The sequence below is a fragment of the Eutrigla gurnardus genome (assembly GCF_963514095.1).
Source record: "Eutrigla gurnardus genome assembly, chromosome: 16".
In the NCBI taxonomy this organism is placed as follows: domain Eukaryota; kingdom Metazoa; phylum Chordata; class Actinopteri; order Perciformes; family Triglidae; genus Eutrigla; species Eutrigla gurnardus.
This window is the reverse complement of record NC_139927.1, coordinates 19625463-19769641: the sequence shown is the minus strand read 5'-3', so window position 1 is coordinate 19769641 and position 144179 is coordinate 19625463. Positions and strand designations below refer to the sequence as shown.

At 41.5% G+C, this 144179-nt stretch overlaps 5 protein-coding genes and 1 long non-coding RNA gene across 6 annotated transcripts; 3 read left to right on the top strand and 3 right to left on the bottom strand.

The window, feature by feature from the left end:
* Positions 1-35305: 35305 nt before the first annotated feature.
* Positions 35306-38045, bottom strand: insm1a (insulinoma-associated 1a). Its single transcript, XM_084030345.1, has one exon. The coding sequence runs from the start codon at positions 37874-37876 to the stop codon at positions 36515-36517; it is 1362 nt and encodes a 453-aa protein (XP_083886471.1). The 5' UTR covers positions 37877-38045; the 3' UTR covers positions 35306-36514.
* Positions 38046-41268: 3223 nt separating this feature from the next.
* On the bottom strand, positions 41269-83638 carry cfap61 (cilia and flagella associated protein 61; the record flags this gene model as incomplete). The annotated part of the gene is made up of 24 exons (XM_084030628.1): positions 41269-41862; positions 41996-42083; positions 46671-46882; positions 47030-47112; positions 51878-52205; positions 53805-54097; positions 57033-57201; positions 58067-58235; positions 59036-59128; positions 68297-68424; positions 73384-73512; positions 75639-75845; positions 76227-76304; positions 77303-77429; positions 78298-78434; positions 78769-78808; positions 79571-79659; positions 79758-79934; positions 81104-81236; positions 81734-81854; positions 81935-82002; positions 82408-82484; positions 82733-82883; positions 83496-83638. 24 exons carry the CDS (start codon positions 83636-83638, stop codon positions 41752-41754), a joined length of 3351 nt encoding a protein of 1116 aa, XP_083886754.1. The 3' UTR covers positions 41269-41751.
* Positions 83639-84392: 754 nt separating this feature from the next.
* On the top strand, positions 84393-91647 carry crnkl1 (crooked neck pre-mRNA splicing factor 1). Its single transcript, XM_084030287.1, has 14 exons — positions 84393-84548; positions 85475-85627; positions 86012-86103; positions 86190-86348; positions 86570-86736; positions 86880-87058; positions 87214-87384; positions 87799-87990; positions 88268-88327; positions 88883-88963; positions 89439-89678; positions 90004-90105; positions 90242-90490; positions 91072-91647. The coding sequence occupies exons 1-14, from the start codon at positions 84501-84503 to the stop codon at positions 91504-91506; spliced, it is 2328 nt and encodes a 775-aa protein (XP_083886413.1). The 5' UTR covers positions 84393-84500; the 3' UTR covers positions 91507-91647.
* Positions 91586-93932, bottom strand: naa20 (N-alpha-acetyltransferase 20, NatB catalytic subunit). The gene is made up of 6 exons (XM_084030288.1): positions 93834-93932; positions 93288-93312; positions 93064-93154; positions 92541-92676; positions 92249-92394; positions 91586-91949 (listed from the first exon to the last, which is right to left on the bottom strand). The coding sequence occupies exons 1-6, from the start codon at positions 93884-93886 to the stop codon at positions 91864-91866; spliced, it is 537 nt and encodes a 178-aa protein (XP_083886414.1). The 5' UTR covers positions 93887-93932; the 3' UTR covers positions 91586-91863.
* Positions 93933-94593: 661 nt separating this feature from the next.
* On the top strand, positions 94594-122216 carry cd109 (CD109 molecule; the record flags this gene model as incomplete). Its single annotated transcript, XM_084030498.1, has 33 exons — positions 94594-94664; positions 96114-96280; positions 96371-96399; positions 97056-97292; positions 97723-97848; positions 98969-99008; positions 99184-99265; positions 99345-99438; positions 99827-99974; positions 102194-102303; positions 102612-102893; positions 103860-103961; positions 104102-104164; positions 105037-105210; positions 105959-106111; positions 106613-106702; positions 106966-107035; positions 107113-107230; positions 107701-107818; positions 108036-108149; positions 108937-109155; positions 110440-110581; positions 114095-114271; positions 115249-115330; positions 115413-115641; positions 116078-116249; positions 117499-117689; positions 118745-118897; positions 119762-119824; positions 120569-120705; positions 121331-121487; positions 121572-121674; positions 121955-122216. 33 exons carry the CDS (start codon positions 94594-94596, stop codon positions 122155-122157), a joined length of 4416 nt encoding a protein of 1471 aa, XP_083886624.1. The 3' UTR covers positions 122158-122216.
* Positions 122217-139139: 16923 nt separating this feature from the next.
* Positions 139140-139672, top strand: LOC311027127. Its single transcript, XR_014598567.1, has 4 exons — positions 139140-139238; positions 139317-139370; positions 139456-139503; positions 139583-139672. It is a non-coding gene; the product is annotated as an uncharacterized lncRNA (long non-coding RNA).
* Positions 139673-144179: the final 4507 nt, after the last annotated feature.

Sequence of the window (144179 nt, the reverse complement as noted above, 5' to 3'; positions counted from 1 at the left end):
CGTTATGTCTCGCCTGTCTATGCTGTTTCACTTAGAAATACGTCACAATAAAGAAGCTAGATGCTCTTTGAGACTTTGACTTTGAGCCACAGTCAGATCAAAATCTAAATGTACTTGTGTGGTCAAAACCAGGCTGGACAGGAAGTAGCGCGGCTACGGTTGTAAACATCCCTGAGGGAGCTGACATGGCTAGAGGACTACAAACCAAAGCAGTCCACAAACTTGAACACAAATGAAACAGCATTGTACTGTTATCAACCCACATCACAGCTCGCTGCAGACAAACAGCACCGAGGTCACTATGGTTGAACCACTCCACTGATCAAACCGGCTTGAAGCTTGTATAACTCTCTATAAAGCCATATGCCTTAACTAAAATGTTTATCCACACAAACATTTCATATTTTTTGCATCATCAAGAGACCCAGGCCGCCATCACTTGCACTATTTGATTGTCTGACATATAATCTCATTTTCAAACAGCACAAACAGAAAAAAGAAACTGATCCTGGTTCTGCTGATCTCAGCGTGACCGATTCTCCTTCATTCATCTGCTGAACACTGATATGAAGAAACATACCTGCAGTATCCGGACCCTGCGGTGTACAGTTAGGGGTTTTAGGGTTTTGGGGTTTCGTGTTGAGTGTACGGTGGCGATTGCCCCCCCACCCCGTCTGCCCACTCCCCCCCTCTCTGCTTTCCCTGCTGCCTGGCTTAAACTAATCCCATTATCAGTGAGGCGGCCTGACGCTGATGTGGCCTGCTAACTGACCAGCTGCTCCGAGTCTGGCCGCCACACACACGCTGCAAAAAATATCAAGTGATCTAAAATAATGTTTTCAGCCACAGAGCTGTTGACTTTAATCGTGCAGTTTGGTGGTTTGTGCAACATATAGCTGCAGGTAACCACAGCAACAGTCATGATGCTTCAAGCTACATTACCAGTTAACTCTGAATATGACGTGCACCCTGAGGTGACATGCTGCTGAATCAGAATCTGGTTTTCACATTCAAGGAATTTCTGTTGGTGTTTAGGTGCTTGACAATAATCATAGTCAGAGAAAATTAAAATAAAAAGCAAAAGTCAAGAATCTTAAATACAAAACAGGAAAATTAGCAATAAAAAATATGTAAAATATCAGTCTTTAAAAAGAGAAGAGCTATATTTTCCATCCTGTTTGAAGCAAACAGGATGTAAAAATATTAAGAAATGTGTTAAAGTTCAGTGTAAAGTATCTATAATGAGAACAATAAACCAACTGTTTTGTAGTATTGCTGTTTTAAAATGCTGTTCAACATATTCAGTGGGACAGAATGAGCAGCTTTCATGTGATCATCAAAAACTTATTTTTATTCTTTCTTTACCTTTATATAATGAAAACTATTTCCCCCTAAATTTGAAGGACACATTCACAAGTTTTAAACACTAATGACCATGCAGGTGAGCAAGTCTTTTTTTAGAGTAAGATTCCTCCTCATGGAAACTGCTCAAGGAAACTCAAAGAGGGGGTTAAAAAGACATTTTGGAGGAAATCAGCTTCAGATAAAATTTGGAACATCATATTTTACACAAAACGAGGACTTTGCGTTTTCATCCATCATCATAGAAGCACATTAATAAGGGATCTGTTAATGGCCAACCGCAGGAGTTATTACAGGAAACAAAAACCCTGTTATGATTTTCACATGAAGATGGACCCAAAAGCACAAACAGATAACACTTGGATGTCGGAGTGAAAGACTGAGTCCGTGGCTGGAGTGAAGGAGACAGATGAGAGGGCAGGCTGGTGAGTGGATCTGCAGCAGGTGGACAGGATGTGGAGATAACGGAGCACAGGTGAGGATGAACACAAAAACAAGAAAGCTCTTCCAGGGTTCAAAAAACCTACAGTACAGAGAGCACTGTACCACGAGTGGATGGGAGAAACCAGCAAAGACTGCGAGCCTGCGTATTTATACTGGTGGTGATGAGGCTGATGAGATGCAGGTGTTTTCATCCGAGTGCTGAACAGGAGAGGGAGAGCCAGTAGCCACGCCCACAAACAGAGAGGAACAAAGGGAGGGAAAAACAAAGACGAGCAAAGAAAAACCATGACAATCATTTAACCAAAGCCTTTTAGTATCCTGGACATGACCACATGCAGGATATTAATATCCAATACAGATACATGGTATAAGTAGAAATATAATAGGCAGGAGAAACCACAGAATGAGGTTGCATCCCCCTGAGGCTTTATGTAAAAAGATGATAATAATACATTATATATTAGGGAATCAACATTATTCCTTAAGTAGGCCCTCTGAAGTAATGTATTTGTGTTACAAAGCACAAAATACAGTATATGCTTCTTGTATTTGTACATAATAAAAACCAGATTATGAGACTTTCCCTGAGGGTCACTTCTTGCAGCGTGCTCTGGCCCGGAGGCCCAGCAGCCTGCCAGCCTATCAGCCACAACACTGGCCTCTCCTGCCTGCTAGCTAGCGCGCTAGCCCGGACAGCATGTGGCGTGGATCCCCGTGGAAATGGCGGCGTTGGGAAGTTCCACAACGCAACACAATAATGCCGAGTCACTCAGAGCGTCTCTAATCCCGCTTCACAAACAATGCGAGAGGCCCCCGCGGGCTCCGGAGGCAGGTAGAAGGAGATTAGTGCCACCTGGAGACGTTTCTTTGTGCTCAGCGCGCTGAAAAGTCAATTTTAACGAGGCGTCTCATCTCAATTTGACTCTGAAGACGAGTGAGACCAACGGGGAGTTTGATTGGCTCATGTCTTATCTCATGTTTTTCTTTTTATTATTTTTAAAATGTCCTTCAGATCAGTCAGACAGGCAGTTAAATTTGAAAAATATACATCATATGTTCGAGATACATACAACATACACTTTCTAATGATTCTATACAATGTTGCACTGTTTTTGACACATTTTGTTGAAGAAAATTATGTTTAGTCAAGTAAGAGGACAAAATATGAGAAAGTAATTTCCATTTCTCAAAATCCATGTTTTGTCCGACTTTTACAGATTTAGTTTGATTTTCTCACGGAAACCTCTCTACACTCTGTCTTCTGTCCAAATATCGAAGGAGATAATAAAAATATTCACCTAGTTCATCACAGTAATAATTGTTGGAGCTTGTTAATTTATTAAAGTTACTAAATGTAACTAAAATAAATTATTGAAAAATTACTCAGCACACGTTAACATTGTTAAAACAAATTCCAAGTGTGAAAAAGACACAAATCTACACATTTTTACAGTCAGTTGTGAGAATAATTGGTTTTCTGAGCTAAACAGCAGAGGAGGAAAAGCTCATCCTTTGGTTGGGTTTCTTGTGCAGTGGTGATGTCAGCCGTCCTCTGGGTCTAAACCAACACTGATTAATAATTTATGGATCATCCCATTATACCACTTTACACAGTTCAAAGGCGGCGCATTTGCATCCCAATTTGTTCACTCTGGTATAAAGACACGCTCAGCCTTTTTGCATCAGTATTTCTCTTAGAAATGGAATTTGGGATGGTCTGTTCTCACATCAGTGGATAAAGAAGATTAAAGTGCGGGCATCCTACGTTCCCTCCCTCCTCCTCCTCCTCCTCCTCCTCCTCCTCCTCCTCCTACCTCCATCTCCAGCTCAGCCTCGGGGCTTTGATGTGTCTTGTGATGCTTCTGAGGAAGGCAGACATGAAATGCAGTCGTGTTGCATCCAGAGAAAGCATCCAGAGAAAGGATTTTGTGCATATTATCAGGGTTTGTAAGGATGGTTTTTGTTCTGCTGATGAAAAAGAAAAAACAAAAGACTCATGTAGAACTAAATAATTACTGAAAAGGTATAACATGTAACATTTCCACATTAAAATGTCTAACAACGACAGTGACGATGACATTTTTGGACTGTTCTGGGGACTCCCTGGGGAACTGCCCATTGAGGGACCCCCCCCCCCCCCCCCCAATTAGCCTTATCTACTACAAACTATTTTGTTGTTTGCATTTGTACCGCTAACAGGAACACAGAAATCACGTAATCCAGCCTGCACGCGTTTGTTACGTTCGCTACACGCTCTCTTAGCTTTTTGGCTGGACGGTAGAGAGCCAGCCCTAGAAGTGGCTCTGTGGCTGACTAAGGAAATAAGTCAGTCAGTCAGTCTTGATAGTTGTGCCATTGATCACTGGTTACTGGGTTAGCCTTAATGTTACTGGGTTAGCCTTTGCGCTCACGTTACTGCCTTTGTGCTCACATTACTGGGTTAGCCTAAAAGGTCCCATATGGTGAAAAACAGGTTTTCTCTGGTCTCTTCACCTATAAACTGGTCCTCCCTGAGCCTGTCAACTCCCAGAATGAGGAAAACAAGCGACTCCTGCATGGTCTCTGCAGCCCCCCCACTGGTACAACGGCACTCCCACAGGCTGTTCAGATTCAGCTCCTGTTGTTACGTAACGAAGGGAGTCATTTGCATAGACCGAACTCCTCTGATGATAGGAGATATCCGAGAGGGGGCGTTCATCACCGAGGTGAAGTTCGGTGTGTCCTGATAGGCCGAACTCCTCTGATGATAGGAGATATCCGAGAGGGGGCGTTCCTCACCGAGGTGAAGTTCGGTGTGTCCTGATAGGCCGAACTCCTCTGATGATAGGAGATATCCGAGAGGGGGCGTTCATCACCGAGGTGAAGTTCGGTGTGTCCTGCGGTGAGACAGCAGTGAGACAGCAGTGTTTCACAATGTCGTCGCTCACAGCTAGACACGCAGATTGCTCTGTTGTTGGTTGTACAACAACATTAGTGCTTATATTCTGTCCCAGCTACGGAAGAACAGAAGAGACCGTGGAGTTCGGTCTATGCAAATGACTCCCTTCGTTACGTAACAACAGGAGCTGAATCTGAACAGCCTGTGGGAGCACCGTTGTACCAGTGGGGGGGCTGCAGAGACCATGCAGGAGTCGCTTGTTTTCCTCATCCTGGGAGTTGGCAGGCTCAGGGAGGACCAGTTTATAGGTGTAGAGACCAGAGAAAACCTGTTTTTCATAATATGAGACCTTTAATTAAAAGGCTGTGCCATCGGCGTGTGAATGTGTATGAATGAGTTGAATATGCAGACAGCTCCTCTGCCATCAGTGTATGATTGTGTATGAATGAGTAAATAGAATGACTGTAATGTAAAGCGCCTTGAGTAGTCAAAAAGACTAGAAAAGAGCTATAGAAATGCAGGTCCATTAAAAAAGAAATGTCATATAAGAATAAGACTTGAATTACCTTGTCTGTGATATGTGTGTGGAACACATCATTGGGGGTTGTTTAACAATGAGGACAACAACCATGACCCAACGCTACATCACGACGCCATCGAAGTCCGTCTTTAGTTAACGTTTTCAATGAATAACTGCTAACAGCAGAAATTACATTGTGAGCTTAATGGATGCTTTTACAAAAATGTATTGTATTTCAACAAAATTGTTTTGGATAATGTAAGAATAAGTGTTTAATGACTCCCTGCAATCCAGTTACATATTGTATAACTTTAGATTCTACCAAAACGAAATAAAACACCATGAAAAATGTATTCTTACAAGAAATTAATTATTTTTCCAACTTATTTTTATGTTTGTTATCACATCTTACAATAAAAATAAGAAGAAAATAAAGGTTGCTGTCTCTTAAGGTGGATCAATTTTATTTGATTTTATTAAATTTCTTTCGGTGCCTCACGCCTACTTTTGATTCAACAAACAAATGTCTACGGCAAACATACTTGTGTGGTTTTCAAATTAAGAAAATATGAGCAGCTTGTATAACATTTTAATAGTTTTGCCTAAACTGTCAAACATCTTTTTTCGTTTTATGAACAAACAAAAGGCATTTTCCTTGAGAAGAATAAAGGTTAAAAGGATAAAAATAAGAAAAAATAAGAAAATGGACAACAGCAACAAAGCAACAGGAGGTAAGTTGAGAAACGCACCATTAACATGTTGTTGAAAGGAGGCCGAGCTGCATCAAATGTCACTGCATACATCTGCTTTCTTACAAATGACTACTGATTGTGAGCCTGACACATTCGGCCCGAACTCCTTTATTTACAGCTTTTGGTTTTCAAGCTGTTTTTAGGGTGATAACGCTTTTGTTTGTCTCTGCCGCCGCCGCTCGCTGCTGCTGCTCCTGGCTCGCCACTTGTTTTTGTGAATCCCTCCACATCGCCAGTATCTGGGCAGATATGTACAGTCTCCCTGCCTGTCTCATTTCAATTGGCCTCCATCTGTTTTGTCTATCCATGAAAAGGTCTATTATGATCCTCTGCTCTTTGTACAAATGGACTACTAAGCCGATACCCCCACCCCCTCCTCATTGACACCCCCCTCCCTGAAACATTAGCCCTGGATTCCAAGGAGCTCGTCCTGCTCCTGCTTTAATTATCCTGCGCTGGCGGAGGGATTCTTAATTTTAACGAGTTTTAAAAAGCTCCGTCTTCAGATTCGCTGCAGAAAAGATTTAGAGAGGGTGGAGGGAGGGGTCTTTATTAACCCTACAGTGACTAGCTAATGTGATTGAAGTGGAACCACCTGGCGGGGGGAACTGTATAGTCAGCTGCCGCTGAAGGCCGGCGAATGGTGAGGACCAGGTGCTGCGCTCCAGCCTCTTAATTGTTGCCATGTAATAGCTTGCTTCAGTGCACATACAGCTTGGGGCTAGGATTAAAAAAAGCTGTTGCTGCTAGCTAGCACACAGAAGTCCATTTTCTTTCAATGCATACCCCCCTCCCTCCTTATTTTAACCCCCCCACTGCAACACACAGACAGACACTCGTAATAAAAGAAAAAGGGAAGGGACCCAGAGAAGAGGGGATGAAAGGAGGACAGGAGTGCGGTTCTTATTTGGTTACCTGGCTTGAGGAGGATATGAGGTTTGGATGCGCCTCTATCTGCTGCAGGATGACAACAGGGCTGCTGGATGGAGCCGAGTATCTGCCATCCACTAATCTGACTCCTTAACTCTGGGAGCCCTCGAGGGTCAAACCTCAGCCAGGAAAGAAAGTGTACAAGAAAGAGAGCGTCACCCGCTGCTGAGGCTGCACAAGCCTCTTCATTGTTCCTCTTACAATAAATCAAATCATAAAAACGATTTTAATCTGTTACTAAAAGAAATGCCCATGGAAAGACACATTTTCATTCAAAGACATGCAGCAGTTCAAAATGTACAAAAATGCATGTCTCACTATGTTAAGTTCTTTTGTGTTTTTGTTTTTTCAAATGGATCTGTATCAAAAAGTAACCACTGGCCCTGATGAAGTGAAGTCTATTCTCTCTCTATTAGCTCGGTTTTGGTCTCCTCCAACTCCTGAGGGAAATATCTGTCTCTTTGGCTGCTTAATGCTTCACTCTGTTCAGCAGCTTTTGATCAGGTGATATGTGGTCAACAAACGTCACCCTGACGTCACCCGTTGGTTTGTGGTCAAACCAAAACTTTGGCCGTCCTTGTTTGTTTGTTTTGTTTGAGCAAGAAGTGACCATATTTGGACAAGAGGGTGAAGCAATGTAACCAATCACAACTTCTGGGTCGTCACCTGATGCTATGGAGCCCAAAAATACTTTTTTCTCATAGACTACGTCTGCAACTAATTTTTTAGGCCAATCAACAGTCCGAAAAACTGAATAGCCCTCAATTAAATAATTAGGTCCTAAAAGTGGTAAAATCCATTAATAGCTGAATTCAGTTATTGTCCTTCCTATGTTCATGTGAACGAGCCTGAGAATGAGGCTGGACCGAGGGCTGGGAGGCGGGATTAAAGGAGTGTTCGGTATTGAAGAAGACTTGAAACTAGAGATTGAGACTATAAACTCATGTTTACAATGTTTACTGAGATAATAAAACATAACATAAGTAAACATAACCCGTCATTTGTCCCTTGGTACAGTGTTTTTTTGCAGCTTTTTCTTTGACAACGACACCGTGAGAGCACTATGAATGAACCAGAGCAGAATTTTGGACCAGACAGACAAACAATGAATCTCACTACAAAGCTCCGTAAAGCTGAGTGGAGCTGCAGATCAACTAATGACAATCATTGCTATCACATTGTTTTCATGTTGTCATTTGATGCATCCTTATTAATGAACGATAGACCACTTTCTGTTTTTTACTGGATAAACTGGTGATTTGGAAGAAAAACCCTGACAGCCTTTATGTCCTTTTACATGTGTCTGTTATTGTACGATGCAAACTGAAGTGTTGTATTCATCACCAGTCGTTTTATTGTACAGTGTATCTACTCTTTCGGTATAGATTCAGTTTAAAGTGCGAGTGCTCAGAGAGACTTTAGATGTAACATAATCTTCCTGAGACTGTGGCCACAGATGGAGCTGATGCAGTGAGAAGGATCAGTGCTGAGTGCTGCTGCGTTCAGGGACCTTCAACCCTGCTGCACCGGCTGCCAGGTAACCGTCCACAGGGTCCCAGTGACCTGAACTCCTGCGGGACTCCGGGGCTGGGGAGGGCCCGGCTGGGACCGGAGCAGCAGCAGCAGGATTATTCTACTTACAGACTAAGGGACAAAATGGCTAATATCTGGGAGGCATGATAACCTTTTAGCTGTAAAAGCAAAAAGAGTGCATTAATGCCACATCGTAACAGTACTAGTAGGAATACAGAATGACCACATATACATCCTATAGTGGTTTACTAGCATTTTAGTTTCAAATGCTCCCTGCACTTTATTTCTTAAGTTTGTAATTCTGCTCTCATGTTAAGGATGTGGCAAGCTTCGCTGAGTCTAGAACATAGACTATCAAAACAAAATTAAAATAAGACATTTAACAGATATTAACAAAAAATTCTCACATTTGAGAATCCAAAACCAACATTTTTGATTTTGAAAAAGATTTTAATGAATAAAAAAACATTTTCTGCACCAAAGTGTTGAATATTTAAAAGCCTTACACCTCTGAGGGTTAGCTCAATGGAAGAAATGAACGAGAACACAAACAACATATCCTCTGAACATTCTTTGAACACGCTGGATGCTAATGGCTGCAGCTAACCGCTAACTGAAAGCCCTTCTCCCCCTAGAGTCGCCTCCTGCCCTCCTACCAGAGTACCAGAGGAGGAAACAAAAACAGAAGTTCTTTTCTCATTTCTGCCATTTTGGATTTAATTGAATAAACAAAGTATCAAAACGTACTTGGACCATAGACGTATTATTGACGTATGCAAGGCGTCGGGACGGTGCTACTTCTTTGTCCTCTCGTGTTGAATTCAGGACCGACTGGATGCTACAGTGACTCACTATCTCCTCTCAAGGTCACAAGTGGTATTACAAGACAGGACCGGCCGGGCTACTGTTAGCTAGTTAGCTAGCTAAACTGTTAACATGCTTCTTCTGCTAAGACTCTAATGTTTAATAAATCCACTAGGTTTATTTCCACCATTATGTTTGTAGTTCTTCTCTCCATATTTTAAGTCAGTGGAGCACATCTACACCTTCTTCTTCTTCTTCTTCTTCTTCTTCTTCTTCTTCTTCTTCTTCTTCTTCTTCTTCTTCTTCTTCTTCTTCGTCTTCTTCTTCTTCTTCTTCTCTATCAAACATTACCGGGGCTCAAACTCCAATCTGCTGAAATTTTAAGTGCTCTCCAAAGCACTTCTGTCATGTGCAAAATGTAATAAGGAATTCATTCCTCGCCTGCTGTATGCTTGTGTGACTCACATGAAAGCATTTAATCAGGGAGTGCAGGATAAAAACCAGGAGAGGAGTGGAAATAACAAACAAAGGGAAATAACAAGGCTGAAATTGAACTTTAAATCCTCTCATACGACCCCTCGAGTGTCTGTCAGTCATATTCGTGCGTGTTTACAAATGGATGAATGAAATACTTGCAGCTTTAATACTCTGAGCTGCTTTATCCTGCTGGTGCTCAGCTGCCTTTGAGGGGACTGTATCTATAAAATGTCTCAGGGAGCCGTCTCTCCATTTGACAGCCCTTCGGGAGAACAAAGGCTCAGCGCTAATGCAGCGCAAATCAACCGCCTGCTTTTCTATTGAGCAAGGTGCCAAGACGCACAGGCTTTTAATGCCGGCGCCGGCCGCGAGGGAATCGTCTTCAAAGCCTAATGCAAACTGAGTCATCCTCCGCCCGTCTCATATTAAGTCCCCCTTTAATTCAGCCCCCTTTGGTTAATTATTTGCGATTGTGTTTTACCCATCTGAGCCGGTGTCAACAATCAAAAAATTAGTTTGAAAAAAAGGGCAGCTTTAGTGATCAACCTAAAAGCACAGTGGCAAGGAAAAATGTGTGGCGGCGTTGGGGGGGTCATGCAGCCATCTGTGACCCCTGCACCTCGCCAAACGCAGACGACCAGCAGGTCCCATGTGCCCGGCCGGTGTTCTGCCGGGTGTCACCCTCTTGTTGCTGTTTTGTTGTTGTTATTTATTTACAGAAGCAGTCAGATGAGATGAGTGAGGGGAGAGCGTTGCCTCGGGTGCCAGGAGCAGCCAGGGAGTGATTTGGCAGCGGCGTGGCGTCCAGCGGAGAGCCGGTCCAGCCAGCGGACAGAGGGAGAGCGAAGCCGGCCATCTGTGGGACAGACATGGTCGCCGTCTCCCAGCTCGTCTGTTTCTGTCTCAAACGCTGCCAAGAAGTGATGGCACGGAGGTCGACTCCCATCTTCTAACCCTGTTCCCAGTATCACGGGTGGAAGTGAAGTACTTTTACTTTCATTTCTTAGTTATTTGTAAAAGTCAGGAATTGTACTTCAGTACAGTATAAGACACGTTGATGGAATAAAGGCCTTTTGTGTGATTGCTTCACACTTTGATATGTTTTTTTAAATTGTTGTTTTTGTTTGAGTAATATCATACAGAACATGCATTTTATCTGGTGAAACGTCATTTTTTCTTCAGAGTGAGGTCTGAATTTTTAGAAACTGTTTCAATAATATTCATTCAACATATGAGGATGCAAAATGCCGTTCATTAGTTACAGGTGTGTAAATGCCTTTAGAACAAAAGTCACAGGAAAAAGTCCCAGAGTAGATTTTAAAGCCAAACACATTCATGCACTCATTTAGAATATTCTAACTCCATTAAACGGCCGCTGTCAGTCGTTCTGGGTTAGATGGAATATCATAATTCATATCTGCACGCTCTGAAAGTGAAACGGTCACACATTTAAATGCTATTTTTTAATACAGTCTCAGTTTGTGAAATAGTCACATAATTTAAATTTAGTCATTTGTGTACATGGACACTCATTTTGTCTGTGTGTGTGTGTGTGTGTGTGTGTGTGTGTGTGTGTGTGTGTGTGTGTGTGTGTGTGTGTGTGTGTGTGTGTGTATATGTGTGTGTGTGTGTGCGTGTGTGTGTGTGTGTGTGTGTGTGTGTGTGCGTGTGTGCGATGACTTTCAGTCGACTACCGTGTTTAATTCTAATGCCGCTGGTTTGTGAAAGATTGTTTGACCATCCAACTCTCCCCCACCTTCTCAATAAATAATACTGTTACTAGTTAGAGAGTGCATTTCATTTGTGTGTCCACATCAAAAGGTCCCTTATTGACTTTTTTAATGCTGAGTGAAACAGAGAAAAAAACAAAAACAAATGTATGTCCGTGAAATAGTCAGTTCTGTTTGTCTTTCATGTTTGGATTACTTCTGATAGTTTGTTCTTCTTTTGTGCATATTTTATGTCTTTAAAGTGGGATCTGCTTTGCTGAAATAATAAAAATCCAGTATTTTCTTCTCAGCTAGTTTCAACCAATTTCAACCAATACGATGTATATCCACGAAACATTCTGCATCTTTTGGTTGCACAGAGCTAGAGCAGGTTGTGAGCTAAACCTTTCAACCATCAAATGAAATTCCTCCAAACGTTATGTCCCGCCTCCGATCCTGTTTCACCCGGAAATACGTCACCATACAGGGATAAATGCTCCAGTGAGTGTTTCAAACAAGCTGATTTGCTTTTGGAACATTGTTTTTTTGTTGTTGTTGTTTCCCTTGTTGTCTCCATAAAATAGTCATTTAAACCAGCATTAAGGTTTTGGGGTTTTGTGGCCACATGGGGGCATGAAGGCACCACAACTTATCAAAGAATTGATCCCCAAATCTCATCTCCTACATTTTATATCTCTATTAGAAATAAAGACAAACATTCTTGTCTGCTTCAATGTTGTATCTTCCATTCCGACGACATTCTCTCACTTTGTTGTCTGATCACCTCCAGTCAACAAACCGTCCTGAAAGCACCACGGTGCCTTTGTCCCTGCACGCTGGGCAGCAGTGTGATGCAGCCTGTAACTTCAGGAGAGCAGAATGCTGATGTAGAGTGAGAGAATGTCCCCGAGGTTCAATTACCGAGCCACCACAGGTCCTCTCAGCCTTCATTAGCCGCCTGCTGGAACAGACACTCCTTCCACGGACCCAGCGGAGGTTTCTGTATTGTGCCGAACCTCGGGGAGATGCCTCTCTCCTCTCTGCTCTCTAATGATCACACAAAGAGCTTTCTCAGGACTCGGAGGAGCCGCTGTGTGCTGTTATGTCGTTTGTTAATGTGGCGGGGGAGGAGGGTGTTCGGCCCTGTTCACACTGCACCTTTCCATTGACGGACCTCATTGACTTGCGCGGGCTTGCGTCACGTTACGACGTTAGGAATTGTGGGTCTGTCCGCTGCGTCGCTTGCTTAACGAGAAAAATCAAAAGTTGAGAAAAGTTGAACTTTTCAGGTGTCGACGGATCCGTCTGCCAGTCAGATCGCATCATGCAAATATATGCAAATAAATTACTCTGACTCTGGCCAATAAGATCGCTGTATTTGTACGACCGGGGAAAGCACATGTCAAAAGCCGATGTTAACAAAACATGGAGGAAAGGTTAATAATTGGGAACAGGCTAATTTTCCTTTATCAGTTCCTGTGTTTATATACAGACTGAATTACTAAAACATGCAGCAGCGCTCTTCTGGCTCCAGCGGGATCCATTTTGCACCATAAAGAAGACAGGAGTAGCCTGAATACGCCTGCTAGCAGGAAGCGATTTAATGGCTGCTGGCTGCGTCCACAAAGGCATCTCCCCCATGAACCAGACAGGTGCAGGCAGGGGCGCCGAAAAGGGGGGGTAAAGGAGACGGATTCTAGGGGCCCATGAATGAGGGGGGCCCAGAGAGGCCCCTAATGATATTGAAATTATAATACAGAAAAAATAATGACACTAAGTTGTTAACTAACATATAATCACAAATGTTTTATTTTCCATGTCCTGGTAACAATAACTTTATTTGTTTTGGAAACATCAACGCCTGCAGGGCCCCCCTTCCCCCCCTCTATTTACGAAAAATGGTTCAGTCCACTGGATCAGCTGCAGGTAGCGCACCGGCGGTGTCACACAGCGCCACAGTGGGCAAAGCGGAGGAGACGGCGGTATTCCTCAAAAATCAGGCAGCCAAAAAAGAAAGGAAAAGAAATTAAGAGAGGAGAAGGAGTTGAAGGGTCTACAATATGTCACCCAGTATTTCCCAAAAAAAGGTGGGTTTGTTAGTTGTGGTGGAAAGTTAACTTTGTCCCTGTCTGTGGTCTATAAACTAGCTCACTGTTCTCTGGATTTTTACATTTTACTGCTATATTAGTTAAATAATGAATCCAGTCAAACATTTATCAAGCTGCTCTTTTTCAATAATAGTTGATCTCCCCTCTGTCAAAATGATGCCTCATTCTGAACAGAGTCAAGTGCACCAGCAGCAGCAGCAGCAGCACCAGCACCAGCAGCAGCAGCTGTCTGTCTCTGTGAAATAGCATCAAAACATTTTGCCACTGTGTTGGGGGGCCCTGTAAAGATTCTTTTCATGGGGCCCAAAATCCCTAGCGGCGCCCCTGGGTGCAGGTGAACAGGCCTTTCGTCAGCCGCCCCCGAGTCTTCTCGCCACGGCACACACTGTTCCTGCTATTCCCCTCAGAGCTGCTAACTAGACGCCCGGGTGTTGGTGGCCAGACAGGGTGGAGCTGATCAGCCAGACTGCAGCTCCTTCAGCTCGGTCGACTTCTGCATCACTCCGTCTCTGTCAACTTGTCTCTTTTATTGACTCATCAGAAACAACTCGACAATAACAGGAACACAAGAGCAAATACTTTATTGTGTTCTTGTTTTATTGCATAACTGAAAAAGATACAAGGATGATGCAATGGAGACGTCCCCTAATCACTGAGGACTGAGAGGCTCATGTTTCTAATGTGAATAGATTTTTCATTCATATATATTCATTAGGGCTACCAAATACCTGAATACATGTCAACCTTCACCCATCCATACACTGATGGCAGACGCTGGGATCTATAATAACACATTCACGTACGTTCTCATGATGGAACAGTCTGGAGGTCTCTATTTTGCCCAAGAGCACGACATATGGACGAGCACTGAAACCTGAATCTGTAAAGAACCGAATCTCGACATATTTATTTTGAGACCAATTATAAGGATAACATTTTCAAACATAAAGCGATTTTGGTTGGTAGAGGTTTATGTAAACTAGGTGGACGATGGGCAATGACGTGTAATAACACTGGTATGGTTTTTAAACAGACATCGTTAAAGACAGCTCACAGTAACTTTAACTAATTCCATTATAAGAACCTAATACTTACACTGCAGAGGCAGATATTCAATTATAAATTGAATCCACATTCAATATGTTTTGCACATCCTGCACAAAACTGAACAACTCTCTCACTTGAAAAGTTGTATTGTATTTAAAAATATATCTTTTATTGTAATTATTTTCCCTCTTTAATATGTTTATTTTTAATGCACCAAAAACCAAGGCAATTTCCTTATTAGTGAAATCTTATTTGGAAATAATGCTTTTTAATTATTCTAATGAAGCAGTTGAAAACGACCTCAATCCACTCCATCTACATAATGTTGCATCAGTAATATAATACGATAATGTCACGTAGGAAAGGAACGATTCTGCATAAATATTCTCTTCAAAAAGTGTATTTTATGTCTGAAGAGCTTAACATTCCTAAAGCCAAACACACGATCTGTGTTTTCTTTGGAAGTTACTTTCATGTTGTTTAAACTCCTCCAGAATATGTTTAATAAGGCACTTTGTATAGAAGACAAAAACAATAATCCTCATTTTCACCGTGACTGAATATCATCCATGAGAAACAATCACATTTAGCAGCAATCAAGCCTCATCTCTGTTACAGCACCGTCTTAATTTCCAAAACCCTAGATGCCCATGAAAATGTAATCTGCTCACTTATTTGGTTTAATGGAGATGGAAATTAGATTACAGCGTAGCTCAGCGCCGAGCCATCTGGGACGAGACGGATGCTCGTGACTTTCAGCACCATGCCGTTCCTCTTCTAATTCTCAGAGACGTGACATAAAGAGGAAGAACCCCCCAAACAAGCTTCTACCTTTATTTGACAGAACGATTAACAGCTGCTTAGAAAACACCTGTTTGTATTTAAATAAAAGGTTACAAATGAGCCAACACATGATTCAGCATCAAGCTCATACAACTATGTGTATCCCTCGTCTGTAGGAAAAATAATGAATTTAACTTCAGGATTCTACAACCACAAATAGCTCTTCATCTTCTAGTTAAATAGCTAAAAATCCTAATTTCCATATGATACAACATTTGAGTATAAGTGAGCTCTAGATGTCTTGTAGGGGTATTGTTGTACGAGATGCTTCCTGCAGAATCCAGTATTTATGCTAAGCTAAAGGCTAAACATCCCCTGACTCCAGCCCTGGAAACTGTAGCATGTTGACCAACTAGAGAATAAACTGTGGTGTGAATGCTGGATGCTGAAAAGTTGACGCTACATTGCTGACTTCACATTCAAGCTGAAACAGAAGGATTTGGACGTTTGTCAGAGTGAAATTTGATTTGATGGCTGAGAAGATGAGCTCACCACCGTCTCCAGCTGTGTGTAGAGCTGGAGCTGCAGATTGATGGATGCCATGATGTTATTGGTTGAAATCTGAAGCATACGGCATATTTTGTTCTCCAGGAGGAAAGAAACACCGGATTTTGATGTAAAAATACAAAGATGTTTTGTCATCTTTTAGGCATATATTGTGACATATGTGCTCAATATGATCTACAAGGGTCGAAACGGCACCTAAATCAGTGTAATATGCAAACATGTTCTTAGTTAAGATTCTTGCTGCCATGTTCTGAACTATTTAAAGAAGTTTAGTATTATTGCGGCTTTAAAAGTTTAAAACTAATATATGAAATATGTGGAACATTGTCAGGTTTCAATGGAGTTTTCACTGACAAAGTCCTGAGTGTGTGTGTGTGTGTGTGTGTGTGTGTGTGTGTGTGTGTGTGTGTGTGTGTGTGTGTGTGTGTGTGTGTGTGTGTGTAGTCTGATCTCAAGCCTGTTTGCTTACATAATGACAACAAGCACAAATATTGTTATATTTTGATTTGAAATTCTGTATGAATATTGTTGGATATGGGAGCAAATTTGAAATAGTTTTTGTGAAACTACAAATGTGAGGAGGGCATGTTGAATATTTAAAAAAATCAAAGGTAGGATTCAGTGGTGCTGAACTCACCAACTCGCTCCCCGACTCTGCTCTTCTTTTATTTAAAGTGTGCACTTGGAGAATATTTTGTGTTGAATATTCTCCAAGTATGAGATATAAAAGTAATAGTGGGCATGAATGTTTTGTAGTTTGTATGTCGACTGAATCATAACAAAGATAAATAAATGAATAAAGGTTGAATATTTCTCTGTGCAGGTGATGGCTGACATTCAGCTGTATTGACTCAGGCAGGAAGCCGCACCACGCTGAGCCCCCTCCAACGGACTCATATTTACAGGCCAATTATTCCTCTTATGGAGGGTCGCTGTGACCGCGGGCCCTCCAGCGCGTCACAGGAAGGTCACCGCCGGCGACGGGGGCTAATTAAGCAAGCATCGCTGGAGAGCCAGTCGAGTGCGAGTCACCAGCTACTTTACCCATCAGATCTTGTTGCTTGAATTCAGGGGCGAATCTGCTTCTCAGAGCCGAGACAGTTTCCTTAAGCATGCTTGACCCGCTTCGCAAACACTTGAAAACATTCCCCCCGCTGGAATCGTGTCCTCGCTCCGGCTGTTTATTCATGTTCGCAGCTAAAGGAGTTCAGGTTGATTGGAGGTCAAAGAGAGTCGAAGCTCCTTCTCCGACGCCGGTGGAAGATAACGACCTGTCAAACGCCAGTAGATTTGGTGTCCTTGCATCATCTTTGAGGCGAGGGACTTCTCGTCATGGTCTGCCATCGCAATAATCCCCTCGCCTGCAGCTCCATTAGGCAATGAAACAAGTTGTCCAACTGTGGGGCCGGAGGGGGTTAATAGGAGCTGCCGTTCCTCTGTAAAAGGCCTCAGCTGCCACCATCCCAACCTTTTCAACCCACTGTCAGTTTATGGGGACATCTGACGACCCTTTCTCCCTGACCCTTATTGATTCAGGTCTGCACCGCGCCCTCTTCAACTCCCTGTACACACACACACACACACACACACACACACACACACACACACACGCTGTCTCCAAAGAGCTCGGCCCTCCAGCTACAACACAGGGGCGCCGTAATGTTTCAATTACTGGTGGCTGTTATTGTTCGGGTGTGACAGCAGAGATTTGAGCGGTCTGGCATCACAATTATATATTTTGCATTTGATTGTCTAAACTATAATTTTATGATGTTTATTCTGTACACACAGTCTGTCCGGCCTGGTTGCTCCTCCTGAGGCTTCTTCCATCTTTTTCCCTGTTAAAATGTTCATTCAGGGAGTTTTTCTTACTCTTTCTTACTCGAGGTTGAAAAAGTTTTGTATGCTGGTCAAAATGATAAATCTCCTTAATGGACGAATGTGACATTGTGACATGAAAATCACTGGTGACGTCGCTCCTTTTAAGGCTGCGACGGATCGTCCTTCTTGCTCTGACGGACTTAGATCTGACGATAGATAATAAAAGCAAAGGGGTATGAGATCATCTATTGTACAGCATCGGTGGTGAGATATTGATTGATTTGATTGCTGTCAAAGAAACTTGCTCAGTTTTCTGAATCTATAATAATACTGAATAATTATAGGTTGGTTTATATTTTTGTATTAATGATCTGAATCAGCAATGTAACTAAAGCTTTGGAATAAATGTTATGCAGTAAAAAGTACAATATTTGCCTCAAGAAGTGAGTTTTAAGTAAACTACCTCCAAGTTGTGCATAAGTACAGTACTTTGGTAAATGTACTTCGTTACTTCACTTCATCAACATTCTCTGTTGAAAGCGGAGGCATGAAGGATCAATGTTGAGTGAGTTATTGATATACAAATGCTCATTTTGGGGCTGAAGTATTCCTTTAAAGGATTCATTGATTATCAAAGTAGTCTATTGATTAATCCATGTTTCACGTGCATATAGTTGTGATAAGAAACTTTCTTGTGTGCAGAGGGGTCAGAGGTCATGGACGGGGCAGCTGATCCATCCAAGCGGATGGCGGTTCAGCGTCTTGCTCAAGGACACTACAGCAGGGATGTTTTCTATGGACCTGTCTGTTAAAATATAAACAAACCCTCAGAAGGTCGTTCCTTCAGTCGCTGTTTGAATAACTCGAATCCCAAACAGACGGTTTGGGTCTGGGATCAATACTCGGCTCTCCTCGCTCCGGCTGAATCCACGTTAACCCAAGCAGCTGCTCAGCGGCTCATTTCTCTGAAAAGCTCCGTTCCTATGGAGATCAAGGACCCAGGTTCCTTTTAAATCAATTTCTGCAGTTACATGCAGGCATTTGGGGGGACATAGTTTGCTAATTGAAGTGTATGTATTGTTATTTTTAAAAGGCAGATGGTCTACCACTGAAAATGGAGCTCTTGGGATGAGTCATTACATAAAAAGCAAATCAATGATGTGTTTCAGTTGAACGCCAGCAATCATTTTGTTCTGAGTGGGTGTCACTTTTCTGAAAATTGCCATTTGTGAAGTCTTCATTCAGGCTTTTTATATAATTGTCGTGAAATGCTGCCATAATGTAAATTGTTAAAAAAATGTGTGATTTTGTGATGAAGCTTTGGTTGCTAGAGCAACAACACGCAGCTCACCGTGAAGCTTCCAAGACTAACCAGGACAGACGTGTGTTCAATATGTACAGCATCAGCGATAAAAAGAGATCAATCTGAACGTTGATAATGAATGTAACGTCCCGGGGTGACGAGGGGTTGAGGCGAGTAACAGACTGGAAAAACAAATAAAACTCAAGCTCAACTCACGACAATGGTCTCAAGTGCAATTAACCATTTCTGGTGTTTCTTCACAAACAAACAGCTCATCGTCAGAACAACACACAGCAGGGACGCTGCTGGACGACACACTCAGAGAGGAAACTCTGGTCCCAACTTATATCCTCCACCCGGTGATTGGCAACGGGAGACAGCCACGCTCAATCACCTGCTCCGGCGGGGGAGGGTCAAACCTGCAGGACACAGCAGGAGAAAACCAACACACACAAATACTGACGGCCGTAACAATGAACTTTCCAGTGTTTTCAAAGTATGCCTCAGCACAGGTCTGAGATCTGCCCCTTGAGGTCCGACGGGCCATCTTCGTTTTTCCGTCATGTAATGCAGAAAGCTCCAATGGCAAGACGTTTTCTGGTGACTGTAGCAGTTTTCCAGGTGTTTCGGTGTGAGTCTTCTCTATGAACTACAACAACAAAGATGGTTGGAAAGTTTTTTTTCATAACTTTAAAGCTCAAAATGTCAAAGAAAACAGAAAGAATCTGTTATTTTTTTACAACCTCTGGATGAAATCTGCAGTAGAAATGCTGGTCCTCCATGTCGAAAGCAACCTTTGAAGGTGATTGGGGTCCGTGATCCAGACGCCTCCTGCACCGCCTCACTGTGGAGGCATTCCAGGAACAATAAACTGGTGTGAAGCATCAGAATACACTGGAGGTATTACAAATCCCATCTGGTCTGGGAACGCCTCGGGATACCTCTAGAAGAGCAGGAGGACGTGGCCAGGACCAGAGACATCTGGCCCACCTTGCCTAAATGGATGTAGCCACTGTTGTTGTAATGGAAACCATGGCGACGTCACTGAAGTGAAGATAGACAGGTCAGACGTACGCTGTAGCTGAGATCTGAGAACACAGTCTTCAAACCAACGTCCCAGTTAGTCAGACTTATATTGAAGAGAAAACCTGACCTCCATTAAGATGATGAACTGTTGGTACAAATTATTGTTGGCCACCAAAATTCAGAAAAACTTTTCCCCAATTGTGAAAAATCTCCATAATCCTTTAAAGGGATGAATATTTCTTCCCTTCTGCTTTTGTCCGTTTTGGTTTCCGTCGGCCCCCTCCCTCCACTCCCGACCCCTCCCTCCACCCGACCCCTCCCCGAGCCCGGTGGCTCAGGTGCTGCACCGTGCAGCCTAGTGGAGCTTTCTTTCAGTGATTGGTCATGCCTCGGCCGGGCTGCTGCTGTGCCGGCGTGTGCCAGCTCACCGAGGAGGGCCGCGCCTGCTCGCCAGACGGCCTGCTCAACCCGACAGTCTGCCGCTGTCAGCCAGGGCCCGGGAGTCACCGTCGGCCCTGGCAACCGGTCCCCTGCCCCGCCCCATCCAGGGACAAGAATAGGCAGCACCCCCCCAACACACACACACACACACACACACACACTCACACGTACCTCCTTCCTCTCTGCAGGCTTTTCATTAGCTGCAGTCATCAGGAGGTTAAGACAGAATGAGACGAGTGGAGGGATTTTGAACACACACACACACACACACACACACACACACACACACACACACACACACAGGGATCTTAACTAATACTATAACGTTAAAGCTGCGACATGAAACAGTTGATCTGCATGAGAGTAAATCTACAATAAAATTAAATTAAAATTAATTTACATAATTATGCCCCTGCTTCCTGTGAGGAGATGAGCTGCTGTGACCTCTGATGACCTTTCTTCAGCTGCTGTGGGACTCTGACACCTTCACAGCCAAAACCTGAACCAGAGCCCCCCAACGGGGTCCCCGAACACAGCGAGGCTGGATTACACGCTGCTTTGTTTCCTGTGACTCCCTCATGCATAAGTGGAGGACTCCGCCGCTGATAACCAGACTCCTTACACAACACACCCAACAGTTCTGTCAAAATGAGGTGTGATTTCATTTAATAAAGAAAAGCTTAAAGTTAGAATCTTGGCAAACATTTTTTCTGCAATAATTAATTAATGTTTTTGACATTCAGTGACCTCTTTAAAGTAGTTTAGTTTGTTGGTGGCAGAGTCCGCCATTCTTGTGAGACCTTCACAGGAAACGATGTGTAAACCGACGTCGCACTTTTTAAATTGTTTCACATGAAATGTTTAAAGCTGTTTCAAAGATGCTTAAGTTACTGCTAATGCTAATGCTAACATATCACATGACCGCTGCTGCTACACATGAAACACTGTTAAAACACTGTTTTAACGCCATGGAGCGACTTCTTTAATTAAACAATGCTAGCGCTGCTGTCTTTCTGTCATAGTCGCTGCTCAACAAGTGTTTTGCTGTGTTAAACCAACACTTGCTGTTGCCACGGTTACTGACAAGGACTGAAATCTACAACTACAAGATTTCAAATCAATATTTAAACCTGAGTGCTGAAAGAGTTTCAACCTTCCCAAATAAGGAATAAAAAAAAAAACAGATTACTTAAAAACCATAGAAAATCTCTTTGTGGAGACGATCAAGCATATATTTGAAATGCAATCTGCGTGTTTTCATTTCTGGGATTCCTTTATAGGCAGGTCGTCCCTCCGTCTGTTGTTAATGCAACGCTATTGGTCGGCACGTACACATCTCTGCTACACAGCCGTTTGCTTCCTGGCAGGATTTCTGCAGAGACAGGCTTCAGTTTGCTCATTAGAAATTCATTCTGAACAGCTTGTTATTATCTTTGGCCTCTGGATGTGTGAATAGATTTACAAGCATTAGGGCCGGGGCATTGTGTGGGGCATGTGTGGAGGAGGTCCTGGCCCCTTTGTGTTTGCCGGGGCCCTCAAATCAGCTGCATTCCCCCTCCAAACACACACATAGCAGCCCCCTCCTCCTGCCCCACCCATTACCTCAGCCCTCCGAACAAAAGCTCACAGAACACGCTGATGTTTTGCAGGATTTTAGGAATTACAGAACAGACGTGTGCTTTCAAACCCAGCAGATGCAGAAAGCTGTTCCTCAATTTCCACCACAACATCCTCGGCATCAAACCTGTCAATGCAGAGCCGGTTTAAACCCAATAACACGGGAATTCACACAGTAAACGGATGAAAAAAGTTTGAGGTTTGCTGCAGAAGTGTAATGTACTCAGTGTACCTTTGTCCTTTGTTTTATCTGTATACGAGTGAGTTTTCACTCAGCTTTTCACAGAGCTGTGACAGAATAATACATTTAACATTATAACAATGAGACCTAAACCAACTTTTTTACAATTAAATGAAAGCAGCCCAGTTGACCCTGGCTAAGCCCCGCCCCTGCCGCTAATAGGGAAACTAAAACGTGATTTCAGAGAGAAGCAGATTTGAGAAACGATTCGTATGATATCTTACAAAGAATGATTTTGTGGAGCGAGATCAATGTTCCTGTGAAGCCGCTGCAACAAAACGAATCGGTGATGTTTAGTAGAAGCTCCTAGTGTTGGTTCAAATTAGTACACAAGTGGTTAACTGTCCTTTCAGACTGAATGGACTACGTTGGACTACAAACATACGTCATCCCTGCAGCATATACATGTTTTAATCAGCTTTTGGTGCTTCATTCATACAGAATGACAGCGCTGAAGTGCTCAGTCTCAGTCAATTAAAGGAGAAAAAGTTCTCTAAACAATAAACCGTATTTCTCGCAGAGTTTTTAACCCTAAAACCCAAAGAGAGTTTATCTGAAGCACTCCAGCTCTGCTGTAGAAGCTCCGCTCCGTCTCTGCCGAGTTAATTAGCTTTCCCACTCTGAGATCCTTTCAAGTCAACAAGGCGATTAAGGTTTTACTTGAGCCCTGCTAATCAGAGGGGAGATGGGTATCACAGCCAGCTGTATCCTGCTCTGCAAAGCTGATCAGCAGCCAGCTGCAGACACTGACCTTGGACGTGACGCTGCAGGTCCAAACTGGTTCCCTTCGGTGGAAGAAAAGCGCTTTAAGCGCAACAAGAACAGCATTCTAAAGTATCTGCCAATGAAATGAAGACAAACATCACGTAACGGCCGTTTGAAAGGCCCAACACGAATGGAGAATACTCTGTCCTTACTATTATATGATTAAATGTACGTTCTCTAGCAATGTTGAGGTTTCATTTCTACTGGAATACAAGCAGCTCCAGCAAGGACATCAGGATGTTGATACTCAGCAGCCTCTCAACACACTCTCCAGCTGAGAAAGGGCCGTGTCATTGAAGCGGGAGAGCGTCATAATTCATCGTCGGCACATTTAATAAAGAAAACGTAAACAAAGTAAAACAGCTACTGAAACAAACTGAGAAGGTCTTTAATTATCATGTGGATATGACTATATGATATATAGTTTATTCATTGCATCACTACTCCACACTACCAGTATTTTAGTTTACTCTATTTTATCTACATGATCATTTCATTCCTGTTGAATTTCATTTTTTAAAGATTATAAGACAACCATTTATGTGATCCAGTCTGGATTCTGTTGGAATATCGACTCGTTTGTGTAATTGGACATTTTGAGCTTACGGTTTTAATGATGTTTAAAGCTAGCTAACTCATCTGTGTGGCAGATTGTTTGGTGATAACAGAAATATGCGTATTTTTGACTATGCTGTAAAAGCATCTACAGAAAGGGATACTGGACGCCAGCTGGCACCTTTTCAGTCAAAAGGGACTGGCTGTCCCGGGGCATGGCCGAAATGTTTCTAGTGTCCGGTTATGGTGTGAATCCCATCGTGTGTAAACCAAGGAAGAGCACCGTGAAGTAAACATTTCATAGTGACCAAACAGTGGAATTACGACTGCAGGGTTTGATCATGTGATGCCATTGGGCCCGAAAACCTCTTTGTTCACTTTTACTGTCCTGTCCGGTGTGTTTGACTGACTGCTAGCAGCCGGTACACACACTGCTGCGTACTTCTACTACCGTTCAGCAGCTGCTACGCGAGCACACGGCGTGTCATTTTGCTTTTGGCAGGATGGTATGAAATGTCTTTTGAGTTGGACGCGATTGTCTGCATTCACGGTCGCTTGTTTTTGAGTTTGAATGAAGTGGGTTTTACGACGCTTTACAGTCCGTTGGTGTCTAGCTGGGGGTTTGTGAGTCGTATTCATTCAATCACATTCACTCACAATAGTGAGTCGTTGCCTTTCTTGTTGAATATGTTTATAGCCAGACGCGTCCTGTCAAATGTTTTACAGGCGTCTATTTTACAAAAGTCCATGGGGAAAATGCTTTTGGGGGATTTTACGTTGCTCTCCCGTAAGTGGCCGTAAATGAAAACGGGAAGCGAGGCTGAGTGGTGGCGTCGTCTCCAGATCTATAACACAACCACGGTCACGGGCCGGAGGCTGGAGCCGCGCACATGGAAGGAAGCATTAACAGTTATCAGGAAAAGCATCCATGAAGCAAAAATAAAAAGGCAAAAAACATCAAAAGTCCAGTCCAGTGACAGGAGGCAGAAACATCAAGGATTTACTGATCTAACTTCAGCAGCCACGCGTCGACGGAACAAAAGTCACAAACGCTCAACAAGTAGCAACAGCTAAAGCTTAATCTGCACTTAAAACACAGTGTTCCTGTGTTTGCTTGTTCCACTTGTTGACTCGACGCCACGCTCGCCTGCCTCTGACACCAACACCTGCCGGCCTGGAACATGCCCCCGGGTTGTTTGACTTCGGCCTACGCAGAGAGGCGGCGAGGCAGCGAGTCCGCTGTTTGCTCTGTCTGCTGCCGCCGCCTTTCTCTTTCTTCTCTTTTTGTTGGGCCTCTTTTGTTTGAGTGTGTTGGAGATAAGAAGAGGCGCGTGCAGGGCAGCAGCAGCTGAGAGGGAGAGAGGGAGAGAGGGAGAGGGGCGACCGTGATGGAGGACCGAGCAGAAGAGGAGGAGGAGGTGGACAGATGCAGGGTGATGTGAGAGAGGACGGCGATGAGAGAGCTGCTGTGACTCCACAGTCTCTCATCAGGAACTAGATTCAACAAACAACAACGAATCATTTAGACACTCGTAAAGTCGGGCAAAAACATCTGCCTGTAATTGTAACGTAGTTGAGTCGTAACTGGTACCAGTATATTTGCAAGATGTTGATTATTTTTTCCATCGTAGGTATTTTCATGTATTGGATGGTGATCCTGGTAGACATGGTGAAGACCTTTGTCCCTGATGGATGGATGGATGGATGGATGGATGGATGGATGGATGGATGGATGATGAATGATGAATGGGTGGATGGATGGATGGATGGATGGATGGATGGATGAATGATGAATGGATGGAGGGATGGATGGATGGATGGAGGAATGATGGAGGGATGATGAATGGATGGAGGGATGGATGGATGGATGGATGGATGATGAATGGATGGATGGATGGATGGATGGATGGATGGATGAATGGTGAATGGATGGATGGATGGATGGATGGATGGATGGATGGATGGATGGATGATGAATGGATGGATGAATGATGAATGGATGGAGGGATGGATGGATGGATGGATGGATGGATGGATGGATGGATGGAGGAATGATGGAGGGATGATGAATGGATGGAGGGATGGATGGATGGATGGATGATGAATGGATGGATGAATGATGAATGGATGGAGGGATGGATGGATGGATGGATGGATGGATGGATGGATGGATGATGAATGAATGGATGGATGGAGGAATGATGGAGGGATGATGGATGGATGGATGGATGATGGATGGATGATGAATGAATGGATGGATGGATGATGAATGGATGGATGGATGGATGGATGAATGATGAATGGATGGAGGGATGGATGGATGATGGATGGATGATGAATGAATGGATGGATGGATGATGGATGGATGATGAATGAATGGATGGATGGATGATGAATGGATGGATGGATGAATGATGAATGGATGGAGGGATGGATGGATGGATGGATGGATGATGAATGAATGGATGGAGGGATGGATGGATGATGGATGGATGATGAATGAATGGATGGATGGATGATGAATGGATGGATGGATGGATGATGAATGGATGGATGGATGGATGGATGATGAATGAATGGATGGATGGAGGAATGATGGAGGGATGATGGATGGATGGATGGATGATGGATGGATGATGAATGAATGGATGGATGGATGATGAATGGATGGATGGATGGATGGATGAATGATGAATGGATGGAGGGATGGATGGATGATGGATGGATGATGAATGAATGGATGGATGGATGATGGATGGATGATGAATGAATGGATGGATGGATGATGAATGGATGGATGGATGAATGATGAATGGATGGAGGGATGGATGGATGGATGGAGGAATGATGGAGGGATGATGGATGGATGGATGGATGATGGATGGATGATGAATGAATGGATGGATGGATGATGAATGGATGGATGGATGGATGGATGAATGATGAATGGATGGAGAGATGGATGGATGATGGATGGATGATGAATGAATGGATGGATGGATGATGAATGGATGGATGGATGAATGATGAATGGATGGAGGGATGGATGGATGGATGGATGGATGATGAATGGATGGATGGATGGAGGAATGATGGAGGGATGATGGATGGATGGATGGATGATGGATGGATGATGAATGAATGGATGGATGGATGATGAATGGATGATGAATGGATGGATGGATGGATGGATGATGAATGAATGGATGGATGGAGGAATGATGGAGGGATGATGGATGGATGGATGGATGATGGATGGATGATGAATGAATGGATGGATGGATGGAGGAATGATGGAGGGATGATGGATGGATGGATGGATGATGGATGGATGATGAATGAATGGATGGATGGATGATGAATGGATGGATGGATGGATGGATGAATGATGAATGGATGGAGGGATGGATGGATGATGGATGGATGATGAATGAATGGATGGATGGATGATGGATGGATGATGAATGAATGGATGGATGGATGATGAATGGATGGATGGATGAATGATGAATGGATGGAGGGATGGATGGATGGATGGAGGAATGATGGAGGGATGATGGATGGATGGATGGATGATGGATGGATGATGAATGAATGGATGGATGGATGATGAATGGATGGATGGATGGATGGATGAATGATGAATGGATGGAGGGATGGATGGATGATGGATGGATGATGAATGAATGGATGGATGGATGATGAATGGATGGATGGATGGATGGATGAATGATGAATGGATGGAGGGATGGATGGATGGATGGATGGATGATGAATGGATGGATGATAAATGGATGGATGATGAATGAATGGATGGATGGATGTTGAATGGATGGATGGATGGATGATGAATGCATGGATGATAAATGGATGGATGGATGGAAGGGAGGATGGATGATGAATGGATGGATGGATGATAAATGGATGGATGGATGGATGGATGGATGGATGGATGGATGATGATGAATGAATGGATGGATGGATGGATGGATGAATGAATGGATGGATGGATGGATGGATGGATGAATGAATGTATGGATGGATGGATGGATGGATGATGAATGGATGGATGTTTGTTTGTTTGTTTGTTTATTAAGATCCCCATTAGCTGCAGCAAAGCCACAGCTATTCTTCCTGGGGTCCAACAGTATCAAATATACAGTTGAAAACACAAAACATAAACATTATAAAAATTTAAAACAAAAACAAAAAAACAAGTGAGCGATATGCTTAACCTAACAAAACAAAAACAGAATAAGTGTTTACATTTCTTAACTGTGCTTCATTCATTCTTCGTTATATTTATTGTTCACATACTAATCCTATTACCCACATTTCTACATATCATATATGTATACATCATTACACATCACACATCATACTTGTATATACATTCATTCTACAGAATATACATTATAATAACACATATCATATCTCCATCGAAATATACTCCATATATAAATATACCATGTTGTCTTACTTTGATAAATGATGTTTTATTAATATTTTGAATTTCTTTGTGTTCGTGGTGAGTTTGATATTTTTCGGCAGTGAATTCCATTCTTTCATACCTCTATACAAAACCGTACGCTTGATGGCGTTAGATCTTGCTTCAGGTAATGTAAAGTTTCCTACAGCTGCATGTCTGGTGATATATTTATGACTCTCTGCACTAAAAGCGAGGTTTTTAAACAAGATAACAGGTGTTTTTAGGACAGATATATTTCTAATAACCACAAACAGTGAGTACAATAGTCTGTCTTTGACCAGTAACCAGTTAAGTTTCTTGTGCATAGAAATGATCCTTGTCCTGTAGTCACACTTCAGTATTGTGCGGGCAGCTCTATTCTGTATACATTGTAGTTTATTTAACATGTCTCCAGTGGCATTTGACCAAACTGCTGGGCAATAGTCGAGATGTGATAATATTATCGATTGGATTGCTGTTTTCAAGATGTTTATATTTATAAAAGTTGCATGTCTTCTTAGAATTGATATACCTCTACCCATCTTTGCAATCATATTATTAATGTGTTTTTTCCATGATAATTTGTTGTCAACTGTCACTCCCAGCAATTTGGTCTCATGTACCTGGTCTATAGTGATATCTTTGATTTTAATATTTAATACAGGATTTCTATCAATATTATGATTTGAGCCTACAATCATGCACTTGGTTTTAGATATGTTCAGGACCAGCTTGTTTTCTTTAACCCATTCAGCCACACTTTCTAGTTCCTTATTCATAATAGTTTCTAATACATTATTAGTAGATGCTGATGTATATATGGTTGCGTCATCCGCATACATAACTGTGTTAGCTTTCTCTAATACATACGGTAAATCATTTGTGAAAATACTGAATAATAAAGGACCAAGGCAGCTCCCTTGAGGTACTCCACATGTCGTGGTTTTGGTTTCTGAGTAGCTGCCGTTAAAAAATACTGTTTGTGTCCTGTTTGATAGATAGCTATAAAACCAATTAAGTGCAGATTGCTCAAAGCCATAGCAGGACAGTTTTGTTAGTAGTAAGTGATGATCAATTACATCAAAAGCAGCTGAGAAATCCAGAAATACAACACCAACCATATTTTTGTTATCAATTGCTCTAAGCCAATCATCAGACATGCTAGTCAGCGCCGTTGCCGTGGAGTGAGCCCTTCTGTAAGCATGTTGAGAGTTACAGATAATGTTATTCGCAGATAAATAATTATTAATTTGTTCAAATACAATCGTTTCCATTATTTTTCCTAATACTGGTAATAAACTTATAGGACGGCTATTTGAGCTGGAAAAGGGCATTCTCTTGTTTTTTGGCAGTGAGATTATTTTCGCCTGCTTCCATGCTTGTGGACATGTACCACACATAAAACTTAAATTGATTATATGGGTTAATGCAGGAGCTATCTGATCAACAGCTATTTTGAGAAGCCTGCTGTCAAGGCCATCAACATGGATGGATGGATGGATGATGAATGAATGGATGGATGGATGGATGGATGGATGGATGGATGGATGATAAATGAATGGATGGATGGATGGATGGATGATGAATGAATGGATGGATGAATGGATGGATGGATGGATGGATGGATGGATGGATGGATGGATGATGAATGAATGGATGGATGGATGGATGGATGGATGGATGGATGATGAATGAATGGATGGATGATAAATGAATGGATGGATGGATGGATGGATGATGAATGAATGGATGGATGATAAATGAATGGATGGATGGATGGATGGATGATGAATGAATGGATGGATGAATGGATGGATGGATGGATGGATGGATGGATGATGAATGAATGGATGGATGGATGGATGGATGGATGATGAATGAATGGATGGATGATGAATGAATGGATGGATGGATGGATGGATGGATGATAAATTAATGGATGGATGGATGATGAATGAATGGATGGATGATGAATGAATGGATGGATGGATGGATGGATGGATGGATGATGAATGAATGGATGGATGGATGATGAATGAATGGATGGATGGATGGATGGATGATGAATGAATGGATGGATGGATGATGAATGAATGGATGGATGGATGGATGGATGGATGGATGGATGGATGGATGGATGATAAATGAATGAATGGATGGATGGATGAATGAATGGATGGATGGATGGATGGATGGATGATAAATGAATGGATGGATGGATGGATGGATGATGAATGAATGGATAGATGGATGGATGGATGATGAATGAATGGATGGATGGATGATGAATGAATGGATGGATGGATGGATGGATGATGAATGAATGGATGGATGGATGATGAATGAATGGATGGATGGATGGATGGATGATGAATGAATGGATGGATGGATGATGAATGAATGGATGGATGGATGATGAATGAATGAATGGATGGATGGATGGATGGATGGATGGATGGATGGATGGATGGATGGATGATAAATGAATGAATGGATGGATGGATGGATGGATGGATGATGAATGAATGGATGGATGGATGGATGGATGATAAATGAATGGATGGGTGCACTTAAGGATGATTGAATGGATGGATTAATTCATGGCCGATGGATGGAGCTGATATGAAATGAGGTTTAAATGCTGAGAAACATTGATTATTCTGACTTTGTTACCGTTCATGGGGCCCAGTAGGAAATCCAGAGCCTATCGAGTGCCTCTTCAGATAGTGAATAGTTGTTTGCCATGAGATGTTTTCTAATTAATATTAATATAGCAGCCCTTTATTATCAGAGGAACAATAAAACACTCTAATCAAAGCTTTACAGTCACACATGATTCTGTTATATATGTAGGTCCACACGCTGCAGGTAAACAAAAGCACATTATTGTTATTACACACACACACACACACACACACACACACACACACACTATGACAGGGTGTAACATTACTCCCTGTCCTGCACTAACAGCATTAGAGAGCAGAGATGTCTGATTAAAGCAGACAAATTGAATCACACCGTGTCGCTTTCATGTCTGATAACAAGTGAAGAAAACACACACAGCAGCAGAGAAGCAACGCCAGCGGCGACACAAACACGTACACACTCAGTCAGCCCGAAGCCATTGTTCAGTGTTTCCGTCCATGTTCTCCGTGGCCTCTGAAGAAAAACACTTGGAATGAGTCTGACCCTGCAGCTCCTCCACAAACGAGCAACAGGTCTGATGTGATGCTTCCAGAAAGAAATGCTGCCCACCAGTTTGGTTCGGTCCTGACACCGTTGGGATGAACTGAAAAACAGACTGAGCCAGACCTGATCACCAACATCAGTTGGTTCAAGAGGCTTGACACCAAACTACATGATACTACAAACCAAGACCACCAGACTCTTTCTGGACTCTGGGAGACACCGAGTAGGAAGGAATGAGTCCTAAAACCCACACATGAGTCAGCATTTTTGCACTTCCTGTTCCCTCATCATGAAGTCAGTGTGTTATTTGAATGGGTTTTTGGTTTGATGACTGAAATGAGGTCGTCGGTTAACACAAGTGAGAGATTTTAACGTTTTGTTCTAAGACATAAGATACATCAGTAAATACTCCTCCGGTGAATTTTGAAGGTCTTACGTGTCTTTAAAAGTGTGTAGACGACTAAACGTCATCACTAGAACTAGTTTAGTGGTGGTGACATGAAGTCATGTGACCGTGGTGTAGTTCCTTCATAGCCTAATGTTCTGCCGATTGCAATGAAGCTTCAAAAATCATAAAAGTGGTGTTCCTTTGTGAAGATGTTGTTGTTGGACTAAATGTGTAAGTATCATAAAGCCTCTCTATTTGGTCACAGCAGTGAACAAATGTAAAGTGTGACCTGACGACGGCACTGAAGGAGGAGTCAGACAGACGAAGGGGAATGAACAGTTAAACATTTCCTGTAGAAGCTCTGCTGTGAAACATTCAGATGTTGAGTTTAAGTCCTGCAGCTACGACAGCTGCTGCTTTCTGTTCAGACTATTTATTTCTGTGGAAACGCTGCTGTGGTCCATTAGAGTGACAGTGTGTGTGTGTGTGTGTGTGTGTGTGTGTGTGTGCCGCGTGTTAATATATGTGTGTGTGTGTGTTATCTGTAGCTCTTATCTGCAGTCTGCTCCCCAGCTGGCTTACACCTGCTAGAGCCACACAAGGAAGCAGATGCTGACTGATGGTGTGTGTGTGTGTGTGTGTGTGTGTGTGTGTGTGTGTGTGTGTGTGTGTGTGTGTGTGTGTGTGTGTGTGTGTGTGTGTGTGTGTGTGTGTGTGTGTGTGTGGTGAAAGTCAATGTGTGATTAAAGCTATACAGGGAGAAAGTGTCAGAGTGTGTGATGGTGTGATGACGGAGGCGTTAAGGTTTCCATCCAGATGTTGTAAAAATGATCTCTCTCAAAAAAAAATATAGAAAATGTGAGTCTGTTTGTTTCTGTCAGTAACTGTTCTTAAATTCTGATAAATTCATGAATTTAATTGCAAAAGTTACATATCATATTGTCAGTTTGTCTTTTCTGTTCACATCATAGACTTTATAAAAGAAGTGGACGTAGTCGTCGTGACAACATCCGTTGGTTTGTGGACGACGGTTTTGAAGCCCCCTGATGGCCAGCAGAGAGAATGCAAGTTTAAGGCACTTCATTGTTGGCTTCAGCTTTCAGGACCGGAGGTTGCTGCCTGGTTCAGAGTCTTTAATTAGGCTGGATGAAACTTTTCAGTAGTGAACTATTATCTTCTAGTTAAAATGTTGAAATGTCAAAGTTGCAGATGATCGATCGAAAGCTCCAGAACAGCCATTTAATAGACCTGCTGGTTTTAACAGCTGCTATCAAGCGTGAACTTTCGTTCTCACTTTTGAAGCCGACGTGGACGCCATCACAGGGACTTTAAGAGTCGTGTAAATGCAAAGTTAACAACCTCAGACCATGCTTTCAATTAAAATGAAGAAGATTAAAACTAAGGAAACAACTATTAATAATGGTGTTCGTTTAGAGCATGGAACTGGAGATTTTGTCCACACTTGTTGTCACTTTTTGATCCCTATTTTTCATAAATGGCCATTATTCTGGCTCAGAAAGATGACTGTTGGTAATCCCGCCCACAAAGCTCTGATTGTTTCTCCTAACTGGTTTGTCAGTGGGCACCAGTTTACACCACTAAACACAGAGATGTGGCGCTAAAACAGGAAGTGACAATAACAACAATAGTGTCTCTGCCACACAGAAGAACGTCAGCCATATATCTGTTTTTAAAGACGCTGAGAGAAGACAAGTAAGAGGAATTAGGAATGTCTTTCAGATGTCGAGATGTTTTGTGGGTGTTGACCTCTGACCTCTGGTGAACACACAGCTCTCTCCTATACTGAGCAGCAATCAATCTCTTCTCTCTACAAACAGAAGAGTTCTTTCTACGTCACTAATTTACATTCTGTATATTTTTACTTATTATTAACTAACTTTGTTGTTTCCCAGAATGCCTTTTTACTTAAGTAGCATTTTGAGTGCAGGACTTTTTTAGTGATATGACTATGTTTTACTGAAGTAAAAGGTCTTCTTCCACCACTGTGCACACGATATGTTCCTATTATTTACAAGCTGAACTCATTTCCCAAACCAATAGTTATTTGAAAGATGGGAGATATATTGAAAACATGGACATGTGCATATGAACATAAAAAAAGGTGTATTTTCATTTGTTCAATGAGCAAATGTTCCTGCAGACTGCTGTACACGGTTTATTTATAACAGGCTGTGAACCCCTCACTCACCATTGCACTCTTTACTCTGGAGATAACTGTCATCATTACCTGTTTGCAGACTTCTGCAATGGTATAACTACATTTACAAATCCACTCTTGGTCTGCTGCCAAAACATGTATCCACCTACATGTTGCCCAAACAGTACAGTCATAGCCTGCTCCCAGGCCTGCATTACCTTTAATGTTCCTTCAGCATGAGCTCAGCAGACAGTAATTCTCCTCCTCTGCTCCTTCAACCTGGATCCACTGCAGCAGGACCTGAAGCTGTCCAGCTCAAACACTCGGGATTTAAACGGATTCTAAGAGCACTGGAGAGGGATTCTTTGGAAACCTGCTCCTGTTTATAAAATATGTATCGGCTTCTACTTTAACTTTAATGTACAATGTATTGTATTGTTCTGTATGTAAATGTTTTTATATCTTCACAACAGGTCTCTCTTGTGAATGAGGCCCTGGGTTTCAAAGAGATTACCTGTATAAACAAAGGTTAGATTAAAAAAAATGGTGTCTTCTTCTTCTTCATTTGTTGGGGACAGCTACAGATGTAAAGACTTAAGTATTTCCCAGATATATACCTATATATACGTGTATATACATATATAAGTAAAATGTCTCTGTGTTTTGGATAAGACAGGCCGTTGCTGATATATCAGAGAACATCTCTTCGTCAGTTCACATACCTTCACATGCGCTGCTTTCAGGGACGCAACCGACATCAGGACGCCTCGTCCTCAGCATATCTCTGGACATTTAATGACCCTGAGGATTTTACAGCATGCAGGAATGGAGGAAACACAAGTAACACAACCACCTTGTTAAGTAAAATCCCATATTGAAGATATAGTTTTAATAGCTAAATATGCATAAGTACTCTGAGGGCAATTTCACTGTTGTAATTTACTGAAGCTTTGATGTGAAAGTAGCATTTGTTTTGTGTGTTAATTCTTCATTTTCTGTAAGAAACTAGCAACTGTAAATGTAGTTTTTACAACATTTCCTTCTTTGTAGTGAAGTCCAAAGTATAAAGAGCCATAACATGGAAATACTCTTGTAAAGTATAAGTACCTCTAATTTGTATTAAATGTATTTATATTTACAGTTGTGTTACATAAAGGCGTATTGTGATATCTTTTAGAATACGCATCTTTAAAATGTGACTGTTTTTAGCTCCAAAATGCATTAATAATTCATATAAAATTGAGGGTTTTTATCATCATGTATGGAGCACTTTTTAAACAGCATTTACGTGTTTGTGGTTGATTAAATCCAGCTATTGAACCACCTCTGCAAATGTATGATATGTAAAACATATAAAAGAAAAAGAAAAAAAATAAAGGAAAGATGGAATAAAAACTGGATCTCAGTTTGGCTTTTTTTTATTATTTTTTGGACATTTAGCAAAATACTGCAGAAACATCCAAAGCAGTATAAGAGCTAAGAGTTACAAAGAAAACCAAAACACAAAATAAAATCAATGATTGCATTCAGTTATTATTTATTCAGTAGCGGCTGAGAAAAAACTCATTGATTGCTATAACGTCACTTGAACACACCGTCCTCTTTCATATAAGTTAAAGAAAAATAAATGTGGCTACAAAATAACAACAGCAACAGCTCACGGACCACACAGAGCAATAATTTACACAAATAATTTAATAAATACATAAATAAATAGAAAAAAGGAGTAAGATATACTGTATAGTGGTAATACAGAAGGCTTTATGAAAAATAATAATCATATTGTACCCAGCCAGTGATAAATAAGTGATCAAAAGACAATCAGATCAGATTAAGGCAGTTTTACAGCAGGAGTTTCTAATCCAAAGGCATTACCGGCTACACTAGTGGTTTCTCTTTTTGTTTTCAGGCAACAGCTACTGATCCACAGATCCACAAGCTATGTTAAAGCTAATCAGAGTGATGAGATACACGGTCTCCTCCGGCCTGTGACTTCTGCTCTTCCTCGGCTACAGGTCGTCCCCTCTCTTAGGTCTAGAAGCTAATAGCACTTGTGCAGAGATGCTAGAAAAATAAATGAACAGTCTAACGCTTTACGTGTTTGAAGGGTGACGTCAGAGATGCTTGGAGCAAACGGGGTTCTGGGTCAGGGTTCAAACACACACCCAGAACCTGCTGAAGTGTCCTCGAGCAAGGCACCGGGGGCCCTGCCAGCTCCAGGTGAGCGGCTGACCTCTGACCTCTACAAGTTGGTGCACAAGGAGTTACACTGCAAAAAATAATGTCATCCTGTCATTTCTTATTTTAGCTCAATGAGTGGACAGCTCATAGGAAAGTATGACTTGGAGTTGGGCGTGTCTTATATCTTTAAATAGGAGAATTGTTTAAAATGTGGTATTTCTTTTACCAAATAACTGAAAGGAGAAAATAAATGGCTACCATCACATTCAGAGTCTCTCACCAAAGTGCCATACATTTTTCACTTGATTAAAAAAAAAAGAGAAGAAAATAAAATACATTTTAGAAGCCCAAGCTCGTTAAGAAAACTGATATTTTTTGCAGTGTAACCCTAAAAAGACAACGCTGGGTTTGTTTTCGTGTTATCTCGCAGCCTAAAGTCCCGGATCAGCACGCGGGGCGGAGCGGCATCTGCAGCAGGATCACCTGCCGGTTCTCGGACGGGTGGCATTTGTTGATGTGTCTGGTGAGTCCCGGGGAGCTGTAGAAGACGGCGGGGCAGTATTTGCACGGGTAGACCTGCGAGGAGTGCAGCAGGCGGATGTGCCGCTCCTGGCTGCCCCGGTTGGAAAAGTTCTCCCCGCAGACCGGACACAGGTGGCAGGTGGACGCGCTCAGGTTCAGCGGCGCCGCGCTCGGCTCGCAGGCCGGCGCGTCCTCGTCCTCCGCCGGTTTCGGGGAGCCGTGCTGAGACGCCAGGTGCTTCCGCAGGTACGCTTGGCGTTTAAACTTTCTCCCACAGTGATTACAATCATACAGCCCTTCGTCTGAGCCGGACTCGGACGGTCCGGGGCTGGGTGTGTCCCTGTCGCTAGAGTCCTTCGCTTCATCCGGGGCCGCCTTGCCGGACGTCCCCGCCTTGTCGCTCTCCACATGCTGCACACCGGCGGCTCCGCTCTGAGGCTTCGGTTTGTGCCACCGCCGGTGCGACGCGAGGTTCGCCGGGCAGCTGAACACCTTGTCACACTCGGGACACCTGTACTCGACCCGGACTATCCGGGAGCACTTGTGCTGCGCCAGAGCGAACGGGTCCGCGTACGCCTCCCGGCACAGCTGGCACACGAACTCGCCCAGCGGGACGTTGTCACCTCCGGGCAGCTGCGGTCTGTGAGGCTTCTGGTCCACCGGCGCCTCTTTAATCTTGAGTCCGAGGACCGGAGACGTGGTGACATCATCCTCAAAGTGCAGTTTCCGGATAGCTTTGGTTTTCTTGGACGGCGGTTTGCTTTTGCGCTCGGTGTCGCCGGACGGCCGCTTGGTCGCGGCGGTGGGGAGCGTCGCGGTGGGGAGCGTCGCGGTGCGTGTCGCGCTCGCTTCGGTGCGGCTGCTGTTGCTGGAGCCGATTTTCAGGTCCACCGGGGCGAAGAGGTGGTCCAGAGCGGGGAGCGCCGCTGCGGGTGTGGGGTAAGACTCCGCGGAGACCGGCGATCCGAGGTTGAAGCGCCTCTCCAAGTAGCGGTCGTGCTCCTGGCTGACGGGGCGGGTGGGGCTGTAGAGCGCCTGGTACACCGCCTCCGGGTTCCCGAACTGCACCGGTCTGCCGACCTGCTCCGGGGCCGTGGCCGCCGCCCCGCAGGTGGGCGTCGGCGTCTGTGCGCGCACCGGGAAGCAGGCGAGAGGCGCGCAGGAGGACGGCGGCGGCGGAGGCGCATCAGCCGCCGCTAGCTCCGCGTCCTCCTCGTCGGAGCGGACCCGGTAGGACACCGGGTTGGTTTTCTTGTTCCTTTTCACCAAAAATCCTCTCGGCATGTTCGCGCTGGACGGAGAGCTGAAGGCACTTAGAGAAGGGAGAAGAAATCCACTTTCAGCCGCTCGCGGACACAAACATCTGATGCGTCTTTTTTGTTGTTGCTTCCTGCTGCTATTGATCCTCTGTTGTCCTCCCGAGGTGCTTTCACCACAACATAGCTGCACTCTTTTTAAGGCGACATGATGACATCGTTCCCGTCCCCCTCGTTGACTCATCCCTGACCAATCAGGAGGAGCCGAGGTCCCCGGTGGATTTGGGGAGTGGGTGTGGGAGGATGGAGAGGCTGGTGGGGGGGGGGGAGGGGGTGATGGAGGGAGGGTGGACTTGCAGATTGCAAAGCAGATGTACCTGAGGGTTTTATTGTGTTTCACCCCCTCCCCACACTCTCTCCTCCTCCTCCCCCTCCCCCTCCTCCTCCTCGTCTCGACCCGGGCACACGCCAGGAGCCTCCTGCTTTTACGGTCTGATGAGTTTGTATAGAAATCTACACGTGCCTCGCCTTTATGTGTCTCCTTTGGGTGGCGGGGGCTCTGATTTGTCCAAGAAAGGAGACATCCGTCCACATAACGATGTCATGAACAAGAGAAACAACAATAAGACAAAAGTGGAGATTCAGCTCCAGGGAGGAGACCGAAACAGACCTTAGAAGGAAATTAAATAAAAGTCAAATTATAAAACTTAATTATACTGTTCTGTGCCGCCCAAGCCCTTGGGAGCAGGTTTTAAAATCCAAGACATTCAATGACTTCCCAGGACAACTATATGTCCTAGGAGCGGATTTGAAACGCGCTTTTACGCACCGAAGGACGGGATGAAATTCGGCCAACTAGCCACATTAGCCAAATAACCACACAAGCCTTTCTAACCAGCGTGGCCTTGCAGCATGTGCGCTGGCGTGACAGTTAACTCCGGACATATGAATCCGTCATTTTACGCATACATAATTAATAGCGAGAGGAGGGTTTCCTGCTTTGCATCACAATGGCTGCGCTTGTGCAAGCTGTAGAGCCGCCGTGATTGAAAAGGAAATTGCACAGTTGGGGGAAGAAAAAAAAAGAATAAGAATAAGAAGTGGGGGCCCCAAAAAGCAATCTGGCCCCCAGATACCGTCGGCGCGTGCTGTGCGTAATCAGTGCGCTCTTTCTGTGTCACCAAATGGGGCAAACCGAGATTATCTGCGCGTTAAAACACAGCGAAACCCAATTCCTGCAGGTCAGATCTGACCCGGTCAGCCGGATAGGAGTCTGTCTGCCACCGCGAGGGATGATGGGATGTCGCAAGTGTCGGTGCTGAGCCTCTGAAATGACGAAGTAAAGACTCGCGTTGATGTTTGGGAAGCAGCAGGTGCTTGGTGACGTCACACTGTTGAGCTCAGTCACATATTTGATTGTTAATGTTTCCAAACTTGGAGCTGAAATATGAGAAATTACAACCCTAATTATGTTTTTATCTCATCATTGCAGCAGTTTTTACTTTCCTGCAGTTTTTGCTTTTTATTGATTTCGACTGAAGTGAAAACTCTTCTCTTCATCCCACAAGATAACACTGGTCCATTATTGAGTCCCTGAAGTCAATAATTAGCCAGTGTGGTGAGATCATTTCAGCCTGTTTCCCATGAACATCAACTTGTTTCAAACTTTTTTCCTGAACCAAGAGTCATTTTTCTTCATAGGATTGAATCAACCTTCTTCATGCCGTCTCGGTTCCCAAGATAAACATATTTATTTACATGAAATTGATGAAATAAGTTGATCTTTACTGGAAACTGGTTGAAATAACCTCAAAGTTCCAACAAGTTGTTTCAGCTGTATTACGAAAACAAGACTTTAATGACTTAAACCGATCAAACTAAATAAACATGTATATTCTTTGCGGTGGAAAGTCATCTAGTATGTGAACACGTCTTTAATATAATGCTCAATGTCTCATAATTGTTTTTGACGCCAGAAATACTTCAGCTTGAACAGATAAAATAGTAAAAACAAAGCTAACATAATGACTAAAAAACTAAACTCACCTAATGATGAGTTCCTTTACATATTATATAAACTCTTCAATATCACACATGATCATTAAATACCATACAACTGTTTATTTTATTTCTAAGACAGTTAAAAAAATTGTGCAAAATATCACTAAGTTAAAGTCACTATACTACTGAGGTCAGCACAGGCATTTGCATCTATTTGCTTTTGTATCTCATTTTAAAAGATCAGAGATTAGAAAATCCCGATACATGCTGAATTGGGGATAATCGGGTTATTTGCATTACGTAATTGTAACATTAAAACGTGACACCAGCAGTGTGTTTGCAGCCTGCGGGTTGTTTGTAGGTGCGGACATATGTTGTTGTGTGTGCGGTTATTTTCCCGACAGGCTTCAGCTCGGCCTCATTAGCATACAGCTGTAGAGTGACACCACCTCCCCCTCCTCCTCCTACCCCCTCTCCCTAAAAGCTTTCATCTCCAGCCGTGTGATTGGTCACGCTGCTGCAGAGTCATATACTCACAGTTACAGTTGGAGATGTCTGTGGAAATACAAAACACGTGTCAGAAATGCTTACTTGCATTCAACTATTTACTGTGAATCACATCTATGTTAGAGGAAGCATCGAGGTAGGGAGCTAAAACGACGATTCGGCGGATGTTTGCAGGAGAAAAAATGTCCTGGAGAAGTCTCTCAATTTCTCCAAATTAAGAGACAAATGAAAAAGACTTCACATATTAAGAAAGCCTTCATTTAAAGTTCCTGTACCTTTAAGTGTTTATCAGGAAACGTACATCAGCTCGTACCAACCAATATCAACCAATAACATCATGACATCCATCAACCAATCGACAACTTCAGCAGTGAGGTGGAGAAGGTGGTGAGCTCATCTTTTAAATGATCAAATCAAATTCTTCCCAACATTAACACGTGCCTGCTGATCCGGTTTCACTTGGAAACACGTCACCGTACAGAACTCCCTTTCAGCTCCACTTTAACATTAAACCATGGACAGAAAAAGGATCACAACAGATGCAGCAGAACCGAGAGCTTTTTTTAATCCACACGTCCTCCTTCCTCGTCAAAACCACTCCACTGTCAGGAGATTCAGGTGTGTGATGCTCTGCCGTCACATAAGACTTCTAAAACACAATGTGTGTGTTGAGGAGCGGGTCCCTGTTTTGTTTGTATTTCAGACACACAACCACAAGGTCAAAGAAACCACCATTCATACGCCTTGTGGTCTACCTTCTAAAGGCAGGAAGAAGAGGACTCTTAAATAGAAATGTAAACAATGCAGGATTGAAATAAAATCTATTTTTGTATTAATTGTTTCATAACAAATTAAATACAACTTCAAGGAAACAATGTTTTCTGGGTAGAAACTGAACAAGAAATCTTCAACGACAATAAGACTTTAAAAAGTGTTTAAATACAAAAAAGTTTTGTTAGCAGGGCGACGTCCTGTATGATGTCACAGCTGCCCCGGGTAGGTGACCATGGTGATGTCCTGTATGATGTCACAGCTGCCCCGGGTAGGTGACCATGGGGATGTCCTGTATGATGTCACAGCTGCCCCGGGTAGGTGAACATGGTGATGTCCTGTATGATGTCACAGCTGCCCCGAGTAGGTGACCATGGTGATGTCCTGTATGATGTCACAGCTGCTCCAGGTAGGTGAACATGGTGATGTCCTGTATGATGTCACAGCTGCCCTGGGTAGGTGACCATGGTGATGTCCTGTATGATGTCACAGCTGCCCCGGGTAGGTGACCATGGTGATGTCCTGTATGATGTCACAGCTGCTCCAGGTAGGTGAACATGGTGATGTCCTGTATGATGTCACAGCTGCTCCAGGTAGGTGACCATGGTGATGTCCTGTATGATGTCACAGCTGCCCCGGGTAGGTGAACATGGGCAGCAGGTTGCGGTTGTAGGTGAGATATTTCACAGCGCTGCTCCTCAGAGCCGCTCGACTCTCAGCATCGACACGTCCGTCCTGGAGGAGGACGTTTGATTTGTTTAAAATGTGTTTTTGTTCCGCAGACATACATGTTACATTTCTCTCAAAAGCAAGAGGTCAGACTCCGATCAAAGTGGTTGATTATTGAGATGAAAATAAAAGCACTGACTGTGTTTGAGGTCATCTGATGAAGCTCCTGCTCAAAGTTGGAGAATCTGTCGTGATAAACGGCCAAACACCAGCTCTGTTGGAAGAAACTGCAGCAGACACACACACACACACACACACACACACACACACACACACACACACACACACACACACACACACACACACGCCAAGTCTGAAAGTAGCTAGCAGCATTAGCTCCGAAATTCGCTCCAGTGAGGACGCCATCTGCAACACTGCCAATACTAGCTTCAAGATTTTACATTAAAAACTCATGAAGTAAGATTACATTGTTACATTTGAACCAACCCAAACTTTATTTGTGACTTCTCACAAAAAAGATTTGTCCCATTTCAGATGTTGCTCTAAATGACTTGAGATAAGAAAAAAAAAAAGAGAAAAAAATCATTTGTGTATCGGAAATTAGTTTCTTCTTCTTCTTCTTCTTCTTCTTCTTCTTCTTCTCTCCCATTAATCATCTCACGACCCCTCGGATGTATCTGGTGACCCTCTGGAGGGGCCTGACCCCCAGGTTGGGAACCACTTGACTAAACTAGCTGAATATAAAGTAGTTAAAGCATCTACAACAGTAACACTGCTCTAATATTGATTCAGTATCAACTAGTAAGTCAGTTAATCAAGGTATTTGTCTTTTACTTCTGATACTAATACATTTACTTTTGTATGTTTTTGAAAGCATGGGTTTTTTTTTTTTTACTTGGAATGGAGTAATATTACATTGGTACTTTTACTTTGAGAGAAGTACTTCTTCCACTGCTATCTGCAAAGCCAAACACCACAAGAGAAAAACTATTAGTGTAATTTGGGTGAACTGACCCTTTAATCATCAGCGAACCCTTGAAGGAACTCAACACACACAGACACACACGGACACACTCTAACTGTATTGGCTGAATGACCCCCAGCCGCCACGGTCAATCAATGATTTTAACGGCTCACGATGCTCCGCCAGCCTCCACAATGACTTTACGAGTCAGCCCAGTGAGCGGCGTGACGAGGACTCGGTCCCTGCAGCGGGAGGCTCCGGCTTTGTCTCGCCACAAAGACAGATTGGGGAGCTGCATAAACAGATTAGGAGGCGGGGGACAATAGACGTCCATATCTGGGGGTCATTTGTGTTGAAACCTCAGAAGCAGGTCACCCGCTGTTTGACAAACACACACACACACACACAGCAAAGTCACACCAGCAAACACACAGACAGCATGAGGACAAAGGACACTGAAGGCCTAAATCTCTCAGAACGCTTATGTGCTATGTTGATGTGTGGGGTCATCAGTCACCAGATGAATGATGGGAAGTTTGGCTGCCTGCAGCTTCCTGAAAACATTTCCTCTCTCAGACGCCGGTGCCTTCAGAAACAGTGAAGGAGGCTCGTTTTACAGAAGTTGGTTATGAAACCACCTTTCCTATTTCATTTTTTTTACCACCTGCCGTTTATCAGATATCCACAACTGAAAAACAGCATCATGTATTGTTGCCCAAGTGAATACCACATGGGCTGGACGAACACGGGACAAAACACAATAACGGCAGAAAATATCAATTTGGTGAAGCGCTTTGTTGACAACAAAAACATACTGATCATTCCTGCAAGTTGTTTGTTTCCCTCCTGAGTTATTGAAACTAATAAAAGATTTCAGGACAAAGAGGATATTAGCTTGTTCCCTCATTCCTTTTGGTGACAGGTTGTAAACAAACCCCCGAGGTGAGACAGACGTGTTTGGAGGAGAAAGCGGTGGCCGAGCCTGATGTCAACATCCGTCACAGTTTGCACACTTTCAATGCTATGGTGGATAATTAGGCAGGATTTAGGTGGGCCCACTTTAAGTTGGATGTATTTCTCCCAATAAAGGTGTTTTAGATAATCTGGATAAACTGCTGTTTAAAAGTCACGTTGTGTGTTTTCTATCCCACTGAAGTTCTTCGTTATAATATCACCACGTTACCAGGGGCCGTGAATGAGTGAATGTTAACGTGTTTCCAGTAAAAACAGGAAGCTAGGGGGGCCTTTTTGCTGATATTGACTGCGTTTACGGTGGCCCCAGTGTGGGAGGATCTTCTCTCCGGTGCAAGCTGGCCCTTTCCGGCAGTATTTCCTCCAGGTTTGGCCCCCAGCTGGTTCGCTTGGAAAGGCTCCAGCTGTGAGCTCTAGAGCGCCCGCTCTAAACGGCGCCGACTGTCCTCAGTGCATCGTGGGTCTGTGGCGGCGTCCCGACACAACACGGACCCGTCTCATTAACCATTACTTGTGGGTGTGACTTGCTGTGTCATCAGCATTCATATACACAACCAATGTGTTGGTTGATTGAATTGTTTAAAAGCCTCTTAAGTTTGCTTAAAAGAAAACTAGATTGATGCATTTAACTTGAAAGTGTTGCCCACACATTGTAGGGTGAATATTCCCATTTTTCTGTTCATGGTCACGAGGGGCCGGAGCCGATCCCAGCTGACGTCGGGCGAAGGCAGGTTAGAGGTCACCAGTCTATCCCAGGGCTGACATGTAGAGGCAGACAAGCATTCACACTCACATTCACACCTACGGGACATTTAGAGTCATCAATTAACCTGCATGTCTTTGGACTGTGGGAGGATGCAGAGAACCCGGAGAGAACCCACACTAACACGGGGAGAACATGCAAACTCCACACAGAAGGCTGCCCCTCTTGCTGTGAGGCGACAATGCTAACTACTTCACCCACCACCGTGCAGTTCCATTCTTTCATATGGCAATATGTATCGCAGAAGAAATAATATTGCGATGTCAGTGATGCATCCCAAAGGTAGGTCTGTGTTTATATTTTTATCCCTTCATTGGCTGCAAATTGATACGACCCCGAGTGCGGGCGAGTCATCAACAATATTCATCATTTTCCAGGAAATGATCAACTCTAAAACACCATTGCAGGGAAAATTCACCACCTTTTATGTGGATGTTCAATCAGAGCTGATGGTAAAAATAGTCCACTAGGGAAATATATTCCCCATTGCTGCTATATTGAGCAGGAAAGCTGATCTCTTCTGCTGCAGAGCTGCACTGGCTCGGTCTACATGTACCAGGATGGATTGCTCTAACTCATACAATGTCAATGAGGGAAATACTCTATCTATCCTAACCTATCACAGGGAGACATGTAGAGACAGACAGGTAACCAGGCTATCACAGGGAGACATGTAGAGACAGACAGGTAACCAGTCTATCACAGGGCTGACATGTAGAGACAGACAGGTAACCAGGCTATCACAGGGCTGACATGTAGAGACAGACAGGTAACCAGTCTATCACAGGGAGACATGTAGAGACAGACAGGTAACCAGTCTATCACAGGGCTGACATGTAGAGACAGACAGGTAACCAGTCTATCACAGGGCTGACATGTAGAGACAGACAGGTAACCAGTCTATCACAGGGCTGACATGTAGAGACAGACAGGTAACCAGTCTATCACAGGGCTGACATGTAGAGACAGACAGGTAACCAGTCTATCACAGGGCTGACATGTATAGACAGACAGGTAACCAGTCTATCACAGGGCTGACATGTAGAGACAGACAGGTAACCAGTCTATCACAGGGCTGACATGTAGAGACAGACAGGTAACCAGTCTATCACAGGGCTGACATGTAGAGACAGACAGGTCTCACACTCATATTCACACCTATGGGACATTTAGAGCACACTCACACCAGCCCGTTCGATCCGTACCGTCCCCAGCCGGCTTGCACTCACGCTGCTCCAGCCCAAACGGGCCTCGGCCTGATTGCCTGTTCATACGTCATCACGTCGAAATACGACACACGTATGACTTGATGTTGTTTTCAAGGATGCCTCAAAGTCATCACAAGAGAGAACACAGAGAACACGACTGAAACTTTACTGACATGTTCCTCTGCACATATTTAGAGTAAACGTACCGGTCTGGTTCCGCTCCGGTACCGCTCACACCACGAGTCTGAAGCCCCAAGCCCGACCCAGAATCCCGCTGTCAGTCATCAACAGTATGTTCAGTCATAAATCGTCTCGATAGCGGGGGGAGATCAGAGTTGAACACTGAGCGATAATGAGAGGGACGGTCTATCGATTAAAGCCTATGTCATGTCACCATTGCGTACCCGTGCATGTGCGCGTGCATGGACCGTACTCAAATCTACCTCTTCCAAGCGTGCCGGGCCGAGGAAGAGTACTGTTCTTAAGTACGGAATGGAGCGCTCACACCGCCCAAACAATCCGGACTTTAGGCTAAATCGTGGCTGGGTCGGCGCTGTTGGTGCAGTGTGAGTGTGCCCTTAGAGTCATCAACAAACCTAGACTGCATGTCTTTGGACTGTGGGAGGATGCAGAGAACCTGGAGAGAACCCACGCTAACACGGGGAGGACATGCAAACTCCACACAGAAGGAACCCAAACCTGGACTCAAACCAGGATCAGTGCTACCCACTAGTCCACCGTTCAGCCTACTAAACATTAAAAACGTTAAAAACAAAACCTGATTTGTTTTTTTAAAGTTTTACCAGATTGATGTTTTGTTGACAAAATGGAAACACCAGTTGGCTTCTATATATTTTCGTGCTTAAAGATTACTTTTCAGTATTTCTTCCCATGAACTGTCTGCAGACCCTTGTTATCTGATAGGTGCTCTCCTTGTGTCTCCCACCTGTACAGGTCCTGGATCAGGCCTTGGTGGTAGCGGGTGGACAGCTGGCCCAGCAGCTGCTGGTGCTTCCCGTACAGACTCAGGTAATTGGAGACGGGGAGGGGCTTCAGGGAGAGACAGGTGAGCGTCTCCACCAGATCGTGGAGGTCCAGATGTAAACAGAAGTAGTCGCCCGTCTCCACTTGTCCCGTCACGATGCCGCCTTCCTGTACCTTTAAATGGAGGAACACACCAGTTAGAGAGTCCTGCTCCTGTTGAGGGAGTCCTGGTTTGCTTTTTAACATGTCAGTGTTTTTGTTCACAAGTGAAAAGACAAGAAACATCAACGCACGACTCCGTTCATTTCCTGACAGACGTACATGTTTAACAGGAGGACCGGTCAGGCGGGTAGCAGACGGTCTGGTGACATGCAGGTAGTTGGATCCTCCAGGCAGCTTCCCACCTGAGGAGAGAGGGGAAACATGATGAGGGGTAAAGTGGGATGTGGTTCATAGATTTAATGTTGTCACCATGTTGTACTTCTTGAAAGTGACGTAGGGCTCAGTTTTATATCATTGTTAACACACAGATTATGTTTGGATTTCAACTGTTGGTCAGATTAACCAATGGCTTGAAGATGCCACCTTGTATGACGGGTCTTTTTTAACAGTTCACTGTAGGGTTGCACGGTATACCGGTACTAATTTGGTACTGGGGTACTGAGGCATTTAGAACGGTACTATATTGCATTTGGACGGGACCGGTACTTGCAGCGCCGCCGGCAGCGCCCGCAACAGCGCGGCGAACTCGCCGCGTGACGTCACCGCGTTGTAACTACAGCTGAGAGGACGAGGAGCGAGCCGCAGCTTGGGGAGATAAAAAGAAAAAGCAAGCAAGCCGGAGGGTACAGCTAGCAAGTTAGCGAGCAGCGTGGACTGGAGCAACAAACGGAGCAAAGCTTGGAGAGAGCGACGTTGGAGAGAAAGAGAGGGGGGGGGCACGGAGAGGAGAATGGCTGCTGCAACCGTCACCACGCCGCAACTTGCGGACAAACCAGGGGCGCGAAGTGCGATATAGCCGTACTTTAGCTTAAAAACAAATGCGCAAGGCGAGGCAGTTAACGCCGATGCACCACTGTGTAAACGGTGTTTAAAACATGCATGGCTAACGGCGGAAACACCTCCGACTTAGTCAAACACTTAAAGGACAAGCCCCCAGACCTCCACACTGAGCTCAGGGAACGACAGGTCATTTACTCAGGAAGAAAAGCCACATTCAGTGCTAAAAGCAATCGCCACCGCCCTTCACTCTTAACAGAAGTAGCCCTGGAAGAAAAAAATAGAGCTGGTTTATTTATATTATTATATTTTATATTATATTATTGTATTTATATGTTCACAGTGATTTTTAAAGTTTTTGCCATTCATGCAGCCATGCTGATTTACAATAAATCTGAAGTGGTCCCTTAATTCTTTTCCAGAGCTGTAAAATGCATACATGCATTATTTTTAAATTGTGTGCATTAGAAAAGCTTGTCTTTGTGGTATTTTATTTTATTTGCTGATTAATGTTATTGTTCTAAGATTTTCTATTTAAATAAAGTCAGTAATGACATTTTTTGCGTTCCCTTTTTATTTGAAAAAGTATCGAAAAGTATCGAAATACATGTTGGTACCGGTACCGGTACCAACATGTATTTCGATTGGTATCGTTGGTATCGTGACAACACTAGTTCACTGACATTTTGTAGAGTAAATGAATATTCAGTAATGTAATTATCAGGTGTAACCCTGGATCATAATAGTTATGGGTTAGCAGACTGCCACTGGCAATCAAAATTCAGAGCAATCAGCAATCATGGAGTCAATTAGAGCTGCATGATATATTGTTTCAGTTTTGTGCAATGTTGACAAATAAAGTCAAGCATGTCATGCTAAAACTATTTTGTTACTTGATACAAAGGAAAACTCCCATGATTCTCATGTCCATGACTTATCCAGTATTAGTGATTAATTAGCTAGAGTCTAGGTCGGCCCGCCAACTTTCATGATGAACTCTCATGATTTCCTTGTCACAGTGTGAAGAAGAATATTTTCACATTGTATTATACTCTTCCAGCTTTGATATTTTACAAATTCAACACTCTCTACAATCTGATTTCAATCTGGTTCAAATATGGTTCTCTTCAAATAAGCTTCTTTTGAATAAGAAAACATCATATAATATGTTGTTTTGCACTCGACTGAAATCACTTCATCGTTCTGCTGACTGCTTCTCACAAGAAGTCCGGAAAACAATTATAATGCAATTAATATTCCCAATATTGGACTATGCTGATGTTATCTATGGTAACACCTTTGAAACAAATCTCCGTCTTCTTAATTTATGATATAATAGTCTTTGTAGATTTGTGCTCAGGTGTCCTTATAGAAGTCATCACTGCCTAATGTATGAGTCCTTGAATTGGCAACTCCATTGGTCAACACTTATTTTCAAATGTATCTATTTCAATTTCCCTTTATATTTGAAACAACTTTTAATCCTTTTTACTTCTCAATACAGCCTACGGCACATGGACCATCTGTTTCTAGTTACACCTAGAATCAGCAAAGAAATTGGTCGTCGGGCATTCAGATTCACAGCTCCATCAGATTGGAACAAACTTCCGTCCTCACTGAGGTCCATCACTTCTTTTCATATCTTCAAATCATCTTTAAATACGCATTTTAAAACATTCTGCTGTTGTTTCTGATCCATCTTACCTTTTCTCTAGGACTCATTTTACTCATACCTGCTTTCCTTTGGTCCACTATACTATATATATATATATGTATCTGTGTACAAATATGTACTGTATACTTTACTTGTGCATGCAAGAAAATTTATTTATATGGGTGTATAGTATGCTTGTACAAATGTCTATACCTCCATTTTTGCAGAGAGATTTTTCTGATCATCTCAAGGGGCTATCTTTGAAATAAACAATAAAGAATAAAAGAATGAATAAAGAATACTGACGTTAATACAGACCTTCAACTTTCTATGACACTGTATTGATGCAATATGTTGTAGTGACCAGCACGCACCACCAGAGCTCGTCTCTACAGTGAAACAAGCAGTTGACCTCAGAAAGGTGGTGACTTTGCCGCCACATTTCAGAGTGCTTTATCCGTCCACTTTTTATGTGTTGTGTTACAAGTTTCTTTTGTTTTATGTTCCGTTGGCTTTGCTGAATTTATTGCGGCATTTCGATCAGGTTATGGGTGGCCGTGCAGCCGATAATAACACAATTGTGACATGCCACCTGCCATTTTGTTGAGTAAATTTATATTCAGAGTAGAGATAGACCGATATGATTTTTTCAGGGCCGATACCGATACCGATTATTAGTAGTCAAGGAGGCCGATAACCGATATTCGGAGCCGATATTCATTTGCAGTAAAAGTGAAAATACTGGTGTCAAAATTTTGAATTATACAAACACCAACACTTAACTTCTTTTAAATGCCTTTAAGCATATGTTTATTAAACAGCTTTTCAGAATTGCAACATGTATAATATAATAATATTAATAATAATATAATAATAATAATAAGCTGCTTCTGTCTATGAAATATGGATATTCTTTTGAGTAGTGTCCATGGGCGTTTTGTTTTGCCAGCAATGGTCCTTTCCTCTCCCTGCCCTAAATATGTGTGTATATAGTGTACTTCTTCTGTGCCATTTATGTATTTAACTTTCTCTTTCACTACTTTTGTCAAAATGCTGAATATCGGCGCCGATAATCGGTCTATCCCTAATTCAGAGAAGGTAAGCAGATAAAAAGAGCAATCATAGTGTCAGTGTAAAGAAAAGGTGCTTCCACCAGACGAAGAATATTCATATAACTGAAAATGTTTCGTTTCAGTGCTGCAACATGGACTGGCACAAAACTGGGACAACAGTAGATCCATCATAACATGCCTTTCACTGTTAACGTCCACTCACAGAGGAAAACAGCGCTGAGGCCATGAACCTAGACAGCAGGCGACGATACGGCCGCTCTGCTCCCCGTGAACGCTGAAATCTCTCTGAAAAGTTCATGTGTGTTTCATCTCTGAGAGAAGGGTAAGCAGAGTGGCTGTTGTGTATATTTAACCCGTGGAGTGGCCTTGGTTACTCCGTGAATACACGGCAGCACAATGCACCATTGTTACTCCCTGCTACGGTTTGAGTGTCCACCATGATAAAATTGGATGTGGGTGGGTGTTTGAAAGATTGGAAAATGTTCCATAAAAGCATAATGAAAAAAATATTGCAAACCCAAACCCGGAGAGACGGGAGGAAGGACGCAGAGCAGAGCAACGAGGTGAACTGACAGACCCTGGAAACCTGAGATCTGCTGATGAAAGTGAAGGAATGTTGTATTTATGATAAAATGATGACGATGATAAATGAATATCTAATAACTAGTATTATCATGCCTTTTGAAAACGTTGGCATTTTTGCGGCCGCAATTTTTATTTTTTGCAACCAGTGAAGGAAGAGACCATATTTGGACTGTGGAGGTGCTTGCTTACAATGTTTACTGAGATAATAAATCAACAGAGAAGTAGGCTCATTTTCTCATAGGCTTTGGTGCAATCAGACTTCTTTTTGCGACCAGAAGAGTCGCCCCCTGATGGCCAGCAGAGAGAATGCAAGTTTAAGGCACTTTGAATAGGCTTCACTTTTCAGAGATTGCAGCCTGGACGTACATTGTATGAGATGAGAGATGTAGATCACCAGCGTTTTCACACAAAAATGAATGATCCTACGACAGACTTTCTTGACTTGCAAAATTATCTTTTCAATTGACAAATATCATATGTGTAATTCATTTTTGGGAGCGCCGTGACTTGAGCTCCAGTGGGTGTTTTTTTGGACTTTGGGGGCCGTAATCAGGCCAGGTCTTATGGCTTAGAGAACAACAATGAAGTGAAGAAGACATACTTCAACAAACAACAAAAAAAGTGAGGTTAATGTTTTATCAGTAGTGTTTCAAACTGTATATTTCAGTTTCACAAGAAAAAGAGACTTCAAGGATGAGGACTAACAGGATGTCTAAATGAACGTTGTCTCAGTCCAGTTAAAGAGCAGCACACAGTCACTGAGGCCAGAATTCTAATACAGTGGTTCCAGACATTGTTGTAGAAGTCCTCAATCCTTAAAACTCATTAAATATATATTTCCCAGACTTGAAATCTGACCTTGAATCTTGGCCTGTTTGTACAGCGGTACAAGGCGATCCAGTTCTGGTGGAGACTCGACCGCTGGCTCCAGAGTCGGGTCGAAGAGGGGCAACAACGTGGCCGCCAGGTCCCGGCCCACCTCCTTGGAGTTGACGTTGGCGTGTGACCACTCGTCTGTGTAGTAGCGGCGTGAGAATTTGGTGAGAGGCCCGGCACCCAGAATGGCTGAATCGCTGGTGTAGAAAGAGGTGTTTATGACGAGTCTGCTGTCAAAGCTCAAGAAGGACTTGTTGATGCTCTGGAAGGCGTCGTAGTCAACTCCAAAATTGGAGAGATTAATGAACACCTGATAGGGGGAAATAAAAACATATTTCCTTGTGAGTTCATGATCAAGTTCAGTGTAATCACATCTTACACAAACGGCAGTCTTCCTGTTGCAAACGTCCCTCGTGTTCATTCTTCTATGGCTGTTTCTTTATTAAAGGAAGGGTTTCACAGTATTGGGAAATACACATTCACGATCTTGCCAAGAGTTACATGAAAAAATGAATTCTTTCATATCTCTCTGGTAAATGTGAACCAATAGCCAGGAGTCAGTTTGCTTAGCCGAAAGACTTTGAGCAGTAGGAAGTAGTTAGCCTGTCTGTCCAAAAGATAAGAAAACCTGCCAACCACCTGTTAACCACCTTGTACAATAAAAAAAATGTCAAAATTATAAATTATGATTTTGGAACATTTATTTTGCTTATTTTGCTGGGTGCCTGCCCCCTGACAACAAGACTGCAGGAAGTCACTATTGTTGGCTAGCGATGTCACGACAGTAGATAGTTCGGTAACACGACGATGCAGAAATATTGAAAACATGACAGAGCTGGTTTTCAGATCAGGGCTCGAGACTAACCGTGTCCCGATGTCCTGGGGATGATAAACATTTCCCTAAAAATATGTTGAAATTGGGGCAGCACAATCCTACATGCCTAATAACGGAGCTAACAGCTAACATTACAAAAGAGACATCCGGCAGCGAACAAGGTCAACTATTACTGTTTGTTGCATGCATTTTTAGACCATAAAGGTTTTGTTTATCCAGAGGCCAGAATAGTGATTTTCATTTAAAGTCATCCCAATGTAAAGCCATGTATCGCTCAAGAGAAACACTAATTAGCAACACAATGTGGAAGCAAACTGGAAACTTTTCCTCAGCTTATGTGCTGGGTGAAAAGTTTAGTGAATGGGTGTGGGTGTCATTTTGGACACCCCAACATGTCACTTTTACACTGTGGATATTTGACAGATTAAACAAAAGACTAAATATGAATTGTGTATTAATCAGTGTCATCTTCAGCTTTTAAATTGCTGACAGAAGAGCAGATTTAACTGGATGCAAATAAACCTCCTAATTAAGAATGTTTTGTCAACTGGATTGCTTATGTTTTCTTTAAAAAGCCAGAACGAATCTTGAAAATAGAACTCGGTGACTACACTGGTTGAGCTGGACTTACATTTGAAGTAAATTAAAACATTAAATTGTTAGCATTAGGTAGAGTTAAAGTACCATGTGGAGTTTTCCTCACTGTATCGTTGAGTATATGTCAATATATTTCTTTGTTTAATTTTTTTTGTGTTTTTTTGTTTTTTTTTGGAACCTGCATGGTTTAACAGTTCATACAATACTTAAAAGAATAGAATATTAAGACAATAAGTCCATCTGCATGGTGATCCTCTACTGTCTGAGACAATGAAAATGGGAAACACACCAGGATCATTTTGTGCTTGACAAACACAGTCTGCTTCCAGGAGGGAAATTAACATCCAACCAACAGCCACATGCTGGTGAATTCATCATGTTGTTAGCAGACACCGAGCCAGTAAACCATCATTGTTTTCTCTTATAAAAACTGACTGAATAAGCAGTAAATCAAGTCACCAGGAAACTCTGACTTACTCCACACTGCAGATGGAGGGGCTCCGTGTCGGTGGTGAATGAAACAGATGTGAGAGGATCGGGGTGTTCTCCGTTGTTCATCTGGGCCAGCAGGCAGCTACGGTGGACCTGGACCTCTGCCTTTTCCACGGCCGCCCACACAGCCTTCTCCACAGCAGGGTCGCTGAAGCAGGGCACGCCGGGTTCGGGAGATGTGAGGACGAGATGGATGCGACATCCCCGGACGCCGAGGCTGAGCAAAGTCTCCACGGTGCAGAAGACGTCGAGGCTGTTTCCATAGATGACGGCATTATCTGGAGAGACACAAAGAACACATTCGCAACATTTTGAGCGACAATATTGTATCAATACATGGTCTCTAAGTATCAATGTTTACAATCTATTCATATTGCAAATACAAATTAAACCTGCTGGTAACAATGGCTTTTGCAGTCAACTAAGTTTTTTTATGGTGTGGTCATGGGTCAAGTTAGCGAAATTGGCAGGAAGTCGGTCAAAACAAAGGTGGAATGACTGACAAACATACTTTTCTGCAATAAAAATGATGGTGAGATGAACCGAGTGAACATTTTGTCTGATCAGATAAAACTTTTTTAATAAATTACAATATATTGTATGTGATGGCACTACAGAGCATATCGCAAAATGTCTAATGTCTATTGTGACATAAGCATCGTGATAACATCGTATCTTGGGACTCCCAAGATGAATCCCACCCCTAGTTATGTCTCACAGTCTTTCAGAGGAACTTTAACGTTTTGACAAAATGAGAGTTTAGTCAGAGACACTATCGTTCAGGAAGTGGCCATTTATAGCAAAAAGTTATACAGTTAGTTTCCCCCCCCCCCAACAAAAATGTATTTTACAGAGCTCTCCAATTATAACCAATAATAATAAAGTATGACTCAGGCTAAAGAGTCGCCACACAATGTGTCAAACTGAAAGATGGTCAGCTGTTATTACTGTTTACGACTAACAGACGTTCTAAGATGACTCATAAGAGAGAAGAATACTACCCACTACAGTTATTTCAGTGCACTTTTAATAAAACTCACTTAATTGTTGTTGTTGTTGTTGTTGTTGTTATTATTATTATTATTATTATTATTATTATTATTATTATTATTGTGTCAAACTTCCTTTGAAGAAACTCCGGTCTGATTTTGTCATTATTGTATTTTTAACTGTGTTTGCTACATTTCATATTACAATTTCTCATTCGGGGAAAATTAAAAGCAGCCTGGACCTTTATGTGAACTCTTCTCAAAACAAAGTGTTGTTATGTTTCAGTTGGCTATGAGTTATCAGCTGTTGAAAGAGACATTTAGCCTCTAAATTTCTCAGATGGTTTCTTTTAAGTAAGTATTTGAATGCATGATTTTTATTTGCAATGGCGGGTTTTTACAGTGGTACTTTTACTGCTGTACATTTTTTTTATTCTAGTAAATAACGACTGCAGTTGGAGTACAGAGACCAGTGTTACTGACGAACGCAGGCTGCTGTTCAGCGTCTCTGTCCGTGGTGCTGAAACAGAGGAGCTCTGCTGCTCCTGAACCATCAAGGCCAGCGCACGACAATAAACTACCCAAGGAAGCACATTTTTATGTTTCCAAAAAAGAGAATTAATTCCCCCAAACAACAAAGTGGTGTGCCAACATTTTTGTGGGAATTTATTGCCCTTTTTGTAGCCTTAAAAAAACAATGTATCCTCTATCAGGGATGTGAGATAGACTGGTCTTGGTTTTAGCCACTTTAATAAAGGTCTAATAGAATTACTTTATTAATCCCAGACTGGGAAATTATTTTGACACAGCAGCAGTCGGTCAGCAAAAGACACTTTGTACAACATAACATAAATAGAAAAACAAGATATATACAGTGTATACAGTACACACACACACAGTGCAAACTATACAATAAACAATAATTGAAAATAAACTATACAAGAGATATACAATACCTATTACTATGGAAATAGGGTTCTGAGTTTTCTCTGTCAGACACAGAGTTGTTATGGAGTGTGATGGCTTGTGGCAGATTTCCTGTATCTGTTGTTGCTGGAGCAGCCTGTTGGAGAAGGTGTCTGACTAGTGTGTGGTGTAGAGGGTGGTCAGGATTATCCATGATGGATAACAGGTTGTTCAGCGTCCTCCTCTCCTCCTCCAAATACCCCAACTCCATCCCATGCCTTTTCTAGTTCAATAGGCAGTCCATTCTATGTATTAGGACCCTTTATAGAAAAGCCTGGCCATGCAAACACTTGTAAGTAAGATTGCCGTTTGCAAAACTTAGCATGTACAGGATTTCCAGGAAAAGACCGAAACCAACCAAGTATTGTTTTTTTTTTTGTTTATTCCTCTTGTTCTCTTAAAACCATTAAAGTGCTTGAATGCGCCTGACTGTTGTTCCTTCATCACCATGAACACACACAACGTGGTTTATTTGGACTCAATCCCACATATGCTGCCAGAAATACTCACTAGAGCACCAAATGTGCATTAATCTGCCACTGAAAATAGTCCCCATTAATGCACTATTTCCTCCTGTTTGTTTGGTTAAAACTACAGTGAGTAGTCGTTTTAGGAAAATACTGATGAAACTATACATTTGTATTATTAAAGACTTATGTTTTCAGTAGGAACCAATGGGTTTGGAGGACAGGAAGTCCGAGAGTATTCAGAGATGGACCAACACTACACTAGATTTAGTATTTGTTGTCCATAAGAAAAGTATCCATTAGTGCTAGTGCTGAGCCAGATAGAAAAGAAAGCTACATCTGCTTTAGTGCAATGCTAGAATTTACATTCACTCTGTTCCTTTCCGTTATAATTATTCAAATATGTAAATAAACATAGTATCTATCTGCTGGAGTCTGCCATGGCAATTTGCATTTATTAATGGGTTTCCTTTTTGACTGGCATCAACTAATTAGTCAATATAAAAGCCTCACTCTCGATCACTGCACAATTCCTTCAGAGAGCAGATTCATTTTGCTTAATGACACTGTTTTTTTTCCTGCTCTGAAAAGCCTGGCTCTCAGAAAGTGATATGATAATGGGAAATGGATGGAAGAGGCCGACCTGATTCGCAGAGATGAAAGATTTCTCTGCAGCTAATTAGCTGCTTATTATACCGGGGCACTACAGCACTGACTGTCTGAGTAATGACATACTACTACTGATTAATTTTAGGTTCTGCATGTGTGTGTGTGTGCGTGTGTTCACTTACCCTCCAGCTCTACAAAGTTGGCACACAGCCAGCGGCGAGCAGCCATGCAGTCGTGGAGGTGGTTGAGGGTGAAGAGGTTGGAGGGGACGGGCCCGACATATCTGGGCTGAGCCGGCAGCTGGCTGATTGTGGCGGGTTGGCTCACATCCACACCAGTAGGACCGGGAACCTACAGCATCGCACGACACGCACTGAATAATTACATCAGACCTGTCAGAGTTTTACTATTATAGATGACGTTTCAGGATTAATATTACTGCTGCATTCATGTGTATGTTGCTGTTTTTAACTAATTTAATCTGCAGAAATTCATCATATTTTCTAAGATTGTCATCTGTCCTGTGAGAACCACGTATCTCTAAAAGGCCTGATTTCAGCTTTGTGACGATGCATTTTCCAGCTGATCAAAGTGTCTTTTTATAGTTTATTTTCTCAACACATGAAGGAACACTTTATCCTTCACTTTTACACAAACATTCAACATCAACACATCTGGAGATACATGGTTTTCACTAGATAGGAAGGGGATAAATGGCAAAATGAAAATTAACTGAAGTTGCCAGATATATATGGTGCAGGAAAAGGTACAATATTTACCTCTGGGTAGCAGAAAATGGAAATACTAAAGTACAAGTACCTTATATGTAGACATATACTTTACTTGAGTAAATGTGGTTCAAGTCGATTTTATTTGTACAGCCCAAAATAAAAAAATTGTCTCTCTTATAAAAAAATGAATTCTAAGCTCAAACACATTTGAGAAGATGCTTAACGAGCCTGAACTGTCAGCTGTCACAATTAAGATGTCACGTTAACTTGTTGCTGTTCACACGTTGATGAGGATCGAGCGGCTTGTGAGTGGACGATATATGACAATATATCTGCAGTAAAACCATGACGTCACTGGTGAGTTGGCCTACAATTTGCACACTAATGTGCACACAGCTGGTGCAGGAATTACTGAGCTGCTCTGAAGGCGACATGGGACTGATCCTCATATTAGAAGATGAAAAGTGATTGTGTCATTTTCTCACCCGGTACTGCAGGCCCGTACAGAGGATGAGGTGATCGTAGGACACCTTCCCACCACCGGACACACGGATATATTTGGACTTCCTCTCGATGCCCACCATCTTACCAGTCACCACATTGATGCACGAATGCAGGGGGAGCTGGGCCAAGTCTCTGCTGCTGTATGCATGACTGCAGGAAGGGAGGAAACCTTTTAAAGGGTCAGTTTGAAGTGTGGTTGTTTGAGGTTCTGCTCCATAGTCAGTGTATTACTACAGTAGAGTAGTAGAGACTGTGGAGGAAACAGATAGGAGTACCAGCACAGGAGCAAAGCAATGTAAAATCAAGATCAGTGTGATCAAGTGTATGTTATTTTTCAAATATTTTCACGGCTTTACAAAGCCATCAAACTCCATTGACAAAAACTGTTGAGTTGCTGGTCTAATCTATACTGCTCAAAAACATGAATGGGAACACTTAAATCCAACATCAGAGCTTGGTGGACAAAGTATGCTGGTCTTCCATTGATGAAACAATGCTCAATGGAAACCAAAATCCTCAACCCACTGAGGGCTAATCATAATATCTCAGTAGTGTGTTTGGCCCCCGAGTGCCTGTCTGAACTCCCAACAACATCTGGGCTGTTGATGAGTCGGAGGAAGGTGTCCTGGGGGATCTCCTCCCAGACCTGGATCAGGGCACTGTCCTGAATCAGGAGGAACCCAGGGCCCACTGCACCAGCGTTTGGTCTAACAATTGATTTCATCCCGGTACCTAACAGCAGTCAGGGTACCGTTGGCTATGACATGGAGGTCTGTGTGACCCTCCAAGGATATGCCTCCCCAGACCATCACTGACTCACCACAAAACCATCATGCTGGATGATGTTACAGGCAGCATAACGTTCACCACTGTGACTCTTTCACATCCGTCACATGTGCTCAGTGTGAACCTGCTCTCATCTGTGAAGAGAGCGGGTTATCTTCACTCACCTTGTGGACAGAAATCCGACGTCCTTGTGGTCGTCGTCGCCGGGTAAACCGTGTGTTGAGATGAGGGTCAGATTGTTGAACCTCAGATGAGGGCTATGAAAGAACATATACTCAAAAGCATGAGTGTTTTTCCACAGCAAAAAAAATCCTTACAAGACGACTGTTTTCGGGGGAAGGACACTTTGAATTTCAACTACCTGCTTCATCCATTGATGTGTAACAGCATTTAGAAAGGTGGGATAATGTCAAGAGGAAAATAAAGAGTATGGAATAAAACTTTGCTTTTATGTATGAGGAAGATCTGTGCCACACGTGAACACAGAGAGATAGATCTGCAAAGATAATTGGCCTTTGCACTCTTACACATTTAAATATTCACTGCTGCTACTGCTAACACTATTTGTGCTGAAAAAAAGGAGCTCGGATGAATACCTTAAATGAGGAGTTAAAAATCAATTGTCTCAACAGAATTTATTTAAGCTGGATCAATGAACCAGTTATTGTCCTTGACAGTCAGGTTGTTTCTGCCCAACCAGTGCTAGTTGTTTGTAGAGGCCTTTAAACACCGTTGGCATGGCAAATAAACAACACAAAAATACTCGCCTGCATATGTTATGTCTCTTTTATTGAAAAATGTATGAAAAAAGGAGTGGATCTGGTCTGCGCTGCATTTACCAAGGTTGAAAGGAGTAATTGGGTTTGCTATCCTGGTTTAGACTAGTGGTGGGCGATATGGCAAAATATCATATCACGATTTTGTTCAGGCAGGATCACGATCCATGATGTTATCACAATTTTTTTTTCATGTTGTTTCGTAAGACTATTTTGCAAGTTACAGAGCAGTACAACCAAACTAATTCCCCTATTTAAAAATATAGCCCTACAAGGTAACAGAACTGAAAGAATAACTGATCATTTAGGCCAAAGTACGTTTTCGAAGTGCAATTCTGCAAAGTATGAACATTCAACAAGAATTTTGACATGGTTTAGAGTACGAGTACAATCAGAGACTTTTGCATTACTCCCAAAATTTACATTGGTTTCAAAAGGTAAACAACAACACTCAAGTAACGTGCACTCTTGCTACTTGCTGAATTTTTATAAATGCTTGTATTATCAGGTCAACACTTGTCAACACTTGTTGACCTGATAATACAAGCATTTATAAAACTTCAGTGAAACGTTTTCATACTCTCGCGTGAAACTCGCGTCACGGCATCGGCTGGGTAAACACGGTACGCAAGGTAGCATTGGCAGCCGAGGATAGAAGCTATCAGGCAAGTGTTCTTTTAAATAAACTCCTGGTGTACTTACACTAAAATGCCTGGTTTTGTGAGTATGGACCCTATGTGTACTACTGTAGAAGTTTGGTAACATTCCATGCATTATTAGTGGGGTAATTTACGAGATAATCAAGATGTACCATCGCGCCAGTACTAAGCCATTTGGCTGATAGCCCTATCTTGACCAATGCTGACCATCGCTAAAAATGCTTCTGAGGGGGTATTTGGCTGGATGTCATGGTGGAAATGACCTAGGGTGCATTTTACTGTGAACCATCACTTTAACCGTACCGTACTGAAATCCACCTCTTCAAGCGTGCCGGGCCGAGGAAGCTTGCCTTTCTTAGGTACCGAACGGAGCGCTCACACTGGCCAAACAATGCGAACATTAGGCTCAATCGAGTCTGGGCGTAGTGGTGTAGTGTGTGTGTGCCCTTAAGATTTGGGTGAGAAAACAACTTTGGATGCGTGTATGAGCCATAGAACTGCAACTGATTGAATGTGCACTGTAGCACGATACTAACAATCTCTATGTAAAGGCAGATTGCGGAGACATTTGATACATTTAATGGTTCACAATCTAATATCGTCCTATCGCACACCCCTAGTTCAGACAACGAAGCCTTCGTGTCGTTGTTTCATAAATATAGACAGGTACTTTTGTCTACTGGGTGCGAGCAAATTCAAGGCGCAAATCCGCTTCAGTAGCCTTCTCTACTAAGGGGTTTGCCTCTGGTCTAGTTGACGATGGATTAATCCCGATATTGCCGACGGATTGCCACCATGATGTCACTCACCTGCCACGGGTTTGCCACTGTCAGTAATCGCACTAGCAGTCTCTAACGGAGGCAAGCTCCAAAGCTGTCAAAGGAAAATCAGACAGATGAAATAAAACTTCAGGCTCCGCCAACTGTGCGCCCAGAGCGGCATTTTTATAATAAAAGGACGGAGCTTTTCCCCATGTCCCACTCCAATTTTGCTCCAGTACCCCTCAAACCGAGTCTGAAGCAGGCCTAAGCCCGACCCAGAGCCAGCCTGTGTCTTGCACAGTTATCAACAGTATTTTCAGTCAAAACTTACCGCGATAATGAGTTCATAAAGTAATTTAAAAAGGAAACTGATCAGTGTATCAGGTGTACTATTCCTGTCAAACTAACAGGTGACGATATGGTAAAAGAAGAAGAATGTTGTGACATCGCTTCAGGCAGTAAAGATTCATTTTGGGATCTAACAAGACACCTCTCGAAAACATGAGTGCAATACGTGGGGGCGTTTTGAGTGTTGCGGGATGCTATCTGAGTTGAGCACCGATCGATATTGAGTGGAATGACGATAACACATCACGTCCATGTTGCGTGCCCGCACAAGAGTAAGTGTACCGTGTCGAAGAACACCTCTTCCAACCTTTCAGAACATGCTTGGGCACGGCGCGGATTACAGAGTGTGAGTGCGCCTTTAAAACGCTGCACTAGTCCTGGAAAATCCTGAACTGCCCTCATAAGTCTTGTGACTTTACTGTCTCTCTTGTGATGCAAATTACTTCTTTTGTGGTGTCCTATAGGACACTACACAGCAGATAACAGTGAATAGCAGAGTGTTCAGCCTTATCACACTGACGCCTCCTGCCCTCTTCTTATCTCAGCTTCCTGTTAAATCAACGCCCACGGCACAGATCTACAACACCAGACACCAAAATGCTGGTAAAGTGACTTGATATATGTTGGATGGGAGGGCTGTTGTGTTACATTACTCACGAGTAGTATGACTACATGTACACACTTTGAATGGGATTGAAATTGGTCAACTAGCAGATATTTGGTAGCCGGTAAACCGTCAGACCATCGTGGATCATTTTGTAAATCACTGACTACTAAGTTGAATTTTCTACTGATACTGTTTTTTTTGTTTTGTTTTGTTTTTTTAATTAAGGGCCAGATATTTGGGGGGGTTTAACACCATAACTCATTGAACCTCTTCACAGACATAAATGAGATTCACCACACAGCACTTATTTAAAAGGAAAATACGTCACTTTTAAAGCTGGTTGGCTTTCTTAATTGTGGTGAAGAACACCAGAAGCAAATGCCAGGAGTTGTGTTTTCATTAAAACTGAATCACGACTGGTGTACTTACCACATATAGGGCTGGGCAATAATACAATACATCATCTTAAAATGGAATCATTATATCGTCAAAGATTGATATTAAAAAGCACAAACTACTTCAACCTTCTCAGAAAATCTGGAATACTCATACAGTGATTATTGCTTTGTGTGCATGCATGCAAACATAGTCAGTGTAGACTGTAGCTGCTGAAGCTAACTGCACTTGGAAATTCATGTTTATTTTGCACTAAAGTTCTTAATTACGTGAGTAAATAAAACCATGTGGTTATTTCATACGGACTATTTATTTATTGAATAACCAGAAATCATACTATACCATGATAAATATCATTATCGAGATAAGATTTTTGCCATATCGCCCAGACATAACTGGATGCCAGATTAATCAGAACACACAAGGCCAAACTGCCTCCTATGTTAACATATGGTCAGTTGCTGACAAGCATGGTTACATTTTTCAGGCCATTTTTTTTAACTGAGTCCGGCGCAGTATTCACAATAAACAATTCATCACTTCCAGCAAACTTCATAGAGAACAATGAGGCTGTTTTAGATTAATTTTCTAGAATCTGTCAGCATGTTAACGTCCTGCTGTTACTGCACACTACTGAACTAACAGACAGACACTTCCTCGGTCGTGGACTCATGCTGATACTCCTGCAATACATCCATATTTCCCACCATTTCTCTCTAGTAGAGAGTGTAAAACAACCATGGATATTTTGAAATAAACAATGGTTTTCATTATCGATTATTACCCTGTGTATTTTTTTAAATGTATTAATTATCTATAAAAATTCTGAAACAGTGAAAAAATGCAAATTTCTCAAAGCCAGAGCCTAAGTTGCCTAAAATCCAAAGATATTTAATTTACAATGACATAGAAACAGAGCAACAGCAAATGCTCACATTTGAGGAGCTGGAACCAACCATTATTGCTTAGTAAATAATTAAAAATGGCTGATTAAGTTAATATCAAGTTATATTACTCCCCTGTAGTGAGCAGCAAAATGAGCATAAAGTCAGCGATCCAACCAGCGCCAACAGACGGATCAAGTAAAGAATCCTCGAATATCATTTCAAAGCTGTATGTCATCCGTCGCTTGACCTTTGATTTTGACGTGAACATGCAAATAATAATAATAATCAGCGACCAGACAATGAGTGCAGTCAAACTTCTCCTTGTTAATCTGTGCCAGAAGGTGGATTTATGCAGCAGCAGTGAGGCATTAAGGCCCATTATTGGTGTCTGGATGTGAGTGAATCAGCGCTGGATTTGCTCTGTTATCAGCCGGTGACAGACGGCCGTGGTAACCCTGCAGCCTGACCGCAGCAAGCAGAGGGCCGAGCCGCCGCAGAGCTCTTTATCTGTCTGACCCTGTCCCAGCCAGTAATGAAGTTGGGGGGTGCGATGCTAGTGCTGCTGGGCTGCATTCAATGAGCACATGGAAAGCTGTGTCAGGGTGGGGGGAGGTAATGGGGGATGGACGTTTGGGCAGGGCTGATAAGAAGGGCCCCAGCAGGCCGAAACTGACCCATCATTCACCCTCTCAATGCGTCGCCGCCTCACCATTAGTTCAGCGGACACTAACTGCCTTATTACTCAACTCATTAGTGACAGCAAACACAGATCGCTGCAGCAGATCCCTGATGGGGGGAAACGGTGGAGTGGCTAATTAAAGGGGGCCAGCACTGGCGCTGCTGAATGCCAGGCCCCAGACAGCTGCGTATGCCCGCCCCGGCATCACCGGCCCGCCACACTCGCCAGCTCTGAGGGGCTGCGAGATCTCGCTCACGCAAGACAACGACCACGGTTGCCTGGCAGCTATCGCCTGGTTCTGAATCAGCAGCACCGCGCTTCTTACTATCTGCCAGAGCAGTTAATCTCACAAAGCGAGGACGATGGCAAACATGTAAGACGTCCGACCTGGAGTCAAGTGACATTTCCAGAGATAGGATTCCTGGAATAAAAGACGATAAAGAAATGAAAGAGAAGTCTGGTGAGGGACTGCTCTCCTTGGGTTAGGGTTTCTGAGAACACAGGAGTATCACAATCTTTGATAAATTATGTGAATACTTTATTATAAGGGCTGCCATCTGTCTGTTACACCTCCTTTACTATTTGTCTGTGTTTACTGCTACATGGAGATGAAAGACATTGTGTTTGTCCTGTTAGACAAACACACACTAACTGGGAGGTTCAAACACAGACAGGGTTTTATTGAAAGCCGGTGTGCTTATTGAATTTCTACATCATATGTTTTGATGAATGGACTTATTTTCTGAGTATCATTAGTAAAGTAAACAAATAAACTGAAGTCTTTTTAATAATTAATAATTCCAGAGGTGGTCTTTGTCAGAGTCTTTGTCAAAATCTAGTTTTAAGATTAGTTTATATTGTGCTCACATGGTGTTTATTCCAAAATAAAAGAAAAGGCTGGTGGTCTTATTGTACAAAAATCCTATGAAATAACCCAGACCAACAATGCCTCTCCACAGAGAGCCCAGCATGGGACCTTATTTTAGAAAAAATATGTACGGTAGTCAATGGTGAAAGAAAAAAAAGATGTTTGATCCTGTTTGAATTGTACCATGAATTACACATATGATGTTTGTCAATTTAAAATTTTACTGTTGAAGTATCAGACTGTAAAAATACGTAATTCTAAAGACTTCACATCCAACAGTGGGTAAGTGACGTCTCTCTGTGTGTTGGGTACCAGGATGTAACGTTACCATAACAACAGGTCTCTCTGTGTGTTGGGTACCAGGATGTAACGTTAGCATAACAACAGGTCTCTCTGTGTGTTGGGTACCAGGATGTAACGTTACCATAACAACAGGTCTCTCTGTGTGTTGGGTACCAGGATGTAACGTTACTATAACAACAGGTCTCTCTGTGTGTTGGGTACCAGGATGTAACGTTACTATAACAACAGGTCTCTCTGTGTGTTGGGTACCAGGATGTAACGTTACTATAACAACAGGTCTCTCTGTGTGTTGGGTACCAGGATGTAACGTTACTATAACAACAGGTCTCTCTGTGTGTTGGGTACCAGGATGTAACGTTACTATAACAACAGGTCTCTCTGTGTGTTGGGTACCAGGATGTAACGTTACTATAACAACAGGTCTCTCTGTGTGTTGAGTACCAGGATGTAACGTTGCTATAACAACAGGTTTCTCTGTGTGTTGGGTACCAGGATGTAACGTTACTAAAACAACCAGATCTCTCTGTGTGTTGGGTACCAGGATGTAACGTTACTATAACAACAGGTCTCTGTGTGTTGGGTACCAGGATGTAACGTTACTATAACAACAGGTCTCTCTGTGTGTTGGGTACCACGATGTAACGTTACTATAACAACAGGTCTCTCTGTGTGTTGGGTACCAGGATGTAACGTTACTATAACAACAGGTCTCTCTGTGTGTTGGGTACCAGGATGTAACGTTACTATAACAACAGGTCTCTCTGTGTGTTGAGTACCAGGATGTAACGTTGCTATAACAACAGGTTTCTCTGTGTGTTGGGTACCAGGATGTAACGTTACTAAAACAACAGATCTCTCTGTGTGTTGGGTACCAGGATGTAACGTTACTATAACAACAGGTCTCTGTGTGTTGGGTACCAGGATGTAACGTTACTATAACAACAGGTCTCTCTGTGTGTTGGGTACCACGATGTAACGTTACTATAACAACAGGTCTCTCTGTGTGTTGGGTACCAGGTTGTAACGTTACTATAACAACAGGTCTCTCTGTGCGTTGGGTACCACGATGTAACGTTACTATAACAACAGGTCTGTCTGTGTGTTGGGTACCAGGATGTAACGTTACTATAACAACAGGTCTCTCTGTGTGTTGGGTACCAGGTTGTAACGTTACTATAACAACAGGTCTCTCTGTGCGTTGGGTACCACGATGTAACGTTACTATAACAACAGGTCTGTCTGTGTGTTGGGTACCAGGATGTAACGTTACTATAACAACAGGTCTCTCTGTGTGTTGGGTACCACGATGTAACGTTACTATAACAACAGGTCTGTCTGTGTGTTGGGTACCAGGATGTAACGTTACTATAACAACAGGTCTCTCTGTGTGTTGGGTACCAGGATGTAACGTTACTATAACAACAGGTCTCTCTGTGTGTTGGGTACCAGGATGTAACGTTACTATAACAACAGGTCTCTCTGTGTGTTGGGTACCAGGATGTAACGTTACTATAACAACAGGTCTCTCTGTGTGTTGGGTACCAGGATGTAACGTTACTATAACAACAGGTCTCTCTGTGTGTTGGGTACCAGGATGTAACGTTACTATAACAACAGGTCTCTCTGTGTGTTGGGTACCAGGATGTAACGTTACTATAACAACAGGTCTCTCTGTGTGTTGGGTACCAGGATGTAACGTTACTATAACAACAGGTCTCTCTGTGTGTTGGGTACCAGGATGTAACGTTACTATAACAACAGGTCTCTCTGTGTGTTGGGTACCAGGATGTAACGTTACTATAACAACAGGTCTCTCTGTGTGTTGGGTACCAGGATGTAACGTTACTATAACAACAGGTCTCTCTGTGTGTTGGGTACCAGGATGTAACGTTACTATAACAACAGGTCTCTCTGTGTGTTGGGTACCAGGATGTAACGTTACTATAACAACAGGTCTCTCTGTGTGTTGGGTACCAGGATGTAACGTTACTATAACAACAGGTCTCTCTGTGTGTTGGGTACCAGGATGTAACGTTACTATAACAACAGGTCTCTCTGTGTGTTGGGTACCAGGATGTAACGTTACTATAACAACAGGTCTCTCTGTGTGTTGGGTACCAGGATGTAACGTTACTATAACAACAGGTCTCTCTGTGTGTTGGGTACCAGGATGTAACGTTACTATAACAACAGGTCTCTCTGTGTGTTGGGTACCAGGATGTAACGTTACTATAACAACAGGTCTCTCTGTGTGTTGGGTACCAGGATGTAACGTTACTATAACAACAGGTCTCTCTGTGTGTTGGGTACCAGGATGTAACGTTACTATAACAACAGGTCTCTCTGTGTGTTGGGTACCAGGATGTAACGTTACTATAACAACAGGTCTCTCTGTGTGTTGGGTACCAGGATGTAACGTTACTATAACAACAGGTCTCTCTGTGTGTTGGGTACCAGGATGTAACGTTACTATAACAACAGGTCTCTCTGTGTGTTGGGTACCAGGATGTAACGTTACTATAACAACAGGTCTCTCTGTGTGTTGGGTACCAGGATGTAACGTTACTATAACAACAGGTCTCTCTGTGTGTTGGGTACCAGGATGTAACGTTACTATAACAACAGGTATTTCAAACTTTAAATATTGACAAACATCCATATTTGTAAACAATATTTGTTAATCCCTGTTGACTACCGTTCATATTTTTTTGGCACTCAGCTTCAAGCCCATTGGACCATACTGAAGACATAAATCTTAAAAAAAAATGTTCATGATAGTTGGAATTTTTAAAAATGTCTCAGTAATTTCCTACAACAGCTGGCCACTATTGATTTTATAAAAACAAATGGGAGGAAATAGTTCATTGGTTGAGGACTATTTTAAGCGGCGGACTAATCCATAGTTGGTGCTCCAGTGAGTCTTCGTGGCAGCAGGACGTGTATGTGGGACTGAGTCCAAATTTTTGCCTCGGGCCCCTTAAAAGGTTAATCCGGTCTGGTAAGGAGGAAGAATTGTGACATTATTTGTCAGTGCAGCTATTAAGTCAGAAAAGGCCAGCGTATATATTACATACAGTTTACAGTCTACTGGACATCTGGGACACAAATGACACTGAGTATCATGTCCTGAGGCAGACTCACCAGAAACAAAGCACCTCAAGGAAAGATAAGCCCGTGTCCGACGCCCCCACCACCACAATCCTGGCGTTAACGGTGACCTTCGGCTCCATTGTTAACTTCCTGCTGATGAGGCTGAGAGCAAAAGGTGGCTGAGAGAAACAGAGAGAGAAGAGCAGTCAGCCAGATTCCCTGAAAAAGTCTCTCAAAGTGACTGGTGCCATTTTGTGAAAATTAAATATTCCATCAAATGCATGTAGCCTTAATTATTAACCCACTAAAAGCATTACATAATAACATGTCCAATTTTCCCCATTTGAATATCACAGGATGAAGTGGTAAACATCTTTTCATCAAGGCTGCTGAATGCAAAAACCTTTACAGTAAGTAACCTTTAAGCAAGGTTTGTACAAAATTGTACACTTCTGAAATGTACCGAGTGAAAATGATTGAATATCAAAAACAGTCCTTTTACAGGCAAATTCAGATTTCCCAAATCCCACCATTAGACATTATATTTAAAATAGATATGCCTTGAGGCCGAGATATTTCACAACCAGATTTAATTATTTCTGTTTTATACACTGAAAAACTCAAAGTCATTAAAGAGAAGGGTTTGAAAACTTGAAATTAAATTTTAAATTAGATACCATCAAAATGTGTTTCCTTTGTTAGTCTTGCCTTTAATAATGCCTTCATGAGATTTATGTCTGACACCGGGGAGGTGATGAACAAACAACAAGAAAATGCTAAATACTCACCTGTGAATATCTCATATTAGAGCTAGAGAAGAGAATGTGCAACGATCAAACAAAACACCTTTTTAATAAAAAGGTTCCAATAGATTCTAACAGGATCCTATTGACCCAGAGCTGTAAACGGTTACCTGATTACTCTGCTTCTGATTAGCTTACAGACTTGTTGGGGAAATCCATTAAAAGTCAGTGTTACTTCACTTATTTCAGTGTTTCAGAGTTGACAGCACGCGGCTCTAACTTTTGTCCAATGAAATTAACACTTATTGTGGTCTGTAGACCCAATACACTGGGATAGATGTGGTGACATTTTTCAGAGTCATTCACTTTTAATTTGCATCCAAACACAGGGATCGACCTGACATTTAAGAAACACTTCTCTACAATCATTACAAGAGTCCCACAGGAATTAGTCAAACACCGCACTCTAATTTTCCAATTCCTCCGCCACCAAGTGTCTCTGGTCCTCACACTGGGAGGGGAGGCAGTTAATGGCTCCTTCATCATCTGTAATTAGGCAGATTGGCCCCATAATGCACCTTGTTGGATAAAAACGGCATTGGACAAAAAGAAGGGAGGGGGAAACCCGAGGGTGAAATTAACCTTTGTGTAATATTCAGATAATTTCCACGAGGGCATGTGTGCCCGACATCTGTCACGCACTCAGAGAGGTTGTTTAGTCTGATTAGCAGGAAAACAAAAGAGCCTGTGGTTATTTTATAAGATAAATGTATGCGTGCACCCGTCAGCCAAGTCCTCTTATGAATATTTTTAATTGTAGCAATAAAACAAAAGTATTTTTCATTCCTAATACTTTTGAAAATGTATTCATTAAAAGGCAGTTACAAAGACATCTGATCCTTTCTCTTCATGTTTCCCGTCTTAATGGACAGACTACGTCTGCACGACTACGGCAAAAAAGAAAAGTGCATTAGTGATATTTTAAATAACAGTCAGAACCAGGAGTGCTGCAGCATGCTTGTGCATTTACTTGCGTGTATGCAGGTATTTGTTTTAGAGACAAACATGTTGTTTGACTGTGGGGTTTTGTTCTCTTACTGTAACAAAGCTTGTATTCTTTTATGTTACATTTTCATCATGAAGCTGACGTATAACTGCAAAGTATCTTAACTATTCAAAATATAAGGTGACGAAAAAAATAGCAACCATATTTTCAGTTTCAGCAACCAAAAGGATGCCTGGTTGCCGGCCACTTTTTAAAGTTAGTGTGGAGCCCTGTCATCAGTACAGAAGAAGGTATCTTAGAATAGAAAGTATTGCATTATTGATCAAATGTTTACTATAACTCCAAAGAATCATTTTGGTACAAAACATTCAATCCCAGGACTTAAAACTTTTGTTTTAAGTTTGTGTGGGACACGTTCAAACTTAAGAATAAAACATAAAAATATTGTAGTAAACTTTAAACAGCCACTCATTTTATGATTTGTGGCCAATTTTGGATGAATTCTAAAACATTCTTCCCAAATGAATTTGCTTCTAATACAGCAGTAGGTGGAAAAGCTGGAGCCTAGACCAGCACAGATGGAGATACATTTATAGGAAAGGTTGCTGGTAATCATCTCCTATAGAAGTCATCCATTAAAACAGTTATAAAACCTGTCAGATAAACAAGAATTTTTCATCTGTGTGTCATATAGACACTGTGTTTTGACATTTATTTTAAATGAGTATCACTTTATATGTAAAAGAACCCCTGTGTTTGTCATTTGCCTACATGCATCCATCTGGATACTGCAGGAATTAACCAGATGAGGTGATCAGATGAACAAAGCGGCTGTCTCATCTGCATGTGCGGTGGAGCAGGTGCATCAGCTCTTATCACGCTGGAGATGCCTCACCTTCCCTAAACACAATGGCCGAGGCTCTGTGTAATATGATCCTGTATTGACAGAGAGGGAACAGGTGCTTTAGATGTGATTAATCATCCCGAGGCCGACATCATCTGCACGGTAGCCTGGAGATCACGACTGCTGCGTTACTGAGGTGAAGGTGTGTGTGTGTGTGTGTGTGTGTGTGTGTGGGAGGGTTGATGAAGAGAAATGAACGTGTGACTGTAGACGATGACGCCGCGGGTCTAACGGGAGCGTTCTGCTGGACATGTGGTAAATATTTGAAGAACAGGATGTTAAAATCAATCACTGCCACATTTAGATCAGCCAGGCTCCAGAACATAGGGCTCATGGAAGGACTTCAACAGAATTATTAGCATTATTCACCTGTCACTTTCATTCCTTTACTTACATCTTAGCTTTTTAACGAAAAAGAAGAGAAAACGGTTGTTCTCAAGTGACACTATAGCTATTTAAGTTCTTAGAAACAGACCCTGGCGGAGAGACATGCTAAAGTACTGAACACTGGAGAGATTTGGTAAATTCAGTGGTTACAACTGATAACGCCCACCCACCCTCCAGGTCCCCCTCAGATACAAACTGCTCGTGTTCCAATTCAACTGACGCTTCCTTTGCAGGGCGCAGCCTTCACGGTCTCCGAAATGAAAATGCTGACGCCATGTTGTTTAAACTGTTAGCGGTGTTAGCTACAAGCCTTTACCCTGCTGCAGTCGGGCAGACGCCTACGCTGCATAAAGGCTCGGACTGAGACTGAGGAAGAGCCTTTTCCCGCAGGCAGTCAGCCTGCTCAACTCTGATTGCACTTAAAAAAACAAACAAACAAACAAACAAAAAACACCTGCACTTTTTAAGTAATTTTTTAAACTAAACCTTTTATCAATCATTTTTTATAGCATCACCTTAGGTAGGTATCTGTTTTTAAAACATTACTATTCATAAAAGGCTTTTGCACAGTGACAGACAGATTGTTTAACACCTTTTAAAATGTTGCTGTATGTAAAATGCTCTTTTTTACAAAACATGTGACCTATAAAACGTTGAAGCCGCTTGAGAGGCATTTCAAATGCTCCTAATCTCACATTGTGCACCTTTAAAGTTCCCCTCCAGACAGAAAGGAAGCTCCAGGGTCCAATTTACATCCGATTTGCTATTGCACACTCTCGCTCTGTGTCATGACAAGTCCACTCTGCACTGGACATTTTAGGTTTCTTTGCCGTTGTTGTGCCAAAGACCATTTCCCTGCTGATATGTGCTGGCATCTGCATAATACAACTGTGGCTTGTCCTTGTCCGTAACAAGAATCTCAGATTTTAGGGAAGAGCACAGGCATCTCCCCCTTCAGCAGAGGAATGTTAAAACACCTCGAGTGGCAAACTTTGCACAAATACGAGTCATTATATTCAAGGTTGGACATAAATTAGGAGAAAAACACATTTTTGAGTGGAGGAGATCTTTAAAGGCTGAGTGCTTGAAGCAAACTAGCTCATACAACCATCTGAAAAGCACCTTGTTTGAAAGACATCTTAATGGTTACTCAGCTCCAATTAAAACAGTATACAAATCATTCTGTGGTCACATATCAGATATCAACTCAACATTTTCCAAATATTTTTTTGCATTGTTTTGGTATATTTTCAGATTCCTATTGAAGGACACCTGTAGTTTCTCTACATTTAGGAACCTGTACTAGATGATTTGCAAACACTCAACTCTATTCTTTCTTACCTTTCCTTTGTCACAGCAGTTTGTACATTTCTTAGAGTGTGTGTTAATGTTAACACTTCATCTGGTTTGAGTGGCTCTAGTGCTTACACCTCAACTAACACTACAAGTCATTTAAGGACTTTAACGTCAACATCTTTTACTGCTTGAACTTGATCTATTCTATCCTATTCATGTTTTCAAAAGCTCAGAAGATGCTACATTGTAGGTTTAAAATGTTTCCACTGCAGTTTGCAGCAGTAGCGAGCACTCAAACGCTGAACTCTCAGCATATGTGTTAAAAACAATTTCTGAACACTGGCAAGGAAATATGTGTAGCCACTTGTAGTAAAATACAAATGTTTTAAACCAGCTGAATGATTTTCGACACATAAGATGTTCGGTTAGTTTGCGCTGTTTGAATTTGCATTGTTACATTTGTAGTGTCTCTGTTAATGTGTGAAAAAATATATTTAGACAAACAAAATATTTGTATATATTTATATATAGCCTATATTTGTATTTGTATTGGTGGATACACTTTGAAAAAATGTAACAAAGTGGATGTTCATTCCATCATACTGTTTTCTACCCTTCTGTACTTGAGATTCCCTCCATACCTGAAAGCAAAGCCCACTGTGACTCGATCCTTTCCCTTTTGAAACAGCACCGTCTAGTGGTCTCATTAACACCCTGCTGTGTTTCCTCTGTGAGCAGCCTTCAGTTATTCTACATTCCCTGGCAGGCTGCTTCCCTGTCAGCCAGCTGCTGCTGTGCCCACCTGGTCCTCAGTGATCTGCCTGGAAGGAGCGTTGATGCCAAGCTCCTCCAGCGGGTAGATGATCTGGCGTCGCGGGCGGACGGGGACCGCGCAGTCGAGGACAAAATCCAGATGGTGGACGCAGGAATTCTGTGTGCAGAAGAAAAAGGGCACAATGTCAGTGAGCTCAGAAGGAGAGAATCCCTTTGGAGGTTAAACAGCATCCGTGTGGGGGCTGGGAGGCAACTGGAAGGAGACAACGTGATAATGGGCTCAGGTGAAGAGGTTAGACGATGCAAGGTTTACACCACTTCATATGAGCTAACTGGAAAAACATCACCCAGTGCCCAAACAGAGCCAATTCTCTGGTTATCTTCAGCCATTATTCTATTTGCAAATCATCATCTCCCAATCTGGGGCTTGTTTGTGGGCGCTAATTAGCAGAGGAAGTGGAAGGCTCTACATGTCGAGGAAATGTCTTATTATGGTGTGGAGAGGTGGAGCTGGCAGCACTGTCGGCACCTGCTGCCCTGACCCCGGGGACAGCAGCTTGCCGAGGGCCACACTCTGCAAGAAATGATCTGCTTAGTACATATTTACATGAACAAATCCATCCGTCACTGTGATCCATCTCAACAGCTACAGCAGTTCGTTTTAATATCCAAGAGGCTGTCGAGCTGTTGTCTGTTGAAATTCAATTCTGGTGGATCACATGAAAAGGGGAAAAAATATATCTCTGACATCTTAATGTGGAGATGAAATAAAAAGAAATGCCTTTTAAACCCTTTTAGATCACAACCCCAGTCATATTGTGTGCCTATTTAACAATTAATTATTTCTTCTCGTCATCTTTCTTCCTGGAAATGAAAATATGATGCGTGCTAACGGAAGCTAGTCCTCAACCTGCTGCAAATGCTAACATTATAGTTACTCAACTTTACTCAAGTTACTAACTGTCAGTTAGCGAAGCATCAGCCATGGTTTTACCTTTGCGTCCTGATGATTTCATGTTTAGTAACGTTGATACTCTCAGAAAGACGGTTGAGATTTTCAAAGGCTGTTCCTGACTGGGTACCATCACATGCGAATAACACACGAGGGACGAGCTAACGTTAGCAGTTAGTTAGCGTTGATGTTAGCATTTTAGTTCCACACGTTAACTCTGATTATTTATACCGGTGGTTCGGTTTATTCACAACATTATCCCGCGGCTTGTGGGCACCGAGTTGTTTGAGCTAAAAAAGACAGACTTTTAAACGTGTGCTGTAGAAGAGGAACCACACCGTTCATAGCGACCGGTTAGCGTCGATCTTCTTAATGAAGCTAGCTGGCACACAGCCAATTAGATTGCAGTTGGACAACAACCAATCAACGTTGAGCATGCGCATTGTCGTTCTGCAAGCCAAGATCCATTAAAATAAAAATTTTAAATGATGATAAGCTGCTGCAAATAAATTGAATTGTAGAATTAATAACCATCAATATCAACTGTGGATATGGTTTATGTCATGCAAGAAAATAAGACAATTGGCATTTAGGGTTGCAAAAGCAGTAGATTTAGACATAAATGTTTACCTAAACAGCACGCAGGTCTTCTATGAGGCTGACTATTTTGCACACCTTCTTGTTTCCTGCAGATTTTGCTATGAGAAAAATACTTTCAAACTTAAAGGCATAACAATTGTCTGTGCCTCTGCTTATAATCATTTTTGAAAGCTGTAACAAGGCGACTGCAAACGGCTGCAGCAGAATTGTGAGTTTCTGAAAATCAAACTTACTGGGTAAACTGTTCTCTGATCACTGTAATAAAGTTTTACTATAGTGGTGCACTTACTGATATGTGACTTTGAGGCATTAATCTGTTTTTGAACGGTTACAGTCAGCTACTATTCTGAGTTATGTACTGGTTTTCAAGCATAGATATTACAGAAGATCTGAAATTGGTTTTGAACATTAGCGTCTCATAAAATTATCCCAAAACTAAATGCCTTTATTTTCCTATGACACATTAAAAAAATATCTATTGAAGTTGTCCTGAAATTCTATGTATTCTTTTATACCTGTGCTATATTATGTTCACATGATCTGTGTTCAATCTGTGAAATCAACTCATCGCTGAGTTTGAGGTTGAATGAAGGAAACATTTCTTGCAGTGTATGAACTGAGGGTCATTAGACTAATGACAATGTGTATCTGAGCAGACATGCACGGAGGTTGGAAGGGGCCCAGTGATTAGGGGCCAATAAGGGCCCGAGGGTCCCAGAGTGTGCACCCACCTCCTGGCGGTGGTGTGAGGGGTAGAGTCTGTGGAACAGGCAGGACCTGCGAGCCAGCCGGAGGACCTCCTTAAACAAGTGTTTGCCGAAGTGCTGGAAGGAGGGTTGAAGGACGAAGTGGCGTATCTGAGCGTGCTCCTCGTAGTGGTGATGGCTGAAGTAGATGAAGTTCTCGATGTTGTAGTGAGCGCAGATGTACTTGATGTCCTCGAAAAACAGACAGAATAATGGAGTTAGCTTACTCTGTTTTCAGGATGAATATTTGTGTTTGGTATTTTCCTGTTAATTTCCCTTTGTTTAAACCAGTTCACCTGTTTTTGTTTCATTCATGAGAAACCAAAGCTGCTAATAAAACAACTCAATAACAATCAAACTACTACTAATAATTCATGTATTATTATAATTAATATATTAAAATATATAGTGCAGTGACTAAATTCACTTTAAATAAAAGTCTTCTTATAAGTAAAACATTCAGCATGTATTGAGGCTTACAGACAGATGCAGAATTGCACCAAACACCACCACCAACCCAAACCCAGAACTCTCAGGTTCATCTGAGGATGATGATTTATAAATAACAACTACCTGCTCGTCTCTGATGATCAGTATCCCCACAACCTGACTGTGGACCTGGGCCACGAAGGCCTGCAGTGCCGCGCCATCCTGTGTGAGAAGAAAACACACCATATGTACATTTGAACTGAATATACACCTTGTTGTGACAGCTGAGTGCCATGAATACACATGAAGTGGCTGCAGAAGTAATTATCCGTTTTGGAGCTGCGGCGGTGACAGCTGGGGTGTCAGTCAGAGAGGAAAATCCGTTCAACTGAATTCTCACCAATCTGTTCGCTGGCAAACTTGCCGATATATTCCTCGTTATTCCAAGACAATCACTCACAGATCAAGTCCCACTCGATCCAAAACAATCAAAAATGTCATTTTAAACGTGAAAGGAGAGCCAGTTAGAATTTCAACCATGATATTTTCTCCATTTACTGTTTATAATTTCCAAACATATTACAGGCCAGTTGATTAAATATTGATACAATTAGCAGCCGTCGCTAAAGTGTCAGAATGGTACGCCATGAATAAATAACAATGGGTGAACAAGTAAAAATCATAAAAGAGTAAATCCATAAATATATTCAAAGACAAGACAGGATGAAATCATGTCACAACAAGGGTGTGGATTTGGTTTCAAGGCGGAGGGCACAATGCACTCGTTCTTTACCAAAGAGACTATATGGCTGTATAAATTACACATTATGATGAAATTGGTTATTGTGCTTAATTGAGATCAATATTTTTGTTTTATTAATGCACTAACACTACTAGACGCCTGATTGAGAATAAGAGTGTGTGCAGGATTCCTCGCAGCCTCATTTTAGTGCTGGAAGTAAATCAACCTGAAACTGTAAAGTGAAAGAGACAAAAATAGGATTTGGACACGACTCCCTTGAGCAGGAGGCAAAGTAATAAAGACAGAGGGAATATTTCTTAAGGTGATCGATACATTATTAATAATTAACATGTTGTACTTAATTATTGATCTCTGGGGTAAAGCAGGGTTGCATCAGCATCTTAACGGCAGTCTGAACACAAACTGAATGGCTGAAGGTGAAACCCCGGTGCGTCTATATCGGTGCGTGTTGACTGACCGGGTCTCTGCGGGTCTCGTAGAAGCAGTCCAGGTCCTGCAGCAGGGACTCGCTCAGTCCCAGACCCTTCACCAGATCAGAGACAGCCGGCCGGTCTGCAGCTACAGCCGGCCTCACCGCCACACTCCTGCAAGAGGAATAAACGACTGATTATCAGTTTAATTACAATGAATGAAGCGACTCATCACCAAGCAGTTTATACCCCGAGTTCATCCCAGTACAGAATCTGTAGTACTGCATGTACTACAGACAAAAATATTGTATTTCATGCACTGATCAACTTTGAGATTTTGGTCTACTTTGCTTCCATGGCAACTCTTTTTTCAGACTAGTGGAACGGAAACATCTAAAATACACATTGAGGTGTTTATGTGCTTCTCCTAAATTCACGAAGCGTTACCATGAGTTAATGCCTCATGTGCATATTACACATAACATCACAGAAAACTTCATGGTGATATCTATTAGTTAATTATTGTAGCCTGTTCAACTGTACTGTCTTCAAAATGTCTGTCATTTTACGATCCATATCTCTAAAAACAAGGTTTTTTTTCTCAGCCGGAATTCTCCAATTCAGTAGCAAACTTAAATCCACCAAAATGTCCAGTTTCATTCCTCTCTATACATCACATTTTACTTTGACAACAAAATGAAATGAGCGTGTCAGTAAAATGCATCTCTTCATTTCCTCTTGTGAACCCACCCAAAGAAATACCTTATATAAGGGTAAGGTTTGCAGGGAGAACTACCTCTTTCCCCTCTGAGCACTTCCATTGTCTTTTGCAGCAAAAATGAATGTGAGCGAATCCAACACGCTGAAAGACTGGAATGTGGTTTTTGCACATGCAATTATCACTCACAGTAGGGACCTGCTGTCTGAACACTAACAGAATTGTAAACTTACTATCCTGGCAGCCATAACAAGAAAACACTCGACAGTGATGAACTTAGGCTGCCAGAAAAAAAGGCTTTGATTCTATGAGGAGATGGCCCACCTGAGCCCGGCCCGCTGGCAGACGTAGAGTTCACGGGGCGGTGAGCTGCAGGTCCTGGGCGGCACCCTGCAGAAGCTCTGCAGCAACAGGAAGTCAGGGGACAGCGTCGGTACAGTGATGATGCAGAAGTCCAGGTCCTGACAGAAGGACACAAGGACGACTAATATGGGCATACACATTTCATGTTCAATATATCATTTAAGTAATTTTCTAAAGAATTATCTTAAACTTCATGAACTTTCCTGAAAGTTAACATCGTGTCTATTGGGTAACTTCAGTAAGTCCCCCTTGATGTGTAAATGAATAAATAGTTTAACACTAACAAGATGGGACTTATTTCTTAACCTGGCACACATCATTCCAAGGACCCAGGAGTATGAATTGTATCTGTTGCCTAGGTGATATTTAACTTATTTAATGTTGGCTGTTTGTGCAGCTCGTAGCCACCTGTCTTGCAAAGAAGATACTCACAGAGTAAAGTTTGAATATATATGGAATAAAGTCCACTGATCTGGAAGAGAAGGAGAAGAAGTTAAGTGAAAATATGCCAGAAACAACGGCAGGCTTGCCAAAGCTGGTGATGGCTGTGGTGGAACAACTGGCCAACCAATCTGCCCGCTGCTTCCAGCTCAACTTCTCGCCTTCAACTGTGTCGCGCTGTCACTTTAAGCACAGCCCTCATTAATAACATGCTCATTCACGGCAGGAAGCGACTCGCCTCCATATTCAATAACAGCTGGGAGGTAAGGCGGTGGTGAGAAGAGCTCAGCAGGAGCCATCTTACAGTCACTCTCCCCGCGTTAACACAGCACATGACTGATGGAAGTCTGGTCAGCTGCCAACTAAAGTGGCAAAATATGCAAGTTTAAAATACAGAATACTTATTAAACATATAGTCAACAGATTTGAGGTATCTGACTTTTGGTGTTTGTGAGTTACAGACACGTAATTCTGGAGAAATACTTTTTGGCTGAAGTTGCATGTTTCTCTTTAACAAGTACATGGAACGTCACAAAAAGAAAATCCCTGCAGCAAACTCAACACAAATTATCTTCTTTCACTTTCACGTTACACGTCTGTGTATTTTCCTCAGCTTACACACCATGATTTAATGTACAAGAATATAATATATATTATTTGTTAAACATTCAGTTTTTTTATTTTTCATGGGATTTGTTTACAATGAGAAAAACACAATTATTGCCAGCTTTATCCTTTGATTCAAGAAAAGATTTGTTTATAATACCCTCACACAGATCCGTCCTGACTTTACCTGGTTTCATGATTCTTGTCAATAATGAAGAACTGAATACAGACAGCGTTGGATTTCTCTGAAAAATGTCCAGTCGACTGTTTCTCCTCCTGATGAGAGTGACCATAACAACAACAATACCACAAAGTAAAAGATGAGGAGACTTTAGACTCAACAATTAGAAGTGCAGTGCAGTGCAGTGATTTACCTGCTGTGGATTGTAGGTCTGTGTTTCTCTTGAGTCGGACTGAGCAGCAGGTTCATCGTGTCGTATTTGCTGCAGTTTGTAAAAACCATCAAACTCACTCAAGTCAAAGCCGTCGTGCAGCCGTTTCAAATCAACATCACGAGTGACACTGATGAAGCCGGCGGTGACTCCGTCACTCTGTGGAGGAAACACATACACATCTTTAGATACAGATTCACATTTCCCTCTCACTGTAATATATGTCTATAATCCAGCAGACGTCTACCAGTTAATGGACGTTTTTTTTTTACATGTTCTGTTGAAAACGTTCTGTCAGGTAGCTGTTTTCTCCTGAGATGAACAGGACAAAGAAAAGAAGCAACCACACACAGAGTTTGACTGGTGACCTCTGGGAAATGGAGTGCATTTTAGAGTCACGATATTGCCAAATGTATGATCTATGAGTTGTGGGTAGTTCTTCTTTAAATGCTCAGGATCACTTTTGATCTTTGAATAGGTAGCTGAACAGTCTCTGCTCTGGAGCTTTCAATCAAATCAAAGGATCTTCCTCAGTTTGCCATGTTGCATGTTCATTGAATGTTTTATTTCCTTTTTTCTGAGCACATTGAGGACTTCTTGTCAAACTCCATCTGCTGATGAAGCTCATGCGATCTCATCAAAAGCACCAGAACAACGATTACACAGACCTTGGGGTGAGATACGTGTTTTAAATAATGTTTTTGAATGTGATCATTAATAAATTGTTTTCTTTATTTGAATCTGAGCTATTCATTCTCATGCTGGTTTGAGTTGGAACAATGGATGTCTATACAGATCGTCTACCAGGATAAGAAATATTTAGATGACATATTCTCTAACTTCACAAAAAGGTTATGGCATTCAGCAGAGTCCACATCTCAACCCTCTGGGGCAATGTTTCACTGTCTGTTCTCTGAGCGCAGAACATATTCAGACAAAAAGCCCAAAATGCTTCAGATGTCTGGACACAATATGTTCAGTGAGAGCATGTCTTGGCCAAGTATCAGCTCGTATCTGCCATATGCTGCCATGAACACATGTCAGCCCGAGTGGAGGGGAGGGGAGGGCAGAGAAGATCTGTCGCCTTCCAGGTCCCGAGGGGGCCGGACCCCAGGGGGGCTCCTGACAAAGCATCATCAACGAGTTGCTATTACATTATATATCAGAAATGATACAAACCACATAAGATCAGACTAGCAGGAGGGTTGAGCTGTAGTAAATTATTTCTCAATTTGTTGGCTGCTGAAGACTTTTCAAATAAAAGCAAACCTGAAATAAAACAACAACATGGGATTCTTTTTGGGATAAGGATAAACGTTGGAACAAACCTCACAAACAGCGGTGTGATTTTCCTCGTTCTGTGCCTCGATGAGCCCCTCCAGGAAGAATGGCTGGTCCATGACTGACAGAGGCTTTGCCTGCTCTGCAAATATGCTCATGATGTCATCATGATCTTCAACCCTGTAATGTACAAAAAGAGCCACCGATCAGTATGATGTACAGTAAATTACAATGAATGAAATTGCTCTCCGTAACATGGAAAGGCTGATTGTGCTTCACTGGCTAATAATTATGACCAACTCAGCAGTTCTTCAAAACCTTTTAGTCTCTTTTAGATCAGTTTCTGTTTTACAGCACATTTATCGGCTTGTTGGGGAATTCTTGTGCCCCCTAGTGGCCAATTAATGTGGCTTTAACTTTACCCAGCTGCAGCACAAAAGACAATATCACTACTGTCACACTGTGTGCCACTAATGAAATGTGAGCACAATGCTGGGAGAGCACCTTCTAGCCCGCAAACATGCTGAGTAAAATGAAGGCACCTGTCCACCACCTTTATCTAAACTCTTTTCACTGCACTAAAAATGAATATGAACTACGTGTATATGAGCTCTACATATGTTGGACTGTTTTCTAGGCAGAAACTGTGTTAGTGGGGAGGGATCAGGTGAAATCACCTGGCTGGACGGATATGAAGCTTTGGACAGTGCTCTTGTCTGTGGCAGATGAATGCTAAGCACCGAGGCCCGGGGTCACTCAGGCGCTGCATCGGCTCAAACATCTCATCCAGCGCTGGCTCTGGGCAAACAGCAATCACAAGACTTGCAAGTTATTGAATAATTTATACACTTAAAAATTCATTTGAAGCAGCTCTTCACCTAAACCGCCAACGTTCGGGCTGACCAGGCAGATGTATTCTAGCTCTGCGATGGCGTTGAAGACAGCCCTGTAAAAAGAGGCAAAGCAAGGTACAAGGTTCATTTCAGTTTGGAGTTTTGCTACATAAGGAAAAAAAAAAACTATATGGAGCGTGGAAGATGAATTCAGGAGTATCACAGCCTGAAGAAAAAAGCTGATCTGATCTGTCTGGTTGTACAGCAACAAGGGAATTATAATTTGACGGACATTGCATTAACTCCTATCTACATTCTGTGGCTGCTTCTAACCAAAGCAGCTTAGATTAACTACTGCTTTTATTATGCATGAGATTTGGGAGTTGAACCCTGGCAGTGTCATGTTAACTTTACAGTCCGGCTGTCTATCATTGTTACACCATACAACATTTTTAATGGACGCAAATGGCTTTTTTATCCTTCACTTTTAAAAAAGGGTGAAAAATATTTTTTCATACCTCATTATTTCCTTTGCACTTGCTGTGGCAAAATCTGTCTGTGTCACAAAGAGGTGGAGGAAGAGTGTGTTCAACGGCTGCAGAGGGAAGAAGATTAAGTCAGTTTTCTACAGATGTCAGTTTACTTCTATTTCATTTGATCTAAACAAGTAGCTTATTAAACTTTAAATAGTAAAAAAAAGTCTTAGTTCAGATTAGTTCTGTTGGGGCCAAAGATTCATGTGATTCTGTAAAATTAAAATCTAATCTCACACACATAAACAGTAATAGTCTTCCATCGGCAGCTTTTAATGCTGTTTTATCTGATTTCATGAATGATACAGACCGTGCATTTTTCAGCGCTGAAGTGTTTCTGCAGGAAAGGTTCCCATTGAGTCTGATCCACCAAGTCTCCAACAGGGTGATCGAAGAAGGAAGCGTGGGCCAGAATGTCATCCTGTTCATTGGCCAGAGTCACAGCCAGATTGGCTTTCTCTCTGGGGGTCCAGGAGAGCACATTACCCACTTTTGGTTTATTTTATTTTATAATCAATATTACTACATTCATAGTGTGATTAGAGTCAACTTTATAGACACTGCACTATAATGAAATGGAGTTTGTCATTGAACCAGAATGTGCAGTAGAAAAGTGCATATACTGTAAATGTATAAATATAATGAATGATATTATATGAGGAAATACTGTATACACAGAAGGAATAATACGGAAATATGGACTATTAAGTGATACATTTCATACATAGGCTACAGTATAAATGATAATCCACTACAATGGATGTAATTATGACATGTGCACACTATGATTAATAAGCTAGTTTGTCGTGTGTATAGTTAAAAAAGAAGCCTTATCTGCAATCAACCTTTCACTAGATGACAGAATCAAGTAACTAATAATTTAACATGGACTAAATTAATAAACAAATAAATCCATGGGCATTTGTCATTGTTTAAAAAGAAATTAGACGAAATAACTAACACATTTTTGGACAGATGAAATGATCAAAGCCCTGTACCTCTGTACAGAAAGCCTGGTCTTACTGTCTACACTCTAAACTTAAGACACCAAACAAATAAATGTGTTGTCTTACAGGAGGTGAATTACATTGACCCTTCCAAAAACTGCCAGAGCTGATGGGCTGATGAGGCTGTCAATCCCCCGGGCATCCGCTGATTCACTCCTTCTGGCGGTCACAGTTTCTCTTTGGCCACTGGCTGAAGTTATGACCCTCATTTCCACTTCCTGATTTTAATAGAACAACAGAGAATGGTTTCAGCAATGACAGCAGTGGTAGAAGACAGATTCAGATCGTTTACTTAAGTAAATATGCTAATACCATACAAATAAAATGCCTGCATTGAAAATGTTACATGCATGAAAGTATGTTAGTATAATCAGGAAAATATGCTTAAAGGTTCAAAGTAAAAGTACTTGATGCAGAGAAATGTTCCCTGTCACTTTGATATTACATTCTATTATCTACACTTCATACTATTTTATACATGGGTCTACTTCATATGTATGGTATCCCCACATCTTAATTTGTAATGTCACTACTCAATGTACGTAATGACAGTATTTGCTTTTGATATAGTGGAATATAAAGTAGTTAGCATGAAATGGACATACTCAAGTCATAATTTCAGCAAATGCACTGAATTTCATTCCACCACTGGAGAACAACAACGACATTTTACATCAGTTAGCTAATTAAAGTATTGTTAAATGTTAACCAGCCCAGAACCAGTGTTACTCACCTGTCAGTCAACCCCTTAATAAACGTCAACGTTCAGTTTAAACGTTATTCCTTTTGCTTGTGAGTAAAATTATGTAATTAAATTATGTAAAATCCTACGTAGCAGTTCAATCCATAAAAACTGTAAGTTAACCGTAATTATTCTGGTTGTAGCCTAAGCTAACTGTTAGCTAAAACACACGTAACCATAGTAACAGAACCGGATCTGCAAGGCATTCTGGGTACTGTCATGGCGAACTCGCGCTTGATGTGACCAAAACGTTTCCTTACCCGTTTCCAGTTTTGTTGTCGTCTAAAAGTTTTGTAACGTATATTTTGTTGTAAAACCGGCCAGCAAAAATGGCTTCCACCGCGGCAGGCAAGCAGCGGATACCGAAGGTGGCGAAGGTAAGACAACCGAGCTCCAATAGATAGCTATGAGATGTTGACTTCGGCTAAGCTAATGCTAACAGATTGTTAGCGCTAAAGTTGAATGTAGCTAAGCGCTACATAGTGCTCGTGGTGCCTGTAACCACGCGAAGGTCCTATGTATCTGTAATCTCGGATACGAATAAACGTTGAATTATAGAGTGAGAGTGGTGACGTTAGCATGTCGGACACCGCTTTAGCTTGACAACCGCTAACGTTAAAATGACTTTCCTATCTAATCTACCTGGAGGTATTATTGGCGTGTTGTATTTCTACAACATGCTGCGCTTTGTTTGTATTCCCTGTTTTATTTTAAATACTGTGTACTGGGTCAGTTATTCCTGTTTTAGTCAACCAGTCAAATGTTTGTAGGCTTTTACCTCTCTGGAAACAAATTTAAACATGTTTGAAAAAGCCTGGCTCTCTTCTCTCATTAAGACTTACACTTACGAATTACAATGTTTTTTAAACATGGTAAACTGGATTGGCTGCACCATAAAATTAGTATTAGTAGAAGAGGAGGAGTGATACTAGTGTATCTTCCATGCACAGCCCACATGGATGTATAAGGCACCTGATATATCCTGGTAGTGGTGAAACAACATGTGTAATCAAAGACCATATATAAAATATTACAATGTAAACAATGTGCATTGTTTCCTCTGTTTAAAAACACTTGAATTTGAGCTTTGCACAGCTAAAGTAAAATATACAATAATGTATACTATATATATATATATATATATATATATATATATATATATATATATATATATATTCTTTAAGTATAAAGTGAAAGGTCTCAGTAGACAGTTTAACAGGTCAACATTAAGACCTGAACATTATCGACGTTATGCTTCCGACTGGAGAAACGTCATGTTAAAGCACGACTTCTTGTTTTTCAGGTGAAGAATAAAGCTCCTGCAGAGGTTCAGATCACTGCTGAGCAGCTGCTGAGAGAAGCCAAAGAGAGGGAGCTCGAACTTCTGCCACCACCGCCAAAACAGAAGATCACTGATGAGGAGGAACTGAACGATTACAAACTCAGAAAGAGGAAGGTAAGTGCTTACCTCTCATTTTCTCCACTGATGGCAATACTTTTTGATTTAAATGTGCAGTGTTAAAGTTAGGCCAACAAAGTTGAGATGCCCTATTCATATTTTACATTTTAACATCATTAAATGTCCAATATGATTCATAATGTATATCTTATTTATATCTTCGTGCTGTTATTTTTGACAGATATTGCAATATAATTTGCGACATCGCAAGTTGGAATGATCATTATTTAGTCACAGTTCTCATTTTCATTGAAAAACAAGTTACAATTGTTATAGTGGAATTTTTTTGGCACATGACCAGCCCCAAAGTCTACCGATCAGAAAGTCTGTTGGACAATGTTGTAATCATTCGTTAAACCATCTGTCTGCCTTTTCTTTCAGGGTTTTGAAGACAACATTAGAAAGAATCGAACTGTCATCAGTAACTGGATCAAATACGCACAATGGGAGGAAAGCCTGAAGGAGATCCAGAGGTATTGTGCCTGTAGCCAGGACATTATTCAGTCACACATGTCTCTGCTGTATAGTTTTCCCTCATCGCTGCCTCCTCCTGTTTCAGGGCTCGTTCCATTTACGAGCGAGCGCTGGACGTCGATCACCGCAACATCACTCTGTGGCTCAAGTACGCCGAGATGGAGATGAAGAGCCGGCAGGTGAACCACGCCCGCAACATCTGGGACAGAGCCATCACCATCCTCCCACGAGTCAACCAGTTCTGGTACAAACCGTTTCTGCTCAATGTCACAGTTACAGATGTAATTCATCAGTTGAACAGTGATAAGCTGTGTAAAACACAGGGAAAGGAACACTATTTTGCTTGCATGTGATGTAAAGTGTTGATCGAGGTCTTTGATGTGTGTTTGTCGACGTTTGTTTCATATATTTTTCGCTTTCCAAATATCCACCTTTATTTACGTTGAACTTCTTGTCCTGTAAAAGGTACAAGTACACCTACATGGAGGAGATGCTGGGGAACGTTGCCGGCTGCAGGCAGGCGTTTGAGCGTTGGATGGAGTGGGAGCCCGATGAGCAGGCCTGGCACTCCTACATCAACTTTGAGCTGCGCTACAAGGAAGTAGACAAAGGCCGCACCATTTATGAGCGCTATATCCTTTTGGTGGAGTTTTCATGTGTTGGGTTTTGAGAAAAACTGGAACCTGAGAATGTTTGGTGTTTTTGCTTAAAAAATGAATCATTCATTATAAATGATATTTGTTTGTCGTGTAAAAAGTCCTTGACTCCGCTGTACTCGTCATCGTTCACCCCGAGGTGAAGAACTGGATCAAGTACGCTCGTTTCGAAGAGAAGCATGGCTACATTGCTCACAGCAGGAAGGTGTACGAGCGAGCGGTGGAGTTCTTCGGAGAGGATTACGTGGAAGAAAACCTCTTTGTGGCCTTCGCCAAATTTGAGGAGACACAGAAAGAGGTTTGTGCAGAATGACCCAACATATAACATGCAAAATAAAACCTCAGTGCTTTGCTTTCATGTTTTACTGGAGAGTCATTTTTTTGCATAGTGGCTGTCATTGGCTTCTTACTCAAACATGCTGAATGTGATTGTGTGAAATGTTTCCTTTCCAGTTTGAGCGTGTTCGTGTGATCTATAAGTACGCTTTGGACAGAATCCCTAAGCACCAGGCCCAGGAGCTCTTCAAGTTCTACACGATGTTTGAGAAGAAGTTCGGAGACCGGAGGGGAATCGAGGACGTCATCGTCAGCAAAAGAAGGTTCCAGTATGAGGAGGAAGTCAAGGTATTTATCGTGAAAAATCAATATCAGATTCGCACAGACTACACCGATTCCTCACATGTATTCTTTTATTGAGTCATGAAGTTGTTTTCTTTGAAGTCAGTGAAAAAGGTGAAATATTGAATGAATTTGGTCAAATCTGGTGTCGTAGTGCTGTAGGAATGAGCCCTGAAACCACTCTGTTTGTTATAGTTGTGCAGCAGCGGCCTGTTCTTACCTTTCTAAATATACCATATTTGCCCAAATACAAGACAACCATGAATAAGAGGAGTAACTAATCATGTTCAGTCTACCAGCTGCCATTTAGATGTCATTTTTTTCTCAATAATATTTCCCTGTTGAGTCTCTGGGTCTGTCGGATGGAGAGAAATAGGTGCTTTCCTGTCCTCATCCCTGACGTTTTTCTGTTCCTATCAGGCAAACCCACATAACTACGACGCGTGGTTCGATTACCTCCGTCTGGTGGAGAACGACGCCGACCCCGACACGGTGAGAGAGGTTTACGAGAGAGCCATCGCCAACATCCCCCCCATTCAGGAGAAGAGACACTGGAAGAGATACATCTATCTGTGGATCAACTACGCTCTGTACGAAGAGCTGGAGGTCAAGGTCGGTTTATGAGCTGTTCTTCATCGTCAACTTTTATTTTACTTCAAGAAACCAATGATGATGGATTATTTACATATTGGTTTTGATTTAGAAAATCCAAAGAAAAATGAATTAAAATGTGTTATGGAATAATGCTTTCATCGCCAACTAACCTGCTCACTTAATCTTTCTCAACCCACCAGCTTAATTTCTCATTAATTAAGATTTCATCTCAATGGAAAACTAACAAGCTGTGCTAAATATGTTAAAAAATGTGTATTGTTCTTGTTGTGGTCAGGATCCTGAGAGAACAAGGCAGGTGTACCAGGCCAGTCTAGACCTCATCCCGCATAAAAAGGTACAGATTTGTTTTATTCTTTTCTGATTCTCTGTTGTTTCTTTGTTTAAAATAAGAACAATACCATCACTGTAATAATATCATAATCCCGGTATAGTTGATATAACAGTCAAAGTCTTTGTATTAGGAATGTAAATGGTTAACCGCTAATCTGCTAACCACAGAGAACATGTTTAACTGGATACACTTCATTTACGGCTTATATGTTAACCAATTGAGCTGTTCAGACAGGATGCAACGCGCTGAGCCCCATAAACAAGCTGCACCCGTAACTTGATCAAAAAGCAGCAATAAACTTCAGTATAACAAACAAGAAAACATTAAAACTGGATGCATAGAACTCTTTGAAAGGCGGCAGCAAAGCTCATGGAGTCAATGGAGTAAAAGGACTTGTTTGTCACGTTACTTGTGTTTTTCCTTCTTTTTTGCTTAAAACTTAGCCGGTAAGTTAGTGGTTAATGGGTGTCGTGGTATCTTAAGTAAATTAAATGTTACTGGCGTCCCTACTTGGTGGTGTTGCTACCAGATTGTTCTCATCTTGTGTTTTCGTTTCAGTTCACGTTTGCTAAGATTTGGCTGCTCTACGCTCAGTTTGAGATCCGGCAGAAGAACCTGCAGGGATCCAGAAAGGTCATGGTAAGATTCACTACCACTGATGAGTTGAAAAGTCGAAATGGATTCCTGTCATACACATCGACAGTCAATCTAAAGGTTTATTAGAGGGTAAAAATTAGCTTTTTATAACTTTCATTTTATTCAACCAGGTTAAAGTTTTAATCGGATTAAAATCCAGAGATACCAAGTTAAATGTCAAATAAACAACATAAACAGGCTACCCCAGTTTTTGACTGTGAAGCTCCTTTCACAAGTGCACTCCAACCCTGATCATATCAAGACATTACCTGTGGAGCTGAATGTGAGAACACAAACACCATTACACCGACTCGGACACAGACAGCTCCATAGTAAAAAAAGTGTGTTACATCTTCATGAGCCCATGTGTGGATAGAGACGCTCAGTGTCTGGAGAAATGAGTGGCTTTAATACTAAAAGGTAGAAACACTTACAATCAGTCTAATGTGATCTCCCCGCCATCGTGTCTCTTCTTCAGGGAACAGCGATTGGTAAATGCCCCAAGAACAAACTGCTGAAGGGCTACATCGAGCTGGAGCTGCAGCTTCGTGAGTTCGACCGCTGCAGGAAGCTGTACGAGAAATACCTGGAGTTCAGTCCGGAGAACTGCACCACCTGGATCAAGTTCTCAGAGCTGGAGACCATCCTGGGTGACACCGAAAGAGCCCGCGCCATCTTCGAACTCGCCATCGGACAGCCGCGACTGGACATGCCAGAGGTATTGATTTCTGTTTTGTTGAACTAGAGATATCTCATATTTCCAAATATATCTCTATATATTTATATGCAGTTATTGGACATTTTTAGATCACGTCTGAAACAATCCTACACATTTGCTACTGGAATCAATTCCACATTTAATCTAATACTAATAATACCGGTGTAGCCTGATCTTTATCTGCAACTCTATAAATACCAGTTTTAAAGACAAAGAATATACATGCAGATAAAAAAATGAGTGCAGCATTTGAAATCAGCATTATAAATAAAGCTTGGAACCATTCGTTACATCCTATCAAAGCATGTGTCTGTTATGTGTTTAGGTGCTGTGGAAGTCCTATATTGATTTTGAGATTGAGCAGGAGGAGTTTGGAAACACCAGGAACCTTTACAAAAGGCTGCTGCAGCGCACCCAGCATGTCAAGGTGAGAACGGCATTGTGGCTTTAAAAAAAAATAAAGTTTTCCAAACCTGGAAAGATTTGAATTCAGACTGATCTTAATTTTCTGAACCCTACATTTACTTTGACATGACTAACTCTGACTTCCTCCCCTCATGCAGGTTTGGATCAGCTACGCCAAGTTCGAGCTGTCCATCGACGACCCCGACAGGCTGCAGAAGTGCCGGCAGATCTTCGAGGAGGCCAACAAGGGCATGAGGAGCTGCGAGGAGAAGGAGGAGCGGCTGATGCTGCTGGAATCCTGGAAGGAGTTTGAGAAGGAGTTTGGCTCCGACAGCACCATTGATAGAGTGAGAGACCTGCTGCCAGAGAAGGTGAAGAAGAGGAGGAAGCTGACAGCCGAGGACGGGGTAAGAACTGGATGTCAACGGGTTTCTATCAGAGCCATGTGATGTCTGACTTTACAGCATAGACCTGTTCTTGTACCTTTCTGATGTGTGACCTGTAACAACATAGCATGTGTGTAGAGAACAGTGAGACAACTTTCATTCAGTGTTGATCATTTAGTGTTTACTTGAATTTTATTTTATGAAATATTTATCTCAAAGATAATTTACTTGCGTTTCTCTGGACAACTGGGTCAAGTAAATATCTTTTATGCATAACATGGGACAAGTGACTGTTTGAGTTTCCAAAATCTTGGACTGATCGGATAGGGAATTAGTTCTAAATATTTGTTAAAATACTGTTCTGTAATTATGGCTGTGCTAAAAAGGAGCATTTATTTTATAAAAATAAAATAAACCAAATATTTGGTCAAATTAAACATCAAATGAGGACAAGCTTGATAATCAATGTATTTTTTAAACTTTTCTGTTTTATATCACAGAATATCTCAACATGTCATTTAAGTTTTGTGCATCAAATGTTGATAATATAATTAGATGCCCCAGTCACAGGTATTAATCTCAGTGTCTTGTCCTGGTTTCAGTCGGATGCAGGCTGGGAGGAGTACTACGACTACATCTTCCCAGAAGACGCCGCCAACCAGCCCAACCTCAAACTGCTGGCCATGGCAAAGATGTGGAAGAGGCAGCAGGTCACAGACGAACCCAACGGAGAGAAAAGTCCAGAAAAATCTCCAGAAGTGGCTGAAGAGACGACATCTACGCCGTCCCCCGACGAACCTGCAGCTCCTCCAGAGGACCAGCCGGAAAACGACTCTGACAGAAACACAGAGACTGAAACAGAACGGGAGAAGACGCAGGATGATCGAGATGATGGCGGCAGCAGCAGCAGCAGCAGCAGTAGTAGTAGTAGTGGCAGCAGCAGCAGCAGCAGTGAGAGTGACCGTAATGATGATGAAGATGATGGAAACAAAGAGAGCAAGAGCGGAGATGGAGATGTAGAAAAAGATAAAGAGTAGTTTCTCAGCTCAGATGTTCATCCTGGATTCGTTTTCTACTGATCTGTTTTTTCTTTTTTACAAAAATATCAAAACCATCCCATGAGCAGCCAGTTTATTGTATGACCATGTTTTTCTGTAATATACAAACATCAATCCAAACTCGCTTGTTGTGTTATTTCTTCAGGAAAAAAAAAAAAAACAGGAAATTAAACTTAATATTCAGTGGTTCAGGAAATGAAATTTGTACAGCGTGGCTCTCTGACTAAGAGGCGGTAAGTGACAGTTTTACTATGTACAATGTAAGTGAGCAGGAAATCCATGTAATTGCATGTAATTCACATCTGATCATCAGGATGCAGAGAGCCACGTCTGCTGTTATTCGATGTCCTCCGGTCTGACGGGATGTGGCAGCGGGACGATGGACTTCTTCTCTGTGTCTCTGGACAGAGCTTTCCTCATGTCTGCAACAAGGAAACACCAAATATGAAGAGTACGTTTTCAAACCCAGTCTGTGCTTGTTCTGGGGGAACAGCACCACCTGCTGGCTGTTTGAAAGACAGGAGATTTACCTCCAGTTGGCTTGTGAGGAAAATATGCACAAGGCTTTAGTGTGTATAACTAATAATCTAGAGTTGGTGTGCTAATCAAAAAGTGGTCAATTCAAAAACTTGTATTGCTTGTTTGCAGGTCAGGTTAACGGTTAATTAATTATATATATTTTTAAATCCTTAAATGATCCCGTTTGGCTAACTCATCTCACCATATGCGTCTTCGTCAGGTTCTCCGTTGCTGGCTGAGTAATACTCGATCACCGTCCTGTAGACGCTGTAGCCCAGACGTTTGTACATGTTCACCGCTACCTGGTTGGAGACTCGCACGAAGAGGTCCACGAAGAATCCACCCTTCCTACAACATAACAAGTTACATAGTGAAGAGACATTAAAACACAGGCTGCCCTTGTGTCGAGTACATTTTAACCCTTTTAAAAACCTAATGTGTTCAGAACTTTTGGGGAAAAGTGGAAAATATGTATCAATACATATACTACGAACCTCTCAGAGATTTCCTCCAGCATCTCCATGAGTTTGGCTGCGAGGCCAAGTCTCCTGAACTCCGGGGCCACGGACAATGCGGTGACGTGACCGTGCCACTCCTCACGGGCCACTGATCCCTCCGCCTTCCCCATGACTGCAAACAAGCATCAAGTCATGAATTAGCTCTTTTTACCAACCCAAAACATGGGAAAGTGTGATGCTGAAGTGTTGTGCAAGATTAATAAACAAAGATTTCTCAAGAGTTAAAGAGCTGTTCTAATCTTAAGATTAGAACAGAATCAACTATTTCAAGCAACAGATTATTGAATGTAATGAACTTTGTCGTTATGGGGCATTGATTTCAGATTGATGAGGGAGATAAATGCTTGAATTTAGCACAAAGCTGCAATAGAAAAAAATCAGACCCTAACCCAATGGGGTAATTGAATAATTTGTCTTAATGTACTAATTAATTGTTCCTTTACATGTAGACTAACGCCTGTCTTTGGTATCTTAACAATACAAATAAAAAACAACTTACTGTAGCCCATCAGCTCGCCACCAGGAGCCTCAGCGACGATGAAGTACTCCGGCCAGTGAGCCAGGTACTGGAGGTAAAACGGGATGCCATACTGGAGGTCAGAGGTTAAAGAAAACTACACACACCTGTTACGTACTACATTTCGTTGTAATGTTTTATTTAAGACATGGCAATAAGCTACATGTGATTTTAGTAGCTAATATTCATCTTGAAATGAAGGATACAGTTTCTGTCAAAGGGTCCAGGTTGCTGTTGGACAAAACGCAGATAAACATGAGTTAACATGAAACATAACATTCACATTATTTCGCTGTTGTCTGTTTAATGTCCAAAGTCAATAAGTATTCTACGAGCATGTTAACATATTTTATGTAGACACAAACAAACATACGCTTTTTACGTTTCCTTATTTAACATTATTGATGCATTTCAACGTAGCTCGATACCCATCGATGACGTTAGCTAGCTTAAGTAGGCTTGAAAGTTAGTTGACCGACTAAATGTGTGCCGATTTGTCAACTGATTCACTAGGCGTGTCAGTGAGGCATTGACAAGAGTCATTACTGCCGGTGACGAAATTACTACTAAATCATTCATGTTTTCAATGGAGTTTGGCACAGCATTCTTTCCAGCCATCTGTGGTCACATTGGTTAGCCTGCTAACGCCGCTGCTCACAAAAAAACAGGATTTGGACAACTTTGCAACACAAACACAAGACAGCTGGAAAATATGCCAAACTGTAGAATAAGACGGACAAGACTGCACTCACATATTGTTGAATTTAAATAAATCATCGCAGGTGAACGGTCTTAATGTTGTCATTTTAGCTTGCTGCTCTGTGACCTTTCACCTCGTTGGAGAAGAGAGACATCGGCTTATTTTAAGGCAAGAAGAAAAGAGGAGCGCCCCCTGCCGAAGCGGAGGTACTACAGCTGTTAAATAATAGGCACAAAAACACTCAGTTACCATTGTATTAGGTACACCCAGTAATGCAACAGTCGTGCCATAACGTTTTAGTTTTGGTTGAAACTGTTTTAAAGAGGTATTGATTACATTTTTATAAATGTTTGGAGAATGCAGTTTGCATTGCAGTTGGATTAGATGATGATAGATTGATACTGACAGATTGGCGTGATGTGTCGCAATCATATCAGAGTTTCTATTGTAAGTAAGCTTTAATGCGTTAAATTATTTTCTCCGGCTCGATTTATTGGATTGGATGGGGTTTTTACAGTCCTGCCACCGTCACAGATGCCATTTTGTTTTCTTCTTTAAAATGACCCAAAACACACAGAAAAAAACACTAATATGATCCTGTAAAGCCAAAATCCCCAGGGGGATTCAGGGAAACTGACACTGGTTCAGTTCATCAGGTGATGCTTTATAGGAGGAGGAGGAGGAGGAGGAGGAGGAGGAGGAGGAGGAGGAGGAGGAGGAGGGGTCACTGTCTCCAGGTATGAAGGCTGTCCCCGACATCACCTGCTCCCAGCACTGAGTGAAGCCCTGTGGAGTGAGGTTCATTCATGCAAATGGAGCGTCTCCAGGTGTGGGGATTCTTCGGCCTCATCATCCTCACCGCCGCCCAGCACACCACACACAGGTACACACACACACACACACACACACACACACACACACACACACACACACACACACACTGATAAACAGCAGGTGCAGGTACCGCCAGGGAAAGTATTTAAGGGTCAATCTATACGTTTTTATTTCCCATCAAAACTGACATATCTGTTTATCGCTGAATGTCTCTGGGGTGACTGTTTACTTAAAATAAAATAAAATATATTCTAAATAGTAAAATTTAACAAGCTATCACTCACATATTGAACAAACCATCACAGGTCAACTGTCTTATTGTCCCAATGGAATTTAATGTAAGGATAGGAACGATAAGAAAAACCATAATCTCTCATAATAATCCCATGCATCTTTTATTATTTTAAATTTATTATTTATTATTATTTTATCATTTCAATTAAAAAATGCAACACATTATTTGTAGTTTTAACAGCCATTTTGCACAGTTATCCTGTATTTATTCCACATTTTAGTGTCTATTACTGGAGTTTTGTGTAAAATATATGCTAATCTTTATCGTATTTTAATATTTATTTTAAAGGATCTGGTTATATATTCTTTGGGCTCAACTTTGCGTTATCCAATCTTATTTAGCTTCACTATCATTGTTGTTCTTGTTCAAACCAAGATCACTTTTTATCAAACAAGGAGGAAATAGTTCCTCTGTTGGGGACTATTTTAAGCGGCGGATTAATCCACATTTGGTGCACTAGTGAGTTTTTGTGGCAGCAGGACAGTTAATTAGAGAAACTATAATTATAAAACTATAATTGTCATACTAACTCGTTATTTTGGGATATTTACTCATTATTTTGAAATATTACGTTTTTATTTTGATTAACTAAGTTTAGTTTTTTTAAGATACTAGCTGTACTTTTCATACAAACTCATAATTTTTGAGGTAACTAATCACTTTGAGATACTAAGTCATTATGTTGAGAAAGCTTCTTGTTATGTTGCGTTAAGTCATTATTTTTGAGATATTAACTCTCGGTAACTGAGATATTAAAATGACCTAGTCATCATTTCCAGAGTCTAAGCCATTAAGGTTTCTTTTTATTTTGAGATACACTCTTTATTTTGAGGATGTTTCTGATTATTTTTGAAATTCTAAGACAATTTATTTCAAGATACTAAATTAGTCATATCTTTCATACTAACTCATTATTTTTACATACTTTTATTATTATTATTATTATTATTATTAATATTATTATTATTATTGAAAAAAGGGTCTTAATTTGTTGAGTTACAAACTAATCATTTTGATTAACCATGTTGTTATTTTGAAATATTTATGATACATTTGATTTAAGTCATGATCTTTATTGTTTCACATTGGCGTAAATGGGCTTCCATATGTCCTCCTTGTTGGTCTGGATGATAATCCACAGAGTATTCCTAATTCAGACTCTTCTGTCTTTGTGTATTTAACCTGACCGGTATGGTTTCTCAGCCCAGACCCTCAGACGGTCTACCTGGTGCTGGTCTCCAAAGTCCTCCGTCCTGGAGTCCCAACATCCCTGTCCGTCACCATCCTGACCAGCTCTCCGGTCACCGTGTCGGCTAACATCGTCCATGGCAACCAGATCGTGTCCTCCAAGTCTACTGCCGTTGACGGAGGTAAAACCTTTTGTGTGTCATCAGCAGACATATGATTTAAATTAAGTTTGTGTAGTTAAAAAACCTAACTCTCAAAATGTGTCTTTATAGATTCAACCGAGCTGCTGACTTTACCACCTGTAAGTATGTCTTTATTCTCAGTTTTAATGTGTTCAGCCTTGCTAGCAGTGCAGTTTTAATAACTGCGTTGATCAGCTGACATTTCATCCAGCGCCACCATCAGGTCAAGGTTTTACTTCCTCCAGTGCTTTTGAAACACATTTTCGTGGGAACGTAATTGAGAGTGCAGTTTAATTGTACGGGAACAACATTTTGTAGAAAACGGGGTTGGATGATAAACATTGTCAACATTACACCTGCTAAATATTAGCTACTAGCATGTTAGCATGGTCATAGCGAGCCTGTTAGCATGCTGATATTAGCATTTAGCTCATAGCTCCACAGTAAGTAATTTACTCTCTGATATACTTGTTCACTTGTTCTCTGATGTTTATCTGATCATGAATTATATGTATGGGAATGGGTATGATTATGGAAATATTTTTTGTATCTTGAAATAGAAATGTATTCATTAATATTGTCATTTTTATATCCAGTAACTAGTCCTGACTAGTATTACTGTTGATCGGTGGAACCAAGCTGAGTTCTTCGCTCATCAGCACCAGATGATAATCTTATCTGTCAGTAAAATAGTCTCTATTCCAGCACCCTGGGGTGCACTGGCATCCTCACCTTATTAGTTGACTCAAATCCTAAAAATGTTGAACCCCTGCAGATCCACGAGAGTGAGACCAGCCACATGTACCCTTACAGCCTGGAGGTCAAAGGTCATGTAGGCGGCATGGAGGTTTTCTTCAACTCAACACAGCTGCACTTCAACCCCAAAGACCTGTCCACCTTCATTCAGACGGACAAACTGAACTATCGACCCGGGCAGAAGGTGAGGATCAGAGTTGTGTCTGTTCACCCCGACGGGAAGCCGTACGTCAGCCCGGTGGACATCATCGTCAGGGTGAGTCTCACTCCAACATTATTATTATTATTTTACGCTAAAAATGCACCGTTTACATAAACCACGTCTTTATATTTCAGCACACCAAACATATTCTGTCTAACCGCAGTACAAGTTTGAATTCACCCAAAAATAAAACCGTAGACCACGATAATCACAATCAGAAGTGCTTGTTAGAATTTCAGCCCAGTCTCATGACTCTTTTTTTGTGGTGGATACATGATGGAATATATATTTTATATACACATTTTAAGTGCAGGCTTCCACTGGAATGAGGGGAGTTGGGTGAACTGCTCCTTTAAAAGTTCAGGACTTCTTCCTGCACAACATGATGAAAACATGTTTTGGCCTTTGTGTTGGTTTCGTGGTCACTGTCCTCCATCATAAAGCTTCATTTAATGTCTCTGTATCCACGTGGTCCCTGATCCAGGACCCGAGGGGAAACCTGCTCAGACAGTGGCTGTCTCTGGAGGGCGCCCTCGGGGTCGTGTCCAAAGAGTTTCAGCTGTCTGAAAACCCTCCTCTGGGTGAATGGACCGTCATCACCATAGTCGGTGTAAGTCTGCTGCATCTGTTGTATGTTGTTTACATGCTTGTATGTGGGGTTGTGCTTAGCTCCACCCACTCGAGTACCTTCTGATTCCAAAAACCCAAGATGGTGACGGTCGCAGTAACTTACAGTGCTAAAACAAGCACTTTGAGTGGATGCTGCCATTTGAGATGTTCTCCCACAATACGGGGCCAATTGTACAAATTGTTTTCCCTATCAGTCACTTCAGGGTCCCTCAAAGTCGCCCTTTTAAGGAGACTTAAAGTCTGCGGAGATACCCCCCAAGCCGAGGCTTTAATGCTCACTAAACATTGAATAAAAGAAAGACATGGTGGGTAGAAAATATAAGGTTTGTCCAATCCTTAAAATCCCCACAAAATAAGAAAGACTTACTGAAACATGTGCTTCCCCAATGTTAAGCATCTCATAGCTTTATAGGTTGGTTTCTCGTGACGTCACAGTGCTGCATCGCGAACGCGCTAAATTCAGATGGATGGCAGGAAGTGAAGTCTGCCCATAGAACTGCCGTGTGAAAAAGTCAAGAAGAATATAAGGAGACTGTGCTTTGGCCAGTGGCTCAGGGAGATGTCTTCCTGCCTCTCAAGGCAGAAAATCACATACATTCTTAAAAGTAAAAGGGAGGCTTTGATTGTAGCTGAGAAACTTTCATTTACGTCATGGAGCATGAAGATATGTCTGAAGAGGCTGAAGAGAGGAGGATGTTTGAGTAATGAATGACTGGCTCTATGAATATGGAGGGAAAGTAACCTCTTACCTAATTATTTACTTACTGCTTTGTTTATTCATGGTATGCAACTATGATTTATATTCAGTGTGTGTAAGTTAATATCTATATAGGAGTATATGTATGTATGCACATATTATTATACGTTTTTTTTACCTCGTTTTACTTTTTTTAGTTTAGTTTAAATTTAAGTAACATCCTTTTAGCTGCTGTTGTTGTTTTTTATTATTATTAAATTATTAATTCTGTAATATTGTCACATTGTTTGTTTCATGTTTAATTCAAAAACTGATAAAGAGTGTGTTTTCCCTGGAGATGCTATCAGAGCAAAGATCATATTGTTGTTAAAATGCAAAGTGTTAACTGTCGTGTGTTTTACAGAGTGTTTCAACTGAGAAGCATTTCAACGTGGCTCATTACAGTACGTACGTTTTCTCTGAACTCTACTGAACATCTAAAAGCTTTATTGTCTAACAAACAGGCTTTTTATCTTCCCTGCTCCTGTCACTTTTTTTTAAATGTATATGTTATTACAACGATGGTTGAAAACACATGACCATTAGTTTTATTCAGCTCCATTCACTGTCTGGTTGCAGCGCTGCCAAAGTTTGAAGTTTTGATAGAAGCTCCGGACGTCATTTATCACAAAGACACTCTGTCGGGCTCCATCACAGCAAAGTAAGAACCTTTTTACCTCTGTGTTACACTGTTCAACACAGTTTACTGCATACATTTACATGTTTGTGTTCTTCCTCAGGTACATGTATGGCAAGCCTGTTCAGGGACACGTCAACATAACGTTTCTCCATAGGATTTATGGGATTGAAGGATCTTATGATGAACAATATGAGGTGTGTCATTTATTTAAAGCTATTGACTGTCATTTGGAAGCAGAGTGAGGAAAATATTGATAAGATAATAGATTACACCAATAAATAAACATTATCTTAACATTATCTTAAGTGTTCCCTGCCCTTTTCTGTGTAAATGTTAGTTATGGGTTTTGTCCAAACCCAGTGCTTTTGAAGCAGATTACAACAGTAATATATTAAGTAAAAAAATTTTTTAATTTTTTTTTTAGGATTTATACATTTTTTGACATTTTATATCAGTATAAATAAAATACTTTGGTCTGTTTTTTGTTGTTGTTGAGACAAACAGAAAAGTGTTTAACATTATTTTTGACTGTTTAAATTATCTATAAATATCCTTATTGGCTTCATTGTTACTTCGATTTAGATCGACGGCACCACATACTTCATGTTTGACATTCCCAACTACGACTACTACACAATGAGCAAAAGAGCTTTGGAAATGTCCTCCTATGAAGGACACATGGACAAAGACTGGCTAAAGATTGTGGTTCATGTGACTGATCACCTCACAGGTAATCAATTCTTATTCATGGGACTTTGCAATGATAAACCTGCGAGGACACTGAAGTAATGTCCTCATTTTAGCTTAAATATACACTCAACAAAAATATAAACGCAACACTTTTGTTTTTGCTCCCATTTTTCATGAGATGGACTTAAAGATCTAAAATTCATTCCAGATACACAATATTACCATTTCTCTCAAACATTGTTCACAAATCTGTCTAAATGTGTGATAGTGAGCACTTCTGCTTTGCTGAGATAATCCATCCCACCTCACAGGTGTGCCACATCAAGATGCTGATCTGACATCATGATTAGTGCACAGGTGTACCTTATACTGCCCACAATAAAAGGCCACTCTGAAATGTGCAGTTTTGTCTCACAGCAAAATGCCACAGATGCCACAAGCATTGAGGGAGCGTGCAATTGGCATGCTGACAGCAGGAATGTCAACCAGATCTGTTGCTCGTGCATTGAATGTTCATTTCTCCACCATAAGCCGTCTCCAAAGGCGTTTCAGAGAATATGGCAGTACATCCAACCGGCCTCACAACCGCAGACCACGTGTAACCACACCAGCCCAGGACCTCCACATCCAGCAGGTTCACCTCCAAGATCGTCTGAGACCAGCCACTCAGACAGCTGCTGAAACAATTGGTTTGCATAACCAAACAATTTCTGCACAAACTGTCAGAAACCGTCTCAGGGAAGCTCAACTGCATGCTCATCGTCCTCATCGGGGTCTTGACCTGACTCCAGCTCGTCGCCGTAACAGACTTGAGTGGGCAGATGCTCACATTCGATGGCGTCTGGCACGTTGGAGAGGTGTTCTCTTCATGGATGAATCTCGGTTTACATTGTTCAGGGCAGATGGCAGACAGCGTGTGTGGCGTCGTGTGGGTGAGCGCTTTGCTGATGTCAATGTTGTGGATCGAGTGGCCCATGGTGGTGGTGGGGTTATGGTATGGGCAGGCATCTGTTATGGACGAAGAACACAGGTGCATTTTATTGATGGCATTTTGAATGCACAGAGATACCGTGATGAGATCCTGAGGCCCATTGTTGTGCCATACATCCATGAACATCACCTCATGTTTCAGCAAGATAATGCACGGCCCCATGTTGCAAGGATCTGTACACAATTCTTGGAAGCTGAAAATGTCCCAGTTCTTGCATGGCCAGCATACTCACCGGACATGTCACCCATTGAGCATGTTTGGGATGTGCTTGACCGGCGTATACGACAGCGTGTACCAGTTCCCACTAATATCCGGCAACTTCGCACAGCCATTGAAGAGGAGTGGACCAACATTCCACAGGCCACAATTGACAATCTGATAAACTCTATGCGAAGAAGATGTGTTGCACTGCATGAGGCAAATGGTGGTCACACCAGATACTGACTGGTTCTGAGTCCCCAGACCCCCAATAAAGCAAAAAAATGCACATTTCAGGGTGGCCTTTTATTGTGGACAGTCTAAGGCACACCTGTGCACTAATCATGATGTCAGATCAGCATCTTGATGTGGCACACCTGTGAGGTGGGATGGATTATCTCAGCAAAGCAGAAGTGCTCACTATCACACATTTAGACTGATTTGTGAACAATGTTTGAGAGAAATGGTAATATTGTGTATCTGGAATGAATTTTAGATCTTTAAGTCCATCTCATGAAAAATGGGAGCAAAAACAAAAGTGTTGCGTTTATATTTTTGTTGAGTGTATTTAAGTTGTGCTACTCTTTAGGCCAGCAATAACATAATAAGTCAAAGATTCAGCATGTAAAACTGCAAACGTTCATGGTGAAATCAATTAATTCCAGTGAACTTGCAGCAATGATTGTTTTTTTTCCCCAGGGGTAATGATAGAAAAGTTAAATTTGGTGAATTTTGACCCTGCATATTTGAGCCATTAATTAATTGCAAGACATCTCGACAGTGTTCACCCTTGAGGAAACAGAGCCACAGAGTCAAAAATGGATATGTAGGTAAAGCTATGTGATGTCAGATTAGTATGTTACGTAAGTGAAAATAAGTCAATGCTGACTTACATGGGACTCTAATACCGGCCTACTGATTGAAAGTCCTATGTTGGTTTGACCCATCCACACAGACTCTCTGTCTTTCTTTATACCACTACACCTGACTTCCTCCCATCGTAATTATCACACTGGGGTCATTTTTAGGGAGATGACAGTCTCGATATATTTCTGCTTTTCATGTTTCAGGTCTCACATATAACAGCACAGCAAAGGTGTCTTTGGCAAAGTCCAGATATAAAATTTCCTTTGATGGCTATACCCAAATATTAAGACCTGCTCTGAATTTCGCTGCCATGGTAAGGAAAGCAAATCTTTTTTTATAAATTAACTTACTTTCCATTTCCTTTTCTTATTAAATATAATCAACTTTATTGAGTTAAATGTATTTTTAATTGTTTTTTATTGTGTTGGTTCAATGGGTTCAAATCACCTATTTGCCAACCGCAGCACACTCTGTTCTGTAAATAGCCCAACATTTCTAATCGGTATATTGAGGACATTCACATTCATATTCTGCATCACACAACAGATTTAACACGCTGTTCTTTATTGAATGAATGTAAATGTGAAAGGCATATTTTTATAAATTGTCTTGATTTTGTAGCTGAAAATATCTACATACAACAATCAGCCACTGTCACTGGAGGATCAGAGTAAGGTGGTTCAAGTGTCAGTTATGCAGCGAAAGCAAAGTCATTGGAGTTGGGAAATGGACAGGGAGAAAGAAATGATGCCTCGTCAAGCCAACATTTCGGGCCCTTGGGGAGCTGTGAGTCCCCATCCGCAGGAGATGCTGCCAGAAGAAATGGAGTTTCCTATCCCTGCAGACGGATGCATACCCCTCAACATACAGCTCATGAATGAAACGGATACTCTCATGATTGATGTAAGATGATCTTTTTATCACCTTCAACGGCATTCCTTTATACTCATAGTCAAACAATGTGTCGCGTTCCTGTGTTGAGTGTGCAATGCAGTGCTTGAACAGAAACAGAGAAAGAAATTTAGCCTACATTTTCTGTATTATTTCCAGTACTGTATTGTTTATCGGTACAAAACAGACAAGTACATCAATGTCCGTGCCACTATGCACCATGAACATTACAACCTACCATTAGGGATTACTTTACTATCGATCTATAGTGTGAAGTTTGACCACAAAGTTCCTTTGTTGACAGGACTCATTGTGTAAAGAGAGTGTAAAGCGGTGTATCATCTGCATAGAAGGAAAACAAAAGCTGCTGTTTACAGATTTCAATTGACACTAATTGAACTCTTTTCAAATTAATTGGGATCAGCTTTATAAAAAAACAATCCATTTCCAATCCTTTGATATTTGTAACCCATGTTTATATGCTACAATAATATTATACAACAATATGCCAATAGTAAATGCAGGATTTAAAATGCATGAAAAATTGTCTTTGCAAATGTTTTATGAGAAAGGAAATGCATCCAACACACGTATCAAACAATGCAAGGATGCACAGCATGAGTTTTGACTGACTGAATTTAAACAGAACGTTTGTGTTTTGTTTACAAGAAAACTCCATAGGGGAACCTTTAAATCTGAATTAGACCCTTAAATTAGCGAGTTCCAACATATTTCAACCACTAATATTATAACAACCATCCATTCATTCATCTGCAACCTCAGCTCTGCACAAAATTGGAGACGTTGTGACCTTTTCTTTTGAATGATGAAATCAAATTTTGCACAACTTTACAAAAAGCTAGCTGTGCGCCCAAAAGATTTTCTGTAAGATGAATTCACACCAGGAAATAAAATGAAAGACTTGAACATATTTATCTGTTTGTTTGTTTGTTTGTTTGTTTGTTTGTTTGTTTGCAGGCATATTTTGAGGACAGCCATGACACTCTACAACTCTATCGAAGCTACACATCCCCCAGTCACTCCTACCTGCAGATTCAAAAACCCTCCAGTCCTCCACTGGTAAATATGAGGAGCATCTCTTTCACATAGTTTTATCCGTCAAGCGTTGCGTGAATGCTGTTAAAACAGGATGTACACTGACTTCAACCATGCACTTACAATCATTACACATGTTATGTCATAATCTTCTCTTCCTTCAGATTGGTTCAGCTCTCGTGCTGACCGTCGAGAGTAATTTTCCAATGATTGAGATTCACTACATCGTGAGTACAACCTCATGACACTCAAATATTAATTTACACAATATATTACATTTATTTGTGGACTGTGGAATAAACTTTAATTTCTCAAATGATCTAGATAAGATTGTATGATGTTTTATGTTGAACAGCTTTCTGTTTCTACTCCAAATCTTTTGTGATTTTTTACACCTCGTAGCACTTTGTGGACACAAGTTTTAGTAGTATATAACCGAGGTGCTATATCAATACAATTATCAATACAAAGTAACAACGTGTTAGTCTGTAGAAGTGTGTAAGTGCAAAGTATTTAAATTCAACATTGTATTATATATGGGCAAAGTGATTTTGCTATTGGGCTAATTTGGAGCGTATGCCTGTGAAAAGCTGATTGCTAACACACCTCCTTAGCATACACTTATCCCAGCCTTGCATGTGAACTTGAATTCACAAGCGTTTATAAGCATTTAAACTGTAGTTTGTCACTATAACAGAACTTTATAGCACTTACTTCCATATCCATAATGATAATCATAGCCAGCATGCTTAGCGCTAGCGACTTGCATAACCTAATTGAAAGGACCATCATGTAAGTTGAAAACAATAAAGTTTTGTTACATGTTAAAATAATATACACCAAAAAAACTGTCTCTCGCCACCTTAGAGGTGACGTATATTTAAAAAAAAGGAGCCGAATTCAGCCTCGCTATATGCCTTCCTGGGCTTGTCTCTCCCCCCGCACATGTGGATACTTTTTTCTTGTCTATAGGTATTTCTTTTTTTTTATTATTTCTTGGGTAGAGGCACTTCATCCCAAACTGTGAGGTTTAGTTACTCTGTAAGTATAACATGTATAAAATAATTAAGGCCTGAAGTCTTTTCTTCTGTGTGTGGAGGTGAAATCCAGAGGTCAGGTGGTTTCTGCCGGGAAAAGCTCCGGTCTTCTCACCCTGATCCCAGAAGTCACCTGGGCTCCTGTGGCCTGCATCATCGTCTATTGTGCACATCCCAATGGCGAGATCGTCAACGACATGCTGCACCTACCCATTGCCCAAACTTTAAAAAATCAGGTGACTCATTGTCCCAGTTGTTTTAATTTAGTTTTGCTCAATTAAAAAAAGGTTGATTCTGGGTATTGAATGAAGTTACGAAGGTGGTGAAACCAGGAGCTAGCGCTAACTAGCTTAACAGTAACAACCAAGTTGAAAAGTCTAAAAACCATGTCAGAAGTTTGTGAAATATTTGGAAAAATACTTAATACAATAATCTTCTACGTGGACAAAGCAGGGACTGTCATTTTTATATTTATAATAATAATAATAATAATAATAATAATAATAATACATTTTATTTGTTGGCGCCTTTCAAACACCCAATGTCACCTTACATGATATATTCAATTCAATTCAATTTTATAGTGTCAAACAACAGAAGTCATCTCAGGACACTTAACATTGAGCAGGACTAGAATACGCTCAAAATTTCAAGAGTCAACACAATTTCAAACAATTTTCAAAGTGAAATAAACTGTAGTAATTAAATAGCCACAAGTGGTTAAGTAGTAAAGCCCACCTCTGCTCTATATGATTGGCTGGCTGGGCCAAGTGTGACATTGACATGCAGTACAAAACTTCATGGGAGAATTTTTTACAGATTTATTCATCTTGATGGCTGACTATTTTTTAAATTAAAAAACAAAATATTTATGATTTTTTTATTTCACATATATGTGACGCAGTTTTCTGTGGGCGTTGCTCAATTAAATGTTTTCTTTGTATGATTCTATGTGACGTAATGATGGAGGTATATGATTGGCAGGTGACTCTGAGCTGGAGCGAAACTAGGAGGAGGCCATCTGAAGAAGTCACCCTGAGGGTTGATGTAGCGGAGCCCGCCTCTCTGGTCGGCATCCTGGTGGTCGACAAGGCGACAAAGTGGAAGGGATCATACAATGACATCACAGAGTGGATGGTGAGAACAACATCTGAGTCATCATTTGCTCACATTGTCCCAGTTTTTCCAATACCTTGGTTGAAGCAACCTTTTAATCAGTGTTCAGTCAAAGAGATACATTTTGAAGCTTTGAGTCATGTTTCCTGTCTTTCATAAATAATTTGTTGATTGTCCCATAACCTGCTTTGTCATTTACAGTCCATCCAGTGATCTGTAAATACCAGACGCTTCCATAACTCTCTCTGGTTTATTATTTTCCAACTATTTTTTAGCTACATGTCCACCCATATTTTTCCTTACACCCCCTGCAGGTATTTCTATGAAACCCAATCTGCTGCCTCCCCACCCCAGTATCGGTTCAACGTGAACTGAGGCCCCATCCACTGTTTTTATCCCAGCTCAGTCAAGCAGGTTTTAAACAATAAGTGCCCTTTCTGTGTCCCGGTGTATTGTGTTGCTCTTTGTGGGCTGCAACAGTAGCAGCTCTGACGACAGCATTTTTTTGTTTTGTCTTCACAGGTGGCGAAGGAGATGAAGAAGTACGATGAGACTTTGGCTGACGCCTACTCTGAAATGTTGACAATGGGAGATCCATACTCCGTCTTCAAGGTTAGCCTCCCCAGAGACACACTGCTTCATCGATCACCAGAATCCTGTACTGACCTTTTCTACTACTCTATTTAAGGAGTACTTTGTTACAGTTTTTGATTATTCAAATGAATGTCCTTCTGACGTAACAAATGCACTCACCTCCCTTGTATTCATTTGGATACCGAATCCTTCAAAACCATCAGAAGGTCAAAAACCAACCTTTAAAAAGCTTTCCAGCCAAATGTGGAGTGACATGTATAATGTTTTATGTCTTTGTGCAGGCATGTGATCTTGTGGCGTTGACGGATGCCAGTTTACATGAGATGAGAGGACCACCAAAGCCTGTATTTCGTAAGGTTTATCACATGCTTCCATGTTCATGGCCACTTACGTGAAGCTGATGCAGCTGACACTTGTCTTCTCAACAGCAGGGGAGGGAATACATGACCTGACCCAGACAGACAGTCCATCCATGGAGCAACAACAGGAGCCACAAGAGCGCTGGAACTTTCCAGAGACCTGGATATGGATGGACACCAACACAAGGTGAAGCCTCAGAAACAGAATGTTTTTTGTTTTCTCTGTAGTTTTAGATGAGGTTCAAAGACCGTTTTGCTTGAAAAGTTAACTAAAAGACAAAACATTTACGGTATGTTGGTTGAGAGGTGGTAGGGAGATGAAATTGTGCGTTTTGAATCTGGATTTCTGACTTTAGATTTGGGAAAAGATGATTGAGCTTGGTTAGAGCGTGAGAAAAAGAAGACAAACAAACACTCATCCTTCTTTAAGTCTATATATTTTTATTAGAGTAGTTCTGACACAAGTTTTAGAAATGCCGCCAAAAGCAGCAATTTTTCTTGGTCACTATTTTGATATAACACAAACACATTTGATTTAATTGGCAAGGCACTGCAGAGCTAACTCATGTTTCATATGAGGTAAATACAGTTGTTTTCTAACCTATTTTTTAACCATTGTTTTATATGAAAAAAGCATGTTCATCTGTTTTTTTGCAGTGATTCCTACTCATCAGAGATACCTCTGACTGTACCAGACAGCATCACAACCTGGGTAGCCACAGCCTTTGTCATGTCTGAGAACCTGGGCCTGGGCATCGTAGAGAGGCCTGCAGAGGTATTCACATCACTTAAATGGCTTCCTATAAAAGTCTCTGGTTTCATTTTTGCTTCTGTTATCTGTTTTGTTTCAGTATGATTTTACCCGTTTCTTCGGTTTAAAGCACCTTTTAACGCTTTGACTTCTTTTATTACACAGTTCAGTTCAGTTGTTGGTATTACTATATGTTGTGTTTTTTTGAGACTGTATAACATTTTCCATGTTATCTTTGCAGCTCACAGTGTTCCAGGATTTCTTCCTGTCCTTGAATCTGCCGGCCTACGTCATCCGAGGAGAGGAGCTGTTGCTGGAAGTCATTCTGTTCAACTACCTCCCCCAGGACCTGGAGGTCAGTGTGCTGCTCCTCTTCATGCAGCTGGGCTGGATGGGCTCCATAAAACAGCCTAATTTTCCCACAGGGCTCCATATTGTAAACGTTTAATGATTAAACCTGGATCAATCAGGAGTCAGTATGACTCTTGCACCTCTCCACCTCCACAGTGCCAGTTAGTGTTGGGAAACGCTTAAAGTGATATTACACCCTTGAAAGGTGGCTGTTCACAGGAACTTTCTAAACTTTCTTTTCCTGACTCTGTTACAGAATACAGACATTTAGTTTAGCAATGTGTACTCTATATTTTCGGTGACGTAATACACAGTTGACCTGAGGTCTTTGACTGCTGCCAAACACCTGCGTTTTAAGAATCGTGATGTAGGTCACTCAAGTGATGCCGGAAAACTCAGACCAGAAGATATATCTCCTATAAATCAGTCTTTTTTCTGACAGTGGGATATATTTCACTGTGCTCCAACAGCAGAATACAGCAGGTGTTGGATTACAAGTTTGTGGAGTGAATGTGGTTCACAGGCTTAGCTGTTTCAGGTGTCAAGTTGCTATAATCATCAGTGGTTTTAACATGTTATATGACTCTGCTGTCACCACGTAGGACAAGATAAAGAATTATTATCCATAAACATAACAGTTAAGAAAGAGCTTGTCGCGAGCTACATTTGTGTTTTAATTTGGTATTTGGTTACAACAAAATGCTTCTTTTGTTTCCACCCATAATCTTCATATTGTCTGACCTCTGTTTAATGTGATCTGGGTGGAATCTCCTTCTCTTCTTTGTTGTCAGGTCACGGTGATTGTTGCAGAGAGTGAATCCTTTGAGTTTGTCTTCCCGGACAATGAGGAGTTCTCTATGGCCAGTGTTCGTAAGGTGCCAGTGGGGAGCCAGAGCGGCGCCTTTGTCCTCATTCCCATCAAGCCGTCGGTCCTTGGAGAGATCATTGTCTCGGTGAAAGCCATGTCTTCTGCAGCATCCGACTTGGTCCGCAGGAAGGTGCTCGTCAAGGTGAAAATCACAGAACCAGGGAGGTTTAAAGTATGTGGTTCCAAAATTAGACGATTTAGAGCAATATAGGTACATTTGGTATTATAGCAAAGTAAATCACAAAAAATATGCAGCTTCGATACTTACTTTAAAGAAATACTTCTATAAGGACTTTAAACCTCTAATTGGCCTCTGGAGTACAGACAATATGCAGTTACAAGAGACTGCAATTATCACATCAATTCATCAAGAAGGTAAAGTATTATTCGTCGGTTCTGAAAAAAACTTAAACTTGCATTCTCTCTGCTGACCATCAGGCGGCGAAAAAAAGACTGATTGCATGGAAGTCTATATGAAAAAATGACCCTACTTCTCTCTTGATTTATTATCTCAGTTAACGTGAACATGAGTTTATGGTCTCAATCTTGAGTTTCAATTCTTCTTGAATCCAGCATGATGTTCATTTAGTCAATGATGGTTCATGTAGAGTCACATCGACCATAAAGCAGGGTGTGATTTAGGGCGGGGCTACCAATTTTGACGGCATCACGACACTATCAATTAAATTGATGATATTAACACTTTGAATTATTGAAGCTAACTTTGTTAACAGTGACACACCAGAATCCAGATGGATCCAGATCCAGTAAGGTTGCCGCTCTGCGGCCTGTGTTCATCAGATTCACCTGTTGCTCCTCCAAAATCCAAATATAGTCAGTCTGTTCACTGGTTGACAAAAATCCTAGATCTCGACTACAAAAATGCCTCAAACTCAAGACTTCAAAACTGTATGTCAGCAAACCAATGGGCGACGTCAAGATGACTCCGTCCACTTATGAACAGTCTAAGTTCATATCTTTATTAGATGTAGATCATACATTATTTACCAATTATTTAAATACATTTTTGCAAACAGACTAGACACTATATTCCTAACATGACAAACTCTAATCAGTCAGGTTTTGTTTCTAACGGAACCTTGAATAGTATATACTCTTCAAAGACAAAGCCTGGGAGAGGCTAGTATCACACAAACATAATAAGATAAGATAGAACTGTATTTACAGCAGCTGCGGTGCGTCTTCGTCAACAAGACATCATATGCAGTGAAGTTGAAGTCATATGATTATGTTTATCAGAGCATCTGTCAACCTGCAGCAGCTCCAAAACAAACTCTTCTAATCTAACCGCCCCGCATCTGTTGCTCGTCTTTAACCTAAGAAAACTTGATTTTGTTTTATAGCTCGGCCTTTCCCAGAAACATTACTCACCACGATTGTTTGTGTGGTCATGTTGAATCTGCAGGCTGAAGGATTCGAGCAGTTGTTCTCCACCTCACTGCTGTTTGAGGTTTCTCCATCGCAGCCCAGCCTTTCCAGAGCAGTCAGCTTCAGCTTCCCGGCAGATGTTGTGGAGGGCAGCGAGCGAGCTTCGGTGATGGCCGTCGGTATGTAAACACAACGGAAACCTTTGAGTTCACCTGCTGGGAAACAGATCACCTCAGGGCTCAGGCTGATTCCTGGTAAACGACAGAGTTGATTCCTAACTAATAAAAAGATTTACTTCTCTGGGGTGTTAAAGTACAGGCCCTTGTTTATATATTTTTCATAAAATATATCTAAGATTTAAATAATGTACCCACAATATGGCTTATACATTTTGGCCTGATGACAGTGCCTGCCAAAAAAACAAACTAGGGGACTGGGACTCAAACATCAGGTCATCTGCATAGGTAACACCAGGAATCTGTACAATGCCAATGCATTATTACTTTAAAATACTACAAATCCATAATGACGCGAAACCACGAGTCAAGCTATCAGCTCTGTGAAGCTGAGCTAAATTCTAACTTCAACATGCTCACGGTTACAATGTGAACATGCTGATATTCTAACCATCTTAGAGAAGAACCAACAATGACTTATATACAATTAAACCAGCTGCTCTTAATAGATAGGCCTGAAGGGGTATCCACCAAAACCCTGGACATGTGTCCAAAACTCCGCCACCAGGGTTCTCACCCGCACTAAGCCCTGGCAACACATCACCCCAACCCTCATCCGTCTCCACTGGCTTCCAATCAACGTCCGAATAAAATACAAAATCCTTCTTCTCACCTACAAATCCCTCCATTCCCTCGCCCCTCAATACATCTGACCTCCTCGTTCCATACTCCCTGTCTCACAATCTCCGATCTTCAGACACTGGCCTGCTCTCCATCCCCCACACCAGACTCCGTACCATCGGAGACACTCTCCCCAGTCATCCCAAACACCTCATCCCTACTCAAATTCAAAGAACTCCTCAAACACCATCTATTCACCACAGCCTTCATCCTACCCTCACCCTGTCACCTGCCTCAGTTTGTTTTGTTTGTGTTTGTTGTCTGTTTGAATTGTTTTTTGTTTTCTCTTTTTGTAAAGCATCATTAGGTTTCATGAAAGGTGCTATATAAATTCAAGTTATTATTATTATTATTATTATTATTATTATTATTAAAGTTTTAATTGGACAGACAACAGAAACAGTCAGTTTGTTGCTTACATAAGGTCTCCAGCACGTCTCCAACATTGTGTCTGCTAAACAACATGGATTATAATAAGCAGAGGTATAACTCCTTCATGTTTTGTGGAACACGCATGTTAAAACAGAAAGCCATGCAGGAAGTTAAAATGTTGTTTTTTCCATGTAGCAAGTTGCAGACGTTCAACACGAGGCACACATGTGCAACACGAAGCTACCGCATGCTGAGCTCATAGTTTCCTGTACGCGCAGGTGTTGAACTCAGGAGATGTTTATAACAACAGTGAGAATCAGCGTTATAGTGATGTTAAAGGTTAAGTGTCAGCGGTGAGGAGGAAACTTGTGACGAAGCAGCTGGTTGTAATTCGTTGTGTGATCGGTGGAAACATGACTTCACACGGAGCTAAATCTGGCCTCGTGCTGCAAAGTGAGCAGGTGATATCTCACAGAGGTTTCTTTCTAATCATTTAAAAACCATGGTGGACGAAGATCCTTTAAAGTACAGAACTATTATCAGCAAAATGTACATTAAGTATCAAAAGTAAAAGTACTCCATATGCAGAATTACTCCTTTCAAAGTGTTTTATTATTATAGAATATTAAGTTATTGTGTTTTTATTACTAACACAAACATCTACGGGTATTTTAATGTTGTAGTTATAACAGTTCAGTATAAAGGGGTGTCCACACCGGAAGAACTGCCCGACTCGCGTCGGTAAATGAAGTCGGGCTACTTAATATGGCCGACTCGAACAACGACATGGGCGGTTCACACCTACGGAATTACAGCCGACGCCACGTTCCGCGCTTGCGCGAGATGTAATGTCTCCAAAACAACAGGCGGCGCTAATCTGTATTGTGGGCCAAAAAACACGAAAACCGGAAGTAGCCGGTCCTCTCTAGACCATAACACAGAGCACGCTGTCCTCACCAGTCACTGTTGTCAGCAGAGTGAGGTTGTAGACTGTAGTTGTGATTACTCTCTGAACGGAAAAATCTAAAATGTAAAATGTAACCCGATTCCACTGTTTATCTGGTATGTTTACCATCGTCACTTCCGGGCTTCACTGATTCGCTAGTCAAGCTGCTAGCCTCCACCAATCAGAATGGTAAAAGAATGACCGACTCGAATGGCGGATTATACATTTGAATCGGCTGAAATGAACGCCGACGTGGGCCGATTCGAGCGACCACACCAAGTAGACTCATGTCACGGACGCCGACTCTCTCAAAGACGCCGATTTTCGGTCCGATGTGGACTCGCCTTAAGAGTTAATGTACTTGGTTACTTTCTCCCCACTCCCCCGTCAGCCTGCACTCACATTGATCCATGCCCAACTGGGCCTGAGCATGGTAACCTCGTGTACATTCATCATGTTGTAATACAACACAAGCATGGGTTTACATAGTTTCCATGAAGCCCCGTCTCAGTCATCACAATAGAGAACAACTAAGAGAACATGACTGCAAGTTTACTGACAATTTGCATCTGCACATATTTCTAGTAAACACACAACATCTGTATCAGAGCATGTGAGGGGAGATTTTGGCATTTTATTATAAAGACTGAGCATCGCCCTATATCCCACTCCAGTCCCGGTCCAGTACCCCTCACACCACGAGCCTGAAGCATGCCCAAGCCCAACCCAGAATCCATCTGTGTTTTGCACAGTCATCAAAAGTATTTTGAGTCAAAAATAATCTTGATAGCGGGGTATTTCAGTTGAGCACTGAGCGATAATAAGCAGAACGGCTTGTCGATAATACGTCATGACCACATTGCCTGTGCTTGTGCTCGAACATGAGCAACCCCACTTCTTCCAACCGTGCCAGAGCCAAGGAAGTATACCGTGCTATGGAGCACTCACACTAGTTAAACTGGCATTTGTAGGTCAAACATGCTTGGGCCCTAAAAGTTTCTCTAACCTCTATGATTGAATGTTTCACGTCTATTTTAATATAGAAATATTTTGACCCCATTGGTGTTTTAAATAGCCTACCAATTCTGATACATTTTGTAACTTTAATATTTATTTTTAAGTGGCCCAAAAAAAGATTTAGATTAGAATGTTGCTGCTAAAGATAAAAACTCCATTGTTTCTTATAACAACAGTAGCTCAAAAAACAAATTGTCTAAAACATTAACAGCTTATGATAAATGAAACCGTAAATAGAGGTTGAATCTGAGATAAAAATATCAGAAAGATCTGCTGTTGTTTCCCATCAAGGCTAACGCATTACTGTGCCCCCTCCGAGTTTTGCTAGTGAGATTAGAGTGTCTCCGCCTCCAGAGCATTTTAGCCAAATTCAAATATTTGTGTTAATCTGCTGTTATGGTGAAGCATGTTTTCATTCACAGCCCGATGTGACATCCTGTTTAAACACTGACTCTTCTCCTTAATCATATCTGATTTATCTGGTTTCCATGGTGATGAAGGTGACATCCTCGGCCCGTCGATTACTGGCCTCGACTCTCTGATCCAGATGCCTTACGGCTGCGGGGAACAGAACATGATCAACTTTGCACCGAACATCTACGTCCTGCAGTATCTGAGCGCTGTGGGACAGGCGGACCAGGAGACCACAGACAGAGCCATGGACTTCATGTTGAAGGGTAACCGTTATGTAACAAAGCGACACTTCACTACCTAAACAGTGTTCACAATGACTACGGATCTATCATCAAGATGTGTGGTGAATTAGGAGACCATGAGCCATTGATTTCAGACAGAGATACACTAAAGTAACTTTATCAGTTTGCTAGCGAGCATGAACTCTGTGAGCGGTGGAAGAAGTATCCACATTCTTTACTTCAGTAAAAGTAAAGCAATACCACACTGTGAAAATACTTTGTTCGAATAAAAACTGGATGACAAAAATCTACTTGCGTAAAAGTACAGCAAGATGTATTCAAACTATCAAAAGTAAAAAATAATCATTGACGTTATATGTCACATTTCTGCATTAAAATGTCTAAGAACATGCATCCCAAATGTATCCAACAATTTTCAAACCATAGAAGTAAAATAGAGGTAGAACGGATATTGAACTGTTTTCAGTTGTCATTGACTAGTACGGATGAAATGCTGATTGTTGTTGGTTGTTATGGTGCTGGGAAGCGTAGTCACAATGTACCATGAAGAGAGAAGACGCAGAAATGAATTGCTGGCTAGTTAGCGAAGTAGCTAGTTAGAAGCTAGGTATCTTGTCCTCTGGGGTTGCAGAGTCAGACGGAGAGACCTTTGGACCACGCGCCACTCATTTTCACCAACCAGTGTAGCATTAAATGGTAGAATTAGCAAGCTAGCTAACTAAGCAGCTGTCTGCTAGCAAGGTAGCTAGCTTGCTAATTCCACTGCATTAATGTTACAGAAACTTGCTTGTTGCAGGAAATGAGCCAAACAAATTTGTCACTCATCATACGATAGCATTGTTTTTTCCTACGGTGTGATCAGAGTGTGTGGGAGAAGCCAAGTTGTTGAATTTGACTCATTTAGTCTGTCTCTCTGCTTTGTAACTCCGCTGCTAATCGTTAGCTACTACAAAAGTTGTTGTAGTGGTCCGTTTAATCTCTGGTGTCCTGCCCGCCAGGTTATGAGCGAGAGCTGTCCTATCAGAGAGCAGACGGCTCCTTCAGTGCCTTCGGAGAGCAGGACTCATCTGGAAGCACCTGGTGTGTAATAAAGCAGTTCATCCATGCAGCAGGAACTTGACGCTCCTCAGAAACACTGATGAAAGACACTCCGTCTCCACAGGCTCACTGCCTTCGTGCTGAGGTGTTTCCTGCAGGCGCGGCCGTTCATCAGCATCGACGCCCACGTGCTGCAGAGAGCGGCGGCCTGGTTAGGAGTCCTGCAGGGAGCTGATGGGGGATTCCCGGAACAGGGCCGGGTCATCCACACCGAGCTTAAAGGAGGCCAGGACGGCACCGCCTCCCTCACAGCCTACGTCGTCATCGCGCTGCTGGAAGACAGTGACATCAGGGTGAGATGTTTGAATACTGTTGCACCTTTCAGGAGAGTGCAACTTAAACTGTGATAAAGATGACTGACTTTACTAGAGGTATATTGTATCGGTGTATATGTCAGCGTTTTGTGTACAGAAATGTCAAACTAGGTTTGAGGTCATTTAGAAAGGGTGTCTCCATTGAGGCCTTCCCCTTCCTGTGGACCACTTTGGAAAAAACGGTAGTCAATGGTAAGAGAATAATTTTTTTATCCTGTTTATCCATATTTTTGCAGGTAAAGAAGTTTGTAGTATAATAAGTATCCACTTTCTAGCCAGACAAGCTAACATTGTTGGTGACGTAATGGCATGTGAATAAATAAAAGTAAAAAACCTTTTCAGGCTCAAATACGTTTCATGCTTCTTGCTGCTGTGTCTTGTCGTGAATTCTACCTCCCTGCTCTCTGCCTGTCAGGATCAGTACAGCAGCCAGGTGTCTGCAGCCCTGATGTTCCTGGAGACCCGTCTGGCTCTCGGGGTCTCCAGTAACTACAGCCTCAGCCTGCTGACCTACGCTCTGGCTTTGGCTGGCAGCTCCAGCGCTGACATGGCACTCGACGAGCTGATTGGACGAGCTGAGATGAGAGGTTCAATGACCACTGTGTGTGTGTGTGTGTGTGTGTGTGTGTGTGTGTGTGTGTGTGTGTGTGTGTGTGTGTGTGTGTGCGTGTGTGTGTATGTGCATAGTTTGGAATTCATCATCTTCAAAGGTGGAAAGTAACTCAGTACATTTACTCAGTACAGTACTGAAGTACAACTTGTACTTGTACTTTACTTGAGCATTTCTGTTTTAAGCTACTTTATTCTCCTACTCCAACTCCACTCCATTTATTTGGACAGCTTAAGTTACGAGCGACTTTGCAGAGTCACATCCTTAATATTAAATACAATCAAAATTTGTCGTTGATTAAGCAACCCAGCAGTATGGAAAATATTTAAAGTCCTATATTCCAAATGTCACTCAAAGTTACTACTATAAACTTGAATGTTTTGCTAATTTTGTTGGTCACTGTGGACAAAAGCCGTCATGTCCCTTAGAAAACCTCGTCTTTTTTTACTGCAGCTGGGTATGACAGTTACAGGTGGGCGATACTGCAAAATTAAGTAAAGTTATACTGGGACAGAATTGTCGATATTGATACAGATACTCTCAATTAATAAAAGCAGTTCAAACTTACTAATTTTCATGAAGGGGAGCGCAGTGTTTCATGATTTATCAGGTATATGTATCTTCAATAAGCAAAATCTTAATACATTTTTATGACCACTACATTTTTTTTTACCAAAGGTTAGCATTGCATCATTCATTTATGTAGCACTGAATTAAGTTTTTTTTTATGACTGTGCAAGCAACAAGATAACAGCAGTGGAGAAGCGAGTAGCGAGTAGCATGCTATGTTCACCACAACGGAGCATTTTTAGAGACAGAGATACTGAATATGGTATCGATGCTACGCTAGTATAGATCTTCAAAAATTAGACATTGGTAGTATCGGTATTTGGGGATCGATCCGCCAACCCCTACTGACAGTCTCCCCTGCTAAGTCCTTTAAGTAATAGTAACATCAAATTATACTAGTACCAAGAGTAAAAGTACTAATTTTACAGAATGGACCAATTTTACAATAGTATTATGCATTGATGTGTTCAGGTGAAGCTCATTTTAATTGCTTTATTTTCTGCTGGGTAGCTTAACCTATAATGTTTTGTCATCATTTATTAGTTGATTATATTTTGTACTATTAATCTGAATCTACAAAGTAACTCTAGAGTATTTGCTTCTCTTTTATAGTCAATGCTGGATATTTATGAGGTCTGTATCTCCTCTGTGAGTAGATGGCGTGCCGATGTGGTCCTCCTCAGACCGCGGCATGTCGCCGTCGTGGCAGCCTCTCTCTGCAGACATTGAGATGGCCGCCTACCTGCTGCTCGCTCAACACAAACTGGGTCACATCACGGAGGGTCTCGCCCTGATGAAGTGGCTCAGCCTACAGCGAAACTACAACGGAGGATTCGGGAGCACTCAGGTGAGGCACTAGTGAAGGTATCTAATAACAAGAACTTTTAGTGTGTATCTTTATCTTCATGTATCTTCAGCCACTCTCTTGCTCTGAATGACAAACATCAAATATTATTTGTATAGCATACAGGTTAGTGCAGTTCAAAGTGCATGTAGAATAGAATAAAAATGTTTATCTTTAATCTTAAATACAATTAAATAAGTGATAAATAAAACAACAATAAAGTAGAATTGAAAAAATAACTTATCATAATAATATGTGATAAATACCATAACAATGAAATGGAATAAAACATGTAAACTTAAATACAATAAAATTATGTGAATGAAATAATAATAAATAAATCAAAATAATCTATAAACCATCCAATCAAAGGCCTGGCTGAATGGGTAGGTTAAAAGATTGAACATGAACAGACACACACCATTTTTTTTTCACTCAATCCCACTGAGGTGTTTTTAAACATCAAACTATATATTTGTGAGCTGTTTTTAAAGATTTACATCTTCAGTTGTAACCAATGGCCAGTAGAGAGAATGCAAGTTTGAGGCACTTCAGCTTTGGCTTCACTCTTCAGAACAGGAAGTTGCTCCCTGCTTAGAACACACAATGTAAACATCAAAAATAAAAATGACCTTATTGAAGGATTAAAAGCTCAGTCTGAAGTGTCAGGTCATTTATGTAAAAGGAGAAATTCCCTGCGGTGTCACTCCAGCAGGAGACTGTGGCCGTCTGGGCATGCGGTGACTAAAGGGACAGTTAACCCCTTTAGCATGCACACACACACACACACACACACACACACACACACACACACACATGGCAGATGCTGCAAGCAAATCTCTAAATACCGTGTCTGTGGCTCCATTTCCACTATGCTGCTCCCAGGCTTTGTCAGCCAAAAATGACTCTCTACAGATGAAAACACTCACAAAACAACACAGATGTAAACAGGAAGTCAGCAGTAAATATCAAAGCAAAAGTCCATCAACGACTGAGCTGCAGCATAACATATTGTGGAGCAGATGCATGACTCTGAGTCTTGTTTTTTCCTCTCTCAGGACACAGTCGTGGCTCTGCAGGCCTTGTCCGTGTTCGCAACTCTCACGTCTCATGACTTTGACCTCATGATCAGAGTGAACGCCAACCCCACCACCACCGTTGCCTCCTTCCACATCCACCAGGACAACTACCTGCTCCACCAGAGCCAGCAGGTACGCCGACATCACGCACATTTATCAGACGCAGCAGCTTGAAACAATTATGTGCAGCTGTGATTCAGCATCTGTTGGTGATTAAAAGCTGTCAATAACCGGTGAGAGCTCGGGTCACAGAGAGGTGAGGCACATCTGTTAACAGGGAACACGTGATGAATCAGTTGTTCTATGAGCCTGATCAAAGACTTGTTAAAGAGTATCTAAACCCCCAAACCACTTTTCAATTGAAAACTAATAGATATGGGTATTTAATCGTATTCTTGATGGATTCAGAGTCAGGTGATGTATAGAGGCAGCTTCTGTTATAAGTCCAACGTCTCCTGACTCTGCAGACTGCAGAGAGAGGACTATTGGTGAAGAGTAGCCTGAATCAGTAATTCTAATTGCTATTATACACATATTCCAGCCTTCCATTTTAACTCAAATTCACAAATGTTTGAGTTTCTACTCTATTTTATTACTATAGATAAAGCACATAGCTATCGCCAGATAATCAGTCATTAATGCTGCTAATTTCAAGTCCAAAGAAAAGAGAGAAGTCTTTCCAGAAAATTAGCCGATGACAGACGTGACTGGCCATTTCTGAGCCCCCCTCCCAGGGGGTTGATCATTTTGTTCTAGGTGCATTCTTTTTCATTTCCACGGGCACTTCAGCCAAAGCTCTAGGTTTTAGTTACTCTTTAATTTCTCCTGATTTTGCTGGTTAAAAAAAAATCTTCATTTCCGCTTAATGTCATAACAATAAGTCAAACTCCACCACCGCCCAGGTGTCATTCCACTTAATGTTGGAGCAGAAAACCCCTTCATAAAACTCATCTGTAGGAAGAACACCGTCATCTGTAAAGTGTTGCTCTGTTTCAGATTGGACCAGATGAGCTGAACCTGCAGGTGTCAGCAGAAGGTCGAGGACTCGCACTGTTTCAGGTACCACAGCATGAAGGGTCAAACTAATGTGAAATCCATATTACAACAAAACAAAATGTTCAAAAGCATGAATTCATCAGTGTATATGCAAACTTTTTTTTCCACAAGACGACTTTACCATAATATGCACAAAATCTGCACTCATGCTTGTCAGGACATGTCTAGTCCTTTAGTTTAATATAATAAGTAATAAATCAGTTCTAATTAAAGTTTATTACAACATTGATAAGAGGCTCGTGTTCTGCATGAGACCTTATTTCGTAAAAAAAAAAAACATGTGCGGTTGTCAAGAAACTAATATTATTTCATCCTGTTATAATTGTACCATGAATTACACATTTGATCATCAATTCAACACATAACATATGTTGACACATAACCAAGAAATGAGAAGAACCCTTGTCTCATGGCAGATTTCAGAAAAGTATCTGCTGGTTTGTCTTTGTAGACAAACTGGTTCTGACTGTAGCACTGGTGATGGTCTTGTAGATTCAAAGTTATTTCACATGTCTTTTCTAAACCCCCGTGTGGCTCATTTAAATCAATTTTGTGCTCTTCTGTTTGATACATATATGTCTGGGGAATAATGTACCACCTTGACGTTACTTTATTGTAACATCACAATCATTTCATCCAGTCTTGGATTCCTCTGAACGGAATAACAACATGACAACATGTGGCTTGAACTCCTTCTTCCTTGTTGAAAACTATCTGTTTTTCCGTCTTGTCCTCGTTCGACCCCAGCTCAACGTGTTTTACAACATCAGGAATGAGGAGCTGATGAGGAGGAGGCGACACGCCGACGAACGTGAGGCCTTTCATCTGAACATCGAGCTGTTTGACAACCAAATGAACTCAGCACAGCTGGAAATCTGCAGCAGGTAACATGACGTCAGCATGATGCACCTGAACCAGCAACACAATCAACATCATACCTACATTCATTACACCTGTTTACAGAACGAAACATCATCAGTAAAGTCGAACAATAAACAGTAAAAACACCAGATGTGAATCTGAGAACGAGATTACACAGAAAGAGATATTAAATTGTCATTTTTAATAGATAAAATAACCATGAAGTTTTTAAGAACTATTTAAATATGCTGATGACATGTTTTAAATTTTTAATCATACATTTGTCAAAGTATTCATTTATTTAATAATGTATTTTAAGTTTTTATTATATCATCATAATCATAACGATAATGTCATTGTAATGTCATCAAATACTTTTTAATTTATAATTACTTTTTTTTATTACTTTTACCTGGAACTTTTATGTATTTTGAATTTGTCACCTAAAATTACAATTTACATTATTTCAAACAAATGTAGTCGTGGTAGTAGTTTTGTATTTTGTATTTTCAGGTGCTTTCTCAAGGTTTCTTGACACTTCTGACAAAGATCAGTTCTTGTTAAGTCATTGTATCCGACAAATAAAATGTTCTATATGTTTTTAACCGATGAAATATAGTTTTCTAATGCCTTGACGTTGTTCTGCAGACTGTCAGAGGCTCTGGGTCTGAACGCCACAGGCATGGTCATCATCGAGGTGGGTCTGCTGAGCGGCTTCAGCCTGGCGCCGGCCGGCCTCCAGACCGACGATGTCGTAAAGAAAGTGGAGACAAAGCCGGGCAAAGTGACCCTGTACCTGGACTCTGTAAGCGCTGCTGAAACATGCTGTGTTATGGACATGCTGCACTCTGACGGAGGTGAATGTCTAAAAATGTAAATGTGTTTCCAGGTGACGACGGACTCGATATGTCAACTGATTCCTCTGGTCCTGGAGTATAAAGTCAGCAAAGTCCAGGATGCCACTGTTGTCATCTATGATTATTATGAACCAAGTAAGTAGTTTCACAATTATTTCCCCTTCACTTATTTTTATGTAAACTAATGCTATCAATCGTTTCCTGTTACTAAGTTTAATGTAACTTATGAGAACACAGATGTTACACACTTCACACCACACTACACAATAACAAACACAGCATCCTCTGGTTTACAGTAAACGCCAGTAACACATAATGACTTTTAATAGACTTGTTCACAGAAAGGACATATCTACTAGAAACATATGGACTCATGTCAACCTTTGACCTCTGACCTTGACACCCTCTCTCTCAGGACGGAGGACGATGAGGACATATCATTCAGAGTGGAGGAACAGCATGACCTCCTGCTCCTTCTGCGGTGATGACTGCAGCAAGTGCAGATCAGACGGATATTATGTCGACAACATTATGTCAAACAGCAGTCAAAACTGTCTAATGACCAGTTTACCAACTGCTCTGCTCCTCCTCCTCCACATCACCATCTTCGGCGTGTAAATAAAGGTCCAACAAATGCTAGTTCGGCGTTCCCTTCCAGATCAAAGCCTGATCAAACCATGTTTCCATTTCATTGTTGGGCTAATTTTAAGTGAAATTTTGAAATGTCAAAAAAAAAAAAAAGCGAAACTTAGAGAAATAATTTGGCAAAGGTGTTTCTATAACCATTCTGCGCATCAGGACTTTTGCGCCTCAAGCAAACATAACAAATATTTTTCTGCAGTTGAGGAAGTTTAATTGAATTGTGAGTTCAAGTTTTTCCAATACAAAACTTAAAACACAAAATGTGCACAAAATATGTATGCATTCAATTTAAAATAACATTTTATTTAAACAGCCCCAAATCACAAATTTGCCTTGGAGGGCTTTATAATCTTTTTTTTTAAATGGTAATAGTCTCCTGAAAAGGTTTGAATTTGAAATTTAAATGAGTAGTGTAGTGTAGTGTCAAACGCTGTCTTGTCATGTTAAACCCACTGAGAATCACCACAGACTCAGCAGCTCTGCAGAGCCTTTAAGCCTCTTTTAGCGCATAGTTTTGGTTTTATGGTAGGCAGCCGTTTGTATCAAACAAGCAGTAAAAAGCCACTGTTCACCTGTTCAGCAAACAAACAGCAGACAGACACAGTTAGAGACTAGCCACTCAACATAGTGCAGCGTTGAGCAGCTTAACATACACATATTTCCCTCAGGAATTGGTGGAGACCAAAAACAGAGCAAAAAGAGAGAGAATATTGGACTTACATTCATCAGGTGCTATAAACAGAAATACTCCTAATGAATGATGTCGCTCTGCCAAATCTGGAATCGGGCAGCTGTTTTGGAGTCTTTGAACCTTCTAGTGGTTAAACTTGTTTACTACCACTTTAAAAACGTAACCGGAGTAACTTTCAGACATTTGATGAATTTATTTGTCTTTCTAACCAGCTTAGTAGGTTAAACCAGGCATTAACCTGCTCTCCAGGACTTGTCAAAACAAATATAATAATAAAAAAGCTGCATGATTCATTTTGTTGGTTGCATTTAATTATATTAAACTAAAATCATATATGATTTATACATGTAGGCTATATTTAATAGATGACGTACCCAATGACTTTCTCCTTAATAACATAACTTCCTCAACGAGTGCTTGGCAACACAGACAATGTGTCCGGCCACACTTTACTGTTTTGCTGCCTCGTTGGTGTCATTAAGTTAAATAAGTTCAACTGCACTGCAAACTGGCTAATTGTATACATTTTTAGACGGAACCGAACAGGGGGAAGAAAAACATGATTGGTTGACGCATCATTCTGTGACCAACACTATTGGCATTGTGGAGCTTCATTTCATTGGCTTTCATTGAAAATGAACTGGTGCACTGAGTTGCCTGCACTGATAGCTCAGTGGTAGACTTGGCGCCCCATGTACCGAGGCTAAGTCCTCACTGCAGTGGCCCTGGGTTCGAATCCTCCTGGCGGCCCTTTCTACATGTATTGCCCCACTCTCTTCCCTTTCACTCACATGCTGTCTTCTCTCTTGGCAAAAATGAACACAGCGGGTTAGCGCATGCCTGCTCCAACTTTGCAGAAATGATCAGCTCCTAAAAAATAAACTAGGAAACCAGTATAAGCAGGATTGTGTTTACCTTTTTAGTAGTGAGACACATATTTCATGTAAATGCATCCTGTAACCCACTTCCTCTGTGAACACTGGACCTGAGCCTCAGGTGGAGAACCAGCTGTGATGCAGGACAGTAGCAGCTTCACAGTCCAAAACATGACCAAACAATCAATATGAAAGATTGACTCTGTGGACATTAACCTCAGAGTCGCTTTAATCAGACTGTGATGAAATGAATGGCCAAACACAAGGAGCACGACTTGAGGACATCCCATAAATCTGCATAATAAAGCAGGTATACTGTCTAATGGTACAGGAGCACAATAAATCCCTGCGACAATCGGAGTGATGGAGGCATAAACGGTAATGACACGGCGCCATGACTTCAAAGATCCTGTGATGATGGACAGCTTGAACTTTCCAGGGAAGATATCAGAATATCTAACCCACATGTGAAAGAGAGAAGCAGGTGGGATCGATATCGACTGCATTTATCTTCCCCTCTGGCTTTTTATTGCCTCAGACGTTCTGCCTCATTATGGCTGACCTCTGTTTGCTCGGCTCAATGTCACCTTTCTCTTAAAATACAAGTCAGCACAAGTTGGGTGAGTCGGCATATTTGATCAGTTTGGGATTGTTAAACTCTACAGCAGACTAACATCTGGGGGGGGGGTTGTTGAGGGAGCAAGGTGAAAATATATGATCAACAGTATTATGACCTTCTTATGTTGCCTGGAGTACTTTTGTTGTTTGAACCCAACCAAGTACCTTGATTGCCAAAGCTCCTAAACAAATATATTTTTTGCCTCAACCTAAGTAATTTAGTTGCCTAAACCATACCAAATCATTTTGTTGCCTAAACCTAACCTAAGTACTTTTTTAAACCTCAATTTAACCAAGTACTTTATTTGCCTCAACCTAACCAAGTAGGCGACTTTTGTTTCCCAAACCTTACCAAGTACTTCTGTTACCTAAACCTGACAAAGTGCTTTTGTTATCTAAACCTGACCAAGTACTTTATTTGCCTCAACATAACCAAGTACTTTTGCCTAACTTTTGCCTAAACAGCAGTGGCTTGTACAAATGAACTGATTGCTTGTGTTGCTTGACTTTTCTTGGAAAATTGAGAAACAACTTTAAGATACAACATGAGCTCCGGGCTGCAGGGTGGTGTAGTGGTTCGAACTGTCACCTCACAGCAAGAGGGGCCCGGGTTTGAGTCCCAGTTAGGGTTTGGAACCCGGAGAGAACCCTGTGTTAGCGTTGGTTCTTTCCAGATTCTCCGGCTTCCTCTCTCCGGGTTCTCCAGCAGGATGGGATAGGTTAATTGATGACTCGGGCTGTCCACATGTATCAAAACCATCTTTTTTTTCTCTGTTTTTCCATGGCGTCTTTTCAAGAAAATCTGCGTCCACACGAATCCATTGTAAACGACTCAGCACACTGCAGTACATATTCCAGGCCCTTATCTGGCGTTTCTGCTACAAAAATACACCAAAAACGGAGAAGAGATGCAGCATGTGCATAAAGCTTGCGCGTTGACAAGCTGTCCATAATCCTTTTTAGCTCAGCGTAGTGGCAGAGGCGTATTTGAGCCACTGTAGTTAAAAAAAAAAAAAAAAAACTGAGCAGAGAGAGTTGTGCAATATTCAGAGAAAAATGAAATTTATAAAGTAGCAAGTTTGCAATTTTGTTGTGATGTATTAGGTCGAAAAATAAATGTGAATTCATGGGAAGTTAGCTAGCATAAATGCCGGTTGTTTGTTAGCATCGTAATAAAGTAGCGTATCTGCGATTTTTTTTCTCTGAATATTGCGGGGGGTCGAGGGGTGGGGGCGATGACATCATCATATGCGTATTTTCCGTCTACAAGAACACGGAATGGAGGGGCAGCACTATTTTCTTTTTCACCCTGGGCCCTGTTTTCAAAAAAGTGCAACACTTCTGCGTTTACACACAAAAAATGTTGCCCCTAAATGTCCCGTAGGTGTGAGGTCTGAAACCCTGAACAGGATAAGCAGTAGGGGAGGATACATTGACCTGTTGATGGTGCTGAAGGGACAGTTGGGGTCAAGCACAGTCAATCGACGTCATAATCTCTGCATACAAGATGTCATGTGAATTCATCTGTGTTCGTTGACATATTTGTGTCGGGACCAAAGGGGTTGAACGGCCAACAGACCACATTAACTGTTACCGTCCGTAAAAACACAAACTTGCACTGCCTAGAATGCCAACTCTCTCACTTTCACTGTAAAAAGAGTTTGTATTGTTTTGGATCAAAACCACCGTGCTGGACCAGCACTCAGCCTTGAAAGTGAATCAGATTCTGTCAGAAGATAAACACGACCGCAGAGGCAAAATATTTCCTCCAAAGATCTCCTAACTCCAAACACTGGCCCTTCAATGCATCATCTGTCAGCAGAGCTGCACCACATGTAGCCTACACGGTACGGTACACTCAGTCAACACATGCACTACAGACCCCTCCGCTTGTTCGCATTGACATCAAACAATGCAAGAATGTCACAATTACACTAGGCCGCTACCATATTTCAAGAGAGAGTTGAGTCACTACAACGGGTATCTGCAGACATCTGGGTTCAATTAGCAGCCGATTCTGGACCAGAGAGGTTGTTTCTATTGGACAAAAATCTGACAATACTCTCAAAAGAAAGAAAAAGAAACTCACATCATCCTCTGAGGACTTAAGGTCCTTAATCAGAGAATTATTTAATTTTTTTTTGATTGCATGATAGGACTGGGGATGTATACAAGAAATCTTTGATCATAAGGCCCTCATAATGATAGTACTATTAATCCCAGCAGGACATTCTATTGTTACAGCAGCTGAGAGTATTAAAGGTGCAAAGTATACAACGGTAGAATTCTTGATAAATGGACTAACATCAAAAGAAAAGAGGTTAAGGTGTTAGAAGTATTGTGTTGCAGAGATATCTACTGAAAGGAGCATACTAACCAGCTAGCCCCTGCCCTGTTCAAAGTTGAAGGACGACGAAGTAGATCTGCCCCAGGGCTTGTCATTAATACACCCATGGTCCGTGAACACTTTGATAGTTTGTTTATTGGATTGAAATCAAAGTGGCAGAAACGAGAGAACGTGTTTTCTTTCGTCCACGAGGAGACCACTTCGAGGAGGGTGGGGTGGCTCTGGGAGACAGACCAGCTAGCAGTTAGCTGTGGCAACTAGCATTTAGCCAACACAAATCCTGGCGCCGGGCTGGTGGATCGATGTGTCAAAGTAATTTAAGTGCGCAAGAAAAAGATTGCTCATCTGGCAGGAAGTCGGTGCGGTCCCCCTAGAGCAGACCCCCGGAGCTGGTTTGAACCGGTTGAATGGGAGTTGCTGCAGCTAACCGCTGACTGAAGGTCCATCTCCCGGAGCTGCCCCCTCTTTCCACCCAGTGGAACAGTCTCCTGGTGGTGGCAAGGGCGAAACAAAAATATGAGTAATTTCTCATTCTGGCTACATTGACTTTACTCAAATAAACAAACTATCACAACGTACATGGAGCGTACAGCCCTACTCAGCATCACAGTAAACACACAGATGGCTAACGTAAACCACAGGACGGTTCACACGTGAAGATAATAAGATAGCACTGTTACTTTTACCAGCTCGCACAGTTTCAGCGGGTTCTGTGAATTTTGTGTATTTTTGCCTGTTGTTAGCAGTTTTTCATAAATACACACTAAACTCCAATGTACTGTGTTTGTGTTGCAGAGTACGCCAGTGTGACTCTAAGATAATAGCATTATATTTACCGGCGCTCAGAGTTTGTGCGGTCTGGGTGACTTTTTCTCATTATCTCCCTGCTGTTACTACTTTTTAAAATGTATCTATTTCTATAAAGAAATAGAAGTGAAGCCATGCCGAACACCTTAAACTTGCATTCTCTCTGCTGGCCATCAGGGGGCGACTCATCTGGTTGCAAAAAGAAGTCTGATTACATGATTGCACTTGATTTATTATCTCAGTAAACATTGTAAACATGAGTTTATGGTCTGAATCTCTAGTTTGAAGTCTTCTTCATGTCAGAAACAAACGCACAAACGCTACTTCATTCATGTCAACCCCCTTTGAAAAGCCAGGAAATGTACTTGCTTTTATTTCCTTGCGCCTTGATTACTTCAACACTTTTTTCTGTTGTCTTAATCAAAAGTCCCTGAAACGACTACAGATGGTACAGAACTCTGCTGCTTGACTCTTAACCAGAACTAAGATGTACGAGCACATCACACATTTGACCTTCTTGCCATTGGATCCCTGTTTGTTTTTGGTTTGATTTTAAAATTGCATTCATTACCTTTAAGGTTCTTCATGATCTGGCTCCAGACTACATGTTATAACTTTTAATCCCGTATGAAGCTTTACATTATTTGAGATCCTCCAGATTTGTTTTTCACCACGATACAGTTTATAATTATTATATAGATTAATCTCAGATTATTATACCCAGTCCACTTTAAACAGTCCCTTGACTTTTTGATATAATACGACATTTAGCAAGTCTGTTACCTCAAATTAAAACCACTTTCTCAGTATAGTTTACCCCGTGGTTTACACAGGTGTTTTCACTTTATGAATGATTGTTACCTCTCCTTGATTGAGCGACAGCCCTTTCACTCTATCACCACTTCTGGTGCACCTGTTACAAACAACCTGAACACATGTCTAATCAGAATAAGTGAAAACACCTGTGTGAGCTGCTTTCAGGAGGCTCCCGGTCTTCATCTTAACAGGATAGAGGACATTTGAAATTAATTAATTAACTGTCAAATGAAGCAAATGTGTGAGTCGATCAGTCAGGGCTCCTGAAAGCTCTTTATAAACTTTAGCAGGCTTTTTATTTTATTTATTTATTTCACCATTGGGTACATTTATTTCATTACCTGAATGGGAATTAGGTTGTATTTGTGTTTATTTTAGTAACTGAAATCAGTAAATATTTAGAAATACAAATCTTAAGTATTTAATATATCACTTAACTCTAGCGTCTAACGTTTTATTGTTTTTTCTCCAATTGACCCTCTGCTGTTCCCATCCCCACCAGTAGGTGACAGTCTTGCTCAGGGAAAGAAAATCCCAGCATGAACGTGTCCAAACGACAACTTTCCATGACATAAAGGTATCGACGGGGAACTTTTTTTTATAGAGGCTTTCACATGGGCTGCGTCAGTCGAGCCTCTCTGGCTGCCACTGTTAATGGGAGGCAGATGGACCTGGCTCGCACACTGCACTCTAATGAGGGAAATATGGAATCAGTGGAGGTTTCACACAAGCAGGCAGACTGGATGCTGATTGTATATTTTGCTCTGTCGCCGTCAAACACAGCGGAGAAGGCCGATCCACTTATTCAGCTCAGTGTAATGCAGCTTGACATTTAGACAGTGGAAAAGAAAAAGATAAAATGTCACTTATACGCTCACATCCCAAGAAATATTCCAGCAGATTATAAGGTGATGATCTGATTTTTGAGCACCACAGCTCCTTTTTTTAAATAGGCTTTTTAATAAGTGTATTTCCAGGATAAATAGTGGTCACGCAGTGCACAATAATATGGATTTTAACTGTAAACCGAGCTGCTTGTTTACAGCCACTTTGCAGTGTGAATGTGGATTTTTAACTGAGCCACATTCATAAAGGCAGAGACCGCGAGAGAGGATGAGGTCAAACCTCCGAAAACTGTGACACAAAAGCCTGAAAGCTTAATTTTGAGACGTTGAAGAAACGAGAAGAATGCCAGTGTTTCCTTCTCAGTGTGTGCAGACAAACAAACATGATGTTAACAATGGCACTGCATTATGAGGCTTTTGATGTAACAAAGATAAACACCAAAAACACCAAAGACTTTCACCCAGGAGACTGCTGTTCGTGTCCCGTGTGAACCAGGTAGTAATTTTGTTGTTTTGTTTAGTTTCAATTTTGTTGCCATTTTAATCCTAACTATTATGTTTTTTTTACTAATCCAAAGCAAGCAGCGTTTTTTGTTTTGTTTGCCTCCAAACTTAATTGAGTGAATGCACTTTAGTTGTATAGGCATGTCATTTTGGGATGAAAGATAAAACTATAAAAGTGGAGTATTGATCTCTGCAATGTAGTGGAAGAGATGTTACGTTACATATCCAAACATTTAAAGGTAAAAGGTCAAATTAAAAGGTATACTGTGCAACTTTTTTACGAGTAGATGAGTACACTCGTGAAACACTCGTTAAAGTCAAGCTGCTTTATTCATTTTTTTTTTAATGGTTTTAATCAGTAGAAGGGTCTGGCTACTGTATATTGCATCTCCGGGATCGGGGGAAAAAACTTGTGACCTTTGTGATTGGTTCTTTCAACCAATCACAATGGTCTTGGGCGGTCTAAGTTTCGGTGTGGAAGCAAAATAGTGTCTGGAGGAAACTTTTTTTCAGGGCTGTACGGTGGTGTCGTCTCACAGTGAAAGGGTCCTGGGTTCGATTCCCGGGTCGGGTCCGGGTTCCTCTGTGTGGAGTGCGGAGTGCATGTTCTCCCCGTGTAAGCGTGGGTTCTCTCCAAAGAGTCCAAAGACATGCAGGATGAGGATAGGTTCATTGATGACTCTAAATGCCCTATAGGTGTGAATGGTTGTTTGTCTCTACATGTCGGCCCTGTGATAGACTGGCGTCCTGTCCAGGGTGTATGCTGCCTTCACCCAATGTCAGCTGGGATCGACTCCAGCCCCCTGTGACCCTGAATACAGGATAAGCGGTAGACGATGGATGAATGGATGGAAACTTGTTTCGATGGAACGTCGAGCCCAGTCATTAAAATGTTTGATTCCCTGCAAAAGAAAACATATGTTGACTGTGTGACGAGACGTTCATTAAAACAAAAGAAAAATACCCGTCTATACCTTAGCTCTGGAGGAGCTCACTGGACTAATTAAAAACACAGACTGTTTGTAGCTCTTAAAAAATGACTAAACCAATATCAGGAAGCTTGTGTGAATCGGTACGTCGGTCAAGTCAACGTCTCTGCTGCATGCCGCTGCCAGAGTTGCTCGCTCTGAGGTTGCTGCTGCTGTTTCCTGATTCGAAGGGAGTTTGAGAACGGAGACACTGGAAGGGGAGGAGTCAAGTCTGACTTCCTTCCTCCGGGTGTCGATCCCGAGCCTTCACTTCCTGTTATCTAGACTACCATGTGACCAACCTCTTTTTTTCTGTTATTGGCTGCGTTTCGGATCGCATGCATTTGCGCCGATGCATGCACGAGACTTGAGCGTTTCCGCCGGAACTCGTCATAAACACGTCAAGTTCCCATCATGCCAAGTCGGACACAGGTGCACTTCACAGACTTTTTTTATAATTTTTTTTAAATTTAAACTTTATTAATAATTATATACATAACAAAAACTATCGCGCCAGGGGAAACTTCATGGACTTTGGACAAAGAATATGGTCTACCCAGTGGCGCTGGCTTTCTTCGTCGCTGACGAATTCGAGCCGAGGCATTTGAACTCCCGTTGTTGACGGAGGCTGAGGAATTTTCTCACGTGGGAAATACCACGTGATAATTCTAACCAACTAGGGCAACGTTGAGGGGAGTGTCTTATGTCCGCACTTATTTGAGACCATCTGCACAGAAAAACATTGCGGAGGGAGGTACCCTGGAGATCCCGCAAGTTTTTAAAGCCATGTGACATTTCACAAGTTATCACCGGCATTTGTGACGTTTTTATCCCAGAATGCCTTGTTTTGCGAGGCAAATGCATGCGCATGCATGATTCGAAACGCGCCTATTGTTTGGATTGAGGGACCCCTAGCTGAAAATATGGCAGTAAATAAAATGATTTGTTGTGTCTACACTTAAAGATGTTCTACCGGCTGCATTCACATGACATGATTCAAAAATCTTAGTGGTGATGGTGTTCATTTGTGAAGATTATCTTGCTGAACAAAACATGTAAATTCCATTGGCTTTTTGTGAAAGGGAACCAGTGAGATTCTAACTTCCTGTTGGGCTACAAAAAACATGGCCGCTTTGAGTGGCAGTTCGCTAACACGGCAACACTAATGTAACCCAGTGACAAATTAAGAGTTGAAGTAAATAAACGCATGCATTGAAATAATGTAATGTCCTGTAACCCAGCTGATCATTCCATCATTAGAATATATTATTTTAAGATTATTTTATTATTTATTTTATTTCCACTCTTCTTATTTGCTAAAGTGTTGTGTTAATCAATGTCAATCTTGCATTGAGTCATTCATTGGTTAGGTTAAGGAATGCAGATTCCTGATTGGATGGGAAAAATTTAGTTCTGCCTCCATGAAAAAAGTTTAGTTCGACACTTGATTGAGTGAGATAAAACACATGGAGTGAATTGATTGTGTGTAACATTTTAAGTAATGTTTTAGCTAAAATCAACATCTTCATTCATAAATAGGTCCTCATAAGTGTATAATTACCTCTGCCAATAATCTAATTCATCCTTGTCAGCGAACAATTTCTTATTTATATTTACATTGGACGGATAAGTCCTCAGGAGGCTTCCATGTCGTTCTGCCATGTTGAGGACTATAACCGGCAAGGAAGGACATGGCGCCTAAACGCGACTTCGTTGGAAGGCAAAGGTCTCAGCCTCCTCTTTGGTGCATTTCTTCAGGCATCTTATTTATTTCGTTGACTTTTCTTGAATAAAACGCAACCAAAACGTTATCCCTTCGAAAAGAGATCACATCAGCGAGAGGCTTTCGGAAGCGCAGGGTGTACGCAGAACCGACTGCCCCCAACCCCAAATATTAATACTATTCATGACCTAAAGAGTATCATCATTCATGATTAAAAAGCTAAACATTCATGAGTTGAGTACTGCTGAGTTACAATAGTATTTTGAGAGTTTGTTATGATATTCATTATAGCCATAGATGATTTCTTGACATAAGTAATTGTTTTGTACAGGCTAGGTTTTTTTCCCCAGGATCACTTGTTTTGGATGTGGATTTGGATTCTGAATTCTCCTTGACGAAGGAGATGGCGAGCCACACTTGGACCTGATCACTCTGTCATCAGAGGAGTTGAAGCTGATATCGGTTTATCCTGAGGGAAGGATCACCTGTCCTCTCTTTCACCATTGGAGTTCACCAGTGCGGCAGGACTTCTGAAAGACTAGATTTACTTTTTTCTTTTTGTTGACTCAATGACCTTGGATTCTGGATTGAAGACACTTGACATGACAGTCTGGATTGAGACAGGAAAGCTGAACTTAAAAGGAACACAAACATTAAAGGACACAACAGCGGGACACTTTATTGCATTCCAAGTGAGCTGTGTATTCATGGGATATGTTTGTTGTGTGTTAAACTGGGGAAGAACTGTAAAATTATTATTGCTGAAATTGCTGTGCTAAATACACTATCAAGTTCCTCTGTGCTAATTGTTTGAAGAGGAAACTATTTTATTTTCAGTTTTCAATACATTTCATATTTATTTGAGTAAAGGTTAATGCCTATAACATATCTTGTCTGGTGCTTACTTACCTAGAGTAGGTGACCACGGTTACACTAACATGTGTTCGGTTGTACTATAAGACACGTTAAGAGTCTAGGGTAATTTACTGATAGGCACATTTAGTTTGAAGCCTGTTCTTTGCTAGCCAGAATTAGTATCCCAGTTAAACTGAACTATGGATGCACGTTGCTAACCAAGCCAGCTCTCAGGTTGCAGGTCACCCTGGCTCGTCCTCAGCTCCACCAACCTCCTCATGTTTTTAGAGTTCGGGTATGTCCTCACTGCAGCGATGGAAACTACATCCATATTTTAAGGAGTGTGTGGTAAAAACATAGTTTCCACAGCTTTATGATGCTTTGATTAAGCAAAATCTTCAAACGCAGGACTCATGGCAAATATTCTGGATGTTTTTTGGTTCAGTCTGATAATATCAATGGAAAATGATTGATCGCCACGAGAGATTAAAATAAAGTTATGTGGGTTTGAATACTCAATGGAGAAATCACAATAACAAGTGGACAATTTAGAAAGAGAGTGCTGTTATTCCAATTCTCCTTTCTGTAACAGACAGATCTGTGCGTTAACATTGACGATCAGTTGACAGCTACGTGTTTAAGTGTTGGCTTCGTGTTTAGGTAAATCTGTAATCTTGAACTCCAGCGGGCAACAAAAACTAAGCCAGCCATGAAGTCCTCTTTGGGGGAAGGCCAGCAGATCAGTGGTTTAAGACCTGGATCTGACTGAAAATCTACAGTTTGTTTGCTTTGGTCTCAACCAGACTGGAACACTTGGATGTTTTCTTTCAGCTTCACACTGACTTACTAGAAGTGGACCATAGCTTTAAAATCAAAGTTCTATTTATTGGACAGACTTCTGGTAATAAATCATCTCGATTGTTCAGATTTTTTTGTGGTTTTATAGAGTGAAACCTATTAGTGCCATGTCAGTTAATATGAAACGATCAGTCCGGCTGAAGAAACAAATGCTTTTGGTCTAGTCGGCTTTCTAAGCATGAGTATCCTTGTAAGACCAGTTAGGCCTTATTTTGTTAGAATTGTAGGGCCTTTATTTTGTCAGATCTATAGGGCCTTTCTGGATAGCTGGCTGACCTCTTTCACTTGAAGTTCTGTGTTGGAGAAACTATTGAAGGAAAATTTAAGGCAAATCTCCAATATCTCCAATGAAAAGTGCCAAACATTTAGTTTTAGTTTATTGGTGTATTCGAACAGGGACAGTGCACATTCATGAACATTACTGTAAACTACGAGGCTAATTTTCTGCAGTCCCCAGACAATTACGAAAGTCACCCTAAAACACACCACAAGCAGTTACACAATTTAAAAAAGTAAAAGAGTGATAGCAAACGAGGGCAAATATAAAATACATGATTAGACATCGAATAAAAGCAAAGACAAATAAAACATGTCTGCAGATGCATGAGGGCAGACCTGATAGGTGAGTTTCCATACCTAGTTTAGAGCAAATAAACAGGTGGCTGTGATCCATCTGTAAACACAGTAGAAGCAGAAGTAGAAACAGGAAATAAAACAAGCTTTCTGAGGATGTTTGGGAAGATGCCAACAGCAGAAACAGCTGATCAGGTGTGTAAATTAAATGTTCGCAATTTTCAGAAATGTCAGAAAAAGGTGTTTCCATAATCCATTTAGTGCATCAACTCTTTTTTGACAAAGGTAAAAAGCACCTCATGCTAGTTTAAGTGGCAGGAAAAGCATTTATCAGACTAATCCAGAAAATTAAATGCAAATCAACATTCGTAAGACGTCATTGTGTTTACACACTAATATTCCACTATTAATTTGAATGTGACAGAAGTCTCAATTTGATATGGGTTATGTAAACTTCATATTCTTTATCTGTCTATATTTTCATCAGGCCTTATTCCAATTATGAATTAAGAGATCGGGTTGATGTGCCCATATTATTGAGGTTTTAGGAGCATCCTTTACGTCTCAGTGGGGACTTTTACTGCACTTTACAAAAATGCATGTCCAAAAGAAAAGCCCGCATTTCTGGTGGGAAGCTCAAACACATTACTTTGAAATGTTATGAAGAAACTTTTTTTGGATATGTGCAAATATCACAAGGCCAACCTTTTTCAAGAGGTTTGAAGGAATGAAAGAAGGATGCATTAATCAAACGGTCGAACAAGTCCACCACCCTTAACGTTACTGAAGAATGCCCGGCTGCCTGTAGAGGGAATATTAGTGGAATATTATTATATTTATCAGCCATATAAAGGGCTTAGTAGGTACTGCTTCATTTGGAATAAGAGCAAAACCAGGAATTAACCCACCGATGCTGACTCTAACGTTGCTCATGTTTATTCATCAAGTCAAAAATATTGTGTGTGTGTGTGTGTAGAATCGTTTTATTTATTACGCCAAAAGGTTCTGCTTTTCTTCCTCTTTTCTTTTCTGGCTCGTTCAGGAAAAATATATGCAGCTGCACGGTCGAGGTTATTATTATTAGTCTTTTAATATCGGACTTTATAGCTGCTTTTATTGCTTCCTCACGTCTGTTCCGCTCTTTCAGTAACAAACAAAGTTTAATTGTCCATTTCTGTTACTCCCATCAGTCACATTCTGTATTTAATATATCCATATTAAGTGTTGAGGCAGCAGTCATCAGATGTCAAGTTTTTCTTTTAAACTGTACTGACTTATTTCCACACGTTTGACTGTCGAGCTGCTGCGAGGAGATGCCTTCTCTCCAAAATGACGTAGTGAGCGAGGATGCATGCAGCTCCTCTTAGAAGCCACTTATTGATTGATTCAGACAACTTTATTTATCCCAAGAAGACGATTCGTTTGCAGTTTAACTCCGTACACAGAGCTTAGTGGTATAAACCTTGAACAAACCAGAATCTGCATTCTCCAGGGTTTCATCACTTATTTCTAAGTAGGTTATCCTTAGAAATGAAGTGCTACTGAAAGCTGTTGCTTCTGAGTGGTGGAGCTGTCATTCTTTGCCCAACCCCGACCCGTCAGACTGGCTGTAAATTCTCACTTGAATCAGTGGATTTAAAAACCACATTACACATTGTGCTATTCGTTCTCTGGCCCCCTTTTACATTCAGCTAAGCCAGAATGCTTTGTGCTATAATCAATAACCTGCTGTTATCCATGATATGTGACATTATTGTCTTGGGTTTTTTCACAGTGGAAAATTCTGTTTTTTTTAATTAGGCAAGGGCTAAAACATAAACAGGTGACCATGAAATTCAGAACAAGACAAAGCAACTCAACTGTTTGCAGGTAGCTTGTGTTTTCTTCTTTTTTTTTTCCTTCGTCAGCTGGCCAACTCAAGGGCCATATCATGGTCTCCTGCATGTAAACCACTTTGGATGAACCATTCAGCCTTCGTGCATTAAGTATAGACGAGTAAAAACTTGGCTGACCCTTCCCCTTACTGCACGACTGGAACCACTGCAGAGGGTCTTATTACTGCACTATTTATGTCACAGTGATGTAAAGCACGCTGCAGTTCATTGAGTTGAAACATTTATGATTTTGGAGCGACACTCGTATATAAAAACCACACGGAGGTTCTTCTCTTTCATGTTTCCTGAGCACGTTTGACCAAAGAGCACAACCATGTGACACGTTGATGAAACGTGCTCGTCCAGATCTCCTCCAGAGAAAAGGAGATTAAGGATGGAGATCACGTAAACATCAGAGAAGTGGTTCAATGTGCTGGAGAGAATGAAGTCACACTGCAGGGGAGGATTTCTGTCGCAGGAACAAAGATCTTAAATCAGCATGTGATCCGTCGGAAATCTTCAAAACCTCCGTGTCAAAATTCACATTGAAAAGATTTATTTTAGTGCATATTGTTCGATGTGGCACGTAATCGTGAAGACATACGTGTTTAAATTACATTAAACATAAAATCCAAAGCTTAACACTGCCAATAAAAGCTGCAGACAAAGAGTTGGCCTTTTTAGTTCTAATCCCTCTTTGTCTCCAGTCTCAATCTGTCCCGTCTAATAAAGGCAAAAAGGCCAAAAATATCTTTAAAACGTTTGGAGAAATCATACCCACACATTTATTTGAATAATCTGGAACACTATCACAGTAGAAAGGAGTTCAATGTGCGTTTATGAAATGTATTCTGAACAGTGAAGGAAGAAGTACTCATATATTTAACTACAGACTCATTCACAATCAAAATGTGCACACTGTACTGCCACCTGCTCCAAGCTTCTACTACCGGCTCCATACGATCTGATTTACAGTCATCAGTTTCACAAATAACACAAGAATACTGAACCGCTAAAACTCTGAGACTCAATCCTTCCTTTGGGTGCCATCATCCCATCACATGACCACGTTTCACTTCATAACAACATCGTTCCATCAGTGTGTGAGGAATCATTAAAGTGAAGCTCACACAGAAAGATCTTGGCTTTGGCTAGAGACCAGGAGACCTGGACACCAGGTGGCCAGGAGACCAGGAGGCCAAGAGATCAGGAGGCCAGGAGACCTGGAGACCCAGAGACCAGGAAACAAGACCAGGAGGCCAGGGGACCAGGAAACTTGGAGATCAGGAGACCAGGAGACCCAGAGACCTGGAGACCCAGAGACCAGGAAACATGACAAGGAGGCCAGGGGATCAGGAAACTTGGAGATCAGGAGACCAGGAGACCAGGCTCAATGTCATGAATGGAGGCTGGTCTTCATCTGGATGCCACAGCTCTGACACGGCAGGAAACGCTCGTCTCCTGACGAGTCATGGAGAGTCTGCTTTGTCGCTTTCCTGTCGCTTAGTCATGATAACAGTCTGGGTTTGATGATTCAGCATTGTTTCCACTACAGTAACACATCTGGTGGAAGAAGTACTCAAATAGCACTTTAATATTACAGGAGAAAAGTCCTGCATTCATAATGACAACAGTATGTTTTATCAGGCTGCTGGTTGAAAAATATCAAAAGTATTTTAATGCATTTGAACAGGTTTAACAAACACAGAGTTAACGCTGAACTCTAGGTTGATTGACCCTGTGCCAATTAAACCAGAGCTGTCGGTTCCACCGCACCGGTTATGCATTAGTTCAATCAACACGGGGTTAGTTAACACAGGGTTGTGCGCGTCCACGCCAAACCTATAAAGACGTGATTTATGGATCACGGAAACCCTGATCGAAATGGCGAAATGGACCACATACTTCACAGAACTTGAACTCCAGGTTCTCCTGGAGGGATATGACGAAGAGAAGGAAGTAATTCTTAAAAAAGGGAACACTAAAGCCAGCGCAGCCCAGAGAACCAAAGCCTGGCAGCGGATCGCTGACCGCGTAAATGCATAAATTTCATGCATGATCCTTAATATTTGAGCCATGAATCTATTAATATTCCAGTTAAGCATTCTTAACGTTCCTACCACATAACCCTTTTCTTCTAAAAATAGGTAAGCTTTTCCCACCATCGTATTGGCCTATATAGGCTATATTTTGTCAGTCCAGCAATTGTCATACCATATTTGTCACTCCTGTATTTAAATAAGCCCCCCCCCCCCCCCCCCCCTTTTTTTTTTAAAGCCAATCGTAAAAAGGCCGACAGTCGGGCAGACAGGATCTGGCCCACCTATTGTCATGACTCCGGTGGAGGAGCTGGCGCTTGACATAAATTCAGGGCGCCCTGGCATGAAGGGGATACCTGGAGGTACCTCCTCGGAGAGTCAGGGCCCATGTGAGGAGGGTTGAATGTAGGTTTTTCTGTTTTTCTTGTATTTTTAGATGTTGTTGGTGTTCGAACACATGCAAACCGTGTGCGTGCCACAGCGCAAATGTTCCAAATGGGTTTTTTTTGGTAAATGGGTAGTGTGATGGGTCATCAGGTGATCATAAACTAATTTCCACCACAGGTAGAAAACCTAAAAGTCACCAATTAATCAACTTCACAGATCAAGATGGCGTATGATTTTAATGGAGCCACCGGCTACTATGGAAGATTCTCCATTTGATGTAAGTAAATATTTGATAGCCTACTTTCTGTTGTAAGCGCCTCTCGGCATACTCGGCCAATATTGCTTTGTATGATAGGAGGCCAATGAAGATCTTGGTCCAGACGTGGACCAGTCATCTGAAAGGACTGAGGTTCATTTTTCTTGCCAGTTTCAATTAGTTTATGATGATTAAACTAAACTAAGCAGTGTTCACATACCCACTTGTCTCTTAACAGACTGTGGTCGAGGATGCTGGTCCATCATCAAGCTCGCAATATGAGCACGTAAGACATAGGCCTACTCATTTTATTGGCCAAGCATATGTCTCTTGAATGTTAAAACAATATTTCCCCTCTATTTCAGATGACAATTAAAGAACTTTACAGAGTGCATCTCCAGCGGGAAATCGCGAAGGCCGATCTGAAGATGATCTATATGAAACTGGTGATAGAGGTATTAAAATAGTTGGTTAATGGGCACAAATTCCACCGACATGCTATTGTGATTCATGGAACTAATTATAGTACCTTTCCTCCCTCAGCAACTAAAGAATAAAAATAATGAATGAAAAAGTAGTTTTTTTTCTTTTTTTAATTGAAATGATTGCGACAAATGTGATCTTGCATCGTTTGTCCAGCCCTTGCATCCATTTCTGAAGGCTATTTAAATATATTAAAGATTTGCGCGAGAATCTATATCTCTCCAGCAGAAAGTCATCCGGATATGCTAAGATGTCGAGCCGAGGTCTTATTAATCGCTCCCGGTGGATTGCACAAATAATTTGCGCTCCGATATCAACAGGCCTCTCGTCAAAAGGGCATGCCATTGTGAACACTTGAAATCTGCGGTGAGCGCGGGTTTAAATACCCAAAACCGGGTTATGTTCCAAACTTAACCTGCGTAAAACCTGCTCTGACCAGGTTTGATTCAGAGCATATGTTTCTATAGTAACTAACATACCGTGTTCATTTTGGAACGGAAAACCTAGGGTTACTGCAAACCCTGGGTTAACTTACCCGGTTATGTGATAAAACCGGCTTTGTGGAATACCCCTCAGGAGGGCTGCAGCTGCGACCGTTGATGAAGCAAAAAATAAACAACAACAAAACGCCGGCATTGGGGAACTGTGGACTTGGACTGGGGATATTGTTTAGCGGTGGAAAGAACATTTTGCCGAAGGCTTCTTCTTCAAACACTTTGATAGTCTCTAATCTGTTTCTGGAGCTGCTGGAGGTTAAAGCCTCTCCCAGTATGGAACCAGTACAGTCAGGAGGCTGAACGAGCAGCTGCTGGCCGAGCTGCAGGGAAGCCAGCATCACAGCGATGACCTCACAGCGATGACCTCACAGTGATCTCCGGGAAGAGGCTGCTATCCATCTCCACACAAGATGAAAAAGCCCGGACACGTCACCTCCCCAAGAATGTTCAGTTATTGCAGGAGATGTGAGCAGAAAGCAGAGCAGTGATTTATGAATGGAGCCGTAAAAGCCAGAGAGGACCATCTATAAAAAATCATTAAACCTCCAGTGACTTAAAGAGTAGAGAGGGAAAGAGAAAGGGTCAAAGGTCAGGCTGAGGGGTTGTTGGTGTCGGCTTAATGTATGATGCTTGGCAGACAGAGGCAGCCTGCTGGAAGTCTTCCTTCAGAGGACAGTTTAAGGTTGTAGTTTAAGGTCTGTTTCTGACCAGTTTTTTGGAAAACTGCTGCGTCATGAAAGCTCAGTGGCGATGTGAGAATGTCTATTTTATAAAAAAAATTAAATAATGCAACATCACATCTCACAAACATGCAAACATATGCAAGCAAAAACAATTACATTTGTTTTTATATAAAAAAAGACAAGGCATGAACACATTCACTGTTCATTATAATGTTTATCTTTGTATTTCTATTTAAAATCACATCCAAAAAAAGGAAGATTTTGGACATTGGGATTTCTGTGGTATTACAGTAAAACTGGAAAACCATTTACTACCCAACTATTTATTTATTTTTATTCATTTAATTTATTGAGATGCTAAAAACTGGCAAGCACCAAAGTATGGATTTTGTCCAGTTCTACACAGTCGAGCTCCGTGGCCACATCGGTAACTGTAGCTTACCAGACGATGGAGTACAAGAACCCCAAGCATTAATTCAGTGTTCATGGTTCTTTTAAGAAATAAATCAATGACTTAAAAAAGGTCAAAACAGGACGACAAATTCATTAAAAAGTAGGTTTGGCCCCATGAATGTTCTCTGTATTAATAACAACTGTCACCATGGTTGTAGTTTTTGTAGTATTGTAGTAGTAGGTTGTAGTATTTGTCAGACAGATGAACCTGGCTGCTGCGTGAAAATGAATCAAACTGAATACATGAGTCAGCATTACAGTAAATTATAGCAGCGTCTTAATCAGTGCAGACCTTCTGGAGGGAATATTCACACATGTTAACTATTTACAGAGCTTAAATGATTAACACGTGTTTCCAGTCTGAACATTTACAATTTTACAGACCAGCGCAACAGAGAAAAAATAAAACTAGCCTGAACCCAAAATGTACCTGCAGAAGTCGTGTTCATCGTGGGGCGTTGGAGGACACAATCTCATGAGCGGTGATCCCAGCGTCCTGTGGAAAATGTTCACGCAGTTTCTGATCCAGATCCGCTGCAGCTGCTGAGTAACGACGCAGCGTCCTGGATGAAGTGTTTATCAGACACTTGCCATAATTAACTTCTCCAAGAATTTCAAAACTGTCAGAAGTTATTACTTTAGTGACTTCAACTCAGCAGCAAGGACTTGGAAAACAGCACCACATCGTATATGCATGCTGTGTTGTGACCTTTTTCTTTTTAGATGCCTTTTTATGTTTAATAGATGTATAGAAGTCTATTTGTCTGTTTTATTTTGTCCCTCCTGTTGTTATAAAATATGCTTTACAACAAAGCTGAATTCATTTGTTTGACTTTGCGTTAAAATGCCATATCCACCACTACATTAACAAACTACACAAACTAAATAATAATCTAAATAGATTTAATAGATCTGCAGTCGGTGCCGTTGGGATCTGCAAGGCTGCAGACCTGATTGGACCGTAATCAGTGTGATTGGACACACCTGGCCCAGGTATGTCCAATCACTGAGCAGCACACGTAAACAACGTTAGTACATTTCAATTTCCTTCTGGCTTAAATAACGTAACAAAAATACTTATTTTGAGCCATAACATGAGGTTTTACTAAAGCTAACCGAGTCATTTTGTTGCGTTTTTTGTTTCAATTTAAACTTGGATCGTAATCTGGGAGAAAATACCCTAAAAACATAATTAAGAATGCAATTCTTGTATGGGAAAGTAATTTTGCAGCAGACAGGGTTGTGTTGTGTTGCTTTCTTTGCCATCTTGTTTTAATCTAAATCTGATCTTCCTGAGGAATTCCTGCAGAATTAAAGAAGGAAGCCGGTTTCATGCCGTGAAATAGTCGTCAAATGCAATCTATTCTCTTCGTGTACGGGGACACGAATTGTCAATTATTTGTCTTGTGTGGCTCAGCTTCAAAACAATGTCAATGGAAAGTTAATTATGATCTTTTTTCATGGAAACACAAATTACACTCATCTAGTTGCAACAGAGCGAGTGACGTATATTAAATATTGAGATATTACTGATGGTGGTGGAGGGAGAACACAGGACTTTAAACCACAAGACTGCCGTTGGACATAACGTGTCCCAAAACATAATTTTGTTTCCTCAACCTAACTGCGTCGTTATTTTAAGCCCAACCATGACATTTTTACTAAACCTAACTTAGTGTTCTGTTGCCTCAACATAACGTTTGTTTTGTAGTTTCATGTCGTGATGCTGACAAAAAAAAAAAACGTACGGTTCCAATTAAAATGCATTTGTTTTGAAGTTGTGCTGAATGACATGAGAAAAGTGGTAAATTCATCTCCATGTACACAAAATTCTTTCAATTTCATGACTTTTTAACAAACTACTATGAGACTGCTGAGAAGAAAGGGTAACTTGATAGCAGATCATTTTGTATGTGTGGAACTTGGATGATTGCTTCACAAATTTAGATTTTTACCTAGTTAATTATAGAGCATTACAAAAACAGAGAAAACATTATGGTATCACCAAACTTCCTTTTTTAATTTGTGTGTCTGATCATATGTTTGTAATAGCACACCTCACATAACGTCCAAACTCCCCTTCAGCCTTTTGAATCAACATTAAGGACAGTTACATCACATCCTGTGCATCAGTAAAAGACAGAACTGTGTTTATGACTTCACTTCAGGACATATTATGTCTTCTATTCCTCAAAATCTCGCTTGCTGCCAAACAACGGAAACTGCAGCAGAGCCAGATTCCTGTTAGTGGAGGAGCTGGCGTTGATACTGAGCCTGAAACCCAGCGTGGGTTTAAATTTAGTTCGCTGCCATAGACTCACTAAATCACCAATTAGGGTAATGAGAAGCAGGCTGGGACATCTACTTTCAGTCACGTGTCATCTGCGTATATATATATATATATATATATATATATATATATATATATATATATATATATGTGTGTGTGTGTGTGTGTGTGTGTGTGTGTGTGTGTGTGTGTGTGTGTGTGAAAACGAATAGACAAAGTGAGTGAATGAAGCTCATCTCGTCAAGAAGAAAATGTCAAGGCAGAAAGAGATTCAAGTTGTAGTCAGAGGACTCAGATCCAGCAGACAGACCACTTAACAACCAGAATCAATAAATACGCAGAGTCACACAATATTCACTTCTGATTTCCCAGAAGCAGCATTAAAAGATAAATATTTCCATTTATCGTCTCAGCCTCTTTGTCCAGAGAGTCAATCATTTAAAAGCTGCCCTGTTTGGTTCTCTCGTGATAACCACACACACAGAGAGCACTTAATCCGATTTGATTATTTGCGCATCATGGTGAAAAAATGTCAGCACTAAAAGGTATCTTCTGG

Excerpts from the sequence above, each read along its gene's own strand:
- insm1a (XM_084030345.1), bottom strand. The coding sequence starts at position 37,876 with ATGCCGAGAGGATTTTTGGTGAAAAGGAACAAGAAAACCAACCCGGTG.
- crnkl1 (XM_084030287.1), top strand. The coding sequence starts at position 84,501 with ATGGCTTCCACCGCGGCAGGCAAGCAGCGGATACCGAAGGTGGCGAAG. Across the intron at positions 85,628-86,011 it reads ACAAACTCAGAAAGAGGAAG|GGTTTTGAAGACAACATTAG; the intron begins GTAAGTGCTTAC and ends CTTTTCTTTCAG. Across the intron at positions 87,991-88,267 it reads ACGAAGAGCTGGAGGTCAAG|GATCCTGAGAGAACAAGGCA; the intron begins GTCGGTTTATGA and ends TGTTGTGGTCAG.
- naa20 (XM_084030288.1), bottom strand. The coding sequence starts at position 93,886 with ATGACAACATTAAGACCGTTCACCTGCGATGATTTATTTAAATTCAAC. Across the intron at positions 93,313-93,833 it reads TTATTTAAATTCAACAATAT|CAACCTGGACCCTTTGACAG; the intron begins GTGAGTGCAGTC and ends TTTGTCCAACAG. Across the intron at positions 92,677-93,063 it reads TGGCGAGCTGATGGGCTACA|TCATGGGGAAGGCGGAGGGA; the intron begins GTAAGTTGTTTT and ends GCTTGTTTGCAG.